At 37.0% G+C, this 144,179-nt stretch overlaps 5 protein-coding genes and 1 long non-coding RNA gene across 8 annotated transcripts; 2 read left to right on the forward strand and 4 right to left on the reverse strand.

Moving 5' to 3' along the window:
- The first annotated feature begins 497 nt into the window (after positions 1 to 497).
- Positions 498 to 12,930, forward strand: LOC102229431 (rod cGMP-specific 3',5'-cyclic phosphodiesterase subunit beta-like). The gene is made up of 24 exons (XM_005810027.2): positions 498 to 722; positions 809 to 1,058; positions 1,154 to 1,465; positions 2,602 to 2,754; positions 3,967 to 4,056; positions 4,150 to 4,290; positions 4,375 to 4,449; positions 4,564 to 4,628; positions 4,920 to 4,986; positions 5,070 to 5,117; positions 6,169 to 6,318; positions 6,447 to 6,590; positions 7,377 to 7,442; positions 7,618 to 7,767; positions 7,854 to 7,961; positions 8,120 to 8,229; positions 8,596 to 8,683; positions 8,773 to 8,873; positions 8,969 to 9,076; positions 9,148 to 9,211; positions 9,294 to 9,368; positions 10,283 to 10,366; positions 10,543 to 10,696; positions 11,101 to 12,930. Exons 2-24 carry the CDS (start codon positions 900 to 902, stop codon positions 11,151 to 11,153), a joined length of 2,565 nt encoding a protein of 854 aa, XP_005810084.1. The 5' UTR covers positions 498 to 722; positions 809 to 899; the 3' UTR covers positions 11,154 to 12,930.
- A 510-nt stretch (positions 12,931 to 13,440) lies between these two features.
- On the reverse strand, positions 13,441 to 15,132 carry LOC102226273. Its single transcript, XR_312821.2, has 4 exons — positions 15,057 to 15,132; positions 14,473 to 14,527; positions 13,650 to 13,748; positions 13,441 to 13,517 (listed from the first exon to the last, which is right to left on the reverse strand). It is a non-coding gene; the product is annotated as an uncharacterized LOC102226273 (long non-coding RNA).
- Positions 15,133 to 16,143: 1,011 nt separating this feature from the next.
- On the reverse strand, positions 16,144 to 32,323 carry fyb1 (FYN binding protein 1). 2 transcript variants are annotated; one of them, XM_023338798.1, is made up of 19 exons: positions 32,102 to 32,323; positions 25,858 to 26,854; positions 22,976 to 23,090; positions 22,822 to 22,865; positions 22,533 to 22,555; positions 21,286 to 21,338; positions 20,944 to 21,055; positions 20,679 to 20,838; positions 19,891 to 20,011; positions 19,583 to 19,602; positions 19,394 to 19,466; positions 19,144 to 19,230; positions 18,662 to 18,702; positions 18,275 to 18,353; positions 18,056 to 18,155; positions 17,805 to 17,967; positions 17,396 to 17,426; positions 17,275 to 17,309; positions 16,144 to 17,190 (listed from the first exon to the last, which is right to left on the reverse strand). In XM_023338798.1, the coding sequence occupies exons 1-19, from the start codon at positions 32,102 to 32,104 to the stop codon at positions 17,168 to 17,170; spliced, it is 2,280 nt and encodes a 759-aa protein (XP_023194566.1). In that variant the 5' UTR covers positions 32,105 to 32,323; the 3' UTR covers positions 16,144 to 17,167. The 2 variants fall into 2 exon arrangements, with proteins under 2 accessions (XP_023194566.1, XP_023194567.1); XM_023338799.1 differs by lacking the exon at positions 19,144 to 19,230 and having other exon boundaries at positions 32,102 to 32,322.
- Positions 32,324 to 35,268: 2,945 nt separating this feature from the next.
- On the reverse strand, positions 35,269 to 44,910 carry LOC102229954 (coiled-coil domain-containing protein 80-like). Its single transcript, XM_014472897.2, has 12 exons — positions 44,224 to 44,910; positions 44,059 to 44,147; positions 42,632 to 42,805; positions 42,379 to 42,530; positions 41,136 to 41,444; positions 40,793 to 41,033; positions 40,557 to 40,713; positions 38,668 to 38,804; positions 38,146 to 38,297; positions 37,811 to 37,914; positions 37,131 to 37,211; positions 35,269 to 36,993 (listed from the first exon to the last, which is right to left on the reverse strand). Exons 1-12 carry the CDS (start codon positions 44,501 to 44,503, stop codon positions 36,659 to 36,661), a joined length of 2,211 nt encoding a protein of 736 aa, XP_014328383.1. The 5' UTR covers positions 44,504 to 44,910; the 3' UTR covers positions 35,269 to 36,658.
- A 3,978-nt stretch (positions 44,911 to 48,888) lies between these two features.
- LOC102226424 (NAD(P) transhydrogenase, mitochondrial-like) lies at positions 48,889 to 78,969 on the forward strand. 2 transcript variants are annotated; one of them, XM_005810016.3, is made up of 22 exons: positions 48,889 to 48,955; positions 50,645 to 50,860; positions 53,734 to 53,963; positions 54,304 to 54,521; positions 55,180 to 55,267; positions 55,386 to 55,474; positions 55,899 to 56,086; positions 56,283 to 56,416; positions 56,535 to 56,726; positions 58,182 to 58,335; positions 59,262 to 59,423; positions 61,745 to 61,855; positions 64,948 to 65,093; positions 65,493 to 65,688; positions 66,271 to 66,504; positions 67,437 to 67,597; positions 69,881 to 70,060; positions 70,318 to 70,477; positions 72,857 to 72,938; positions 75,104 to 75,222; positions 76,185 to 76,300; positions 76,982 to 78,969. In XM_005810016.3, exons 2-22 carry the CDS (start codon positions 50,707 to 50,709, stop codon positions 77,129 to 77,131), a joined length of 3,264 nt encoding a protein of 1,087 aa, XP_005810073.1. In that variant the 5' UTR covers positions 48,889 to 48,955; positions 50,645 to 50,706; the 3' UTR covers positions 77,132 to 78,969. The 2 variants fall into 2 exon arrangements, with proteins under 2 accessions (XP_005810073.1, XP_005810074.1); XM_005810017.3 differs by having other exon boundaries at positions 48,896 to 48,965.
- Positions 78,970 to 115,729: 36,760 nt separating this feature from the next.
- Positions 115,730 to 137,576, reverse strand: LOC102230481 (fibroblast growth factor 10-like). The gene is made up of 3 exons (XM_014472899.2): positions 136,284 to 137,576; positions 120,177 to 120,280; positions 115,730 to 116,432 (listed from the first exon to the last, which is right to left on the reverse strand). Exons 1-3 carry the CDS (start codon positions 136,681 to 136,683, stop codon positions 116,223 to 116,225), a joined length of 714 nt encoding a protein of 237 aa, XP_014328385.1. The 5' UTR covers positions 136,684 to 137,576; the 3' UTR covers positions 115,730 to 116,222.
- Positions 137,577 to 144,179: the final 6,603 nt, after the last annotated feature.

Below are 144,179 nucleotides of genomic sequence, written 5' to 3' on the forward strand. Positions count from 1 at the left end.
TGAAAGGATTAGTTTTTCTTTAGAGGTGCATTACATCCCTTTTTTTTCATGTCAACGTGCAATAAAGATTGTTTGCAGAAAAAGAGTTTGGCTGGTGAGATCATCAGTGTCTAAAGAAAACAGAGGATCATGCAAAGAGGGCCTTGTTTAAAAGAGTTAAACAGCTTGTACAGGTTCATATACATTAACATGTGGGATATTAATATAAAAGACGTTTGCTTAAAATGGATGCGATTTCTATGGTGCAAGTGTGTGATTTCATTTTTTTCCATTGCAACTAATAGAATTGCTTCAACAATATTCAATTTTGATTTCATTAGAAGAATTAAAAGGGTGTTTCAGAAAATAAGCTTATCAAATTGTCCTGCTCGCCTGAATAAAAACATGTTAGAGTCCATATTTACACTCTTACTAAGACCACAGTTATCAGGAGTAGAGTCATTCTGGTCTGAATGTACTGATCCAGAGTGAAGGCTGGGTCCTTTGGCCCACATATCTGTTACTACATGATCAGCTGATGAGTTTAGCATAGGTAGATCCCTGCTAACCTTCAGCACTATATGCTGATGACAGAGGGATTGCTGGGATTCAGCCCTCTGCCTTCTCCTTAGGGCTCTCCCTCTTGCAGTCCACTCATCCAACTACACAGGGGGATTATTAACCTTTTTTTGGTGCATTTGAATGTGTTCACACCAATTTTCCCCAACCTGTACATCACCTGGGTAAGATTTGCTTCTTTTCCTGAGTCGATAAAATGGTATTTCGTGTGTAAGTTGTTTTGCTTATTTGTGGTTTCTTGTTGGAGAAGCGGTTGCTCCATTCGAGCAGCACTGGAGCTTTATTGAGAACAAAAGGAAGAGGACAAGGAATAGCTGACAGAAGAAGAGGAAGGAGGAACAATGGGTGTGCAAAAAGAAGACGTGGAGAAGTTTCTTCATGACAACCCTGAGTTTGCTACGAAATACTTTTGCAAAACAATGAGCCCTTCTTCCATATCGAAGATATCAGGATTCCCAGAAAAAGAGATTGACTTTGGAAAGCTGGAGGAACTTTGTCGAGTAAGTTATATATTTGATGATTTCTCAGGATAGAAGCAAAATAATCTTTGTGAATTAAAAAGAAAAACAAGATTATATTTCTCTAATTTTCAAAGGTTGAGGAAAGCCGAATAATGTTTGATTTGATCAAAGACATGCAAGAGAACATCAACATGGAAAAGGTGGTCTTCAAGATCCTGAAGCGGCTCGGAGCTCTCATTCACGCCGACCGCTGCAGCCTGTTCATGTACCGGCAGCGGAACGGCATTGGAGAGCTGGCGACGAGGCTCTTCAACGTCTCAACCAATTCAGTCTTGGAGGACTGTGTGGTTTCACCAGACTCTGAGATCGTCTACCCTCTGGACTTGGGAATAGTTGGCAACGTGGCCCTCACCAAGAAGAATGTCAACGTGAAAGATGTCAAAGAGGTAAAGTGGGGGCAGGGAGGTTGGGCATCAGTTTGTGAGTCAGAGCAAAAAGATGAACCAGAGAGAATTACTCTTAAGCTTTCAATGATGATGCACACAGCCTGAGACAGAAGCAAACGTAGCCAGCTGGACACCCCTCAAATTTATTGAATTACCATAAAGTATTTCAGTCTCAAAACTTCATATTTGTTGTCAAGCACTTCCAAAACAAGTCTTCTTTTAAATTTACTCATAACAATCTTCTGCAGAGTAAATAAATAAGGAAGGTAACAATGTCAGAAAATGTCAGATGTTCAAATAATATGTGAACTGTGCTACTCTCTTGACAATTTAACTGATAGATGACTAACCTAAACATATTGTCTTAAATTATCATTTCACAAAGCTGGAGCAAATAAGCGTTAGTGATGATGTTAATTATATTAAACTAAGCTCCATCCAACCTCGAAGCAGCTCTGATCAAGAGTCTTGTGCTTCAGTATTTGGCTATTCTACCCAATATAACCCCCAATTTAAAACCTTAAAATTAATATTTACAAATAATCTAAAAGTAAATAATACAGATATTTGAAGTCCTGTGAATTAAAAGTTAATTTATTTGATATCAAACATAATTTTAAATGTAGCATTTGAATTAAATAGAAACAAATGACATATAGAAATTGAATTAATTTGTATTTACATGTACATGTACAGTCTCCCTGCTGTAGACCTGAACAAAGTGTGGTTGTAAATCTCATTGTCAGACATAATCCATTTATTCTCAGATCGCATCATCCTCTGCTGTAGCCATGGATTAGACGCTGCTGACATTTAGTTGGCTGTCAGCAGGAATGTAAAACAGATCAAAACTAGTTGGTGTTATTTCCATGCAACCTATGTATTAAAATAAATTAATTGATTGCTTGTTTTCTAACCAAGTTTGTTAGACAGCAATAATGGCATTGGCCTATTTACTAAGATCTATTTAATATTCTGAGACGTTTTCTAGTTAAATATCCAAAGTACGAAGATCCAAAGTGCTTAAATCAGATGAACCACTTTTAAGAGGATAAGATTTTTCCTCCTAAACTCTTAATGTAGCATGAAAAAATGAGACTTTCACACGTGTTTGTGAATATGTTCTACCTTTTCAGAGCCAGTATTTCAGTTCATTCGTTGATGAACTCACAGAATATGAGACCAGGAACGTGCTGGCAGCGCCCATCCTCAATGGCAAAGACCTGGTGGCCGTGATCATGGCCCTGAACAAGACCACAGGACCACATTTCACTGGTCAGGATGAAGATGTGAGTCCACAAGTTACTGGTGGCAACAGCTGATGACTGAGTATCATAGCAGTTTGGATAAAATTTAATTCTTAGGAGCATTAGTGAAGTAAAGTAACCTAGTGCAGGTTCATGATGCAGGATTGAAACAAATAAAGAAAAACAGTCTACTATACCCTTTTAGTTCAAGCTTAATTTCAAGATTTTTGTCAGTTACATACAAAAGCTATTTTTGTAATAAAGTTTCATTTTAATGAACATATTTCTAAGAGACTGAAAAGCATACTGAGATTGGAATTTAATATATTTTATAATTATATTGTTGCATTCTATATGTATCTGTTAATTATTCATGTAGATGCTTATTTTATTTTTCATCTATTTATTTAATTTTGATCACTTCCCTATTCCATATTTTGTAAGATGGGCATTTGAATGAATAAGAAAAGAATTACCAATATTAGAAAACAACCAAAGGACATTCAAATGTTTTATCACAGTTGCAAACTTCAATGTATTTTATGTTATGTGATTTAACCAAGAAAAGTAATACGTAAATGTTAAGAGGGAGAGTTTTAAATTTTAGTATACAATAATAAATCTGAAATGTATTGAATCCCCTTAATTCTGAATAAAATTTGGTACAACCAGGTGTAAAGATGTTGAACAGTTTCAATCAGGGTTTAGTTACAAAATGACAGCCTACGCCTTAGATGGTAAAACAACAAACATACCAAGACACATTAATCTGACTGAGCTGTTTACTGGAAAATATTTGTTAGAGCCCCAAAAAACTTGTTGATATTTGGGAGCTCTACAAAAATATTGACTCACGTGGAAATGGAAAAAAAGCATGCCACACTTTAAATTTTAGTTGCATTCTGTACTCAGTGCATGTCTTCCCCATCCATGTGTAGGTTGGGTAGTCTGGGTTCCTCCCACAGTGTCTACATTTTAGGTATGATTGTATTTGTGAATTGTTGTTGGTCATGCTTATCTCTATGAAGGACCAAGAAATTATAGGTGACATTTTGCCCATCTGTAGCTGGAAATACGCACTAGCTCCTCTACCTACAACCAAATCTCCTTGGCCTTCAGAATTACATGCAACTTTGTGTTTCATCATATAAACATCTAATGTTACATCACCTTTTGTGGTTGTATTGTGACAAAATGTGGAATCATTTTAAAGAAATATGACATATAAATCATGTTCCTGTTCCTCTTTTATAGCTCTTTCTGAAGTACCTGAAAATTGCCTCTCTGAACCTTAAGATATTTCACCTAAGTTACCTCCACAACTGTGAGACACGCAAAGGACAGGTGCGGGCAAAAGTTAAAACAAAGGTTTGTCATTTCTTTGTCTGTATGTATGCTGCATTTAAATCGTGTGTGTGTCATTTATGTTCCTTGTAGCTGCTGCTGTGGTCTGCCAACAAGGTGTTTGAAGAGCTGACAGACATCGAGCGACAGTTTCACAAAGCCTTGTACACAGTCCGGGCCTACCTCAACTGTGACCGATATTCTGTGGGGTTACTAGACATGACAAAGGAAAAGGTTTAGTGTATATCTTTATTTTTTGGCCAAATTATTTTGTGTAATTTACCATGAAGTTATTGACTGGCACCCTCCTTCTTTTAGGAGTTCTTTGACATTTGGCCTGTGTTGATGGGAGAGCAGCCACCTTACAGTGGACCTGTAACTCCAGATGGCAGGGTGCATTGTTTTCTTTAACTTTTCCTATGTTCTCATCACTCATCTATTCATTAAAAGTCTCTATTTTAGTTCGGCTTTGGTCTCTATTGCTAATCTATTTAATTTACCCCGTAGGAAGTAATTTTCTACAAAGTTATTGACTACATACTCCATGGAAAAGAAGACATCAAAGTAATACCGTAAGTACAAGTACAACCTTCTCTTTTTTTATGGTTGGCCATTAGCACAACAGGTTGTTGTGCTAATGGCCAACAGTGGTCCTGGTCAGTGATGCTTTTACTTTAACACTTTTCAAATGAGTTTGAAAACTCATTTGAAAAATTTTCAAACTTCCAAAATGAGTTTTCTAACTCATTTGAAAAGTTTTCTAACTCATTTGAGTTTAACTAATAATCACAGATCAGTAACAGATTGGAAATAATTTGTGGTCACATCTTCTGACTTATCTTTTTTTTCAATTTGTCACAAAGAAATCCACCTGCAGACCACTGGGCCTTGAGCAGCGGCCTTCCCACTTATGTTGCAGAGAGCGGCTTTGTGAGTTTTCTTTTCAACAACTGCAGCGAGCTGCTGAATTATCTGAAGCCAAATTAATTAGACTGCTCCTTTCCGCCCTTCAGATTTGCAACATCATGAATGCGGCCGCTGATGAGATGTTTCATTTCCAGGTGAGAAACTTTACATGCCTCCAGGTGCTTCACCAAGCGCTTATTTTTGTAAAAACTTGATGATTTACAGTTTATTGGATGACAATGGCTGGATGGATGGTCGACCTTAATGGCAGTAAATGCAGCTTGGATAATAGTGTTGAATAAAAGGTTAACATGCTGTTGGATCGGTGGTTGCTGTTGGTGACTTAAAAAGCTCTAGCTGATTTGCTGTAACAGTAGAAAAGTTTTAGTATTAGAGAAAAAACACATTTAATAAAACATTGATTGAGTCAAATTTAACTGTAATATAAAAATACATTAATTTCCTTATGATAATAATGTACATTATATTTCTCTGGTAAAGATTTGTAACAGCTTCCAAGTACATTGGAAAGGAAATTGATGAATTAGAAAAAACATGCTGTCATGCTATTACCATGATAACCTCATACATTATTTATGGTGGAAAGTATTTGGTCATACAGGAAAAACCAACTCACCTGGTTTATAGATCACAAAAAGAAAGCTGTAGGAACTACAGCTAGTTGAATTTATAATGATAAATTAACAACAATATTGAACTTTGTTCTATGCTAAGAAATTAGAAACCATACAAAACGTCCTTCCAAACTGAATTTTTTTAGTTATTTAAAAAATAACTGCATTTGAGTGAATAAGAAAATAAGATATATTAACAAAAAAAAAAATTATACAAATATTTATTTTAAACTATTGTTCCCATCTTTAAAGAATAGATATATGTGGCATGATCATCAGTACTTTGTTGGCCATGATCTGCACCAAATTAATATTTATTTTAAGTATTATCTCACCGATCATGTTGTTTTCTTTTCTTTGTTTTGTTAAAAACAAATGTGATTGTATCTGTCTTAAACTAAGGCATCTAGCTACATTTTGGTCCCTAAGTACTTTGTTTGCTGATGCACTTAATTTCTACTCATTGACAAGTGTTTTGGAAATGTTTGGAAATTGCTGACTGAAATAAATATGAAATCAAGTTATACATACAGACAATTACAGACTTGATTGTGTTTTCTTGTCATCGCAGACAGAGCCACTGGATGACAGTGGCTGGACCATAAAAAATGTTCTCTCGCTACCAATTGTCAACAAGAAAGAAGAAATAGTCGGTGTGGCAACGTTTTACAACAGGAAAGATGGGAAGCCATTTGATGATCATGATGAAAATCTCATGGAGGTATAGCTAATCTGTCCTTGTTGGTTTGTACAATTGTAAATGAGTTTGTACAATTTCGTCTAATTACAAAGATCCATAAAAATTCTTTAATAATATTCTTTGAAAGTGTAAATTTTTCTGATTCCCAGGCTTTGACTCAGTTCTTGGGATGGTCAGCTCTGAACACAGACACGTACGACAAAATGAACAAACTTGAGAACCGAAAGGACATCGCTCAAGATATGGTGCTCTACCACGTCAAATGTCGAAATGATGAAATTCAGAATATCCTGGTCAGTGGTACTTTTACTTAAAAAAACCCACAACATTCTTATTTTCAAAGGCGCATTTTTACTTCAGGAATCCGTTAGATTACATGAATAGAAATCTACCCCAGAAAACGGCCCTGGTATAAAGACAGTACTTTTCATATTAACCTGGATGATGCTTTGTTGAAAGAGCTAAATTATTTTCCTCACATAATATTTTTGTTATTTCTATTTAATCATTTTGGATTTTAATCTGCTTAGGTTGAGATGCTTTAGCACTTTTCTAAGTCACAAATTGGAAAGTGGATTTTTAGCATTATGCTCCAGAGGAATTTTTTGAGCATTGTTTCTTGAAGATTAATTTCAGAGTAACTGGTGAGAAGGGATTGGCTGCAAAATACATGAAAACTAATTTGGAGAGACTTTCAATAAATTAAGTGACATAAAGCTATTGTGAATTTTTTGTAGTCTGCAGTTTGTTGTACAAAGTGTCAGCATTTTATTTATACAAGTTCATTCATCGTTGGCAAAAGTGAGTCAAAAGACAGACTAGAAACAGCCCACAAAGTGTTAAAGGTTCAGGGTTAATAACTGAAGTAGGATAATGAATCAAGGTTCTATAATGGAGACACACGCTAAATTAGACTAAATGGATGCATTAATTCTCCATTCTTCAAAAAGCACCATAAAATGGCTAGTATCTTGGTAGAAAAGTGTCAGTAATTTTGATTGCCTTTAAAATGTTTGGATTTTTAATATTTTATTCCTTGAGTTTTGACTGGTTTAAGTATATCAATGCAATTTTTCCAGAACACAAGAGAGGTCTATGACTGTGAACCCTGGGACTGTGAAGAAGAGGATCTTCTTGACATTCTGGTAATGCCTGAACTTGTGTAATTTGGGTTTCCAACTATAAAGGTTTCTTTTATTTAGGAAAAAAAACCTAAATAAATAAAATCAGAGTGTGAGAGACTACAGGCATAGAAAATATTTCATGCAAACATGGTTTTTATTCTCACTCAGCTTTCATTTTCTGGTGTCATCCTTTTAGAAAAAAGACCTGCCACGTCTTATCAAGAAATTTGAGATCTACGAGTTTCGCTTCTCAGATTTTAACTGCACAGAACTGGAGCTGGTGAAGTGTGGGATCCAGATGTACTACGAAGTCGGTGTAGTGAAGAAGTTCCAGATTCCTCAAGAAGTAATATAGTTGCACATGTAAACAACAGTTATTGTTGAGAGTGTGCGCAAAAAGTTTGAGATCTTAACTCTTTAATTTCCTCTAAGGTGCTGGTTCGTTTCATGTACTCAGTCAGTAAAGGCTACAGAAAAATCACCTACCACAACTGGCGTCATGGCTTCAACGTGGGACAGACCATGTTCACATTGTTAACGGTATCAGTTTGAATATTTTGTTTTCAGTGCAGTGCCCATTTATAAAACACTAAAAGAAAATGAACCAATTTTTATTTTAACTAGTTTAGTTGTAGCTTATTCTTCAAAACATAAATATTTCTACTTTGCACTGCATATTTATTTTGTTTTGTCCTCAGACAGGGCATCTGAAACGATACTACACAGACCTAGAAGTCATGGCCATGATAACGGCAGGATTCCTGCATGATATTGATCACAGGGGAACAAACAACTTGTACCAGGTCAAGTAAGTGACTACAGTCACACAGGATATCTCTTTCCACATTTAAATTGAATACTTTGTATTAAAAAGTTGTAACCTATTGTGAACTACAGGGAAACCAGCAAACTACTGTAAATTTCTTGTGCTTGTAAGCAAACTGAATCATAAATTCTTACTGAGCCAGTTTATTAATTATGGTTTAAGTTTTGCAACAACTCACCAATTTAAGTTATTATTGCGGTGGCAAGCCTGAGTGAAAGGCAATTTAAAAATACTTTTGAGTTAAACTTCTTAAGATTTGGCTTTTCACTTGAGTCAGACAAAGGCTCAGTTGTCATGTATTATGTATATGATATATTTAAGGATTTTCTTTTTAATTGAATCCAACAGATCTGGTAATCCTCTGGCCAAGTTACACGGCTCCTCCATTCTGGAACGACACCATCTAGAGTTTGGAAAGTTTCTTCTCTCTGACGAGGTAAAGAAATGTCGTTTAACCTAACATGTAGGCTACGTGTCTCACAGTCTCTGAATATACCGACCTCACTCTTTGTATTTCATCTGCAGTCACTGAATATCTACCAGAACCTGAACAGGCGGCAGGTAGATCACGTGATTCATCTTACCGACATTGCCATCATCGCCACTGACCTAGCTCTTTATTTCAAGTGAGTAGTGTCTCTCACTTTTCAGTCCAGTCTTGTCAATACATTTTTCTCTTGGTTAAAAATGAGTTAAAGTAATTCATCTTCTACGATCACAGGAAAAGAACAATGTTCCAGAAGATTGTGGACCTTTCAAAAACATATGAAGATGAAAAGAAATGGGTGGATTTCATGTCTCTAGAAACAACCAGAAAAGAGATCGTCATGTGAGTGAAATGAAACCAACTCAGGCGTCTACTGTCCAGTGGGTTTATAACCTGGATAATGTTTATTTCAGGGCCATGATGATGACAGCATGTGACTTGTCGGCCATCACGAAGCCCTGGGAAGTGCAGAGCAAGGTAAGAGTAATGACAATAAAAGGTTTAAACAAAGAGGGAAGCAGGTTGCTAGCAGATAATGAACTGAGTGTGTAATTTTCAGGTTGCCTTGTCTGTGGCGGCAGAGTTTTGGGAGCAGGGTGATTTGGAGAGGACAGTGCTGGAACAGCAACCTATTGTGAGTTTGCAAGTTGCAGTTCCACCAACATTGCATAAATGGGTGTTATAACAAAAAAGGTAGTACACTGCATCAAGGATAAATTCAGCACCAAATACAAGAATCTTGGATAATTATCGGCACCCTGCAAAAATGTTTTACAAAGATTGTAAAGAAATATGCATTTATTATACTATAGCATAATCTCACACAGAAAAAACAGATTAGTTCAGCAGGAAGCTTTGGATCTCTCACTTCCTTTGCATACACCTCACTGGCAAGAAAAAATAGGTTCTTGACTGGCTTTGTCACAGACTCAGTCATTTAAAGCTTTTAATTTATTGCTCTGGCTGTTAATGTGAGTTTATATGGACAAAAACTATTGTGTTGTAGCTATTTTCTGAGTTATAATGGCTAACACTCAAATGCTTTTCGCAAATGTTCTAGTTTTTTGTTTGTCCTATTTTGAAGACCATCTCAGAGAAATAGACCTTTGCATCACATCAGATTTAAAACTAAGAGATTCATGAAATTATAAATTACCATTTAATTCCTCAAAGCTCTTTCTCAATTAAAAAAAAAGTAAAGTATTAATAAATATATGCTTCAAAACATTTATTTTATAGTAATGGTTATTACTTTACTGGGCCTGAAACATGAGATAAAAAAGACAAAAAACAAAAACAAATAGGTGTATTTTCTTTTATTATTTTGTTGATCTGAGACTCTGCTTCTCCAATCAGAAATTAATTTATGTTAAACATTTTTACCCATATTTACAAAATGATGGTGGGAGTAATGTAGGTAATATCTGGGTGAATAATAATATTTATAGACAAGAGAAACTGATCGCCTGATAACTAATGAAGATGAAAGAAATTGCTTCCATCATTGAGTTTTCACTAACAATGATTTGATTCTGTCTTTTCCACCAGCCTATGATGGACAGGAACAAAGCAGCAGAGCTCCCAAAACTACAATGTGGTTTCATTGACTTTGTCTGCACATTTGTCTACAAGGTATTGCCTACAATAGGTCTTAATCTATACAATAGGTCTTAATCTATAAAACAGCAATGCAAGCTATGTTTGTGTTGATTTCATAGCAAAACAACGGGTTTGACCAAAACCCACCATCTGATGTAATTCTCATTTTGTTCCCCTTCAGCCATTTGTTCTTAATTTTGTCTTCTCAGGAATTTTCTCGTTTCCACCCCCAAATCCAGCCTATGTTAGATGGTATCCTTAACAACAGGAAAGAATGGAATGCAAAAAAAGAGGAATACGAAGCTAAACTCAAAGCCATAGAGGAGGAGAAGGCTGCAAAAGAGGCTGCTCAGGCAGCAAAAGGTAAAGTGATCCTTTATACTCACTGCTCTGTAACAAAAGTTTGTTGCCATCTGATATTTTGCACTTATGACTTAGACATAAGACCATGTACTATATAATCTCTGTAAGCCACTGTGGATTATGCCAATAATGCATGTTATGAGGCATGAATGTTATAAAAAGTGAAAACTCTCCTGACAATGGTTCTGTATTGTTGAAAGAACATCAGCCCTTAATTTTGCACAAGTGGTCAAGATTAGCTGTATCTTCAAACTTCTCTGTTACAAAGGAAAAAGTTGAAGGAAGAGCACTTATAAGACCAACTTTACATATTTGAAAAGTTTAATAGGAAGAAGCTCTGACTAATGTGTAAACAACTACACATGTAAAAAGTAACTTTTTTTATTTATTTATTCTTCACATAGCTGCTGCAAACAACCCGAGTGGTGGAGGCTCCAAGACCTGCTCCGTTTGCTAAAAGACTCTAAAGACAGTGGAAGCTGAGAATCATCTGAAAAGAAATATTTTGAATATTTTAGACTGACTGGCAAGAAAAAAGCTCTAAAATAAAGAAGTTGGATATGTTTGCAAAGTCCCAAAATACTTATAAGCTTCCCACAGTCATAGCGTCATAGCGCTATGGCATTTGCTGTAGGCGCAGCAAATGTCACAGTCAGACAGTGGGGAACTGGGGGGAGGGTTGTCCCATTGGACTGTCAATTATTGAAACCACACAAAAAACCTTGTAAAAGTCAACATTGGGTTAGTGTTCTCAGCTGGGCTGCGCACAGAATAAAAAATGTGTGGGGTTTAAATGATCCCATCTTTTAAGACCACAGAAGGGTTAAAGAGTACAAGTTTCAGTCAGAGAAGAAAAGCCTGAACAGAAAGAGCTCTGTACTTCAGCTAAAATAATGGGACATGGTAAAACATCAATCATTACTGGGACATCACTGAGCCCCTGAATCAAATTTTGTTGTATTTAACTTTAGACTCCTCTGAAAATATTGTTTTGCATTCTGATTTCACTTTTGTTTCAAATATGTTGTTTATCTTTTGAGAATTACTTTTAGGTACTTGACAGGTACAGACTCAACAAACTGTCTCTTCTGTACAGATAATACATTTTTGTATGTGTTTCTTTTGTTTGTATTGTTCCAGCAGATGTCACAAGATAATCACTGTAAATACTTTACATAGCCAATGGTAACCTTGCCATGTACCATATGTACTGCATTACATGACAGAGAAAATATAGCTCTATTACATTTTTATGGACAAGATCAGACTGTAAAAAGGCCTCTTAGAAAGTAGTACATCTACATCTTCCAGCAATTGTTTTCAATGTTCACTCTTTCCAGTCACTATTTACAAATGAGAGTGTGTTTACTTTGATTGCAGAGATCTACAAGTACAATTTGCTACAATTAGTAAGGCAACTTGCCATGTGGTAATCATGTGCAACAGATATGCATGTTTCCAATCAACACAATCTGTAGCTGCTTATCTGTGATGCCTTTATAATGTCCATATGGAGTCTGTATGTGTGTGTGAGAGAGAGCGAGAGAGAATAGCCTAGAAAACCTTAAATAAAGTGAGTAGATCAATGTATTTGGAAATAGATCCTGTTCAGGGACATTGGTGGGTCCAAGATGAAAACTGGGATTCAAATTCTTTTGCATTTTATCTATTTGGAATGAAATGCTTGTCTTAAAGAAGTAAGAGCAAGAAGCTAATAAATGGCTTTAAAAATAAGCCTGTACTATGTCATGCAGGCACTGCGTTGAGCATGAATGGAATGCAATCCACACATCGCAAAGAATGTGGAAACTATTCATTCATAAGATCAAGAAACTGAACTGCTGTACGGCAGCAGTGCTACCAACCATTCAGACTCCTGGCTCACAAAGCTGTTTCAGTCAAAACAAAAGAGTAACCTGACTTTGTGTAACGACATGTACATACTGCCTCTACACTTGTAAATACAATATCTTTAAAGGTGAAATAGTAGCGCTTCCAGAATTGTATTGCTCTTATTGAGCCATGAGTTCATGCTTGTTCATTTTCCACTTATTAAAGTGAGATCTGAATGTATAAGATAAAATATTAGGTATTAATGACACCTCTATGTGCTGTTGATACATCTGTAATATATTTATTGTAGTTACTTTAATTTAAAGCCAGCGAGTTAAAGCTTGCCTCATCGTCTGGTCCACGTGTACAATGATGACTCAAATAAAGCAAATGTATTTTTATGTTGTCATGATGCGAGTTGATTCCTGCCATTCCAAAGTAAAACTTTACAGAGGATGAAGCTGAATTTATTTAAAAGAAAAAACAAAACAGATTTTGTTTTTTTTTAACCAACAGAGGTATCGGTCCAGCTGTATTAACCTAGATACTGAGAGATAAAAAAAAAAAGTTTCAGCATTGAAACATGAAAATTTAACAGTCTGTCTGTGTTTTGTTGTCGTTTGTGTCAAACAAGATTTCCATTCAGAGTTCATAATGAAGGTTAGGATGTTACACAACAGAAGAGTATTCTGTCCACACTGCACTTTTTACTACTGGTCCCCGACCCTAATCCCGGGATTAGAGCTAAACTAGGCTGGGATTACAGCAGTGCTTTTCCAAAGGCTCATCTCTCACTGAAGGGCGTGCATATGTGCTCACAGTTACCTATTATGAACCTGAAATGTATTCACCAAAACATTTTGGTACAAAAAGGTCATTATGTAATATAAAAGTAGACTAAAACAATGGCATGAAAAATATTGAAGATTTTTATTGAGTTCATGATTGGTCCATAAGTAAGTTCATTGGAGGATGCTGTCAGAATTTGCTGCAAAGGGAGAAAAAAAGAAAATGTTTTTGTATTCATGTAAAAAATATTTTTTTGTATAAATACAACATTTAACAAAATATTAAGGAGACAAAAATGGAGAATATACTACAGAAAATAATTCTTTATCACCTTCTGACAGTTGTTTGTAGATGCGTTCCTGTTCCTCTCTGAGCTTCTTCTCTGCCTCCTCAACCCTCCTCTCCTCTTCAGCAATAGGCTTCAGGTAATCTTAAGGAGAACAACAATGTAGTCAATTGGAAGTGTAATTCAGTGACTGTAAAGTATCCAACTCAAAGACAGGAGAAAAAAAAACTTTAAAGAAGGATATTTGCTGTGTAAAAGAGTGAGATTTTAATTTGAACATTTAGTGTGAACTACAACATCAAAAATGCTATTTAAACATTTTTTAACTGATTTACTAGATAATTATTTCTTTAAGTATGAGGTCTCTAATCATTTTTGCTTTTAAAATATATTTTATTTTAAGAATTTACAGTTTATGATGATGCACAAGCAAGATTTTGCTCTGGTTTGATTTTAATCATGTTTCTGTCATAACAATTTATTGTATGAAATACAAACAGCTACAGCCAATGCTAGCAATTTTACAAAGATGTTTACCATTTCTTTAATAAATGAATAGAATAGAAAAATATATATATATTTCTTAGTGTGCCACAACAGAACTTTAAGTTGGGAAGCTTAATGATTAGAAATTTGTACCTGACTATGTTTTTGTTTTTTTGCAATATAATTTTCCCTAACTTTTTAATGCATAGCCAGTAGGTAAGTACAGCTATTCTTTATTTAAAACAGATGTCCCAAAAGGTTTGGACACTGCACCTCTGTAAAACTACCTGAAGGGAAAAAAAAGCTGTGAAAATGGACGAACAAAAATATATAAATCATTCAAACGCTAACCTCGGAAAAACAGATTTAGATTCCCACTTACCAAATCTCTGCTTCCCATAGAGCACACCAAGCAGCAGGGCGGACCACCTGGCAGTCTATATTGCGAAAAAAAACAAAAACAAAACAGAAACAAAGTTTTTTTAATTAGCTGCATGTGAGCCAAAAATGTTATTGATCATAAAATGGTTCTCAGCAGGTTCCTAATAAATGAAACAGCTACATTACTAATGTAGCTGTTTTGTTTATTTTATTTTTGTATTATTTGAAGGTTATTTTGACATGAATTTTGTATTTTAGGAGACACAAAACAACATAACTAATCAGTTTATCTTTTAAGATAACATTACATACATTTGGCAATGTACGTGACACATTTTGCATTATCCAAATGTGGAAAGAATAGAGTTACGAGATGTTCTGAGAAGCAAAACATTCACCTGCATTTCAATGTCACAGCTAGCAGGTATCCGCTAGCATGCTACCAAACAACAACCTTTATAGGTCGGTATATTATCTGTTGTTAAATCCTAAACGGACCTGGAGCTTCAAGTAATTTATCTAATTTACTCAACAGGTACGATCCGATTCCATGATTAAATAAATTGTTTTGTGTTGTGTTTTTACCTTGATTAGCGGTGACACTGCGAGTGGAGGAGCCATGATGGATGAGAACAGACCAAGACTTCCTGTCAAAGCGGAAGCAGTTTTTCAAAGTAAGTCAAAGGGAAGCTAAGCTAACACATATAGCCTGTTTTCTCATTTGGATTTTGCGCGATAAATGGGACAACAAACATTGGATTTGAACTTCAACAGCGCCACTCAGAAGTTTATATTCACTTAAGACTTGAATGATATGTTTATTTGGTGGTTGATGGTGCATTTGAATTGTTCTTGTCATGGTGTGGAATGATTTTAGCGTGGAAATGGTCAGTGAATTTCGAAAACATGACTTGGGTGTACAAATCTAATTTACTGTGTTTTTTTGAATTTACAGTTTTGTTTTTTGTTTTTTCACATCCCCAAAAAGTCAAAATTATGGCATGCATACATACATACATGATGGTCGTAAGTTAAAATATAAGGGATAAAGAAGGTTATTTGGCCTATCTAAACAGAATTAGTAGAGTTAATTTCAATTAATTTAAATTGTATGGTTTCCTGCATTGTATGTGCCCACTATCTTCTGTAAAGTTGAGGGGTCAGTGCTTTCCAAAGCTTGTTATTAGCATATATTCTTTTTTAAAACTACTTTTGATGTGTTTATAATCACAGTCCTGTTGCATCCAAACAACACTGAAGTGTGTGTTTACATTTCAGGCTTTATCTATGACATAAGCATTTAATGATTTGAAAAATCCCAATAGATTCAAAGTTGTGCACCTAACGCTTCCCAAAGGAATTGAAGTTGTTTTTCCCTAAGAGTTAAACTAAATGATGAACACAAATCTACAAATTTAAGATTCTTGTGGACAATGAGGTATGTGAACTTCTGACTTCCAAATTACTAAAAACTGTCCTTCCAACTATTCTTATATCCATGACAAATATGATTTATTTCATGCCTCTAAAATATCTGTATATGTTCAACTGAGCTTTATGCTCTAGGAATGTACAGTAACTTTGTTAATTCATTTACACAGGTGACCTGATCTAGCTGATTGTATCTTCGTCAACCAGAATGGGTAAAGTAAAATATTCCAAACAAGTGTGGTCAAAAGACACATCTTCTTTATTCTAATTATAATTATTTTACATGCATGCCTGTAAGGATAAAGTGTGTAAGTCAGCAGATTTTGTGCAACCAGAACAGGAAATGAGACATCAATAACAAATACAGACACAACTAAGTGCTAAATAATAATTTAATTAAAAAATAATTTGGAAAATATGATAAAGGTTGTAGTTGCAAGGTTTTACCACTAGATGATATTAAGATTCCACTGAGCACAAGATAAGGATCCTTATATGGAAACTATCATCATGGGAACTGAATTAGGACAGTTCTTCATTAAATCATTGAATGTGCATCGTCCTTAATGTTTCCATGTGTCTAATTTGCATGGACAGGCATGACAAAGTCTAACCTGAGGATCTATTAAGTTTGATAACAAAAGTGCTGTTTATTTCAGTGTGCACAGAATAGGACAAACTCAAGCTGTGAGAAAATATTATATATACAAGACGTGAAAGTTATTTGGCACCATAAACAGGACATATTTACTGATGATCAAATGCCTTTCCAGTTAGACTTATAGGTAGCTACAAAATGCTCAAATAATATATCGACGCTAACAAAGAAAGAACGAAGCCTCAAAAGCTTAATATTTTTCTTGCATACTGTTTCTATAATGTAGCAAAACAAGGAAAATAAAATTCACTTCTGTAGAGTTTTAAATGACAACCAAAGAAGAATACATTAGGGGAAAAAAGGAAATAATAAAATACTGTTATATCCAACTTCAGCTTCTGCTTTTCTTTTTGTTTTGCTTTTGAAGCCAGAAACATTAAAAAAACACAACATGGGATTGTTCAAATGACTTCAGGCTTGCCCGTCTTCCCATATCTGGTTCTCATATAATTATCATTTTCAAAGCATATTTATAAGTTAGAACAGGGAAACTAAAGACTGTGCAGCTAACTTACAGCATCTCCTAAAGTACCATCAGTGAGCATAATAAATAACACATAGTGAAAAGTTAATAGTCTCAGTGTATTCAGCCAGTGAAGGATGTTTCTCAGTCATTGTCATAGATGCAGTCTGAAATGAGGAGAAGAAAATGTATTATAAAATAATTAATTGCAGAAATGTATTAATAAATTGATCAAAACTGATTTTATATACCATCTCCTCCAATGTCGTCATAGATTTCTCCATCACTGTGGGGTTAACAAAACAATTAGATCATGTACTTTATATTAGATGCCTTATTTGTGGTTTATATGTAAATATTTGCAGTACTTACTCCACCACATGGCCGGTTGAAACATAACCAACTGTAAAATGGAGATTTTTGAGTTTAGACAAATAGAACACGATTGCAGAATTGCATTAATAATGCTAAATAAATATTAGTCAACAAAAAGAATAACATTTTACCATCTGACCCAAACAGTCACCCTTCGACAATTTGGGTCTGTGGGTGATAGAGCCTCAGATAAAAGGAAATTGACACTAAGATTCCACTGAGTTGGGAGGGCCAATGTCAACCCTGGAGCCACTAATATGTAAACCTGTTATTAACTAGAAGACCAGTCCACACTGAAGCCAGTCTAACATTATCATGGACAGAGAGGTTGCTAGCTATAAAAGAAGACACTACTGTCATCGCATGTGTATGCAAACTTTCATCGGCATTGTGAGTAAATACTCACACTTTCCCTCGTCATTCCGACAGACTAGTTTGTCATCCTGAGCTTTGACAATCACGTCCAGTTTCTCTCCGGCTTTCAGTGGCAGGTCTTTCCCGCTCCACTTCTTATTGTTGAGTGGGGAGATGATGGTCACCTGGTACAGGACCTGTATCTCCCCGTCATACTGAGACATAATCAAAACTGCAATGTAAGCTGTGTTATTGTACAAGGTATTTCATTTGACAAAAGCAGTGGTTAAAATAGCAACAAACTTTGAACTTTTTCCTGAATTCCTTCTCCTCCTTCTCAAACTTTTTCTGTTTCTTTGGGTCCATGTCTTCTGCTTTGTTTTTGCCTTTCATGCCTGGGAGACTAGACAGGTAAACACGTGTCAGAAGGAGGATAAAACATGAATGGAAATTTAAACCTAGGTCTGACTTCCCAGAAAACTATGTAATAACTGTTTTGTCATGAAAAAGATGTAATCGTACCTGCTGATGGGAGGAGGCGGAGGTGCATTTTGAGAGTCAACATCATCGTATATCTCCTCATCAATTGGTGCTGCAGGCACTGTGTAGCACAAGGAAAATGCTTAATTGACCTACAACAAACATGTGTTTTCAAGTTAAATAATATACAATGAAGGTACAGCGCAATCTGAATATATGAAGTAGTAATTAGCATAAATATGAAATTGTGTAGTTCAGCAGAGGCTTTCTTTAATACAGATAGGTTTCCACACACATATTCACCTTAAAATAATCAAAACAAATTAAATAATACCTGATATTGATCTGACATCAGGCTCTATAAATCCAGCTAAAGCTTAAATGATAAAGACACTAATAACAAAGTGCTATTAATGAACTGAACATTACCTGCATTCCCTGCTGCAGCAAACTGGTCAGGTGCCGGCAGTCTGGCTCAACAGAAATCATACGGTTAAAATTGTTAAAATGACATTAATAAATCAATCAATCAATCAAAAAAGAAGCATCATGCATCTATGTTACAACATGTTAGTTAGAGCTGTTAATGCCTCAATATGCCATGCTGTAATCAATCGCATGCAAACTTCTCGTGATGATTATTAAATTTACAGATAATAAGACATACACACCTAAAAATTACTGTTAGATTAAAGCAGTCAGAACTGCAACTACCAGACAACAAGTTAATACAGTTTTGTCTCATTCAGACCAAAGTGAAGTGGTTGATTTGATGCTGATCTCAGAAGGCATGTTAAAATTTGAAATGATTTTACGTGAGCTTTAAAGCAGCCAGTTATGACTGAAATATTATAGATTAACGACAGTGGACAGTAGGTCTGTGATCAATCTTACTACGGAGCGTATTTTACACTTTAGAGCTGGGAGAACGTCTGTTTCGGTCAAAGATCCGCAGGATGCTGCGGGTCCTCGCCGGTGAGGGCTGGTTTTCAAGAGAACTGCAAAGCCACCCGAGAATAAAAAGATTGAAATTTCTTTTCCTGGTTTATTTCTGTCACTTTCCAGGATGTCTTTGTTTCTGCTCAGTTCTTGCTCCTTATAAAAGGAATTCAAAGATGTTAAAAGGTAAATACTTTCTTAAATTAAGAATTTAATTCCCACCTGACTTCGAGGTTTGGATCAACTACGTCATCATATATTTCTCCATCTTCTCCTGGTGGTGGCGGTAGGACAACTACCATGAAATGAATCGGAATGAGTCAGAATGCTTCTAAGAAGCAACCTTAAATTAGATGCAAAACATGTAATTCTGTGTAAAGAAATGCTTTAACAATTAGTGTAAAATTTTACCTGCTGGCCCTTTCACACCTCTGCAGAAAGAAAAATAGTGTTTTTTAAAAAGCATGTCTGTGACTGGCACAATAACAGCTTTTTAACCCATATAAAAAAATCTTAAATGTTTTTATGCAGTTAACAATAGCAAAGTGTTGTATTTTATTTTTTTTTAAAAAAGGAAAAATATAATAACTTGTGTAAAGGTCAGTCATGTTTTTGTTTCTAGAGTGAAAAACTAGTCTTGGGAAAGACGGCTTCTGTTTCATCTGAAAAAGCTGCTTCTATGTGCAAACAAATTCTGAAAAATTCAACCTTCTTCTTACCCATTGTCTGCCGAGACTACGTCAATGTCGTCATAGATTTCAGGTTCATGTGCCGGCTGAGCGGGACGATTCTTCAAGGAGTTAAAGTCAATTTCCACCGAGGTTGTCTTGACATAGCCAACTGCAGAAAAAAGAAACACTGATCATTTTGAGTCCTTCATTTTTAGTAAAGCTTTTATTAACAGCTAAAATGACTATCCATTGAATGGAAAAATATAATATTGGTTTAGAAGCAAGATAAGTCACTCAAATTGAATGTTTCTGATACCTGCTCCTGCCTTCCTAAACCAGAGACTCAATTATCAGAAGTGTATGATTTATACCTTAGCATGTATGAGCTTAATGAGATTCAGAAGGGAGGGCGCATTTGACTGCTTCTGCTTGTTTTATAGTATATCAATATTTTACTTTCCCGTCAGCAAATAGCCTGAGGACTAACTTGAAGATACTTTTTAGTTTCATGTCTTTGCAAGGGAATTATCTGTAGGTGAGTTTACAGAGTTTACAGAGTTAAATGGTCTGTCCTCTGATTAATGTTTAACAGCTGCTGTTCTTTCTCATTTTCAAAATTTTAGCTTTATGAAATACAATTATTGTCACAACCAGTCATTTACCACTATGGAAAGTTACATGCTGAAAAGACTTGCAACAGATTGCTTGTACTTCCCTGGATTCAGTGCAGGATGGATATTCCTCATCTTTGGATTTGGGAATAAGCATATCTGGAGCTACAGGCCTGAACAAAGCTGATAAAGGAAACATTGTGCAGATGACGACATGCCACATACTTGTTCCATCTGTTGTCCGTGCCAACCACTTCCCCTCTGGGTTGCCCTGAACACGGACAATATCGAGCTGGTCTCCCTGCTTCAGAGCCAGGTCCATCTTGCTGCCTTTGCAGTCTGTAAGAGCTTTTCCTTTCTGAATGACCTCCAGGGCTCCAGTCAACTATAAAACACAGACATACACAAGAACACTGTTAGCAAAAATCTTCCCAGTGTCATGGAAATGTCTTCTTTATAACTTTGAACAAGTTTTGTCATTTTCACCTACTTTAAACTTTTTCCTGGCTTCTTGCTCCTTCTTTTCTCGCTCCTTCTGCTCCTTCTTTGTTGCCTCCAATCGCCTTTTCTCCTCTTTGTCATCTTTCTTTTTCTCTTGGTCCCTATAGATACAACAAATTAGAATAACTTGTCAAAGTGCAAGCAGTAAATGTGAAAACAACATCAGAAGTTGCATGTGGAATCTCTTTCCTAACTTATCTTTACCCTTGACTTACAATAAGACTGAAGTCTTTCCTTAATTGTTGCAAAATCACCAAAACATCAAGATGGTACATTATAAATCAAGACGACAACTGTCACTAACAGGGACATGCTTCAGTCATTTGCTCACCATCGTTCCTCGACATCTTCATACACTTCTTCGTCTTCATCATCATTTTCCTCCTGGGCAGAGGACATGGATAAAAAGAATACCAGAACATATCAGAAATTTCCTTTTTGCCTTTGATTATATGAAGCAAATAATTTGTACATGCCTTTTTAAACACATCCCATGTCCCTGTGTGTGTTTGCAGTTTAGTGTTCCAAAAATGCAACAAAAAGTCTGCATTGAAAAATTAGTAATTTTTGAACTTATTCAGACTTACAAAGGTTTTAGAAGTGTTATTTTATGACAATGTTATCACCTAAACAATAACGGTTAATCCAGCATACAATCACTGGCATTCTCCATAAGGTGCCAAGCTATGCTCTAAATTATTTCACAATTTAAGGATTCCTGCACCAAAGAACATTATTGGAAAGTTAAGTGGAAAGAAAAAGTGTGGTCAAAAAAGGTCCCTCAACAGCAGCTTTAACTAGGTTAAGCCACAAAAGGCCATTTCAAAAGAATCTGGTTTTCCATCGAGTTCTGACTCCAAGCATATTAATGGAAAGATGAGTGAAAGAAAAAAGTATGCTAGATAAAGATGGAAAATTTTGGAACACGTGAAAATATCATATCAAAGAAATTCCTACTCAAGAGTTTTGGGGAGATTCACAATGTGTAACTGGAGTAAGTGCATCAAGAGCCACCACACAAAGGTGTGTCAACAGCATTGCCTATGGTAAGCCACTTCTGAACTAGGAACGTCTTCCATTGATTGTACGGTTGTTCAGTGATCCAAAGGATATTCAGCATTTCATTTGAAAACCAAGGTCCAATAATATAGAATGAATAGTGGAGAAGCAGTCCAGTGACTACTTGGGGATTTTTGCCCATTTGGAAGAGGAAGATGGAGGCCTCTGACTCAAAAACAGATGACTTGAATGGCGTTATGAAAGCAGCCAGGGCTTTCTTCACATCTCAGCAGAGGCAAATGTTGATCGCCTTCAAGCCATGCTGGATGGGTGTAGTAATTCATGCAAAATAGTTTCTGCCAAGTACTGAGTGCACAAATTATATGGTACACGGGGATAGTTTCCAGCAGGCTGATATTGAAACATAATCCCCAGAAATATCAGAAATAAACAGACATAAACTGGGTGAATCAGTTTAAAGAGTTTCACTGTTCAGACTGAAGTACTGAAGTAAATTATTATTTGATTTTATTTAAATCTACATCTGTAAGCAAATATAGTATTGACAATATGTCTCACCTTTGCCCTCTGACTTGGGTGGCCTGTAAAACAGATACAACATTAAAAGAGAAAATAAAGTATATGGAACGAGTAGTTTTACAATTGAAACGACTTCTCTGACGACAAAACATTTTAGCTTCTGTTTTGTCAAAACATCTATTGAAAGGAAGTAACAAAAGCAGATATCACATGCAAATGATCAACTGAATGAGGTGTAAGGTCCATCAGCTCAAGTCCGTGTTATATTTACTCTCATATGCAACTGAGTGAGAGTTACAATAAATGTACACTCAGTTAATGAACTTACTGAACACAGGAGGGGGAGGAGGAGGCATATCATCTGACTGGTTCCTGGGGAGCACAGTTAGGATTTAGCTGTTTCTCACTGTACATGTACTCAGCTCACATAAAGCACAGTCTGGATCTTGATTAGCAATATGTTTGGGTTTTTCTGGACCTACATGGCGACATGTCTTGCAGGCAGAACTGGCGGTAGTGTTGGTGGGGCTTGAATTTGTGGTGCATGGTTGGTCTGGCTGTTAGGTGCCAAAGGAGGGGGTTTCTTAAAGCCAGGACCTAATACAGATAGACAACAGAGAGTAAATTCATTTGTGAATTCATTATAACCAACTTAATCAATTGGAATGTTAACAAATGTCTTTTCCAAAGTTTTTCAAAACTGGAACAATTGGAAAGTCATTAAAGGACAATAAATAAATTGGAACTAATATGATGTAGAAGAATTTACAAACATCCAACTTTAAGGTTTTGTTAAGGGGTTTTGCTCCAAAAAGCCAGTACATATGCAGCTTTTCAAATCTTTCCCAATTTGTTGAAGTCTAAAACATGACTACAGACTTGAAATATATCAATGTTTTGATTTAAACAAGGCTATTGTAGCCTTGGCTTTATATTTAGTCCCTGTCCCTCCTGAAAGAAAGCATCTCCACACCATGATACAACCAACAATCATAAAAATAAAATCTTCTACAACTTTGCCGTGTCCCTACATGGCTTATGGCAAACTACAAACAGGACGTTTTATCTTTGTTTAACAACAGCTTTCTTTGAGCCACTCTGGTATGAGTAATGGTAAATGTACATTGCTGGAGGGATAACAAACAGTATCTTTCAGAATAATGCTTGACTAATTGCCCAACCATACCGTGCAATATTGTTGCAACATACAAACGGCATGTGCTGTGAGATGTGTTACATAAATGTTAGTTCATTTTAGAGCCCCAGCTTAACAGCTATGTACAACAGCAATCACACACATAGTAGATCCTGCTATAATAAGTCAAATTAGTTTGGAGTTTGCTGCTAGAAACAGAGTTTAGCGTGAAACGATCTATGTTTGCTGTTACTTACTTCCTCATGTGGTGAAACTAGCTCAGCTGTCAAAGGGGGAGAGTGGAGAAACTGTATGGGGAACTTGCTGGGGAAAAAATGAGGAACCAAGTGTGTTTCTCTAATTTCTGCCTGTTTTTTGATGACTTTGGACATAGAAGCATTTGTAAAACACAAGTTAGTTTTTGACAAACTCTAAAAATGTCCAATTAATGTTCTGTATTCACATTAATACGGCACAGGGGTCAAAAGTTGTCCAAACTTTACTTCTCTTCTAGCTAACTTATAAATGTCAGAAAAACCACACAGACCTGTGAAGCAAGGTCTTTTCACACCTCTGACACTAAAACTTTCACAATACAACTATATGCTTCTTGTGATATACAGGAAATGTCCTTGAGATAAAAATAAATAAATAATTAGATAAATGAGAGAGCTTTCTGCCTTTCCACTCACAATATAGGCAAACATTCACTTTGTATTTTTAATTGATAGAAAGTAAGAAACAGTTTTCTTTATGAAGTACGATTCCTCAACAAAGACTAAAAACATCTTTGATTAGGAGAAAAAAAATCAGAAACTCCTGCCTGTGGGACTATTCTAATCTCCTTGTTGCCTTCAAGAAGTTGCTTTTAAAACAAGAAGCCTGTTAAAGTTATCTCTGATTTGTCTATAGTCAAATCAAGATATCTATGATTTGAAGACATTGTAGTAGTAATAATGCCAATAAATAGGTACTGAAAAGAATTGAATCATTTCTATTTTTTTATTATTATTTTATTTTTTTGGGTCAGAGTATGCTATTTTTAATAACTCCACAGTATTTTATGTTGCAATTTAGCCCCTACAGTTGTGTGTTATTCTTACTTCTGCACCGTGACTGAGGCTTCAAAAGAGACAGCCTGTGTTTGAAGACATAGATGCTGATGTAATTTAAAGTCCGTTTTGACTGCCACCTTCACATCTTACTGCTACTGTGTTTTTGTTTTCTGACATAAGTTTGTACTTATGCAAATTGCTAGCAACACAAAGAAATATTTGCATCATTATTTTCAAATAAAACTCAACATTGTAATTGAATGATTTCTCACCGAAAAACTCTATTTTCTGTTTATTCGTTATGTAAAAATTTGACTTGAATTTAGTCATACTAATTTTTCTTCTGGACTGTCTACCTGTTCTTCTTTTACTCAAAGACTGTCAGCTAGTCGATAGGCTGATGCCTATCTGAAACAGTTCCTATTTGAAACTGTTCCCTAGATCTAAATAAAGTGGTCTTATTTCAACAAGGGACATGAAAGTCTGACCTCACTCCTTAAAACTAATATATTCTGGGGGAACCTATTAATGTGAACACAGGGACACGTTCTTAAAAGAGACTTTTTTATGCTTCCTTGAACAGGTAAGGACATAATCATTTTTAGATAATTATGACCAGCTTTTAGTCTGGTCATTTCTGCTAATTCTGAGCTCCATTTAGAATGAGCTGCTTTAGAGTCTCTTGTCACTTTAAATTCAAATAAGATGCTTCTAGCCACACCTCAGTGTTTACACTTGCATGTGAAAGTGGCTGCAAACAGATGTGCAATTATACAACTATACATCTTTGAAAAGCAGAAGTGGAGCCTTCTGCACAACCAACAAAAATGCAGCAAGTGGTTTTTAAACAGTAAGTCTACAACTTGGCTTTTCCAGCAGCTATTGTACAGCACATGCAGCAGCAAAGCCAGCTGACCAAACGTGCTGGAGCTCTGCCGGCTTGGCTGGGGTTGCTAGGTAACGGCACAGTGCCTGTTGATTGTGACTCAATATTTGGAAGGTCTTTGAAATGGTTCACTTTCAAGACTCAAAAAAACATTAACTTTTGTCAAAAAATGGCGGTGTTTTCTTTTAAGCTCTTGGGATGTGAGACCCAAATGAAGGTATAAAAACATGCTAAAAGTGAAATTTACATTACAAGTCCCCTTTAATAGTGTTTCTTAAATCAACTCACCATCTTCACGGGTCTCTGCAGATTTTTTAAAGCCATCTAGGTCTACTTTGGGAGGCCGATTTGGTTTAGCAGGAGGGGGACCCAAGGCTAAACTGTTGGGGAGAGGGTTGCGTTTTAAGCCTGGAGGAATGTCACCATTAATACCGTCAGCCTGGGCAGGAACCTTTGACGGCTTCTTCAGACTTGGCTTTTTGTGGGCAGGAGGTTTTTGGGGAGGAGTAGAGTTAATAGCAGTGAAGGGTGGTTTGTTGACCCCTCCACTCTCTGTCTGCTCGGATGGGTCCTTCTCCTTGTTGAACAAACTTTGAGCATTCTTGAAGTTGGTGGGGGGTTTCGGAGCAGTGAATGCTTGAGATGACGGCTTGTTCACAGTGTCTGTCTTTGTTTCTGACTGCTCTTCATTCTGCTGCCACATTTTTAGAACGTTGCTGGGTGGCTTTTGATGCAAATTTGGTGTTTTGGGCGTCGTTGGGCCGGTGTTTGGTGTAGTACCCCCACCACTGTCTTCTTTCATCCTGTTAGGCTTGGAGTTAAGTGCTCCAGGGGGTTTTGGAAATGCAGGTTTGGTTTCAGGCAAAGTGGAGTTGAGTGGAGGTTTGTTAAAAGGAGGTTTCTGTATTGACCCTTTAGCTTCAGTAGCCTGTGAAAAAGGTGGCTTCAGTGGTGTTTGTACTTTATTAAGAATGGGAGGTCTGTTGGTGGCAGTGTCATCCAGGGAGTTGGCAAACTTGTTTGCCAGAGCCTTAGCTTTGTTTGGCTCATGTGTGTCTGAGTCACTTTTAATCAATGGTGTGTTTTTCGGAAAAGGTGGCTTGTGCGTAGAGTTTATCGCACTGCCTGAGAGGCTCTCCAGAACAGACTTCTTTTGTATGGCTGGGCCAGAAGATAACGTCGGTTGCAGGGATGCTTTAGGGCGTCCAACTGGAGTGGAGTCATCAATGCTTGCTCCTCCTGCTTGGAATCGAGCCATCATGGCCTTCACATCAGTCTTGTTTGCCTGAAACAAACAAACCAAAAAACAAACAATGTGTGTTTGAAATATACAGTTGAAACTCTTGAAAATGCATTATGCTGCTTTTCAAACACAACCTCCTGTTGCTTTTAGAGTTAGTTTGACAGAGACAAAAAGATTCACAGAATTATGAAGTGGCAAGAACGAAGATGTGCAGAAATTTACAGCAGGATAAGGTTATAAAACATTCCTCAACTTTTGAACATCTCTCAGAGCACTTTTTATTAATATGTATAATAAGCTCAGGAATGTGTCTCTTCAGCAAGGAAAGAAAAGCTTGTCATTGTTGCTTGATAGATAGATAAAGCTAACTGTGGAGAAATACAGGAAGAAAGCCCAGTAGAGGCTATAAAAGAAAGGACTACAACAATTCAAAGACCCCCAACAGCCAGAGTTACAACTGAAATCTTTATCTCAAGACTGTAAAAATTGAAAATTGAAGTTCACAGTTGCTCTCTCTCTGGTATGACTCAACTTGGGCTATTTTCAAAGAGAAATCTTCTATCTCTAAGTGGGAAAAGCTGTTAGAAACATGCCCAAAATATCTTGCAGCTGAAATAGCAGCCAAATGTGGTTCTGCATCATCCATGCAGATTTTTAATTCCAAAATAAAATTTAAATCCACATGTCCATCCACTTCACTGTAACATGCTACTTAATCAAATCCTAATAAAATACTGCTTTAACATCGACAGACAAAAACAGAAACCAAAACTGCCGATCAAAGAAAAAGGGATATGCTGTGCAGACACATACCAACAGATAAAAGTTCAAAAAGGAACAGAAAGCTGCAAAACTGAGAAAAACACCCTGTTTCCTCCATATCTCATAATCAACTACTTTTAACATTGCATTTTGGGCTTTTTCTCTTGCCACCTGTTCTCACAGTCAGTTTCTTTTTTTTCTGCGTTAGGTTAGTTACACTAGATTTGAAATAAGTTCACAAAGATCTGTGGCTACGGAGGTTCAGGTTGGTACATGTCACAACTTTGAACGAATGGTTCAAACATGTTCAACTGTCAGTAGAGTCAAGACAACACTGAAGCCAGCTGTTTGTAAAGGGCTCATAAGAGGGGTATGAATTTCTCTTTCATTTCACATCTTTCACAAGGCCTGGTTACCTTTTAAAAGCTCACAGTATCATCCCTGCAGACAGATGTGATGCATGTCAGAACGTCCTAGAAGTTAGTTTGTGAAGGTTAAAATCTATTTGCGCAAACTAAAAGTAAAAGAAGCAAAGGTTTTTGCTTTTGAGTTAGTCATCTTTAATGTGGGAACTCACATGTTCAGTTAAAAGAAATGAAAGGATTAAAAGTAAAAGGTGATTTAAAAAACATTGCAGTGCAAAAGGTGGAAGAATGAAACTATACTTTCATGACAAAAAGGCCGCCTAAAGGTAGAGTCGTGTATTTATCTGCTTTGAACTTTACAGTGCCGTTCAAAAGTATTCAGGCCCCTTGAACATTTTCACATTTTCTCAGGTCATAACCACAAGTATTTCTTTCAATTTTGTGTGATGGACCAACACAAAGTCAAGCTTAAATGTGAATCAAAAAATAAATTGTACATTATTATTATTATTATTATTATTATTATTATTATTATTATTATTATTATTATTATTATTATTATTATTATTATTATTATTATTATTATTATTATTATTATTGTTATTGTTATTATTATACATTTTAGTTTTTTACAAGTAACAACATAGAAATGTGTACCATTTCAAGGATATGAATACTTTTTCAAGGCATCATGGAAAACAAAAGAACATTTACTTCTGGCTAGTTGGTCTTGACTACTGTAATACAGATATTCAATGCAGATACTTCTCAAACCACAGTTTGCACCAACTTCCTGGCCTCTCTTTGTAAACACATGCTGTGAAATGCAGATGGACAGAAAACCCCCCACACTATTTTATGTTTAAGTTTCAGTCTGAAAGAAGATGTGTTTGGATTTATAATAAGGTCCTGTTAGCCCTGGCAGAACGATTGTGCCACATAAAATGATTTTTTAAAAGATTTTTACACTAACCATGAACCTGAAAAAGGGTCATTGTTCTATTATCCTCTTTTGAAAGAATCAGGTTGTAATTCAAATGTGCCATATCCACATTCATCAGATTGCCGACAAACAACAGTACAACAGTTGTATCTGCCTTGAGGGTCAGTTCCACAGCTGTGCTTGGATATTTTTTAAATAGACTGGGTGACTGGCTGAGCAGCAGAAGCCGCACCTATTTTAATGAGATTTGTTTGACTGGAGCCAGAGTCACCTAACCAGGAAGCAGAGATAAGAGCCTGGAGACACAGAATTATTTCTAATCCAGCTGTAGTGCAATGAAAAATACGGAAAGCTCCAGTGTCAGGGCGAATGGGAAGTCACAGCAAGGTGAACTTCATGTGGAACATTGCATAAGATTTACGTCTAAATTCTTTATTCGTGGATATTAATATTTAAATTAGCTATTTTTAACCAACTGGGTTTTTTTTATGAAAACAGAAAGTCAAAATAATTTAAAAGTCAAAATAATTTACTTTGGATTATAACATTTAAATGCCCCTAAATATAATCACCAAAAGATTTTGAAAAAACAAAGTTTATTTTTTAAATATCTCAAATTATAAATTTTAACAAGAGTAATGCAGTCTTTTTCACTAAAATGTCACAATTCACGTTACCTAACAGCTTATGTATTCATTAATGAAGAAGGTGTTTCTTTGCCACTTAAATTATTCATAGACATTTTGTCCTTCTGTTGTTTCTGTTTGCTTTACGTCTGTGTGAAGCGGTACTTTACCAGCAGGATTTTTATTATCCTGTTAAAGTTGTACATTGTTGGCTGCATTTCATGTTACTGAGATTATGACTCAGTAACTCAGTGGTTTAGTGCTAGAGGATTAGGCAGCCACCATCATGCATTCGGGTTTCCGGCAGTGTGGTTGACTGGCTGTTGATTTGCTACAAGGCATGGACTGGTTACCTGGGAGAAAGAATAAATTTAGAAGCTAAATATTTAAAACTGCTCAAATTTTCACCTCCATGGCATACATAAGCACGATACTCGCTTCTCCACACTTCCTTGAACTGCAAGTTAACGCAGCAAGTCTACTACTTGCTTGGAAAAAAAGAACAAATTCAGAAAAATTTCAGGTTGCAAAAACTATGGATAATCAGAAATGACGGTAAAGGAGAACAACACATCAACTCCATGGAGTTATGCAGTTGGCAAAGAGTTGAATGGTCATGAGGTGAATAAAAGTGTATTCACACCAGCACTGTTTAGTCCGCTTTAACCAAATGTAGTTCATTTTGCTAGAACGTTTGCTGCATTTGGGGAGGTGTGAATGGACAATCGAACCCTAATGCAAACCAAAAAGGCAAACTGTGATCTGCCTAAAAACCTAGGTCTCAGTTCGGTTGAAGTGAACTCTGGCGCCTATTCGCAGTTGGCAGTTTGAAGTGTTATTAGAGGGAGTCTCAAGTATCCATGGATTTTAGCTATTTGCAGGCAGCAGCAGTCCTCAACCCCCTTGAATACTTGATGTTCATTGTAATAGTGTAGATAACATTAGTATAACTTTAATGATCCTGTTTTATTTTTTATTATAATTTTGTGTATTTTTGGTGTCAGGTGCCAGCCTGTTTGTTACTCAAATTATTAATCCGCCAGTGGTAGTGCTTCCACTGAAGTTTCAGGGTCAATATCACTTCCCTGTTCTTGCCAGTAACATCTCTCAGCTTATAAAAGCATCTTCAGACCAGGCATAAACTGTAGCTGAATATAAAATAAGGGGATAAAAAAAAGATTTCCTCCTGTAACTTCCTCTACTTCACCACAGAAATCTATAACTTGCTTAATGTATTCTGAGCCAAACTGTTGCGCATGTCACTTCTCTTAAAATGTGTAAACTGCAGTTGCAATTTTGTAAAAACCTGAGGGCTTTGTGACATACTGGAAACTCCTCCCACTACACAGTCTCAGAGAGCACTAGTTTAGTAACTAAAACAATATTGGATGTATCATATGATTTGTTAGATATGTGTATGGTTTAGATTGTAATTGATTTTTGACATGTTAAGTGTGGTTTACTGCCCAGGGTACTGAATTTTCAGGGAGAAACACAAGTTCTTGAAATAAAAAAACTAGCTGCCATCTACATTCTAAGATGTTCAGCATTGCTTTTTCTAATGTTCATTTAATGGGAAAGAAGGAAATGTTGGAAATGATTGTCTTACAACATGGTTCGCTATTGATTCAAGATTGCCCTTTAAAGCTTTTTTAGGGGCATTTAGGCCAACCTATGTTGAGACCTGTGTGAAAACCTTTGCCTTGTCAAACCTGGACTAGGTTAATCCATAACGGACAACTCATTTTTAAAAACAAAGTTTTGTGAAACATGTTTGTAAAAGATAAAAACAAAATCGGTCCTTAGATTTCTCCAGAGATTTCTGGGAAAATCTAATGACCGATCTACCACATGGCTCAGTGGAAGAGCAGGTGGATCTAATAGGTTGCAGTTTTCAACACAGTTGTTCCTGGTACAATTAGCTCTGGGCTATTTGCAACATGTCTTTCTCTTCTCTCTCTGCCTTTCTTCCTGTTCAGCAAAAACCTTTTAAATTATTTATTTTGGAAGGTAGCCAGTATATGCTAGGTGTGGAAAGAGACCCTGAGCAGCAATAATACAGAAACTGCCATCATAATTATAACTACATAGTTTGTATGCAGAAAATACAGTTTAGGAGTCATGAAGAACCTCATAACTTCTTATAGCTGAGAAGACTTTGGAAGATAAGATATGTTTTACAAGTTTTTGCAGATATCAGTAAAAAGGCTTGTATCAATAGAAGCTCTGGTGGGCACTAATCTGTTGAGATTTTTCTGAATCAACTGCACAGCACAAAAAGATAGATGCTTTCTGATTTAACACAGCTGAGAACCAACTTGTAGGTCAAACTGAAAACAAAAGTATCAAATATTGACATAAACTGGGGTAATCCATAGTTCTCATTATCTTGACGGTAAGGATGTTGTTTTAAAGTAACAACTTTTTCATTGCAGTCATATTTGTGTTGGCAAAATATCAAGTAATGTCTGATTAATTTGAATTATGACTAATGAACTCTTATTTATAAAATTACTCCTTATCAAAACATACCAAGCTCCATCGGAGGGTCAGGAGAAAGGGTACGATTGGTCAAAGATAAATTTCTACTCACCATCTTTGCAACAACAGTCCAAGGCAGTTCAGCTCAGTTGTAGTCAGTGGACAAAAGTGTTTGATCTGCGTTCCTCAGCGAGGTTCTGTTGGTGTTGAAGAGAAACAAAAGCACTGAAGTGCGAAGGGACGCTGAGCAACAAACACAGAGGAACAAACTGTGTGACACTGAGGTTTTTTTTTTTGTGGGTGGACACAAGTTCTGGTCGTGACATAAGCATTTGTCTACAACTGACAACTTCCTCTCTAAGTTGTATGTGTGTGCTTTGTGAGAATGTGACTGTCGCAGAGACTCTGTTATCTTTGGGTTTTGATCTCGTGGATTTGCCTACCTGTGGCGAACTCCCTGCAGTTTCTCCTCTGTGCTTTGTAACTGATGTTCACTCAGTGAAAGATAGGTAAATAACCAAACAAAACAAAAATAGAGTTCAGTAAAATCAAACACATAACACATTAAGGACACTGTATCCCTGTCAACAATATTAAGTATTACAAAAATGATTCAATAATTCAGTATTATAATAAATAATTCAATCAATCTTTAGTGGATGAAAAAGTGCATTTTTTTCAAAGTTAACTTGTGGTTTTAGCTCTTTGAAGTTGTAATGACACAGTCATACACAGTGAACCACTGCAACAAAATCCATTAAACTAAATGCATACGGCCTCCTTGTGGTTGCAGATAGCAAGGTGAATTTAACAATGCATTGTCAACTTTATACCAACAAAAAAATAAAACAAATATTAAAGTAGACATGTAAGAAAAATGTTGTGAGCCAAAGCTCTGCTATAGATGTTAAAAAGCAAGGCAAAAGTTATGGTGCAATATGAAATTAAACCACCACTTGTTTATTAAAGCTAACATTAGCAATGTAGGACAGCTATCTGATACAGGAAGCTGAAAATAGCTCCATTAAGCCATTAACCGTTCAGAAAACGGTATAGTAATTAACTATAAGTATTGTTTTTTCCTTCATATCGACTAGGGAATGTACCAGGAAACACACATGTAATTCCTATATGCACAGTCACTGGTATATCATCTGTAAATCCATTCTGGGTAAAGTTTCTTCTTACTTGATTTTCCTTCTCAACTGATTTTAACATAAGGAAATAATAATCATTATCCAAAGTGTATTTTAATTAATTAATACCAAAAAAATAAAAGAATGTTGACCACACTTCTCTGAGTAACACAGCAGCGAATAACAGACCAGATGATATGATTCAAAGAAGGGGTTACGTTTTATGTGACTGGTTAAGTTTTTGTATATGTGCGACTTTTTATTAAGTCAGTCATCTACTGAAGTTTGTTTGAATTCAAAAACTTTTTGTTATTGTCTGAGGCACACATAGTGGCTCAGACAATTCATCCAGTTCACAGCAACACTGAGATAAACCCAACACTCTTTTCAATATTAAATCAGTTACACATCTTTTTCCACATTTGGGCTTTAAATGTTGCTCTGAAGTTGATTCTCTTTTTAAAAATACAGAGTGTTTAACAAATAGATGCACATGTCAGTTTTGCAAGGAATCAAGGTGAGGACCTAAAGATAGTGTAGTTAATGATTAACTGAATGTGTGAGCAATTTAGAAGGGTGAAAAAACATTGACAGCGTGGGAAAGCTAGCGGATGTAATACAATTACACGTTATTTTCAAGATATTAAAGTACTATATATGTTCAGAAATACAATAAAACAAGCAAACATGGTCACAATGTTGTCAAAATGCTGCTGAAATTGTGCTATGTAGAAATATTATCCAATAATTGCAAAGAGATTGTTAACTTGAATTTTCTAGTATGGCATTTTTTTTTAGCTGAGAAAACCTAAAAAATTCTCTGAAAAACAATGAATGAGTGGTTTGGCAGATAATGAACTAAAAAAATATCTTTATTTAAGAACAGCTTTGCTACATTTCACACTTCCTCATAACAAAATTTAACTATGGTGGTGCATATTTATTTTCTTCAGTTCAATATTACGTTATTTTTTTTAGGTCAGAACAGATGTTTGTTACGATTAGTTAACATTCTCCAATTTTAGCTCAGTAAAGATTACAGTGAATTTTGTCAAAAAGGCATCTGGCTCTTTTCCTGCTCCTCATATCTTGTACCCTCTGGACATGTCTTCCTATTTATCTGGACCGCAGAAGGTGAAATGTAACAAGATGCAAAATTAGTCGGAGCGGCTCACAGTGGCTTTCTATTTTGCTCACCCTCCTTACTTCTTCTTCTGCATTTTTTTCACGGTTCACTTTTTGAGGGTTTTAATTGGATATGTTTTTTTATGTTTAATTTAAACCTACAATTTAGAGCAGAGTTTACTGTTCTCTCACAATTTGTCTGCTTTTTGTCTGGGTCTTAATTTCTCTCTTAACCGACTGCATTGTTCCTGTTATATTCTCGTTTAATTAGATTACTATCTGTGTTTTATCATTTATTGCTTTTGTTTAACTCCATTGTTCAGTTAGTCTTCCCATGTTGATGCTCCCACTTATTCTGGTCTTCTTCACCTCTTGTTGTATTTCATTTTCCATGGTTACTGTTAGCTTTTTCACAGGCCTTAAAGTATCTATTAGTCGGTTTTCTTTAGAGTTCCCTCCAGACGTATCCTGCCCAGTTGCTTTTCTCACTTTCAGATTACAGTAACTACTTCCATCCTCATTTATCTGTCACACATGATGGACTTTTTCAAGATTTACTCTGCACTAACTGTTTGTCAACACCTCCAGATTAAGGCCCCCCAACTCAACATTTGCCGGTAAACAGATATGCAATTATACAACCGTATATTTTCGGAAAGCAGAAGTAGAGCATAACCATCAAGTATGCAGCAAGTGTTTTCTGAACGGTAAGTCAACAGCACAACTCTTGTCTTTTCCAGTAGCCATTGTACAGCACATACAGTGGTAAAACTAGCTGACCAAAAAAGCTAGCGCTCTGCTTGGGTTGCAAGGCAGTCTTGGCTTCAGCTTGCTAGGTAATGATGCAGTGCCTGTCAATTGTGACTTAACAATCTGGTGGTTTTTGAGACAGTTAATTTTCCAGACACCAAAAACATTAACTTAATGCCAAACAATGACTGGTTGTTTTTTTAAGCTTTTGAACTGTTTTTAGAAGCAGTTGAGACCCAAATGGAAGAACAAAAGTCTGAAAAGAGTGGTTTTTATTAGGGCATGGCACAAAAATATGCCATGTTATACTGCTGTGATGTAGAAACAGAAAACAGGTCTGATCCTATATAACCTTCACAGACTGTGGCCCCCTCAAGTACAGGAAAGCTTTAGCTTTCATATAAAGAAACTTGTGTTTGTGTTATTTTCCTGGGAGAGAGCAGTGACCAGAAGCTTGATCTGGCACAGTTCTCAAAGATTTCCTTCAGAACAAAATATCTACGACTCTACGATGATCCAACCCAGATTTGCAGATGAACCCATTTTTATTGCTATCATTTATTAACATTCCTGGTGTAGTCACCTTTTGTGAACCTTAGCTCAATTCAACATTACACTCCACATAGAGAGGCTTCCCACTGCCTGGCTTCATAAGGCTCTCTGCGCTCTCTGAGGGGGCTCAGTCCCAGATGGTTTCCACAGGTTTCCCCCCTCATCTTTGCACAGTCTTTAAGCAGACCTTCACCAGTTGTGGCCAGACTGTGAAGAGGCCTCAGCCACCATGTTTCTCTCTTAAATCACTATCAGAGATATCCTAACTGGAAAGACTTCAACAGGTTTATTATGAGGTCCAGGTGGCTACTTCATCAGCTTCTCTGTGAGACAAGATGATGAGGTGCCTCTGTTTTTCTTCTCTTAAACAAGTTTTTACTGAACTCCTTTTTCATACTTTAAATCAAAACAAACTCAAGATTTCCAAAGAAAAGTTGAAAGAGTTGCTGCCATAACTCCACATTTTGGAGACCAAAGTTGTTTGTAAGATTTGTTTTGAAAACAAACGCACATTTTCAAGCAAAGCCTAACTTACATTTATAGAATTGCAACACTTCAACATAAGCCTCTTCTCTTCATTTACTTTAAACAATGAATGTGGTTGAGACAAATTGGACAGACGTGCTGCCAAAAATCACAATCCCCTCCTCCGCCTGGAATACAGCCTCTTCCCCCTGCTGCAGACAGCAGGTAAAATCAGAGCAAACAGCTTCACATAACAGATGGAGGTCTAGCATCTGTTCGTCATTTCTTTTGTCAACAAAACACTCCTTTTCTTTTTCTGTATCAAGTTTTTATTTAAAAATTTCGTATATATTTACCTGTAGTGTGCAGATTGTAAATCGTTCTTTTTACTTATTTTGCAACTTCACAATTTAGCTGCAATTCTGCATTTTTTTGCTGTGGTTTCTATCATGTCCAATTATAGTTATATGATGCTGTTAATGAGTCCTGAAGAAGTTTATTTGTACTTGTTGGTTGTGGATCAGTCAGTCCTTTTGGCATGAGTCCTCATGTATTCATCAAACAAATAGCATTATCCATCATAATCTATTAGGAATACATATGATGCTTTTCATGAATCCTCTAGGTTCAATGAAATCTAATTAGTTCTCTGATTGGTAATATAAGTATGTTTCTTCAGCCCGGTCTTCAACATAACCAGGATAGTGTCCTGCTTCACCGCCTTCTCTTCCTATGTCCTTGGGACACTGGATCCCCACACTCATCTGGAGGTTTGCTTCCTGGATACGAAGCTCCATAGAGTCCACAAGGTCATAGATGTTGTCCAGGGACCACATAGGTGACGAGAACCATGCCTTGACATCGCTGTCCTTCCCCACAACCAACATGCTGAAGTAGTCCTTACTGATTTTCAGCTGTTCTCTCAGGTTGTTGACCGCATCACGAGATAATGGCTCCACCTCACTTTGACTGCGACCTGGAGGAAAAAGGATGGAGTGAAAGCCTTTAATGGTAAAAATAATAATGAAATAAAGAACCAACAACTTTTTCACCTTGTACAGTTAATTTTTTTTTTTATATTGTTTATGCTCCAGCAAAGCTAGAAATTATTACCATTTATAGGATATAGCTCAACAGTCCCTGAAGCTTTTTGTCCATTTCCAGTTAATTTCAGCAGAGCAAAGTGTCGGATACCTGTAAAGAGAAGAAAGATCTCAGATTTAGCACTGAAGAGATTAATAATCCATCCATCCATCCATCCATCCATCCATTTGTAGTTTTTTAAGGGTTCATATTTAAAGCATTTTTTTTGTCAAACAGCTGCCTTACATTCATATCAAAGACTTGTAAAGCTTTGGAAATGAAATGAAGATTGTTGAAACTCAGGATATGTAGAAGTTGTGTATGCAAAAAAATTAGTATCGTTCTTTGTATATATATTTTATGAAGGTCGCCTTCAGATTGTAGATGCACAGATACAGCAAGCACAAGTCCAACATTACACATTTCTTTATCCTTTCACAATGTCCCACTTGAAATGTAAAGTTCATAGGACTTTGTGGAACCAAAAGGACCTGGCCTACAACTAAACTAGGTATTTCAACATCATAAGTTGCAATTTATTTGAAATATTTTGAATGTGCTCTGTAAAGAAATCCACAAATAGACCAATTTAATTTATTAATTTAACTTGGAGTTACATTCCACAGAAAGATCCTTAAATAGGTAAAATCACAACTGCTGATCACTCAAAGTGAAAGCTGAACTCAACCAAAATATTTTTATTTTATTACCCAGTTGACACTCTTGACCACTGAGAGCAGAAATCTGCTGTTGGAAAGAGTAATCGTCTTCTGAGGGAGCAGAAATCAGTAGCAGCCTCCTCTTAGACATAAATCTGTACAGAAATAAAAGTGCTATATTTAAATAATAACATCCACTGTTGTACTGTACAACTGATAGCATTTATTAATCTTCTTTAGAACAAAAAAATTATCAAACTAGAATTAAAGTAAATTTTTCATAATTAGATTGCATAAAATAAATAAATGCTAAACAAAATCTATGCAATCTATTTTAAAAAGTCATGCAAAGGATTCAGTCATCCTTTGCATGACTGAATGAGTACCTGAGTAGTGAGTTCTCAACCTCAGGTGCTTGTATGTCTTTGGAGCAAACAGCAGGGCTTTTCTTTTCTTTCTCTTTCTCAGAGTACCTGGAGGGAAAGTTGTCAATATACTCGAACAGAGCTGGGCTTGATGGAGGAGCCTCAAAGACTCTCTGAAGCAAAGATGAGGGCGAGTTAAAGAACGAAAAAAGAAGAGACAACAAGAAAGTCCTATTTAGTTTATTTGAATTTCATTAACACTGACTTTTATGTTAATGTTGCTTAATGTGACATGATCCAAAATTATAAAACTCAGATTGAATTTTTTTTACTGTAAAGCATATTAGACTTTAATGAACTTAAACATTTTCACACAAATAAAACAAAAATATAAACATTGTAGTATAGATTCCTGATCTTACTTTTACCCTAAATGTTGATGGTTATGATCATTTTAACACACCTCAATATTAATATTTGTGAAAACAAGAAAACATGACTGCCAAACTGGAAGCCACAAAGCTGAGTGAGGCATTCTCCTACTTTAGGTTTGATGTCATAATCCGTGACGGTCATTGAGAAAAGGTCGGAGGAGGACAAGCCGAGCTCTGCTCTTAACAGAGGGATCAGACGTGAGTCAAAGTCTTGCTCTGATTGATCCTTAAGAGGACGCTCAGACTCTGAAACACACATAGAAAAGACAAAATACCACGGCCAAACACTGAAACAGTAAGTCCCAAATCCACAAAACACAGCACAACATATTAAAACCTTCTCCACAGATCATGTCACTCTGTTGAGATAGTTAATTATGACACTGTTGAGTTCTTCTGAAAGATGTAAACTGAAGTGTAGCTGTCATTTTACAAGATTCAAACTAAACATGTGCTTTAAAGCACATATATATATATATATATATACAACATCAGACATCTCAGTCCAGAAATGTGCAGTCCTTGGCACAGCCAAGATACTGCGCAGGACCCTCAAGCTCCCAGGCCTCTGGTAGAGGACCCGAGCTCAGAGGATAAGAACCACCCGCGGTGGGTGAGAAGGGAATTATATATATATATATATTTATATATATATATATATTACCACACCTTTTAATTCACTGAGTTTCCTTTGTTTTCATGACTGTTGACATTGTAGATTCACACTGAAGGCATCAAAACTATGAATAACACATGTGGAAATATGCACTAAACAAAAAAGTGTAAAACAACTGAAAATACCCCTTATATTCTAGTTTCTTCAAAGTAGCAACCTTTTGCTGTGATACTGCTTTGCACACACTCTGAGCTTCAGGAGATAGTCACCTGAAATGGTTTTCACTTCATAGGTGTGCCCTGTCAGGTTAATAAGTGGGATTTCTTGCCTTATAAATAGTCATGAAAATAAAGAAAACCCATTGAATTAGAAAGGTTTGTCCAAACCTTTGGTCTGTACTGTATATATATATATATATATTTGACTACTGCATTTATTTTTAATATGATATGTTCCTCGTAGGTCAACTAAAATCAAGCCAATGCTAAGCTAAAGCTAAACATTGGTTTGCAAATATTTGCCAGATTTTACCGTCAAGCCAAAGAAAATAGGTTTAGGGTCTCAAAGATGAACGTATTTTATTACAAAGTAAAACAATAAAGGACTTTGTGTCCCAGGAGGGACTGTGGGTGGGTTAAATGCGTCTGAGTGACGGTGCTTGTGCCTGACCACCATCCAACCGTGACATCTGCCTCGCTCTTTCCAAGTACTGAGCCAGGACTGCGGGAGAATTAAAAGCTTTTTTTGTGTGCATGTTTACACAAATAGAACAAAGTACTGATATATCCCAAACTTTGTTTTAAATATTCCCTTTTCAAGATATGATCAAGAGGAATTCCTTGATAAATATTGAAGGGCTGTGGTGTTTGGCCATATTTTCCATGGGTTCATACACTGCACAACACAGGGAATCCACTGTCCTTTGAATCTACATGCAAATAAGCAGTATTAACCCATTCGGGATGTATTTGACCCATAACTTTATTTGAGTTCCCCTAGCTGTCGGAGATGAACAATGCCATCTGGAATACTACTGACAAAAGTCTTTCAATAAACACATACATATTAGCTTGATAAATTGAGTGTTGTTTTTTCCAGCATGTTTCTACTCTAAATTTGTGTCCTCAGTTAACTTTCACTATATTGAGCTAAAGACGTCATAACAGATGGTAAAGACACTCTTTGTTAGTGCTTTATAGAAACACCACATTTCCTCCATGTCATGGTTTTCTAAAGCATATATAACACTCCCCTGTTAACCGAAGTTATTAATGGCAGGGGTTTTCCAGGTCTTTAAAATATCTTCAGAAACTTGAGTTAAACTCAGCTGAGGAACTATAACCAAATGATTTAAAGCCAAACGTTCAAAATATTTTCCCTACCGAGCTGCTGGTGCTGCACAGAGACCGTGGCGTCACTTCCTTCTCCCACAATGGTCGCCACGGTTATCTTCCTGATGGCGAGTTCACAGTGCTGCTTTTTGTTCTCCTCAGTCTGCTGGATGTACAGAGTTGTGTCCCTGCTGGGCGTCGAGATCAGCTGGTGACCAAAAACAGAAACATTTGTTGGCAAAGGATTAAAATAAAGGGGCAAAATTGTTCTAATGCAAGTTTCTCACCATCAGCCTTCTGGACCCTCGCATACTGTCCAAAAATATTCTCAGAGCTGTTTTATCCTCTTCACTCACTTCTCTGCTGGATTTTTTCCCTCTTCCCTTTCCTTTCTTACCTTTCTTCCCTTTGCCCTTTTTCTTTGTGCTCTGTTTCTTCTCTATCTCCGTCTTTATATTTGGTTCTTCTTTGTTTTTGGTGTTTTGTCCTCCATTTTTTTCCTTTCCTTTGTCAGTGGAAGAAGGAGGCCTGTAAGGACAAGAGAAAAACTCTACCAAAGGCATGTTCATCTAGCATTTTAACGCTCAGTGTTCACTTCTTAGTAAAGCATGAAAAATTAACAAACATTACTTGTCTTTCTCCACTTTCTCATCAGTTTGTGGAACAGACTGGACTCCACTGGACACTTTGGAGGTTTCCAAGTTATCACTGTTTGACGCCTTTCCTCTTGTGGATCCAGCAGGCGTCTTACGAATCACAAACCTCGACTTGCCATTGAGTATATCCTGAATCTTGCTTCTCAGGGCAGCCTTTTTGTCCAAGGGTTGTCTTTGAGAAGCCACAACTGAAGTCACGTCTCCCGCTCTCTGGGGACTCAGCACCATCTTCTTCATCTTCTTTTTTCTTTTCATTATAACTTTCTTTTTTGTGGTTTTACACCTACAACAAAATCATAGTTAAAAATATATAAAAAAAAGAGGTGAACTGTCACAGATGACTAAACTCTTGATTGGTTAAAAAAATTATAGAAGTGTATTTTTATTGAGTAATTACAGGCAAAATAATTTATAATTACGAAACAAAGAATTTATTATTATTCATATATTACCATTACAAATAAATTAACATGCCCATTGTTCATAATTCAATTCAGTAAGAAACTCAGAAGTCTGATAGTTTCAGCATAGACTTATTATTTCAATATTTTATTAGTTCACATTTCCTGTGATGTACTGCGCCTTAAAATAATTTAAGTTATCATCATCTATCATTAAATAAAAGTTGAAGAGGAAAAAGAGGTGCTCTTCATACCACTCATATTGACTAAAGTTATGTTGACACATGCAATTCATTAAAATAATTAGATAGTAAAATTATATTAATCATATTATATAACCATCTGTCATCTGTGTGATATGTTATCAATGCAAATGTTCTAAAAAATCTTATTATTTTATTATCTATATAGTTCATTTTATTTTTAATTAGCTTGTGGGCATTTTTAATTCCCATTCTTTAAGTCATACATAATTAGATATAACATTTCTAAAAGCTTTTCGTTAGGGAGTTTAATAGTCTTCTTACATATTTTTCTTTAGTGGGTTTTTATCTCTATTTATGTTTCTACCATGCAAAATGCTTATCATGTAATTATTTACATGTTAACAGTTTATAAAAGAAAAAAGCTTTGAGATCATCTTTTTGCAAAAGCTGGTCAAAAGAAACTTTCTTGAGTTGTGATGTTTAAACGTCTTTACTAACGTTTGCTAGAATAGCACCAATTCATCTGTATGACACATTTTTATGTCTGATTTAAAAAACTTTCAACAGGTTTTACGTTTCTCACTAAACCAGTGTTGTCCACTGACAAAACCTTAAGTTTGATCCTTTTCTGGTCATCTTCTCCAGTTTCCTCACTGGGAACTGATCAATGAGCTCCAAAATTGCCTCAACACGGACTGGATAAGGAAAACGTTCGCTGACCTGGAGGTTCTTCTTCATGACCAGTATGGTGAAGGTTTGCTCCTGAAATATTTCAGATAAAGCACAACTTACAGTAAGCTAGAGGCAAGTAAAACTGATGCAGGAGCAAAAACAGCAAAAAGAAGGTCTGTTTTCAGTTTTACTTGGCTGGAAAGCTCCAGGTAATGAAGCAGTTTGGTAACAGTGTCAGGATCCAGGTTCTCCACAGTTGCATCTCCTTGAAAAGTTGTTTTCTGGATGCGACCTTCCATCATGGCATTCTGGATGATGGTTATGATGAAAGTGTCTCTTTCTGCTAAACGGCAGTTCAGCCCTTTCTGAAAACAACACAGGAGAAAAACAGGCAAAAGCTGTTTGAAAGGTTTCCATTCACTCTTATCATTCACGTTCAAAGAATTCATTTTTAAAGTGGCTTTGATCAGTAGTTCTTGAGGCTGTCTCGAGTCAAAATATGCCCTTGTAGCTTTGCTTTGTTTTCACTTGTTTTCTCTCTAGTCTTTGAAAGCAGCAGATGTGCAGTCTGTTTTAAAGAAATGGGAAATGCTGGAGTACTAGAGCAGATGTGTCAGCCCTTTATGAAAAACTAACTCAAGGAAATGAACAGGATCTTAGTGTCATGTTTGTAAAAAAAACCAGAAAGCACCCCACACAGGAACTGAGCAATGCATCATTCTTTAGTTGACCATCAACGGCAGATCACGTTATTGATTTTAAATGAATTACATAAATAAGATAAATAAGGTGTACATTGTGTCCAGTAAACTGTGCTCACAGGCTTTAAGATGCTTTGAAAGGAAATGGCACAAGATCACTTGAAAATATTATGAGAAGGACCTCCTCCTTAGAAGAAAAATATGAAGAAGCAAGAGACAGTTTCAACAAAGACTGTATAAATAACTCAGTAAGAAGACTGAAAATGTCCAAAAATGTCCAAATGAATATATGTTTGGACATTTAGAATGGTCACTAAGCAGAAAACCAAGCAATTTTGAAAAGCTCTCTAGCTTACAACAGGAACTTTTTTATGCTGGTTTCCCTGATCCAAGTTACAGATTATTGAATAGATTACAAGACAGGCAATCATCAGTAACTCCTGTTCCACCATCATCCAGTTCAGCAATATCCAGGAGTTCTCAAAATATTGGCCACTGTATTTTTATTTTGAGGAAAACTTGTTTGAAAAACTGTCCCTAAACAACAGATTTTTTAGTTCTTTGTGCTTTTGTTGTTAATCAAACTTAATTCAGAATTTAAAAAGGGGTCAGTCAGTTTATTTAGCTGTTCTTTTTTAATTTTTATTTTTACCTCTTTAAACACTTTAAGCCATCATTTGAATATTGCATTTTGTTTTTACTCAGTTTATGATATCAGAATTTGTTTCCCAGTCCATCAAGAAAGAATAAATCTGTAAGGGATCAAGCCTCTTTTCATACCACTGTACTGTATATTATATTTACAGCTTAAAGCTGGATCTAACTCATGAGATTTTTACAAGATTGTCTAAGTACCAGAAGTATTAATTGTAACACATTTTGAAAACCTTGGTATTATGAATTCTTCAGCAAATTACCTGCTCCATGTCTTCAAGCTGTTTTTCCATCATCCGCAGGTAGTTATCATTGTGTGATGGAGCAGTTATCACCCACAGCCGCTTCTTACCTGGAGGGAACATTGAAGTTGAGTCAAGTGTAAGTAGGCAAATGGATGCATCAGCTGATTAGTTAACTTCTCCTGCCTGCGAAGTCAGCCAGGAAATCCAGCTCAGGAGCCAAGTTGGATGATGGTTCCCTGACTCCTCTGTTTTCTTCATGTTCTCTGTCCTCTTCCAGTCCAAGTCCATGTTCAATTCCAGCTGGGAGATCTGAGTAATCTCCCCAGTCTCTCACATTTGGGTCCAAATCAGCCTTTGGCTTACTTCCAGGAATGCCTGGCCAGGCTGTGATCAAACCTGTGCAGCTGAGGCTCCACAAAGTAAGTAGTGACACAAGGTGGTGTGAAGTATACAAATGCAACATCTTTACTGATATGGCTGAAACCGAATTTGATCATGCGTCAGAGCTCCGCTGCTGCTGGTAAAATGTCATCTGGGATAATAAAAATCTGCAGTTCTTATGTTGCTTTCTCCACTGCTCGCTCTCGGAAAACAGAGCAGCATTCAAAACACAGTGGAAGGAAATCCCAGTCACACAAATGATTAAAAAAACAAGAAAATTCACAAAAACCTTGAGTTAATACGTTTCAAACCTTTGCATTCCGAACCTCAAAGCCCCTCTGAGCATTGCAGAACTTTGCATTCTGAAAAAAAGAAGCGAATCAAATGTGGAATCTGGAAAGGACAGCAAAGACTGCTGGGATCCTAACTCCTCTCACTAGCCAAGAAACTGATTCTCATTCACAGACACACTCCTGGTTCACATTATAGCCCAGGCTTGTTAACAGGAAACTCCTGGAATTTTCTGCAACTTCAAAGACTTTTCTTGAGGAAAAAAAAATCACTCACTGTCTCTCTTTCTCTCTCTCACTCTTATATTCATGCATGCACATACATTATCTGTGTCTGAACAAGACACGTTTTTGTTTATTTTCAATCCAACAATCGTCACAAACACAGATGCACTCTAACCAGTGCTCCAATAAATGCACATGTGCACATTTGCACTTAACACTGATTCAGAACACTGCTGCTCACGTTCTCACCAAAACTAGGAAAATGCAGCACATCAACACAGTTTCAAGGTTTTTGAAAGCACTTTGAACTACATTGTTGTATACCCAAATAAACTTGAACTTGTATATGTCAAAGAAGTTTGTTGTTGCACAACTTAAGTCAGAAAGTTGGTCAGAGTGAAAGGAACTAGCCTGCGACACATTTAATCAAGAGAGCTGATATTCACATGCAGAGTGTTCCCTGGAAACAAATGCAGAGCTAAGAAAATGTTAGATTAAAAAATTAGTATCACTTATCTTGTGAGTGATGCAACTTGTTTGACATGTTTAGGGATTTTAATTAGAAAAGAAGATAATTTGCTGATTGTCTTGTGTAATAGAGGAAAGCAACTGAGAAATGAAGCTTACAAAAGTGACCAGAGGGAGAAAAGAAGCAGGAAGTTCACTCTTCAGCCAGATGTCCAAAAATGGTGACAGAAAGGGAAATGACAGTAAACCCATAAATACACTCAAATATGAGAACAGATGGTGAATATGAAAAAAGTTCAAGCGGGATAAAACATGCTGACTATAAAAGAAAAACTTGTGCAAAGCCAAATTAGTCTTTAAGAATTAGTTCCAAAACAAAGCAAACGATTCTTTCACAGTTGCACCCCACAATGTTTAACCTCATATATGTGTATCACCAAATGCAAAAATATTGTAGAGTACGGTACTCAATAATACACCATAAAATCAGGAGACATATTTAGTTTGACCCCAGTTGCATCCAAAAAGCAGTTTTTCACAAATTGTACATTTTGTTTTCGTGTTTATGTGATGCATTGTGTATTTAATCTGTATTTTGTATCTGTGATTTGTTTCTTCTTTAATTATTCATTTTTATATTTTCCAGAAAGGTAAATTCAATTACTCTTTGTATGAGTACGTATTTATTTTAATTTCAATGCCTAAACTATGCAAAAAAAAAAAAAAGCTTGCAGCAAAGAAACTCGGCACAAGCCAACAACACAGCTGATAGTTCTTGAAATGTTTACATACTGAACGACACAGAACTTGGCCTTCAAGATTCAAGATTTACTTTATTGTAATTCAGCACCACCTCAAAGATACAATGCAGAATGAAATTATGTTGCACAAGTTTCATATATTTTTTATATAAAAACACAATACTACAGTTTCCAAAAGAAACAGGTTGATGAACAGATGCCCCATTTTCTCCCGACAACTGTCGCCATACTTATTTGAAAACCATGCAGTAGATCAGTGTTTTTCAACTCTGGTCCTCAAGGCACACTGCCCTGCATGATTAACAGGCTTTTGCTGAATTGCAATCATCTAAATGGGGTGTGTTGAAGCAGGGAAACATCTGAAACATCCAGGTCAATATGCCTTGACGACCAGGGTTGAGAAACACCGCAGTAGATAGTGACTGGAAAGAACTAACAACTTTCAGATTGCAACACAACAACTGTTCTTGTTTAACCTCACTCGCTCTGGGTGTTATTGAGCTTATCAGAGCCGAAACGAAAAATAGATGTCGTGTCAAAGGATGTTTAACTGAATGTGGAAACTTTGAGGAGTGATCTGCTGATCGTCTGGTCGAATATTTATTCTTGCTGAGCAGAAAGTGCTAATAACATACTAGTTCTCCTTTGTAACATTTCATTATTTATAAATAAACACAGGCTTATTTTGTTTGTTTCAGTTTGGTGTTATTTGAAACAGCTACAAGCTAGATGTGCATGGAAGAAAATATCATTGAGTGCCAGGTTACAATTGAGCCAAAACCGCTTTTAATAAAGATGGTAAATATATTCTTCCGGTTGCTCCTTGAACTCAAAGCGGTGTCTCAATCTGTTCATTTTTTATAGTTTCTAACTGAAAAAAAAAAACAGACAATTTGTTTAGAAGAGCTATCTGCGGGTGCAATGCTAGAACACGACGCAAGAAAAGCAACTATGCATTCTTCCCTCAGCGCCTGATAAAGAGAACCAGATGATCATGTGAAAGTCGAAGAATACAGTCAATACAGTTCTCTTCTGTCCTGCAAGTTTTAAATGTGTCAGAGTTCAAACACAAACCAATGTGTGCAGTATATAAAGTTATTAAACCAGGGCTATTTTGCATATGAGGGACAAGACTGCAGTGCACAAAAACAGACAGATAGAAACAGCAGGAACATTCGTGAAAACCTTATCCCAGGCACATTTATTGCGTCTGAGGCCAAAGAAAGGGTAACATGAAATGTGATGTGGGCTTTAAATATTAAAATCTTCCAAGAAATGACAAAGAAATTTCCAAAAAGGAAAGAAAATAATTTCAGAACATAGACAGTGCATTGATCATATTAACACCCACTTAGTATTTCCTTCATTGGAACAGAACATTTTGCAACACACTGATAAAAATATCCTATCATTGGGATGTCATCCCCATGAAACTCCCGTGTGTTTCCTAAAAATACCTCCTCAAACAGTGAAAAAATGTATATGTTTGTTTACAAAAATATTTTAAACATCAGAAACACTAATGAAACCTTGCATTTAGTTTCAGTTTGTGCTTTTTACAGTATGACATTTTGAAAAATGTGTTTTGTCCCATTGTACGTTTTAGCAACAAACCATTTGTGGTTCTAAAATGTGTCATATTTGAGATACTGAACCTCACTATTGGAACATGTTGTCTCAAAGTGTGCCACTATTGGCAACTATCAAAAAGGAATAGAAAATGTTTAGCCTAATTTGTGATTGTTGATGTTTAATGATTTTTTAAAATTTTGTTTGTTTATAAATACAAAATTAAACTCAGAAGCTGTGCCTTTTCTTATGGAGTGCTGTATCTTCGTACTGTTGATCACAACTGAATGACGATACAGGGTGTGGATGCCTGGCAAGACTGATAGTACCATGATGTCTTATGTAGCAGAACAATGATCTGAAAGAAACTCAACAGCAGGCCAACCTCTGAATGCCTCAAAAACCAAACAAAAATCCTTCTTAGAGTGGCCTAGTCAAAGTCTGGACTCTAAATCTAAACAAGATGCTGTGATGTGACCTTTAAAAGATAATTTATTATCAAAGTCTCTCCAGTTTAGCCTGAATAAAGCAATTTTCCAACGTAGAGAGAAGTGATATCTCTCCATAGTGATGAAAAGTTTCTTTGCAAGTTGCTTGAAGTAAGTTGTTTCTGCCCAGGTTTGTGCAGCTTCTTTCCCCTTAATAAATGAAATTGTCATTTGTACTAACCCTAAGGATCATTTTTCACATTTGTTTTGTCTTTCATCTCCTTATAAACATAATATGAAAAGTGAATCGACGGCTCGTCCAGAACGCGGAACAAAATGTTCTTCATAGTTTGGGCTATAATAAAGCGACACACCGTGGAAGGATATGGACTTGCACCTTCAGTACAATTTATTTTGAAATGACCTGCAATATTTGACTTGGAGTATTTTTGACTAATGCGTTCATTGGGGAGTTTCTTTATAATTGTCTAAATGTTTATATCTATGTAGTGCGGTTTTCATTTCACAGTTTACATTTACGTCAAATCAAGCCTCAGAACATGCTTTCCGCATCGTTTAATAAATGTAATAACATCCAAAATTATTACATTTTCACTTTAAATGTAAGGAACTGAATACACAAGCTACCACAGGTTTTTTTTTTTTTTTCTGTGCCCCGTCACTGACCGCGGTGCCAACACGTCAATGTTTCTCTGCTGCTGCTGATCCGCCGACTCCTTCCGGGTCGACGGAAAGTCGGCTGTGCTGCACAGATCCCGGACTGTCTGCAAAGGTCAGTGAAGGTATTCGTCATTAACGTCAATTGTCCCACTTTTCACTTTGCATTTATTTAGTTTCGGGTACATTTGAATGCGCAGTGGTCCTGTTTTGACTCATCGCCCACTACAATGAAAGCCTGGGGATTTTTATTTTTCTACCCCACTCAGCGCGCCAGCCGGTTAGCTAGCTCATGTTAGCTCCTCTGCTCTGCAGAGAGAGGGGACAAAAAAAAAAGAAAGCGGTGGAGTCAGCATGGATGTGTCGCACAGAGGAACTCCATTGCTGACTAAAGCACAATAAATTCACACAGGTTCTGTGAATAACACTGTTGGAAAACAATGCTGTTGCGGGGAAGTCATTGATTTGAGTTGTTACTTTCCCTGGATTTAGAGGTGAACGGGCAGCTGTTAGCCAGATCTCTCTAACCTGATTTATACAGCAGAAACAGTACAAGATGCATGAATAAAAAACATGATACTACATACTCTTTTTCAAAATGGTCAAATCTTTATAATTTTACTCCATTACTAGAGTCAAATATGCTTTCTAAGTGATTTTGAAGGCTAAGTGATCAGTCTAATTTGAATACACTACAGGGGATGCTAAAATTGTTCAATTAGATTCAATAGCATGTAGAAATGCACCAGAAAGAGAGAACCCTCCCCCATACAATCTGAGTTCCCTTCAATCTTTAAATGCATCAAAACCACAAACCTCCATCATTTTTACATCAAGTGCCAGCAGTCATTACTGAGATATATAGTGTTTTTGAATAAATATGATTATTTAATTCCTTTTCACATTTTTACACAATTTGACTTGTTCTTGTCCTTATAATAAAAATTTAGGATCCAGTGAGAATCAGTAAGTCAGACCACAATGGAAGTGAGAAATTGCTAGTGGTGAGGAAAAGCTTGATCTATGCTTTCCTAAAACTATATTAGATCAATAATATATTTTATACATAAATATGAAATTAAAAAGCTTTTTTTTTTGCAGTAAATCACCATAAAGAATTCACAAGATGCAGCATTATATTACCAGGAAATATAATTGAGTAGCTGGTAATAGCAAATTACCGCTTGACAAGTGCTCTGAAGGAGGTAGTTAAAAAACAAATGAATACATTTTGCCCAAACTTATCTTTTTCTGCTGGGACAAGTTGTAATGTCGGTTCATTTTACTTTGATTTTGGTGCCCACATTGCTTTGTGTGTGCGTGTGTGCTTAGCATCTACGCTTAGTTGTCCTCTTTATTGAGGTCAAAGAGTGGCAGAGAGAAGTTTATAACCTGTTGCTAACCAGTTACATCTAGATTAAACCTTACTATACCAGACACCAAGTCCAGTTTAGCCTGTTTGATTATCTTGTTGTACAGTAAACATGCTCTCCCACATGCTTGGTATTGGTCAGTGAGCAACAACCTAAGTGAATGGTTGGTTGGGATTTTTTTTGCCAATGCACATAACATAACTCCACTCAACTCTCTTTAAAGCTATATGGAACAAACAGACACAATAGCAATTGTGCCTTCTTTTCCTGCAGGGTTGAACATTTTTCTGTTTAAAATCCCCTGATAGTGTCAGAAAATGTATTGACCTGTCTATTTACCTTCTTGGATCCATTCTTTCCTGACCTCTACTAATTCCCCACCCCCTGCTTTGTTTTTCTGCTGGCACACATCCATCGTGTCTCCTCCCCAGGACGCCTGCTGTCGGTCCTGTTGAGCTCCTGCTGCAGTGCGAGTGTCAGGTGTGCGTGCACCATGGCGAGCCTCCTGCGCGTCGTGGTGTCCAGCTGCTCAGCCCCAGTGCTCGGGGGCGTCTCATCTGTGAAGGTGCAGACCAGCCCTGCCATCAAATCAACATGTGTGCGCTTTTTCCGGACTCATCAAGCGCTCTGGAGGAGCACAAGTCCAGGTAAGACACAAAGTTTAATCCAAAAATAATCAAATAAAAGTAAGGTTTTATATTAAAAATGACTACATTTACTGTCTTAAGCAACATGCTGGTGAAGTAATTCTTTAGTGAAGACTCTCTGCACAGCCATGTTGTGTTTGCTGCCATGACATTCTAACACTACACACTGATTTTTGTACAGTGTGCATTGAAAGCATGCAGTTGTAATGTTGACACTTTCCTGGAGTAAAGCTGATTTTCAGATATAATCTGCAACCTGAGGAAATACAACTGTTTCAAACAATCTGGTGGTTTAAGATAATAAAAATGGTAAAACTCATACATGTATCAATAGTTTTACATATATACTAAGGTTTTGTCTCTGCTTAGCAAAGTTTCTCACAAAGTGCATTTTACAATCAGCTAAGTTAGAGTCTAAAACTACAGATATGCCTCCTACCTTAATAAATAGTGTCTGCCTGTATTAATTTCATCTCAGTATAAATCCACATTTTACAGAATAATGAAAGCAATTGTGACATTCTGTAAGCCATTTACACCATACCCACAATGAGACACAATTGTGGCATCATCATGATGTGGGAATACTTTTCATCAGCAGGGACAGGCAAGATGGGTGGGTTAATGAGAAGAAATATGGAGCTAAATACAGACCTTAGACTGAGATATGGCACTCTTTTCTGTTTTTTATTTGTACAATTTGTGAAAACCTTTTATCTATGCACATACAGTATATGACAAAATGGAGATGTGAGTATCACCCACTGCTACACACATGAAGGCAACACCACCTGTAGCTTTGGTGGAAAGTGTCATGAGTTTGTGTTTCAGCTGGATGGCTTTAGCTGAGTTGTTGTTTTTACTCCTGATTTTTTTAAAAGTTCAAAGTTGCTCCCGTACTGCAGTTTAATTTGTCATCTTTATTTATAGAAACATTACCTGTTAATTGTGCTGTATCTTTAAATAGCTGCTTAAAAAATTTGTTCTTTTTGTAAATGTATAGGCATGAATAATCAAACTGAGGACAATTTTTTAGAGTACTACAGGAAGTGCTACCTGTATTGTTTTTGAGCTTCAATATCACTTTGGGGATACTGCCGCCATTAATCTGAAGCAGCCAGGAAGTGTGTCCGATGAACCGGCGCTAGCTGCCTGCAGGAGCTTAATGTTTGCATGTGTTTGCTTCTCCTCCTGGTTTATGGTGACAGAGGTTGACATTCCTGCAGTTCAGACAGGTCCAGTAACAGCTGGCAGCGTCTGTCCTGAACACACAGCTACAAATAAGTTTCTGTAGAGCAGGCACAGGCTGTGTGTTGATTTGACCTAGCTTTGACCTCTATGGACTTATCTATACTGGGATTAAAACAAGAGAACACCCAATACAATTGTATTATTGACCTTTAGATTTTTAGACACTTAAAATCCCTTTAAGTATCTGGCTCTTGAGATGGATTCTCACAGAAGAAAAGGGAAGGAAACAGAAATGTATCACACTTGTGTTTATATGAAGAGAAGGGAAAAAAAGGTCTGAGGTGGAATTTTCCATTGCTGCTAATGCAGCATGTGACCTGCTTGTTGCTCAAAGATTCAGAAATAACTTTCTTCTAAGATGGCGCTGAACTTACTTTGTTCTGTTGTTGTTTGCCTTCTTTTTATTCCAGTTTAAATCTCAGGAATGTATTTTCAACCCAGAAATTATAGGAAGATTTTGATTTAAAATTGGTTTCAATAAATCTAATTGGATAATTGAATGGAAAAGGGGTGTTGTTTTTGTATTTTATTACAAAAAGTCATCTGCAATGTTATCAATGCCCTTATAAATTATCAATTGGGAAAAAAAGCAAATATTGGAATTATTGCAGTCAAACCACTTTTATAATCACTGGCATGTTTTCACTGGTATTTTGATGATTAGTTTCAGGTCTTCTTGCCATCATTGTAATCTTTGGAGTCTCTATTAGATTCAAGTCAGGACTCTGGCTTGATTTTGGCAAAGCAATAATAATTTTTACAGTTAGAATAAAAATATTAGCAAAGTTAAATCACTACTTTAAACTTAAATCTGCAAGGAGTATGATTATCTTTAAGCTTAACTGTATATTATACAAACAAAACAGCATAATACTGTAAAACTGAACTTGCAATATTTTCAGGAAACCAAAAGGTAATTTTGTGTTTTTTTGTTGTAGAAAAAGAATTTATAAATTGTTATAGACAAATGTGTTGTACCTGACATACATTTTAGTTAGACTAAAACAAAAAAAGAAAAGTAGTCTCCATTTGCATCAATGATCTTTTCTGGCAGGCCACAATTGTACCATTCCTGAATTGTGGTCATAGACCGCACTAAATTATTCAGAGGACCACAAATAGCCTGCAGGCCATATTTTGAACACGCTGGATTTATAGAAAACAGGGTAACTTCAGGGTAATGTTTATTCAGTTTAATTACATGTGGTAAAAAGCAACCTCTAAAAAGCAAAAGTGCATGTAATGCACATGGTGAAATATCTGTTATACTCTTAGCTAATAAGTTAAGGGACTGGAAGTTGTTTTTTTTTTTTTTTTAAATAGATTAGTCTTCTGCAATGTAGCCTATTCTGACTTCTTCTGGCAGGTTCTCATTTATGTGCTTAAAAAAATGAATTCTAGTATGTTTTATTGACTGTTTTGTGTCAATTTGTAATTTTGAAAAATGTTCAAAAGATTTACTTAAATAGAATCAGTGTCTTTAAAATCATCACATTGATTTTAAAGCTTTTGTTTGTTTCTATTTTCCACGTTTCTATCAGTCAGCCATAAAATGTCATGAAATGTGAATCATTGAACAGTTTGACCTTATCTCAAATCTCTTTTGTTATTTGCCTTTCCAGGAATCCCATACAAGCAACTCACCGTTGGCGTTCCCAAAGAAATTTTCCAGAACGAGCGTCGTGTGGCCCTGTCTCCAGCTGGTGTCCAGGCTCTCATCAAGCAGGGCTTCAATGTCGTTGTGGAGTCCGGAGCCGGAGAGCCCTCCAAGTTCCCTGATGAACAGTACGCTCAAGCCGGAGCAACAATTAAAGACGTGAAAGATGTGCTGGCGTCCGACTTGTTGGTGAAGGTAGGCTTTAACTGATGGAGGAGGATATAAAAATATGAAGTGGCTGAAGAGGGAAAAATTTATTTAATCTGTAGTCGGTATTTTCTTTCCATCCCACAACATATTTTCATAGCTGATAAAACAGCTGAAATTTGTGAGAATTAATTTACATATTTACTTTTAATTTAGCCTTATTGTAAGGTTTTGACTTTTCTCCCAAATGCAGGCAGACAGAAATAATAATATAAAAAATAAGCAATTAAAAAGTATTTAAACTGAGTTAATACCAGTAACTATCTATGTCTAGAATTTATAATATTAAGTCTATGTATTTTTCTCAATTGGATTTGTCGGGTTTCAGGTCCGTGCGCCCACATTTAACCCTGGTTTGGGGGCTCATGAGGTGGACTTGATGAAGGAATCATCGACTTTACTCAGTTTCATCTACCCAGCTCAGAACCCTGAACTTATGGACATGCTGTCCAAGAAGAACGCCACGGTCCTGGCAATGGACCAGGTGCCCAGGGTCACCATCGCCCAAGGTTTCGATGCACTGAGCTCCATGGCAAACATTGCAGGGTAGGTACACAAGCTGGAATGTTCTACATTTAGATTTTCATGCTTTGGTTCATAGAACAGAATATGTTTTAATGTGAAGATATGTTATACCTGCATAACATGCTAATATTCTAATTGAGAATACCAGACCTTAATAGCCACGGTTAAAATACAAACATCTTGGTCAACAAGCAAAAAAAAATAGAAATATTGTAGAGAAATCTTCTTTATTGTCCCAACGTGAGGAAATTCAGGACTATCATCAGCATGTTGCAAAGAAATAAAACCAGAAAAAGATAAGACAAAGAAATTGAATTGTAAGAGAAATTTATAGAGTAGGAAAAAGTAATACTGGACAGTCATTAAACATACTAGGAGCAAAACAAATGTGCAAGTCAATAGGACTACTTAAAAAAATTATATGTGTATATTTGTGCATTGAAAGCAGCGATGGACTACTTACTTGAAATTATAGGCTGTGCAAATAGAAGCAGGGATGTTAAAACCTGTTTTTAATAGTTTATTTCCATAGTTAAACACTACTTATATAATGCTATCATATTTATATATAAGTTGCATACTTTTTTTAAATATTACTTTATCAACTCCGACAGTGTTTTTCAGTAAACTGTCTATGTTCTGCTTAAACTTCAAAATGTTCTCTTATTTTTGTCCTCAGATACAAAGCCGTCGTCTTGGCAGCCAACAATTTTGGACGTTTCTTCACAGGACAAATCACAGCAGCTGGTAAAGTGCCACCTGCAAAGGTGAGAGCAGAGTGATTGTGAATCGATCTGGTGTTCTCTATCCATCTATTGGGTTGAAACTGCCTTGCAGCTATGCTGCAGCATTGCTTTAGTCACTCCCAGCCTTTTCTGTGAACAGGTGCTGATTATTGGAGGAGGTGTGGCAGGTTTGGCAGCTGCTGGCACTGCAAGAGCCATGGGAGCCATTGTCCGAGGATTTGATACCAGGTTGGTGTTCACGGTTGTTGTTCTGAACCATTCACCTGAAAATTACATTAGAACAGAAACAAAGGTTTGTACAGCAAGCTGAACAGTATTTGAATAAAATGACGTATTGTTTTTGAGAAATTTGTTTGTTAGTTAGAGATGAAGGCTTTTAAAAAGATTTACATAAAATGTAGTTTTGTTGGTATGTTTGAAAATATTCTTTTCACAGTTTTATTTCCCTCTCATTATTATCCACATTTCTGATAATGTATAGATAAAGTATTTTGTTTGACCTGTAATTCAAAATACAGAGTTGGCCATGTGTTGTTCATGAATACATTTTCTTTCTTTTTTTACAATTTTTATTACATTCAATGTTTGTTCCATAATCAGATTTCCAACAAATGTATCACCTTTTTTCACATTCATCTCCTGTCTTTTCCAGAGCTGCAGCATTGGAGCAGTTTAAATCTCTCGGCGCAGAGCCGCTGGAGGTGGACATAAAGGAGTCGGGCGAAGGCCAGGGAGGTTACGCCAAGGAAATGTCGAAGGAATTTATAGAGGCAGAGATGAAGCTGTTCGCCAAGCAGTGTCAGGAAGTGGACATTGTCATCAGCACGGCTCTTATCCCAGGTACGCAACAAGTTGTTTTTCCTCCAACTATTGGGAATTTCTCACGATATCAGACTGACGTTAGGGAAATAGTTGATATAGTTGACGTGATCCAAAGATTTACATCAGCTTTAGATGCCTTTCATTTAACATTTTACATTTTTAATGTAATGTTTAATTGGGTGTGTTTCTTTTTCTTAAAATTGTAATACTGCAGGTAGAAGGGCACCAATTCTCATCACTAAACCAATGGTAGAGAGCATGAAGGATGGTTCTGTGGTGGTGGATATGGCAGCTGAGGCCGGAGGAAACATTGAGACCACAGTTCCAGGAGAACTGTCAGTACACAAGGTCAGTACAGAGCAGCAGCATTACTAGAAAAACTGCAAGAAAGTGGAAAGATCTTGAAAAAATAACATATGTAATATGTATTACTTTTTCTAAATTTTTCAATTTGTGATTGTCTTAGGGAGTGACTCACGTTGGCTACACAGATCTGCCCAGCCGCTTGCCAACACAGTCCAGTACTCTGTACTCCAACAACATCACAAAGCTGCTGCGGGCAATCAGCCCGGACAAGGAGAACTTTTACCTTGATGTCAAGGATGTATTTGATTACGGGACCATGGATCACGTTGTGCGAGGATCGATTGTCATGCAGGTATGAGGGCTCGACTAAACATTTGTCTTTTTGTGATGCACTCTGTTATTTATGTAATGGTGCACATATGTTGCGGTCTGGTTTGTATTTTGGTTTGTTACAGTTGCGGTGCAACAGAAAAAGAAACAAGTGCTAAGTTTATTTGTTCTGAATTTGAACAGAAAATAACTCACAGAACAAAAGAAATCAAACTTGTTAGTGAGGAAACTCTAATGCACCAGTACAGTCCAAGTAGAACAAAACTATTTTTTTTTCTATTAAATGTGATTTAATAATAATAAAATATATGGGTGGCTGATATGCACCAAAAATGTTATCCTACATTTGACTATACTTTCAATTTTGGTATTTTTCATACAATATTAATTAGAATTTATTGTTGTCGCAATAAATCACATTTCTTATTACAATTATAAATCTTTCACAATGAAGAATAAATGATATGATAAACACACATCACTACCTAAAATAGGGAATATGTCAAACAAAGCGTTTGGTTACATTTAAAGACAAAAGTATTCTTTTGTAATATAATATGAAAAATTTAAAATATTCTGAAACTTGTGTTTGAAATATAATATGGTAAATAATATTTTCCAAATTGATAATGAAAGGAATACTCATCATTTACGTGGTGTGAAACATCAGGATTTACCCAATATCAGGCTTGTACGAACAGTGGACAAAAATGCTCTCAATTTTGTTATTTTTTAAAACTAAAATCAATATATGAAATTTCTTTGTTTATCAAGGAAATGTCAGTTGTTTTTTATTGTGAAAAGCTCCAATATGCACATAATAAATGGAAGAATATTTTAAACTTGTCAGTTAACAGTTGAGATACTTCTAGTTGATGTTTTGTTTGTCCGCTAAGACAAAAGATAAAAGTACATCAGGTTTCCAAAGATAAGCGGCATTTCTGTTGACCTCCACTAAACAGCATGTTCCAAACAGATGCATGTTTGCTCCATGTTTGATAGTGTTATATCTCCAAATCCTTGTTGCCATTTATTGTCACTCCAGATCTTTGGGCTTATTGTAAAATCTGACACAGGAAATGCAGTTTTAATCTTTCGGGATGAGTAAACGTACTGTTAAATCTATACAACTTGATTTGGAAAGTTTTGCAGTCTGAAAGAATGAGGCATAACTTTTATTTTACATAGTAGATACCTTAGTCAATTAAAAGAATGAAGGTGCCTTCAGTAGTCACTAGGTGTCACTCAAAGACAACATGATCTTTTCCACTTTGTTTTGAAGATGTTTCAGCCACAGATGAAAGTCATGTCCTTAATAAGCCCTAATTTAATTAGAAGAAAAATAAAAACACACTTTGAATTTCTAATATATTAATAATTAAGTCAATAAAATAATATAACGGCTTTGAATGGTGTAAATTCTCATCTTCTATTTATTATCTATTCCATGCTACTTCTTTTTTGTCTTCGTTTCTAGAATGGACAGAACTTGTTCCCCGCTCCTCAGCCCAACAACGTTCCCACCGCTGCTCCTCCTAAACCCAAGAGCGTCCAGGAGTTGGAGGCCGAGAAGGCCGCACAGGTCTCCCCCTTCAAGGCTACACTCACCACAGCTAGCTTGTACACTGCAGGTTTGTAGTTCTGGGCGAGTCTGATTGTCCCACTATAATTTGATTCTTCATTAGAGAAAATTGTCCATATTTCTCTTTCATCACTGTTAATGGTTAGCAGCGGCTCCTGAGGGAGGCGGAGGCGTGGTGAAAGGTGAAGGATGGGTTAACAAGCCGCTTTTTAAGTCACTGCTGGAATGTGTGCAGGAGACGAGAAGTGACAGGCACATTTTGGAGGCTTTAACGCCTGCACACACACGCGCACACACACACACACCTTTTGGTCTCAGGAAGTGTGCATTGTAAAATCAGTTTTATGCTGGTTGTTTGAAGTAGAGCGTTAGTGAGGGGTCCTACACAGTGCTTGGTGAAAGTTCACCACCTGTAGCTCTGTGCTTCTACTCGTTGTCTAGATCTTGGAGTTGTTTCCTGAAAGCCACACAGCTACTGATGTTGGTTGCTGCTAAAACGTACTTACACTTAAATGGCTACTAGTCAGCAAAGAAATGCAGATTTCACAAAGGGTGCTATAATTTTACCTTTTAAAGTATTATAACAATAATTTGTCATAGTCATCATGATGAACCAGATGAATTGTTCTGGCCCCTTTTCATTTTTATTGAAATGTGGGTTGTGAACGCTGACATTAGCATTGTCAGCAGTAGCTGTAACATGTTTTGCATTGAGGTTGTATCTTAGGATTTTGCTGGACAGGCCAACTCCAACAATAGTTGTTTCTAGCTTCCCATCAGATTGTTTTTTTGAAGCAAATCTGAACTCCCAGCGGCTTTTTCATCCATCTTTGTTGTTTGCGGATGCCGCTGGTGCATCAGACTTACGGGCATATCAGAAATACAATACAAAGATTTGCATGTTAAACAAAGTGATTAATTGTGTTAAAATTTTATTTAAATTTAATAGATTTCTGTTCTCTCTTTCTGTAACAGGCATCGGAACCCTACTCGGTCTGGGGTTGTCGGCTCCAAACGCCGCCTTCACCCAGATTGTCACCACCTTTGGTCTCGCTGGCATCGTGGGATACCACACGGTTTGGGGAGTCACTCCTGCACTGCACTCTCCGCTCATGTCTGTCACCAACGCCATCTCAGGTTGGTGACCATATCAAACCTTTCACATGAGTTTCTGACATGTAACATTGACCCATTCATCTGTTGACTCTTGGAAAAACAGGGCTGGAAAAGTAGCAGCTAGCAACTTTAAAAAAAAACAAAATTACAGGAAATATGGAACAAAAGGCGCCATAAACTTTTTTTACATTTTTTGCTGTGAGTTTTTAATTCTAATACTGAAGAGCAGCATCCATGTTAGAATTACAGATTAAAGAAGGAAACTGAGTGTTTTGCATATAAAGTCTCTTCTGTTTTTGTCGACAAGAGGTCGAAGAGGTTCTCAGGGCTTTGATCACGATGACGCAGGAAGCAACACACTGTTGGTGATCTTTCAGGTTCAGGGAGATCTTCCCTCTTGAACACAGTCGGACATTAGAGCTCAGTTGTCGTGCGAACCAGTTTATCAAGCAAAGGACAGTTTACACTCATTTAAAACTTTACTATAGATCCCCAATGACCTCTTAAGCTGTTGATGTTTTTCTTTGCCTGTTTTTGCTGCTTTTTAAAAATTTATGATTTAATTGCAAAAACCCCTACAAATCTTCTTGAACATTACTTGAACAAGGGGAACGGGTCTGAAGTTTATTTCAAAGACTCTTTGACCTGTGCCTGCCACCTAGTTCTTCTTTTTTCCTTCACTGTCTGTTCTGTATCCAGATCTTCTGTAGTTGTGTAAATGTTTCACTCCTGTCACTGAATGGATCATGGACGCAGTCAGATCTTGTTGTTTTTGTGCCAGACATTGTTAAAACACACACACACTCAGCCACACACACACACATACTCTAAAACACAATTATTAGCAGACATTAGAGAACCTTGGTGGAGTTTAGAGTTTTAGTGATGGACAGTTATATTCTTCAGGGAACATTTATAGTGTTGCTTCCACTGGTGACCGGCTGGTGGGTCAGCCTCGGTTCTTTAGATACTGGTTTCATATCCAGTCGAAAACTGAAGCTCATCTGTCATATCTGTTGACCGGGGAGAGAAACTTTAATCTACTTGAGAGCACTGACTCTGTTCTCTTTGTTTCAGGAGACCTCATTGTTGTCTCAGAGTTGTGATATCAAAGTTGATCAAATATACACCTGCGTATGTGTCATAGTTGGCATCAAGGTTTGTCTAAGTGATATGACTGATATGTTCATTGTTAGGGTCAGACAACGCCGTTGGGTTCCACATTAGGTGTGTAACTGGATATGAGACGGTTTTTGATTATCTGCATCTTTGATCTGCCCTGAACTAGCTTGCCCTTTTACTGTCTGGCTGTTTATTAATCTTTTTCCAAGAAATGTAGTTCTAATGTAACAATAATACTACAAAGCACTGTTAGAATGTATTCCATCCACACTGATTTTTTAGAAAAAGTCTTTGCCGGCACAACCATGATCTTTTCATCTAATAATTTATTGTCTGTTCAACTGTTCATCATCCAACCAGCTGTCTATCTCTCCAACCATTTGTCCAGCCATTTTATCATCCATTCATCTATCCATCTGTTTGTCTTTAATCAGTCTTTTGTTCAGGGAACCTTTGTATTTGTACTTAAAAAATGGGGAATGTATGGTCATTTAACATGAGAAATGTGCAGAAACCTTATATTCAGATGTTTGTAGAACTTGTTATTCTATCAGATTGTCTTCTAGCACTGTATCTACATGTTTCTTGCTGTGTTCATCTCTTTGATTATAGTACAGATTTTAAATGAGCTTGTAATTACATAATAGAAGTTGAGAAATGATGTTTGGCAACATTTGAAACTTTGTATAAGGCCTGATATACAAACATGATTGTAAAGCTAGCGTTTGGCAGAGAAATAAGGCCAAACCTCCACTTCTTCTGTTGAGAAGCTAATCTAGAATTGCAAACTTCAACCACAAACACGCATGCACACAAATGCACACACCTGTTAGTCAAGCTAAAATGCACAAAAATGTGTGTGAAGGGAAGTTCTCAGTGCTGTGTATAGCATTTACTGCCTGTAAATCATTACAGGGATGATGTTATCAAGGTTTCCTGAGTCTTTTTGGTTAAAACACACACACACACTCTCTCTTTGTGCTTTTTATCGTTTTATCTTCCCCTCTCTTTCTTTTTCCAGTCCGGCAGGCAAACTGTTTTCGGAGCAATGTGTCTGTAGAGGTTCTGATAAACAAATCTAATAAGTGTTGATTCAACGTTTAGAGTTCCTCCCTTTTATTCAGCAGCTTCGCCAAGTTTTTTATTGCCATGTCCTTTATTATGAAAATGTAATTTCATGAACACTGGCACACGTATATGTATGTATATGTGGTCTGCAGGTCTGACAGCTGTGGGTGGTCTGTCCCTGATGGGAGGGAGCTACTTGCCATCTACTACTGCAGAGACATTGGCTGTGCTTGCTGCCTTCATCTCTTCAGTCAACATTGCTGGTGAGTCACCCAAATGCAGATACCTCCTAGCGACCCAGGCCAGCTACAGCAATGCCAAGACAAAAATATATCAACTCACGCTGGTGATCGAGTTGGTTTGTGTCGATTGCACCAACACATAATTTCAGCTGTCCCTTTTTAGCCAGTGGCTAAGGCTTGGACCACACACATCCAGTCATTTGTCTCCCCTGAATAATTGCCTTTACGATGATAAATTCCTGAAATCGTTTGTATACTCATCACTCTCTAATAATCCTGGGAAACTGTGTTCTTCCACACTTTAATTTCTGTATGCTAACAGGAGGCCTTCAGGCCAAACCTACGCAAGTAAATGAACAGCTGACAGGCATCATGTAATTGATTACAACATAGCTCATACAAGGTATGTATTACATCAGGGGTGCCCAAAGTCGGTCCTCGAGGGCCGGCATCCTGCATGTTTTAGTTCTCTCCCTGGTTTTATGCACCTGGATCAAATGATGGCTCGTTAGAATGCCTAAGAAGAGCACTGACATGCTGAAAAGGTTGTTGGTACCACCAAGGAGAACTAAAACCTGCAGGATGCCGGCCCTGGAGGACTGACTTTGGGCATCCCTGTATTACATACTTGCTATTTTTTTGTATGTTTTCTTTGGAGACAGCTCCACATTTTTAAGCAGTTTGCCAAATTTTCCCAAAAACTCATGAGAAACAATTCTCATGAGAAGAAACACACTGCTGACCGAGATGGGAAAACATCTCATGAAATCTCACTCTCACAAAACAAAACCTGAAATCTAATGCCTAATTTGCTCACTGATAAAATTTAATTCATTTAAAAAAAATGTTATTGAACATCAGTGTTTTTTATTAACTACATCCAGTTTTTGCCCTGATGTGTTGCATCAGGTTTTCTTGGATAAAGGAAAACAGAGTGTGGAGAAACATTTGCATTTCTGGACTTTTTTTTTTTTTTACACTTAGATAACGATGTCAGTAAAGCTACACAATATATAGCGACTGTATCTTCATTGCAATATCAGTCTGCACAGCATTCATATCACATAGGACTGGTTGGAGTCCAATAATTTTATTTAACGTTTATGTAAGTAGGTGAATTATTAAGAACAAATTCTTCTTTACAAAAATGACCTGGCGGTACCAATAATTATTGGCTAATATATGCCAGGTGTAATGAACTTGTATTTCTCATGCTAATATTTAGCCAGTTGGCCAGAGTCTCACAGCAGCCGATGCTTTTATCACAACTGATATTATCAACACATTATTTACCAATAATACTACCTTCGCAAGATTTTTTAGTATTGCAAAGCCCTCCATTCACATTTAGTTTTAAGTTTTAACGATAAGCATCTTTGGGTTTTCATACAGTAGGAAAACACAGCACTTACTCAAGTGAAAGGTTGATTTTTACATAAACTATTTTGGTCTTTTATGTTCTTTGGAATATACAGATATAGCGTAACCACTGTACTTTTCCATTTAAAAAGTATTTACACTAAACAGTTTAACTTTGCATATGCAAACAGGGCCCAAATATAATCTGAGTCTCTAGCTGAGGGATGTTATTGTTACTTTTATACAAATATCCGTGTCCACGCAGACTCTGAAACTACCGCAAAACACAGAAAGACCCACACCGCTCTAGTATGTAGTGATAATATCTAAATTAACTACATCAAAATTCAAAGAGCACAGATCTGCAACCTGAGGCTCCAGAACCACATGTGGCTCTTTGGTCTACTGCTGCTCTTATAAAACCAAATAAGAAATGTTTTTAATTATAAAGGCAATGCAGAAGGGTGGTTTTAGCAGTTCTTTATGTTTCTGTGCAATATCTGCATAAATAGAATGGCACCAGTGGCACCTGGCTTGTTTTTATAAACTTCAAACCGGGTGTTTATATTTTTAAAAGGGGTATTATTCTTTATCAATTGAGGAAAATAGCTCACTTAACTCGTCTTATTCAACGAAACATATATATTTTTTCATTTGTAAAAGTTAGAGTGTTAAGGTCTGGTTTTATGCTGTCTGTAAATATATAATTTAAATATGAAATATTTAAATGAACAGGTATTTATGCATTCGGGCACTGGACGTTTAGTATTTGGGCTTTTTTTCTGTAATCTGCTCCATTTGCTACTAAGAGGAGGGGAAGGTTTACTATTTTCAGTACAGCAGGAACATAGAGAAGATATGCTTTTACCCTCATTTTCAGCGGGAGCCTGCAAGTGTTTTGGAGTTTGTAATGATAATTGAAGGGGGGACACTTAAGCCACACCCAGGCACAAAATATGCATACAAATAATTTACAAGTTAAACTAAATTTAAGTTAATAGATCTGGAACCCTAACCAGATCTTGTTTCATACCTAAACCTAATGCAGCCTTAACCTCAAACCTTAAATATTTAAAAGCTCTTTAGAAAAAATCTGTTTAGGTTTTCAAATTTCTTTTCCTTTTGGAGCCTTTATTTTATTTCCACCAGTGGAGTCATTCTTGGTTAAAATATCCCCCAAAGGAAATGTTAAAAGAATATTATTGGATTCTGGCCGTCTATTGCTTAAATACAATAAAATTCCTCCATATTAATATATTTGCTTAAACTTGTCTGCAGTAATAGTACTCTATATATTATTCTGTGTTTTTAAGTGGGATATTTTTCCGTCGAACAACGAGTACCTGATAGAAACATAAGTTAACCTCAGGTTCACCTTTTATGTGTGTGTGCATGTGGCTATAATCATACCAGACAGTAATGTGATCTGTTTGTAAAACACTGGGACACTGCTCCCTGGTTTAAACTTCTGATGTTTCTGTTGAAATAGTTATGGTGACATAAAGTAGACTCATTAAATTCCTGAAATTTGTTATTGAACTTGGCAACAAGTGGAAGCTGTTGGCTTTGTGGCACCTATTGACCTCTTTCAGGTGTTCTGACTGGCAGCCTCCACACTTTTCCCCCTGAACCATTTTTTTCCACTTGTTATTTATTTTGCTCCGTGAAATAGATTTTAAACCTTATTTCTTTGCAAAGTTGTCTGTTAAGTACATAAAATACATGTATATATATATATTTTTGTCTCGTCCCAGGTGGCTTCCTGGTGACCCAGAGGATGCTGGACATGTTCAAACGTCCCACTGATCCTCCTGAGCACAACTACCTCTACCTGCTTCCAGCCGGCGTTTTTGTTGGAGGCTACGCCGCTGCTCTGCAAGCTGGATACCATGTAGAACAGGTGAAGAATGATGATGATTTCGTAGCCGTATTTTCATAGAGGATTTGTGGACATTTTATCTGAGGGTGTATTCACACCCGAGACATTTGTTCTGCGGACCAGAGTCTGTTTCCCCTGTTTGATCTGGACATAAGTGCACTTATGCTGTCTAAAAGGAGTGATGATTGTTGCAGGTATGGCTTTGTTTACAAGTGACAGTCCACATGCAAAAAAGCAAAATGTGAAAGCAAACTGCACCAAACGGAAAAAAAACAAAAAGTTCACTTCTGGACCAAACAAGAGGAACAACTGACTTGCCTGGTCTGAATGAGAACTAGTGGAAAACAGACCTCTGAATGTACCTTTGTTGATCCAGATGTTGTACAACTAGAATTGTTAGATCCTTCTTTTCCTCCACAGATGATGTACTTGGGCTCTGGCCTGTGCTGTGTCGGTGCCCTGGCAGGTCTTTCCAACCAGACCACCGCTCGCCTTGGTAACGCTCTGGGAATGATAGGAGTCGCAGGAGGGCTGGCTGCCACTCTGGGTGCCCTCAAACCGAGTCCCGAGCTGCTGGCTCAGATGAGCGCAGCCATGGCTGTGGGTGGAACGGCTGGTGAGCGTGTTTGAATTTACTTGAACAGAATAACCAGAGAGACTTGAAGGCAATTCCTAATACTTTAAGAATGGTGCTGTAGCAGATGGACGTGGGGCTTCTGTTGTTTTCCAAGCTTAAGAAGATTAAGAAGCAGGTGTGCTCAGGGTTTGTGATGTTTACATCAAACACAGCATGACTAACTCTCCAGATGCCTGAGGTCTATCTGAACAACCAGCGTCAGGTATTACTCACTAACTCTCCGCTCTGGGACAGTTGGATCATTTAAATGCTAATTGTTCCAGTAACAAAGCTGAAATCCAGACTAAACTATCCACACAAATAATAATGCTCTTTACCAGATATAGCCATGTTGAAAGGCTTCCTGCAGGACATGTGTGCGCACAAACACACTCACTGTAGGCCGACAGAAACATTTCCCAAGGTGGGCCTCGTCAGCAGCACCTGGCTCTTCCACAGGGCTCACTTCCCGGCAGTACTCTGAGTGTGCGTGCTTGTGATTCTCATGGTATTTATGCTTGGGACTTTAAGGGGCATTCTGCGTTTTTTTTTTTTATTCATCTTTTATGTTTCTATCTCCAGGTTTGACCATTGCCAAGAAGATTGAGATCAGCGACTTGCCTCAGCTGGTGGCTGCATTCCACAGCTTGGTCGGGCTGGCTGCGGTGCTCACCTGCGTGGCCGAATATATGATCGAGTACCCTCACTTTGCCACGGACCCCGCGGCCAACTTGACCAAGATAGTCGCCTACCTTGGCACTTATATCGGCGGAATCACTTTCAGCGGCTCTTTGGTGGCGTACGGCAAACTGCAAGGTGAGACGAGCTGAGAAGACTGTCTGAGAACTGAGGCATCTGAAGCCTTTAGCTGCTAAGATCAGTTTATGGAGGAGTACAGGAAGTGGTGTGCATCATCCATCCATCCATTCATCTGTCCATGCATGCGTCCGACTGAATCTATCCATTCTACTGTCTTTTCTTCTGTTTTTTGCCATTTATTAATCCATATGTTCATCCCTAAATCCAGCCATCTGTCAATCTCACAGTCTGTCATTCATTTTATTCATCCACTCTTTTGTAACATCCATCCATTTGTCTCCTGTCATCGTCCATTGATTTTTGTATCCATCTATTTATCATCTGTCCATCTATTGGTAGGAAACTTTATTGTTTATATTTTAAAAAATCTTTAAAACACAACAGAGAACTCTACAAACTGGAGTCTACAAAGGATGGAAATTTAAAATGATCAGTGTATAGAAACTTGGCTTGAGATTCTGCCTTCATCAGTGCAGTGTTCCTTGTAAATATATAAATTAATGCTTACAACCTCAATGGATCTAAGTGGTGGAGAACTCTTGACTTCCATCACCATCAAGTTAAGTATAGAGATTAGTACTAATGGGCTATCATTATCATGAGTAAAACAGTTGTATGATTTATTGTAAATGGCCTTGAAGCGGCCTAATTAATAGGCATGTTTTACTTTTAGAGCAGTATTAGTTTTAGTAAAGCTTCAGGTTATTTTCCATGACAGATTTTTAGACAAAAATTGGTTGAATTTTTGTATTTCATTGTCATTCCACATCATCACAATAAATACACTCTGCAGATAGGAAGCAGGATAGGCCTAAATTATGTAGAATAAACAGTGTGTGCCTACTTCTGCATTATGTGTTTAAAATGATTAAACACATCTATTTTTCTGCTTTATACCCACCTGCCTTCTCTCCTCTGTTTTTCTGCAGGCATCCTGAACAGCGCTCCTCTGATGCTCCCCGCCCGCCACGCTCTCAATGCCACGCTCATGGCTGCTAGCGTCGGTGGGATGGTTCCCTACATGTTGGATCCAAGTTACACCACAGGCATGACCTGTCTGGGATCGGTTTCTGCCCTGTCTGCCGTCATGGTATGCTGCATGCGTGTGTTTCTTCAAATCTTTCTCACACTGAGAGAGATTTGTTGTCTCTCTCAGTGTGGGGCTTTTTTAAAAGTAGAAAAACCTGTACATCACAGATTGAAATGTTCTTACATGTTGACTGACAGGCTGAACATGTACCAATGCTATTAAAAACCTCAATAAACTCCAGGAAGGAGAACTAGTTTTTAAGAGTCAGAAAAAAGGTATGTTGGAGGGGAAATAAGGAGAAATGTAACAAGAGTGGGAATTGTTAATAAATGTCAAGTTACAGAAAACAGGAGCTGTCTGGGAAGTTTGAGTGGAGCAGAAATCTGGCAGTCACAAGCAGACAAGTTTGATACATAACTTCTGATAAACTAATAAGGTCTCAGTACTTAAAGGTTTGAAAGGTTTTGATCTCATCTGGTTAACAGACTAAGCTTCTCAGGAAGTCTGGAACAATAAAAGGCAAAGTCATCTGCTTTTTCCAACTGTTCATTGCTTATTTATTAAAGAAATTTTGCATTTTGTAAATGTTTTTCAGTAAAAAGTTTTTAATGAATAATATTTTTAACCAAAAGTTTGAGTTATCAAATAAAAATAAAACAGCCTTAGGTTATGCATTAAAGCTTCTGGTATCTTTTACTCGAGTTTTATATTTTAATATAGATTATACTCATGCAAATCTGAACAGATTAGACATAAATTCACAGTTGTGATTCACAAAAAATAGAAAAAAAACTTCCTTTTGCATGGGCTCTTGCAGCTGGAGTTTCAGTGTCATTGCATCCAACAATTGGTTTGCTGATTATTGTCTCAGCTTCCTCAACTTGTGGATCTAATCAGTATTTCAAGAACAAGTACAGTTATGAATCATCCACTGTACGTTTGCAGAGGTTTTTAAAAATAGACCTTGCAGCTGGTCAGAAGGAACCATTTATGAAGTCTGAACTGAAATAAATGAAACACTCAGTCTTGGATATCGTTGCTTCTTTGGTAACTACAGTTGGCCTCTCCTAAACAACAACTGTACAAATGATAAAGGAACAAAGAGCATCTGTACCTAATTGTGAAAAATGTCAGTTCTCCAGGTGGAGTTTTCATTTTTTTAAGCACATAAATCAAATAATAAATCACTAAACCAGCTGGTTTTATTATTATTTGCTTGCAATCTGTGGCTTTCAGAGTTATAGCGATATAAGATAATAGATAATTAGCCATCTTTTTATGTACCTGTTCAGTTATTTTCATCAAGTGTAAGGTTCTGTAAAAAAGACAAAAAAGTGGGATACCTAAAATTTATGCCTAAATTTTACAACAGGGATGTCCCAATATGATTTTCCAATGGAGTCCAAGTTTGATATTACATTAAATGTAACAAAATCACAACAATGTAGATGGTTGAAACTATATATTTGCAGTGGAGTTAAAAGATGACACTGTATTTCGTTTACATTGATATTGTGATTATTTCCGAAATAACATGCTCACCAGTGATGTTCAGACTTGACAGTCTTCTTTACAGAAACTTTATACTAATATTTAACCCTTTCACAAAAGAGGGTTAAAGGGTCATTCTCTGGGCCCTCACCTTTGCTTTCAAGATGAACAGAGAGAACAAAACTGAATGCACTTGTTGACTCTAGAAGTGGCCCACGAGCTCCATATTTGTTGTCCCCAAGCTGTGATTCTTTCACCATATCCAATGTAATAAAGCTCCACATGCCAACACTTGGCAGGGTCTAACAGTGTCACTGGAACATTAATGCATGAGCGACATTAATGTCCATAAATTTTATTCTGTTTTTAAAGCGTTAGATTGGAAGAACATGGTGTGTTCTTCGTTGCAAAAGAAAGAGTTAAAATTGAAAATCGATAATTCAAAAACAGAGTAGACAGGACAATTTTCATTTATTTACCCTTCAACTAGAACAAGACCTGCTTCCTTTGTTTTCCTTCCTTGTTTGTCTCCTTCCCTCTTCATTCTTTCTTTTTTGTACCTCTATCTTATTTTCTCTCATCCTTTACTTTCTGTTTGCTGCCCCTTTGTTTTGCCCCTCATCATCTTTTTCTGCTTCCTTCTTTGCGCCTGTCCCTTTGTTCCTTACTCACTTCCCCTTCTCATCTTGTTTGTTCTTCCCCTTCCACTCTTCGAGTCTGAAAGAATAAATGTTCTAATTAAATCATTTTATTAAAAATGTATAGGAATGTTGATATATAGGCATATTGTCACAAAAGTTATTGTCTTTTTTGCGTTTAATGAAACATCCTCATTTTCCTCCTGTCCTTCAGGGTGTAACTCTGACTGCGGCCATCGGAGGAGCGGACATGCCGGTGGTCATCACTGTACTCAACAGTTACTCAGGCTGGGCGCTGTGTGCTGAGGGCTTCCTGCTGAACAACAACCTGCTCACCATCGTCGGTGCTCTCATCGGCTCCTCTGGAGCCATTCTGTCTTACATTATGTGTGTGGTAAGTAATGTACAGTTTACAAAATGTCATAGCTCTTAAGATTTAGCAAAAATGAGCTACATTGATGATTTTGTTTTGCTTGGCTGGGCAAACTGTTAAATGTTGTTCCTTTCCTGTCCTGCAGGAGGGACTCTTTACCATTTTAAATGTGAAAACCTCTTTTGACTCCTTTTGATTTGCGTCTTTTCTGTACCTTCTTATTATAGTTAAAGGGGTTTTATTTGGGAGAAAAATGTAAATATTTCCTGCCTTCTTAGGCCATGAATCGTTCACTTGCTAACGTGATCCTTGGAGGTTATGGCACATCCTCCACCGGGACAGGAAAGCCCATGGAGATCACAGGGACACACACCGAGGTTAACGTGGAACAGACTGTCGACATGATTAAAGAGGCCCACAACATAATCATCACTCCAGGTAAAACACACAGAGGTCTGGTTCATGAGTGGAAAAATATGGCGCTTTGACTTTTCTCGTCACTTTTCTTTCCCGGCACGAGCAAAGTGCGTTCTGTTTGTTTAACCTCGTCTCAACCTATGTTGCATCACAGTTTTCTGGGGTAATTGACAAGTCCCAGCAGAGCGTACACAGAGACAAAAACACCCTCGCCTGATTTTCTGTGTGGTCGGCAGTAAATAAGACATTCTACAGTGGGGCGTATGTATGCAAGGTCAGAGGGAAATTAGATGAGATGAAGCTTTACAGGGTTTTGTTGACAACTATCATCCAAACTGGCCTGTAGTTCATTTTTCGGGACTGATGCGTGGGGTCTAAACGCAACTTTAGTTCCAGCTGCACATTTCTCTGTTTCACATGTTTCTCATATTTAAGGTGACGCAGAACGTGTCACAGTTTCAGCCTGCTGCGTGAATTATTGGGTGGCCCCAGACAACATTTGAATCCTTTCCTTAAGACTGTTGTGATGCTTTCTGGGTTGCCATGACCATGTGGGTACATGTAAACACAGACTTAAAAAGCACCTATTCTGCAAATTGGCCATTCCAGTCACAGAGCACAATACCAATTTTGCAAGAAAACGTCTGAGGAAATCACAGCAATTTACAAGAATTGCCAAATTACAGCACTCCCGTGGCCCAGTGAAAGAGAAGCGAGGCATCAAATGTAGGTCCAGATAGTCAGCTTTCCCTTCTGAGAGTATCGGGAAATTTCATTAAAACCTACAATCAGTAAGATGGATAAAAATGGCATGTTCCAGCATAATTATTTTATATAATAATATGTACATATGTGCATGTGAAAGAACTTTCTTCAAACATTTGCATGTATTTAAAGACACCAACCTGGGTTTTACTATTACTCTAAATTGGAGTAGAAAGGTTTTAGTCCATCCTGAACTCATCAGTCTTCCCTTCTGGTCAATAATTAGTCATCCATCCATTCTAGTTAAGTCAAGTTTATTTATATAGCACATTTCATACTGCTTTACACTATAAAAACATTTGATTTTGGTGATTTTGCCATCACCAAAACCACTAAGCAAATACTCATCAAATATGTTGACCAGTGTTCAAGTTACTATTAATCAAAGGCAACTCTCAACAGGTGTGTTTTTAGCATTGATTTAAAGGAACTCGGTGTTTCAGCAGTTTTGACGTTTTCTGGAAGTTTGCTCCAGATTTGTGGTGTAGAAAAGTTAAAAGCTGCTTCTTCATGTTTGGTTCTGGGAACGCAGAGTAGACGAGAACCAGAAGACCTGAGTGGTCTGAAAGATTGATACAACAACAACGACAGATCTTTTATGTTTTTGGTGCTAAGCCATCCAGTGATTTATAAACTAACAGAAATATTTTAATAACTTTATTTGTTCTTTATTCTGGCATACTTCTATCCATTCGTGAACCCTTCTGTCCGTCTCTTTCCGTTCTTACTTACGGGCTGAAACAGAACAACTGATTGTGAAGTCTATAAATTTTATTTAGAAGAAATAAGGAATTTTGATTAGAAAAATTGTGCTGGATTGTTTTTTTTAAGCTCTTATAATTCCCTGTTTCTTATAAACACGTCATCCCTCTGACATGTGTAGCACTACATTACAAATATGTAAAATACAACAAAATCGCAATTTGCGAAAGACTAATACGTGTTTGTGCCATGACACTGTCTAATAGTGTTGCATCATTATTTGGCGCCAGCTTTTAGTCACTGCCCTTGTTTCCATTAAGAGCGTTCTTCCTAATTGGAGCCGTCACAGTCACTTTGGCTGATTGACGTCTGTGGAAACAGTTAAGGCCCGGCTTGATAAACAGAAGTGTTTTCCTGGCTTTTGTCTGAACCATCACGGCATGGTCTGGAAGCATGTGTTTTCTTTTACGCAAGACAACTCATGTGAGAATATTGGCAATAAAACTCGCAAAAGAAATACTATGAAGGGGTGTAAAGTGAAAATCTTCGGATAGTTTAGCTGGAAGACAGACGACATAGTTTTGGTGAGATTCTTTGAGCCGTGTCTCGCTGTCTGTTGTGTTGTAACAGGACAGTTTCTGACTGCTTTAGACAAGGCTTGTAAACATCACTGAACTGCTTGGTGCAAGATAAAAATCTAAAATGTGGACTGTTTTTTTGACCTCTGGAAACATTTATTAACATCTTTAAATTGATATGTACACAAACAATTTTTTTTCCTACGCAAACATTTGAAACCAATTGTTTATTTTGTAGAGAGGTGAAGGGGAAGGGCTACTTCACTCAGGTCATCTTACCTTTAAACTGTCAAATTTGAATTCTTTTAATCAGGGTCGAAATCAACTCATGTTCCTGTTTTAACATCTCTTTCAGGTTATGGACTTTGTGCTGCAAAGGCTCAGTATCCCATCGCCGAGCTGGTAAAGATGCTCGCAGAGGCTGGCAAGAAAGTCAGGTACATTTCTGATTGACTTTTGTTGAATCCTTTCAGTAATCAAAACAAATCTCTAGAGAGCTCTAGTATGTTGTATTCAAATAAAACAGACAGTATAATGTTACATATTTATATTATCGGAACATTTAAATTTGTCTCTGTTGTCGGCTGAGTAAAGAGAAGAAAAAAAAAACCAAGTCTTAAACATTTTGCTATGCTTCTCCTGACAAAATGCACCAAACCATGACTTTTAAGACCAAGTTATTTACCACACCATGATTTTTGTGTGCCGTTACACCACTGTTTGCTTACCAGCCAAACACAATGATACCACCACTAACACATTTTCTATTCGTAGTGTGGACAGGTGCCAAATTCTCCTGAGAGAAATAAATCTATTAGGCTTGCAAGCAAATGGAACCAGTAAAATATGATTGTATATGGCTGCTCTGGCTTTAGACCTGATAAAACTCCATGAGCAGCCCCCAACCCTGTGTCAAGATTCCAAGGCCATGACTTGTTAATAAGTTGTAAAATGTACTTTTCATCTAAAAAGGAGTCTGTGGACCACTCACTTTAACACAAGGATAATTGAAGCCTTTGCGGTGGCTCTTAAAGCACTTTATCCAGCCTTGTGAATCTCCCCTCAAACTCTCTTTAAGGGTTTTGCTTCACAGTTATCTCAAATCTGCAATCTCCCTGTTTGTTGTGCACATTGGAAGAATAAATGTTTTATTCTTACAATTAACATTCCATTATTGTTTTTGTATAAGTCACAACTTGTTTAAAAATGACCTTATGTAGCTTATCATGATGTGTCTTGATGGGTTTTTACATAATACCTGTCTTTACTGTGTTTATGTTTCTGCTTCTTAAAAGTATGTTTTTTTTCATATGATGTGATAAACTGGATTTTGAGCTCCAATCAACAGTAAGCTATCATGATCAGTATTATAAATACTATAAACAATATAATGAGTTCAATTGTTTTTAGTTTAATTATTGACATAAATACATTTTTCATTGATTTTGTAAATTATGGAGATGCGCCTGTGTGGCTTCTACAAGAAACTCACATTTGCAAAACTTTCCCTTTGGGGTTTAGTTTAGTTTTTTATTATTATTTCAAACATATTCTCATTCACAATTCAAATACCACAATATACATTTTTCACAACTATATGTTTGAAAAGGAGGCATTCAGAAATATAAACTTATTCCATCCTGCTTTAGAAAGAAGTGTTTATAACTTCTAGTCAATAAAGAACCACAGAAGACAAATGCATGGGCAGATGGATGAACGTAGATTACAATGATATAATAGTGCTCATTTTTTACTGGTAGGTAATAAAGGATTTGTGCTGCTTCCATCTGGCTGATAAGAAAATGGGATTGCATGTAGAGACCAGTGTATGTTTGTAAAGAAGGAAATGCTAACGAGGGACAGAAAAGGTACAGCGGAACCTCGTCTAATTTTCCTGCCTCTGCCGTTTGATCCTGGCCGTGGCAGCTGCTGCTGCTTAGAGCATTTGTGCCTGATTAGAGGAAAGTGGGTGGTCAGAGGGAAAAAAAGTAGAAAACATTCAGGTTTTTTCTTCTGTTTTGTCTTCTTACTCTGTTTCCTAATTTATCCCTTTATTCCCAACAGCCTGTGTAATCGTTTGTGTCTTTCATATGTCTTAAGCAATCTGCCTTTCTGTTGTTGTTCGTTAGATGCAGCAATACAACACAAAATGCTGATTCTTCTAAGATCAAAGCTCCACTTTCTTTTTCCTTAATCCTCATCTATAACATATGCAGATCAGCTTGTTTGCTAGAAACAAGAGTTCTTTTAAACTCTGCTTGAACGGTGAAAGGAACAAGCAGCCTTCTACTAATTACCTAAACTGATTACATGTCATGGTCAATTGAGTTTGAGAGCTGTGCACAAGTTACAAACAAAGGGAGTTCACTAATCAGATGATGTTTGCACTGAGAGTTGGATGTGATCTGATTGTTATTGCTCATATCTCTCAGATTAATTTGTCAACAAACTCTTTAGATTTATTCTGAATCCTCCTCTTCTCGGTTTGGTTTATTTTTATTCCTCCTTGGCAACCTCCGGCATCTCTTCTGTCCAGTCAGAATTGTTTTTGTAAAGTAAAGTTTTTGTGCAAAGTGAGCACCTGAGGTGTGTTTTCCTTCAGGTTCGGTATTCACCCTGTCGCCGGCCGTATGCCCGGTCAGCTCAACGTGCTGCTGGCTGAAGCAGGTGTCCCATATGACATTGTCCTGGAAATGGAAGAAATCAATGAAGACTTCCCTGGTGAGTCCAGCTTTTCATTTTCTTCTGCAGTTTTGTTACAATTACTCTTCAACTCATGGTGGTATTTTGCAGACAAAAGTAATTAAACTATAGAAATGAATACAAAAGTGTGGAATTGACTGTTACTGATAAAATGGAAAGTCTGATGCTTTCATTTGAATTTGTAAACTATTGTTCATTTAGTTAAGAAATTTTATATAATGTAATTGTCCCTTTTTGTCTTACATCTTCTTTCTTTATTTCAAGCTATATTCTAACTTTATTTTGCTTTTAGCGGTATTACACCTCTATTTTCATGCTTATTTATTTGATTCTTCTGTTATTCCTTTGCCCTCCTGTTTCATGCCTCTATCCTTTACTTTCCCCATCTCTCTCTCTCCTGTGTTCCTTGATTCCTTTCTAATGTTTCTTCTTCTTCTCTTTCTCTTCCTTTCTTATCTTTTTCAGTCCTTCTTTGTGTCCTTTCTTTCCTGTGTCTTTTTGTGAGTCTGTCCTACTTACAGTCTGACTTGATTTTTACCTTTCTCTTTCTTTGTGCCCTATTTTTCCCTTTTTGAGTCTTCTTTTGGTACTTTCAATTTTTTTTATCCTTTGTACTTTAAGGTTAACTCAGAAGGCTGGGATTGAAAAAAAATCTAAACGCTGTAACAAATGCTGAACAAATGTGTTTAAATGCCCCGAATTATCTTTTACGTTTGCGTCACACACTTTTAAAAAAATGGATTCAGTGGACCCACTTTCTCAACTGTGCCTAATCAGATACATGTGACGTTAGTACTCATTAACTCTGCTCGAAAAGTATGTAAATTGTCTATTATTTTCTGCTGTTTTATGACAACTCAATCCAACACTAAAAGACATATACAGTAAATTAAAAAAACAAGCTGTACTGCACATGTGAAACACGTGTTTTTCACACAAAGGTGGTTCTTAAACTTGTGATTTGTTCCGTGTGAAAACAGAAACTGACCTGGTTCTGGTGATCGGTGCCAACGATACAGTGAACTCGGCCGCCCAAGAAGACCCCAACTCCATCATCGCTGGCATGCCCGTGCTGGAGGTCTGGAAGGCGAAGCAGGTGAGACATCTGGCGTAGGCGGGATAAGATCTGTCTCAAACCCCAGAGAGATGATGACAACTGGGAGATTTTACAGCAGAGCTGTGTCCATCTGCTGGTCTACATTCAGATTGTTATGAGTGCAGGTGCAGACCCATGCTGATCCTATTAGAGTTTGTCCTTGTGAAATGACAACATTCAGAGCATCACAATGGTGTTACAACAGTTGTGTGAATTTATTTTTTTCCATTGAAAGGGACATATTACGCAAAATTCACATTTTGCACAGTTTTTTACTTCCATTTGGATTCCTGCTGCTTCTAAAAACAGCCTAACTGTTTAAGAAAAACACCCAGCTGTTTTTTGGCAATAAGTTGACGTTTTTTTGGGTATAGAAATTAAGCCGTTTCAAAAACCTTTTGGATTGTCACAAACCAGGCAGGCAACCCCCCTTACACAGCAACCGCAGGTTAGCAGACTAAAATCTTATCTAAGAATCTTATCATTACATTTGTACAAAAAAATTTTATGAACATGTTTTGTATAGCCAATAGACCTGACCCAACCTGTTTAAGGTAGCATTATAGATCATATTTAATATTCTCTCTGGAGAAATCAAAGAAAATAAAAGTTTTTGCCTCCAATTTTTTTCTAAAGCTTTCTTCCTTAATGATCGATGATCATTTTTTTGTGTTGTTGCAGGTTATCGTGATGAAACGATCTCTGGGCGTTGGTTACGCAGCGGTGGATAACCCCATCTTCTACAAACCTAACACTTCGATGTTGCTCGGCGACGCCAAGAAGACGTGCGACGCCCTGCAGGCCAAGGTCCGGGAGTCTCAGAACCAGTAACGTGACCCCCTGCCCCCAGTTCAGAGACACCTCCACCTGAGAGCACAAACAGGAAAAGATTTAAAAATTCATCTTTGTACAGCTGTAACTTCACCAACTGAGATGAGCAGTTTTTGGGATCCCCTTCATGTTATCTAAAAATGAAGGAATGTTGTCTTGTGCAGCAGTGGGATCTATATAATAGATACTGTATATTTATTTTTAACTGATGTAACGGGACATCTTTTATTTCTAGATCATGAGGAAAGGCTGCACTGTAATCAGGAATTCAACTTTAGACACATTTATTGATGTAAAATAAATAAAATCAGGATCATAGATGCATTAAAGTGTTAGATATTTTCAGTTTCACTTGTAAGATGTCTTAGGACATAGTTAATGAGTAAAGAAAAGAAATTGGACTGAAAAGGTGAGGGATGCACCAATAGGTTCTTATTTGCTGTAGAGTTTTATTTTTCCTTCCCTCTATATTCTTTTTAGTTTTTGTAATTTGGTCATCCCCCCCATTGATCTACCTATAAAACATAATAGTGAGAACACGTGAGAAAGTTATTTACTTGGTCTCATAATTTTCAAAAGCATCTGCTTAAAGTATTTGCTCATTTTCTTTTTATTGGCTCCAACCTAAGATCAGGAAAAATTTATTTAAAAATATCCCTCCTCTGATCGTAGGAGACAGGCGTTGAGCTTTTAGCGTGATCCCACAGCTTTGCTGAAACATCCTGCTCTTACAAACACTCTCATCGCTCAGATTAGCTGAAAGGATTTTGTTATGTTTTCCGTCATGGTGCGTTCAATCATGCTGCCAGGTTCAGATATTACAGTAGATGTTTTTTTTGTTGTTTTTTTTGTTTAAGTGAATGTGACTCAACCACTCCAGAGTGCGTCCTCATTACTGCTCCACAGGGAAATGAAGGATCACAGTTTATAAGTAGGACCATTTGTTAATCTGTTGTATCTGAATCTAAACAACAGTGCGCTTTGTGGAATTGTTGCTACACCACGAACTGTTTGTCTTCTTCATTTTAATTTGACTTTAGACATCTGCTTAATCATGTGCCAATTCAATCTGGATAGTTTCACAGATGCAGACACATCATTTGGCTTCTGTGTAACCACTCAAGTATTTCGTTAAACAAAGACTAAATCTCTTTGATATTATTTTATTGTAGTCATTTAATTAGAGTGTATATTGTTCAATTTATCTACTTCAAACACTTAAGAACAACTGCTGGATAATGATTCATCCTGGGACCTCATGCATTGACCATGACAAATGTCCTACCTCTCTATAAAACGACCAACTCCTCTGTAGGACAACGATTTGTGTCACTTTCACATGATCGGACCCAAGTTATTTTCCAGTCACTTTGCTCGGCATGCGAGCTCTAATACTTCCAAATAATCCAGGACCAATATGTTTTTTTTTTCTCTTATATTTTCAGACCTCAACAGTTTGTTGCTATAGTTTATTCTTTTTGTGCATCTGAATTGAGAGGTGGCCCTGTTACGTCAAGAGGTGCAAGCAAGTAGGCTTTCTTAAAATTAAAACATGTAGATTGTTGCCATTCTTGAACAAATTATGTAAGGAAGAATGGTTAAATCCGGTATTTTCTAAGTGTCCCTGCTTTCAACTTAGGCTTTTTGTTCTGCTTGAGGGGTTGTACTTTTGTAAGAAGGCATCTTGTTTGTGCAGAGCAACATTGGGATTTGGAAGAGGTATGTTTCAATGCACCATCTTAAGAGGATGAAATGTACTGTGAAACTGTTTTTTTCCCTCTTTTGTTTGTCATTGAACATTTTCTTCCCTAATAAAGCTGTATTTACACTAGATGTCACCTGAAGGTATCATTTCTTTCTTCAACTTCCCTTTAAACATGTAAAGGTGTAATTCAGTTTCTCAACAGTTAAGTTGCTGTGCAAGACTCCCTATGATGACTTTGTTTTTACCACAGTTTTGGGGTTTATGGCTATAAAGCTGTTTTTTCATAGCACAACTGAGATGTCAAATTTTTGCAGCAAATACCTGGATTAATGGCAGTTCTTGTTCTTCTGATGTATTGTTTTGTAATCTAACTTTAAAGATCTCGGCAACGTTATCCTTGATCCATCTTGGTGGTCTTCATGATGCTATCTGCTCACAAATTTTCAACAAACGTATTAAGCCTTCACAGAACAGAATAAGATTAAACCACTCAGGCCATATACAAAGATGTGGCAAACTTTTCAAGTTTTTATTTTTGAAATAAATAAAAAGCATGCATCCATTTTCTTCTACTTTATTCATGAAACCAGGTTTTGCGTTAGTTGTAAATGAGGAACTGTTAAAAAATGAAGGCAAAAGATGCAGTTTGAAGATAATGCACAGACAATTAAAATATATTTTCTTATCAATAACTTCAGCATGTCCTCCTAATGGGATTGCATGAGTGTATGATGAGGGTTATTACAATGACTAAAATGTAAATATCTACAAGCTGCACTGATTGCTATTCATCAGCGCAGATTTAACTGGAGGTGCTTAAGACGGCACTGCCCAAACAGCAGATCACAGCACAGATAGGGTTTTTGGAAGAAAAGATTGCATGTGTAGAAGATGAGGGTGGCTTCATCCTGCAACAAGTGGCACTCAGGCCGTTATCTCCACTTAAGGTTAGGGAGATCTTGACTGGACTTACAGTTTTTTAGTAGAGTCGAGGGCAACCCAGAGTTTCTAGACATAATAAACAATGATTCATCAACAGGATAGCCTGTCCTCCATAGTAAATGTTGCCCAAAATAAATGTAGAAAAAAAAGCCTTGCGTGTGATTCCTTTTGGTATTTAATTACAGATGAATGTCTGTGTAGAGTGTGTTTTCCTGTTTGATTGGCTGTAGAGCTTCAGGTACTTTAAAGTTTTGCATGCAAAGGATGTGAGAAATGTCTGAATTTAAAATGTAATTGAGGATAGAAATGTGGGAAAACATATAACAAAACTGATGTAATGTCCTTAAAAATCCATCCTGGGAATGCAAAACATTTGAACTGCCAACGTTGTGTTAGCAGATCAAATCTTTTTTCACATCTATTTTACAGATAAATGAAATGCATAAAACACTTTTGCACTATTAGATTAGGCAGGACAATTTGCATTGTTGTTGCTCAAACTGGATTGCAGTGGGATTTTACATAAAGTTGCAAACTTATTACGTGCAGTCTCAGTTCATTCTGCAAAAACAAAAATGTCTCTGTGTGTGTGGATACAAAAGAGCTGTCTGCATTTCTTTATACATGTTGAAAGCCTTGCACATCAAACTGTGGTTGAAAAGATATATACATGGGTGGATGTGTGGCTGGGTTTCAATCTGATTGCTTCAACATGCAACCTGTTAGAAAATGTGTTGCAAAAAAACATGATTATTTAAGCCCATTTGTTAATAAATCTGAGTGTTTAAATTGAATCTCCATAATTACTTATTTTTCAGGAAAACAAAAAAGGAGTTCAGATTTGCAAATGTTTTATTTTCTTGTGATTTTTAAGTAAAGACCAATGCTTCTGTGGGATTCCACAAGAGCATTGATGCAAACCAAAATGGTGCAAACATTACATTTTCAAATTAAATCAGCCAGTCAACATATAGCCAGTTAGCATAAACTGTCTAACTAGAACCTATAGTTGAGTGGCTTAGGTCATGTTGAGTTGCCCTTATTGCAGTTCTGCTATAGACCTATACTGCTGAAAGACTCACTGACCACTTTACTCCTACTCTGTATTTATGCCTTAAAAGCAGTCATTATGTCCAGGGTGTTTTACCTTTGTTACTTTTTCCGTAAAAGATACACCTGCCCCAGTGCCTCTGTTTTTGTCTTAGTCTCTTTGTGGGTCAAATCCTTGATGGAGATGTTGCTACTGTTTACTTTTTGTGCTCTGTTTTTCTCTACAGTAGAAAGTGATTCTGGCTTGCTTATATAGTGTTTAGCTGTGTCTCATTTTTAGACAGAACCATTAATAGAGGTATTGTTGCCAATAATTTCATAGACTTTGTGTTTTTTCCCATTGAAAGTACCTCAGGCTTGTTGCTTCTCTGATAAGTTGTGTCTCTTTCTGTCTTGATGGTTGCCAAGAGGCAGCAACAAATATGAGATGCGTGTAACTAGCTTGTACGTATTTGTTCTGTTTTCTCCATTGAAAATGCTCCTGTATTTGTCTCTCTCTTTCTTGAATGTAGTCATTAACAAACCTACAGTTACTATTGTCTTTGTGTATTCTTGTTATTTATTTCCTCGTGGAAAGTACTCCTGTGTTCACCTGCCTCTTTCCTAGATGTGGTCATTGACAGAGCTATTGCTGCCGTTAATCAATCAATCAATCAATCAATCAATCAATCAATCAATCAATCAATCAATCAATCAATCAATCATTTTATTTGTATAGCACATTTCAGCAGCAAGGCATTTCAAAGTGCTTTACATCTTTACAAACACAGAAACACAATGCAATACAGAATCAACAATCAAAACACAACATTAACTCTGTATGCTATGTTTCTCTCCCTATAGAGAGTGCCCCTGACCATACACACGCATATCTCTCTAGATAGAAATGATTAATGAAGCAGTACCACTTAGCTTTGTGTTTTTCTTATTTAGTATTTTTAAAGACTGCAAAAAAAAATTCTTCTGAAAGCAACAGCATACTTTGGACTTTATCCTCATTTTATCAGTTGAAAAAGGTCATTATGCACAAATAATGTATTTATCAGAGATTTTCTTAAATTTGAAAATACTGCATTATGAATCATTGGTCTTACGGATTTCATCCTTGATCTAGTCTTGGTTTCATATCCTAAAATCTGAGCTGTTCGTCCCAAACATTTGTTTGGAGTAACTGTATTACTGAGCTGTGCTTTAAAAGTATCTCGAGCCCCCAAAACGAGGCCTATCAAATTCAAGGACACACTTCCTAACATGCACAGTGTCCCCAAAATATCAGGACATTTTTTAAAGCTGTGACAGCTAGAGATAGATGTAGGTCATTGACAAAAACAGCTGGCTTCCTTGGTCTTCGCTGCTCAAAATTGGAGAAATTGTAAACATTGTCCTTTTAAGCTGCTTTTATTGTGCAGCTGCTTCCCAACTTCTGGTTGTAAACTGCTGAGATGTTGGGATTGGAGGATGATGGCAGCAGCAGGAACAGATGGGAGGTTAGAAGTAGTGAGATGACATTTTCTCTGACTCAAAATGGAAAAACATTTAGATTTAAGTTTGTATATGTCTGGCCATTTGCATGTTGGTTTATGAGAACCATTAATGCAAAGGCATTAGGACCGGAGAAAGAAATGTTTATTTAAGCATCTTCCCAAACTGCTCCTCCGCTTTAGTTTTTTAATGTCTTTTCGGCAGTCAAGAGTTGTTAGGCAAAAGTGAAACATATATCTGACATATAAACACGTGTCATGTCGACAATGTTTACTAATTAAGTGACATTCAAAAGCAGATGGTTTCATTGGACTTTGTTTATGGGGATTAGACTAAAAGGGAAGAAAAACAATCACACCAAGCTACTGTTGTCTGTAAGATTTCAATGGATTTTGGTTGTGGATTCCATTTAATCCCAGAGGAAAGGTATCATATCCAGTTTTCATCCAGTCCATATCCAGCATTCTCTAGTAAAGACTGAAATTTTCCTTGATATATTAAAAGAACTTAAAACTTAAGATATATTGTGACAAAAATATATCACATTAGGAAAGCACAATGCAGCTACTCCGATCTCATAAGAAACCATTTTGGAAGCATAGGAATGTATTTGTTCTGAAGGAGTAATGGGGTGATGTTTAGCAGGTGACTCTCAGAAACAAGGACCAGGTGTGTGAGGGACACAGAAAGAAATGCAAAAAATAATACCACAAACACCAAGAGTAAAAAGGTGAATCTAGAACAAGTGACAAAAGCAGTAAAACGGGAAGCAGTGGTGGTCCTAACAAAACACACCATAAAGCAATTCAGCCTCATGACCACAAATCCCCAGTACCATGAAGTTTAAAGCATGCAACACTTTGCTTTGCAAGTAAATAGTTTTTTTCATCTCCTTTCTGAACATGCTGAGAAATCATTAACTGGAAAACTGTGCCAATAACTTATATAAAACAATGACTGAACCTTTTCAGCTTCTCATTTACTACCTGGTAGTACTCCTACCCACTAGCTCATTGCTCAGAGACCAATGATAGCATTGACAAATTGTGCACTTCACCAACTCTGTAATTTTAATCTATTTATGACCATTGTATATCTCATGTAACCACCGCTAACAATTAATTTTGAATAATATTTTGGAGATAAAACTTTGTACTTCACAATCCACAATGATTTTCACCATGATTCCAACAGGCACTTTCTAAAACCCTACATTGTGTTGCCAAAAGTATTGAATTACTTGCCATTGTGTGTGTTTATGTTTATTTATATTACAACATTTCTGCAAAATCTTTTGTGAGGTCAAACACTGATGTGAGACAAGAAGGCCTGACTCACTCTCTGCACTTTAATTCATCTCAAAGTTGCTCTGTTGGTTTGAGGTCTGGACTCTTCAGTCAAGGTTTCCCACATCAAACTCGCTGCTGCAACTATTAAGATGGAAGTGATGCTGCATTGGCTATTACATTCTCTAACCCAGTGTTTCACTGACTTTTCTTTCTTTTTTTTTTGTAGAAGCAGACTGTTTCCCTAGATGGTGAATTTTATACACCTGTGGCCATGGAAGCTATTCCAATGCCTGAATTTAATGATTTAGAGGAGTGAAAGGGAATTAGCAATATATTTTGGTAAACAATGTAGAAATCTTAAACAAAATACTTAAAGAAGCATGGTGGACATGTAAAAGCTTGAAACCTAAAATAATGGGCTATGTTTAAATAAAAAGGCTATTGTTTTGTCAATGTGTCAAGAACAATTGTGCCACAAATTTAGGCTTATTTCTATCTCACCTATGAACACAGAGCAAGGAGTGCCCCCTTAAAATTTCTTGGAATTTTCAAGAACCTTGAAAATTACAGAGAAATTACTTAATATAGAAAATGATCTATACAACAAGAAAATGTTGCAGCAGCAGTCAGCTACATGGGTTTTATGGCGAAATTTTAAACTTTAATAGTTAGATCTGTTTACTTTAGAATTTCATTCAATCAAGCCCTGACAAACAACTTCCTGTGGGAATAGTTGTGGCATCTAATTCTGCTGTTCCTTAAAGGAATGCATATAAAATGGCATATGTGAAATGTTGATAAATTCCCTGCTTTTAAGGTTTTCTTCCCTGAAAAGACTTCCAAATGGTAATTAACAAAAATAAAAGTGTGACTCATTTCCTTAAATGTTTTCTGTGCTGTGGTAACCATCTTTGGTTACATGGCCTGTGTTGAAAAAGTAACAGAGAGACCAAGAAAAAGGGAGAAAGTTGTCACTTAGAGGCTTGTTTCTGAGGAAATTAAAGAATACAGATGCATAAATCTAAGCCTCAATTATAGACCCTCTTTTCATTTTTAATAATAAGAGTTGGAGATTAAAATGTACATATATGCAGATCATACTTAAAACAGCCAGGTCTACTATGAGGCAAGCTGGAAACTCCCTTTCAGGTACTCAATGTGACTTAAAGCTAGTTATAGTGAATACATTACTGTGGTTTTCCAGAAATAATTCCCTTTTCTCAGATGTTATTGGCATTTTTATTCCGTGGTTGCAAAGTTATCAAGAGAGTATCATCGTACAAAGAACTCTCTGACAGTAATCACAAACATTTTGCTTGTAACTTGTGGATCTGTGTCTTCTTATAGGAGGAACATTAATGTAATTGTTAAATACAAGTTTAATACATTAATATTTAAAATATGCTTTTCTATGTGTAAGTTTGTCTATGGGAGAAAAAGTTCTTCAATGGGAATCATATATCAGCAGGATGACCTCTTCAGTGACAGGTGGGACTCATCAGAAATCCACACAAAAGCAAAGACTGACACAATGAAAAAGGGAATGAAAGCAGGATGAGGTTTCACAGCAGAGGCAGAAAAAGGAAAACATCACATCTCTTCCCTGTCTGTGCCTCATTCACTTTCTGGCCCTTTCTTGGTTTTTGTAAGACTACAAAGGCAGGAACACCTGAGCTCTGGATGTGAGCAGTATCTGGTCTCAGAAGGAATGTGTCACTTGTGTCAAAGTTGTGTGTCTTTGTGTGAGTGTGCATGCACTTCCTTTATGTGCGTGTATGATTGAGTGGTTAGAGGAGAGGGGAACGGCAGCAGCCGGCATATCGTCTCTTTGAACGCTCCCCAGCTGCATGGTGGCCCATTCAAAACCCAGCAGCTCACATGAAGTGTTTGATCACACCGTCTGAGTGGGTATTTGATGAAATCTGAATGTCAGACATGGAGGTTGAGTCTCTGATGTTTGATTACTGATGTTGCCTACAGAGGTGTAAATATGTATGCTTTTTTATTCATAAATGACCCATATCTGATCCTGTGATACAGACTGATGACACCCATGTGACATGATATCCGGTTTTCAAACAACTTTCAAACAAGCAGCTTTTCTAGTGCCTGTCCTGAATATGGGATGCCAGTGGGAATCAAATTAGTTCACACTGTGATATTGAGAAAAGCCAGTGTTAAAGGAAATCCATTGAAGTCCCATTTGGAGTTTTCCAAAAGCCACAAAGAGGACAAAGGAAAGAATTGGAAGAAGATGCTCTGGTCAGATAAACGTCTACTCCTGGCCTATATGCAAATTAAATTACCCTGAACACATGATCCAATGAAGCATGGTGGTGGCAGCATTATGCAATGTGCCACCACATTGCAGCATTATGCAGCCCAGTCCTTTTAGCAAGGACTGAGCTGCTTGTTAGAGCTTATGTAATGGCCACATCAATCCTTAAAGAAAACCTATTAGTTGCAAAAGACTTGAGAATAGGGCAACGTTTCACCTTCTATCAGTGTAGGGTAAACATATAAGCAGAACTTAAGTAGCAAGGTTTTGTAAGAAAATACCGTTAGGTGTAAGAATTACAAGCTAAAGTCCAGATCTAAATCCAACTGAAGCACTGTGGTAAAACTGGAAAATTGCTCGACATTTTTCAGCATTCTGAATAAACTTTGGCTATTCTTCAAACAAGAAGAGGCAAATATTTATTGCATAGATGTTCAAAGCTGGCAGAGATTTAACCCTGTGGTGCTAAAAAAGATGGTTCTACAGTTACATTTATTTATTTACCAATTTGTTTTCAAGAACTAGTCCATCCCTTTCAGAAACATCTAATGTAATCAAATCCTCTGTATTGACATCACCGGTAATATATTCTGACATTTGCCTCCTCTGCCACTAAAGAGTTTGTGAAGAGTGCATTTTGTAAGCATTTCATTCAAAATAACAAATCATATTGATGTGATTTTAAATGTAACCTAACAGAATGAACTCAGTGTACATCATTAAAAAATACCTGAAGTTGCAGTAATTCCACAATGTTTTTAAAAATACAAACCTCAAGCTTCAGGTGGTTTGTTTTTTCATTTATATTTATTACCAAATTGAATCTGATTGACTTTATTTTTGTTACTATGTTGTTTATTTTTTGTATTTTAATTAGATATTTTGTATTTAGAATTAGTTTGAACCTAACAACATGCAGTTATATTTCACTCTGAATCAAAATGTATTGTAATAAAGCGGACCACAGTTAGAATAAATTGCATGCTACTGAACAATGTGAATAGTACCGACTGAAATTACTCACCATTATAAATTGGAATTTTTTCAAATAAGCAAATTTTATTCAGTAAAATAAAAAAAAAGAAAACAAGCCAAACATTATGAAGTACTTTAAAGTTGTTAGTGATGACTCAGAAAGAGGACAGCTTAAGGATGAGCCCACAACCAAGCAGAAATATACAGAAAAGGAGAAAACCGGTGCTAGAAGCAAGGAAACCCCTCATTAGTGTGACAGTTCACTGACTCATTTCTTGGAAATGTAATAAAAGTTAATTTATGGTGCTTTTTGTGAAACTCTTCTATTTGTTCAGTCAGGCCACACATTGCAGCAGCACTGAGAAATCGGCCAAAACAGCACTCCAGAATAGGAAATATTAATAAGAGGCTGTGACCTGCCGGGGTGTGTTTGTGTGTGCGCCGACTAAAAGGGTGTGTTGGTTTATAATTTTCTGCGTGGGCTGGCGTGTGCATGCGTATGTGTGTGGGTTTCAGTGTTCAGTCAGAGATGTTTCTCAGCTGTTGCAGTGGATGTCTTGAGAAACAGCAGTGGAGTTGTGCAAAGATACAGTCAATGTGACTGCAGTCGGAAAATACCTTGTCCAGAATATTAAGTATCTGATTCTGAATTTTTTTATGATGTTATCTTCATAAAATGACAAGTGTTTTACCTAATCCACTTACTTATCATACAGTACTACTATCAAAAAGTCTACATTTTCTGGTGCAAAATAAACATCCAATAAAGATAAGAAAGATCATAAGCAGTGACGTGCCAACATTTTTACTAGTTCTGCACCGATGTTTGGTTAGCTCGGCATAAGGTTTGTTTTAATTATGGGTCTTTCTTGGTCAAGATCCAAATAAATTGTTGGAGTCCTATATCTTAAAGTGCTGTTCATCTACTGTCTGTGATTTTATCAGCATTTGGGCAGGATTTTGCCTTAAAACTCATTAGGTCCTCCCTAGAGCTCTATTCAGTAGGGAGGAAAAAACAGAGAGCAGCTGAAACACTATTCAATGAATTTTTTGATGTTGAGAGCAAAGTTTTAAATTTATAAATCAGAGAAAAAAAAATTCTGAGTTTATTCATGTGATTCAAGTGGGAGTGGGCATTTATTGCATACCTTTACTGTATATATTTACTTACTTATTTATACACTAAAGGTGAATTTGCTCCACTGTCAAACCTTAGTAGATTTATTAATATGAGGAACATAGCTTTAAAAATAAACATTTGTGTTGTTTTAGGTTTGCAGTTCAAAGCTGTTGTGTTACAATATGTCCTCATGTACCTCATGCTCACATACAGGCATAAATACTGAATTTATGCCTGTTCAGTATCATGTTCAGATACTGAACATGATACTGAACATGATACAGAATATACAAACTGTAAATATTTCAAGAATGTATTTTTAAATATTGTGAAGTTCTGTGCATGTATTATATACATACAGTATATGTGCATGTCATGATATTATACTAAGGTTGCATGAATGTTTCTTTCATATGAAGTCAGTTTGTAACTATTAAGGCAATTAATAAAGCCTGATAACTAATAGGCAAGACTAATGTTAGTTGTTCATTGCCAAATATTTATTTTCCGTCATCAGCTAACATTAGTTCAAGATGTGTATTTCATGTTTCCCATGCAGAGGTTTAGTCTAGCTTTTGTTCTTTGTTTTACTTGTGCATTGATTCATGTCGCTCTTTGTGTTTGTGTGTGTTTTAAATGTTGCTTGTCGCAACTTAGCCTGTGCATGCCAGAGTCAGACTGGAAAAATAAGTATGCTTACTGTGTGTGTGTGTTAGCATTTCACACCTTGTAAGGTTTGCATTTCAATCAGATATTACATTATAGAATAGAATAGAACAGAACAGAATAGAATAATCTTTTATTGTCCCACAGTGAGGAAATTCAGGTGCAACAGCAGCAAAGTGTCAGGGCATCAAAGCATGTAGGTTCACAATTCATAGAAGTATTAAAACACATGAAAAACAAAATGAAGAATAAAATACTGCACAGAAAAGGGAAGTCAGTTCTCAAAAATAAAACAATGAGGTTTTGTTTTTGTTCTTTCTGGTAGATGTAAATGTCTTAGTTGACCAACTCATTCCAGATTGTTGATGTTTTGCAGGAATAAAATGGCTTAAACATTTTATATATTGACAAAAACAGTTATGTGTAAAGTTGAGTTACGTCAAATAACTTCATTTCATATCTTGAATAACTGGTTTACATAGATTGACAACACAATGGTACTTGATAATAAACAATCATAGCCAAAGATAAGGACAAAATCAGCGCTTCTAGTTATTTTTTTTTTCATTGTTGTTCCTTTTCTCTGAGAAAGAAAAAAACAACAAAAAAAGCAAAACAGAATTTTCTTTTTATGTCAGATGTTGTCCTTTGAGAATTCGGTGTGTTTGGATTCATTGATATATGTGTATCTGAAAATGTATGTTTCTGTGCATGTAAAGTGTGTCTAAAACAGTTCTACTAAAACAGTTATTGCAGGAAATCACTGTTAGAGATGAGTCATTAGAGATCTTACAAAGTACGTGAATGTGTGAATGACTGAATGTAGTGTTAAGCGCTTTGGCTTTCTCTGGACTAGATGAAGAGCTGTACAAGTACATGCCATTTACCAAAGTCAAGGAGTCAGAACGAAATGCCAAATAAACTCCCTGTCCCCAACATTTTGTTTATCCATCTGAGTTTACTCGTGACTCAGTTTACTTCCCATTGCTGGAAAGTCTATGTGTTTGCATCAGAATGTGTAGAAGTGAACAGCCTGAAGTTCATGTTTGCTTGCGACACATGTGCATCCTGCGCATTGTAGATTTACAGTATCTGCTTATTTTCTTTATGACCTTTGGGCCTGTGTTGCGGATGGGTGTCCCCAGCAGTAAGTGTTACGATGCAGACACGTGCAACATGTCTGTGGTTAACCTGGGGTGGCCTTTCTGCCACTGCCAGTTAATATTTCAAGTGTATGTTTAGTTTTGTTTTTCTTGCTTGAGCTGCTACTGCCTGATCTGTGGTTGGAAAGAATGTGTCCCTGATGCATTGTGAGTAAATTACGTCACCAATGTTGGAGAAAGGACAGAAAATAGTTTAAAGTTTTTGTGTTTTCTTTCTGTCTCATTGAAACTTTTATTCAAAGCTTCTTTACATTTTTGCTCATAACCCTTCAAACTGAAACAGCCTCTGTTTATTCTCATTTTCAACATTTAGTTTCATAGATTTTTGCTTAATCTGAACCAGGTACACTTTCCATGGGAAAAGAAGTAGTGCACATTTATATCCAGCCCCTATTTACTCGTGTTCCTCTAAATAAATCAATGCAACTCACTGACTATTGTGTCCTTGTTAACCAAAGCATCTCCCTCAACCCTTTAATACACCACTTTCATACTGACGCATAGTGGTGGCAGCATTATGAGGTTGGGGATTTTTTTCTTTAGCGGAAACAGAGAAGCTGGTCAGAGTTTATAGAGAAGATGGGTTGAACTAAATACAGAGCAATGCTGAAAGAAAAGTTTAGTGTTGCGAAAGATTGTTCATCTTCAACCTTAAATACATCCAAAGTTACATCCAAATGAAAATCTTTGGTAAGGTTTGAACATTCCTGTTCATAAATGCTCATCAGCCAGTGAGACTAAGTATGAGCTTATCTTGAAAATGAGAATAAGCAACAATTTCTTGCAGGTGTTATAGCAGTGAAAGGTGTTAGTTGAATGGAAAGGCACACTATGTTTTAGATTTTTATTTAGAAAAATAAAAATCCAAGACCATCTGTCCTCAGCAACTGTGTGAGGCAATGACAGTGCCTTGTTGCCTACACTTCACATTAATGAGCTTGAAGTACGGACTCATTTGTTTCTGTTCTGGCTCTGCTCTCTCCCTAATAAAACCTAATAGACAGAACCGGAATGGAAACCATTCTCAAGTTTGCAAAATACTTAAACTAAAAAACTAATTTCATTTTTAATTTGTTTAGTTTTTTGACAGAAATTTGTTTGGCCGAGTTATTGCAAATATTGGAATGCAGGTTTTTATGCTGCATGTAGTGTAAGCCAAAACAGCTGAAAAATGTGTGGGTGTAGAAGGATTGATGGAGTGGGTATCTGCTAGTAAAGTTGTTTTAGTAGTTTAACCTAAAAGCACAGTAAATTACTGAGATGTATCCAGACTGGCCTAAATCAACCATGTTTTTTTTTCATTCTCTATGCAATATTTGACCATTTGCAGACATAAAAGTGTGACTTGTTTCCATCTACGTTAAAAGAAAACTGTACCCAATTAGCAACTTCCAAGTAGCTACTTTCCTGTTGGATGCTTCCTGTTTTAACTGATTCTGAACAAACATCAAGTACCTGTAGAAGGTCAAGTACTTCAGTATACCAAACATGTTTTAGGATTTTTTATTACCCCATTACTTCTGTCCATGTTTTTCCGAGTACTTCAGAGTTTCTTTGGGTGGATTTTTGTTAACAAAAGGTGAATCATTCCACCCGTGGTTGTCTGTCTCCCAACTAGGGCCTATTGTAAATATTTGAGAGGAACTGTTGACATAAAGATAACACTGACTAATGGATATACAAGTCTGGACTCAAAAGCACTGATGGGTCTGTGGGCGTGATGGAAGAAAGAATAGGTGGATGAGATATTGGGAGGCCAGTATAGGGAAGTGGTATAAATGAAAGTATAGAAAAGTGGAGGCAGTTGTAAAAATAGAAGGGAGCAGGGTGACATAACAGAGAGGAAAAATGAAAAAAAAAATACAGGTGGTATTTTGTTTTTGAATGAACAAAAACTATATATATATATATATATTTTTAAATTTTGCATATAATAAAATAAAATAAACTTCCTGAGTTTATTTGTTTAAATTTTTGCCTGGCCCATTTTTGACTAAGAGAAAACAAGATATGCAGAGACAGAAGGAGGGCTAGAAGGGAAAAACTTTCCATTCCAGCCGTGTTTAGTTTACGATTATATCAATATTGATAAAACCGTCTAACACAAATTCAGAGCAGATTACCTTTACTATTCTGAGAAATGAATAACAACACAAAGCAGACAAATGCTTCAATCTATAGCAATGTAGTATTCATTATAAACTGAGTCAAAGTGGTGTTAAGGGTGTCCAAGTTATTCTAGCGTAAATGTTTCTTTTTAACTTCAAACAAAGTTTTTTTAGTTATTACCATATACTTGCAAACATAAGTATTTTCCCTGCTAAGACATTTAATTTGATCAACTATTATAATGTCAAGTTTGATTTTTACCAAAATATTAATTGTTGGCCTTTCTTAACAGGCATATCCTTATATCGCAAAGAGAGAATTATGATTTCCTATTTAGAAACTGAATGTTTGATAGCCCATCAGGCTTCAGTTATTAACCAAAATAAATGGTCAATAACTGTTTATATTTAAAAGTTGTACATTTGCCAAAGTACAACTTTCTTTGGTAAATGTTTCTTGCTAATTAGCTTAGAACCGAATCTCCATAAGTTTGCCTTTTCAGTTGAATTACGAAAATAAACCTAATATTTCAACTTTTCGAGACACACCTGTCTTCTTTGAATTTAAGGCAATTATGTAATTTGCTGTCCTTGTGAATGTCCTTCATAAGGAGTCATTTTGGTCATCAAAATATTTTCTGCTTTTTATTGTTATACATTGCTGCCATTGTGAATCCTGCTTATGTTTGTTCATGTATTTTACAAATATTAAAAAAAGGAATGTAATAAAAAAAATTCCCTTTTTTATGAAGAGCTATTTGCTAATAAATAGCTCTTCACTTGTCCCATGCAGATGAACATCAAACATATAAACATAGAGCTTCCCCTTGTAATTATGTTCTTGAACTTCAACCAAGAAGTTGATGTTATTATAACATTAGGGTATATTATAGTCTGAAAGTCTGAGTATTATAGTTCCAGGTAACATTTATAAAATTTATCCATATGGATAAATTAGTTAGTTTTCCATTTCAGAGTTTGACAAGCAATTCATATTGTTTGACATATAAAATTTATTTCTGTACTGTGTAGTTACAAGATTTAATACAAACTTCTGAATGCATTTTTTTTAATTATTATTTATTTTTATTTAAAGCAAACAAACATATAGAATTAGTCAAAAGCAATAGCTAGTTTTTTTTTAAACAAAATAATATTAACCTAGTCTGAGCAACATTTCTACATAATCAGCTCCCATACTGAGCTTCACAACATTTTTATTTGCACATTTTGTGAAGTCCTTTTTATGACTGCCTAACATTAGCTGTTCCAATTATAAAAGAAAAAAGCCACATTTATGTAGTAGGGATTGAGGGGAGGTGGAATTTCACTTCTGTTGCTTAATTGAATACAGCATTCAGGCACTGAGCATTTGCCCAACTTATCATCCGTGTCTTGTTAACTGTGTGTGTTGGGGTGTGTGTGCTTCGTATCTGCTCACATGTGTGCAATTTTAAGTGTTCCAGGAATCAACCCCACACACTTTCCACCCCCACTGCACACACAAGTCAACCCACAGTCTTACAGTAAGAGATTTTATGAAGGGTCAATATGAACAAAAATTGGATTCTTCCAAAATTAGACATTTTACAAGCTATACTTTCCTTACTTTCTTGATGTGTATGTTTTTGGATTTTTTTTTTGCCATGAAACAGGTGGTAAACCTATATTAGAATCACAGGATCATTGCAGATGAACAAAATAATTGTCCATATGTTCTAAAATTGTTTTATGACTCTACATAATAAGGGCCCTGATCCAAATAACTGTTCAGTGACGTAAAAATGAAGTAAACTGATCCAAGGCAACATAAAGAAGATAATGAGCGCATACTCACCTTTAGTGCATACAGATGCTGCAAAAATGAACAACTGGTAGAAAGTCATGAAAAAATCTCCAGTTAAATCCCATCTGCAGAAACAAACCTGAGTTATTCAAATGTCAGTGTGGTTGTCTTTGGATGGTTATTTTTGTGTGCATATGTGCGCAAGCAGTGTATCTTATGGTAGAGGAGGTAATAATCCTTGCTGGTGATCAGAGCATGTTATTTTTTTTTTTCACATTTTTGTCACCATGCAACCACACACATCATTTGAACCTTCCCCCACCCCACAACTACCTGGTGTGTCCCATTGTCTTCATGATGCTATTTGTTTAATATTTTTTTCTAAAAACACCTGAAGAATAAAAAATAAATAAATAAATAAATAAATAAATAAATAAATAAATAAATAAATAAATAAATAAATAAATAAATAATAATAATTTTTTAAAAATCACAGTCATGTTTGGTAAATCTTAAAAAGGATTGAGATTTGTGATTGTGGCAAAACAAAATGTGAAAACCCTGATGCTTATGCAGGCTATTGCAAGGTAGAATAACTGTAGTTTACAACACACAAAAAAATAATAATAATAAAAATAAAAAATAAGGGATACACAAATAACAGGAGCAAAGCAATGGGAGTTACATGAGTGGCATTCACTTTGATGCTTCCAAGTTACACAATTGATTTAGTTCAGCTACTGCATATTTTATATTATCTGAAATTGAGACTTTATGTGAAACAAAACCATGAATGGATAATAAAAATGTCACATCATGCCCACATTTGAGTACTTATTTTATTTACTTCAACCTCCAATCAGCCTCCAACGTTCAAAAATGCAATTTCTTATAAGACAAAAGAAAAAAAAAAAAAAAGAATTGAAGAAAATAAAAACAGGGATTGTTGAAAAAGAGCAGATGGCCTTCTCCTGGGGTTTTATATAAAACCCTATTAAAACACCTAGTCTATAAACGGCATTTCTCTGTTTATACCTGTTTTCTATTTCAGCCTCCGTACATTCCAGTCAAATGAGGCCTCCCATTGGACCCAGTCAGTAATCAGCCCACTGGCTGGTTAGTTCTGTTCTGTAATATATTCTAATGAGCAGTGACTGCAGCTTTGATGAAGGCCTGCTACTCCTACTGCTCTTCTACTGAACTCACTCCTACTCAGGTAGTAAAATATAGCTGAGAACCACTGTACAGACCACCAGCTCCACTTGTTTCCTCTTTTTTCTCCAACCTTTCTGACACTAATTTGTACTCAGCCTTGCATACTTTTCTCCTGCATTGTCAAGGTTCAATTTTCTTTTAAAATTTATTTCTTTTTTTGTTGTTGTTTTCTCTTTCATCATTATAATTTTTTATTTGTTATTGTTTTTCGAGTCTGATAAAAGCCTTGTGGTGAAGCTGCCACTCTGATCTCCCTGCTTCCCAGTCAATTAAATCAAGAGTGGCAACAGTAGTGAGAGTATGGACCACCAGAGAATTTAGAGCCGTTTCTGTTTTGCTTCTCTTTGGTATTTATGATATATTTTTCTTGTGCACATCTTAGTCTGAGTCTAAAGCGTCGTTTCTTTTCTGTTGTGCTGCTCTAAGATTAGCTGTCTTTTGCCTTCTTTCTCTGTCTATCTGCCTGTGTCTTTCTGCTCTGCTTTCCTGATTGACTTGAGTGGGTGAAAGAGGCCAATTTGTTATCCTACACCCTAAAATTACCTTCCTAACAGTTCATGTAGTCCAAACAGGTTTAAAATCAACAGTGTTAGTGAAGATTTTAAAATGCTCTTTGATGAGGGGATTCCCTCCCAGGGAGGAGTTATTATTAATTTGCCCTGCTGCTAGCAGGCTGTTTTCTCAGTTTTCTGATGACTGATGATCACTTTAGGAACTTTTCATGTCAAAATTAGCATTTAAGTTTTATCTAAAGACAGCCTGGTAAGAACCAGCCCCTTGTCCTATGCTATTTGCTTCATACAGAGGGTCTGGGCTCTCTACTAATGAGAAACGATTGCTTCCCGAACTACAGGAAGGTTTTAAATTTTACCCAATCACTGCCCGTGACATATGTAATGTTCCGGTTTGTTGCTAAAAAGCTTACTGGAAATTGCCTGCGCTGTAAACAACCATCCTCCACTGCAAAGAGAGAAGTACTGAACCGAAGGTTAATATTAATCTAATATTTGGAAGAGTGACCAAAATGGACTGAATGGCTTTGTTCACTTCCTCCACTACACTGTCAACCTTTACTCTTAGCTTATAGGTCAATTTTGGAGAAGGAGCTTCTCTCTTGCTTATCACTCTCCCCATACATCCTGGTGTAAAAGTGACTTCACCTCAGACAGCAACACTGACATACTGGAATTTTCCAGTTTGGGGCAAAGGTTATTGGTTTGTTCTAAAATACTAAAAACTATGTCCTTTCATCAGACTGGACTACAGAAAATCCTTTTCCGACCAGTAGAAAACTTAAATAATTGCCTGATTAGACACTGTTTTATTTTTTTAGGCTGGTTTAAATCTAAACATAAAATCCCAAAAATTACCTCACATGGTAAATACCTCGAGTTAATTCAGTGTTCTCCAAAAGAAAGCAACACAGAGGCCTTTACTGTAAATATGACTGATGATGCACATGTTGGCGTTTACTTAGGAAAGTGTGAACGAATATATCTCGGTCTCACTTCTGTCCAAGTCTGGTCTTTGTTTGGCTGCTGTTTCACAGTTCTGTCAGTGCTCATACCGGGGTTCAGAAATTAGATGAAAGAAAATAAACGTAGTGCAGACTTCATTGTGTGTTTGGGTGGTTGTCAAACTTTGCTGCTAAAGGTTAATCTTCTCTCATTCCTATATGTAATTTTACAAATGCATAGCAGATACTTCACCTCCAGATGTAAAAACGTTGTCTTCATGTCGTAAGGATTATGTTAATATTGGAACGGCTCTCCATGATTTGGAGAAAGACAACAGAAATTTCTAGACAGACATTCTAGTTTTACTGCTTTGTAATAAAATGGCTTGTGGGCTGCTTTTTTCAAAGATCAACAGTTATTGTTTTCTTATGAAGTTTTCAGGGCCAGAATTTTGTGGCTACATCTTCCAGTCTCACTGTCCCTGGTGTTTCAAGCAGACATTTTATGTGTGAGGAATACTTTTCCACCTCACTAGCAGCGCTGCTCGGCTGTTTTCCTTGCTCATTCCTTGGATAGCGAGAGTGTATTTTCTTTTTTCAGTGTGAACATTGTTTCATTTCGCCATGGTCTGTAGAGACTGCTTAGGTGAATGGTCCAAGCTTCAAATGAACTGTGTGAGTCTGTCTGAGTTGATGAATAATTTCCAAACAAATTATGTCTTAGAACTTTCATCATGCAATGTGTTTTGCTACAATAAAGCAGAAGTCTTTATTGTTGTAGCAAAACACAATCCCCTTAATAAATCCAAACTTTTTTCGGCTACAAATAATATACAAGCTCTGAAAAGATGTGATGGATCCAAAAATTCAACAGAACTTTTCATCTTTGGTCTCTCAAGTCTGTTGAAACCTTGTCAAAATAATAAAAGGAATGAAATATTTAGCAAATTTTATTGTTGTTTAACCATCCGTGGTCTTAAAGGGATCCTAAATTAGTTGAACATAGTGGCATAAATATGTTGTAATTTTCCTATTCACTAAAAATTGCTCTTTGTGATATGCCAAAACTCATAATTATTTTGCTAAGTAATTATGAGTTACTTTTTATGAGTATTTTTCTTTATATTTTTCATCCATGGAAGTCACCACTCTTTCATCTGTACTGGAATCTACAGAGTAAACACAAAAATCATATTCAGTTTTATTGGCGTAATTTTTCATAATACCACACTGCGTCACTGTTGACTGTAATTTAAAAAAAAAACACGGTGAGGTGAGTCTTCTCACATGAAAAGAAAGACACGATGAACACAACTTCTGAAGGAATTTTTTTGTGCTCTCAACATTTCTCTCCAGAAGACTTTGAGTCATTTGTACAAGCAAAACTGCTGAAGGATCAAACAGGTTATCATTACCATACAGTGACGGCTGTTTTTATCCACAAAGCACCTAAACCCTACTGCTGCTGGCTAGTGAGCGTAAAATGCTGGGAGAAACATCAGAGAAAAGCAGGGCTCGGAGCGTTTTTAAACGCTAACCGAGTTATTGCTACTGCGACCGGTACTGAATGTCAAACTATGGACTGACATTGAACCCTAAACAGCTGTTACCAGACAGGACACAGACCTACAGAAGTACTTACCGGATCACACAGTCCGACCAGAGGAACATGTCATTCATTGTTTCATTTACGAAGCTGAAGGCAGCAGCAGCAAAACACCAGCTTCTTCGCCCAACTCTGTCTTCTTCCTCTGTTTGATCCTCCTTATCTTCATTACCTCTCTAGATTTCTACATCCCCATTGATCTCAACGCGCTCTCGTTCAATTTGAAAAAGGCTTAAAAACATTACGCATCGCTGTTTTGGCTGGACCGAGCTAGCGCAGTCGGACCCAGTAGACGTCATTTACCCAAAATGCATTGCAGCGTGAATAACATGGCAATGTTTCTGTGACTGTTTAGTTTTTATAAATTGGGGTCATTTAGTCCCCATGAGTTTATTATTATGTGTGCGGTCTGGCTAGTTTGCCTGACCCTGTGTGCGCTTTTACAAGGTTTTTGTGTGTGTGACTGATAGGACAACTCTGCTGCTTCCCCGCTGTCTGACCATGACGTTTGCCACGCTCCTCCTGAGCACCACTCTCAGACTGATTAAAAATGTCAATAAGCAAACATTTGCATCTTGCAAAATATGCCATCTTCACACAAGACAACTACAAAACGATATTAAAAAATTAGCCCAACATGATCTTCTAGGATGCAACAAGCTTAGAGTGGCCCTTTATTTTTAATCACATGGCACTGGAAAATAAAAAAGCAGCTTTTGTTGTTTAATACTTTTAGTTAAATATAAGGTTTTACCTTCTGAAAACATTTAAGAGTGAAGGAACAAGTTTATTTAGGTAAACAATTCAACCCTGTCAAAAATCTGAATGTGTCATTATTTAGGATTCAGCAACACTCTGCTGCCTGATGTGTTTTATGTTCCAAAAGCAAACACCTCCACACGTTTCCCCTAAAATTTCAATAAAGTCACCTGCTAACACACGGCTTATTAGTCCACAGAGCCGCCGCCAGCGCTGAATATTTTAACAGTGACTTGTTATTGTTTTAAAGGTCTGTTTACTCTGCAAACCCACCTCACATACAGACCCTTTTTCTGGGCTGCCACCCAATAACTTTAATAGCTGGGTGAGTCTGGGGTGGCCAAATGCAAAACCATTGCTGCATGTGTGCATGTGTGGTAAAAAAACTACATGGATTTTATGCATTCATGTTCTTCTCTGCTGCCCGAACCTCTACAATATTTTATGTGTGCGGGGACATCTAGATGGTTTTAGCCCACATGTTGTGGTCGTTTTAAAGCTGAATTTACCTTTTGAAATCTTTTCAGGAAGGTGATTATTGCATTGTTTGTTTGATTAACAGTCTCAAAAGAAAAATATGCAAGCATTTAAGAAGCATTTAAGTCAATCAGTGTTGAATTGTTTTCAGATGACAGGTGTATTTCGGGACCACATCAAAGAAATTACTTTGATTTGTTGAAGTGGGGTCTTGTAAAGAAGTTTGCAGAATTCTATCTTAGAGTGTTTAATTAGTTAATTGGTTTTCCTGTCAATGACTAAAAGAACTTCGGCCATTTTTTGTTAAGTATGTGGTGTTCAAAAATGTGTCAAATGACCGTTCCTTGTTAAACACCTCCTGCAAACCACATCTATCTATCTATCTATCTATCTATCTATCTATCTATCTATCTATCTATCTATCTATCTATCTATCTATCTATCTATCTATCTATCTATCTATCTATCTATCTATCTATCTATCTATCTATCTATCTATCTATCTATCTATCTATCTATCTATCTATCTATCTATCTATCTATCTATCTATCTATCTATCTATCTATCTATCTATCTATCTATCTATCTATCATGTATATATATATATATATATAATGAAGTCACAATTGAAGACTATTTAAATGATTTTTGCTATGTTTTTCTCTTTCATCTTCACTATGCTCACTATCACCTTAGCAAGAATATTCCCACAGGAAAAACGTTGGGTTTGGTGCTGATGCTTTTCTTGATGCTAATTAATTGACTATCGTAGTTGGTTTATGCATTGTTGTTCTTCACAAGTTTGTTCCTCACTGCTTCATGCAGCTTTCTTAGGTACTACTTACACCTGACTTAAGACAATATCACAACCTTAACCCTCCTGCTGTCTTAGCACAATGCTCACGAGAATGTGACTGTGGGGAAACAGGGGTTGTCCTGTCAGCCTGTCAATTGAGTTCTCAAAACCACACACACAAAAAAATTCTGACAGCGCATGCAGGGTCAGTGCGCTCCCGCCAAACTGTACACAACTGGTGCACAAAAAAGCTCACAGGGTCACCAGAGAGTGAAAAATAACATAGATGAAAACATATGGAGAGATTTCTGGAGTGCATCAGAAATGCACTTTTGTCCTCTTTACATGTGATGGAGCATAAAGGTTCCAAAACACAAACAGACACACACAAAACAGTTGTACAGAACTTTTGGTGGCTGCATATCTGCGACCTGGGTGTTGTGTGGCTTGTGAAGTGCAGCCTGCATACACTTGCATAGAGTGGTCACAATATAATTTATAGCAGGATTAACCGCGCTTGCCTCAAGCAGCTCTCCAAGTGATTTTATAGGAACACTCTTAGCAGTTCAGCTCCTGTGTAGTTACTATGCAAATCTAGTGCTCTGCATCTATTTTTTCTATTTTTTATGACTGCACTTGGATAAAGTTGTTCAGAGAGCACTAGATAATGTTAAATTATAGTGAAGGGTCGCATGCTTACTGAACAAAAGGACTGCTGTATTGAAACCCCTTTAAAACATTCATTTATGCTGGTGACATGATGAATCTTTTGGTGTTTCCTCAGTAAACTGAGGAAAAATCTCCCAGTGCAAAGGTCATGCCCATGGTGGTTGCATTGTGGTACGACAGCTTCTTTCAAAAATTCAGTGAGCACAATCAAGTGAAGACTTTTGAACTTCAAAAGTTGAAGTTAATATTAGTTTCTTTTTGGATGTGTGTGAAGTCAGTGTTTTATTAGGTGAAAGTGGTGATGGACATTTAGGCACACTGTGGATCTGTATTAGTGCAGCAGATAAAGATACAAACTAAAAGGTGATGCTCTAACAGAAATATTTTACTTTCAGTTTAAATTAGTCTATTTTTCATATGTAGGTGATAAATCTGTTTATAGTTTATTTGAGTTTTCCATAATCATTAGAATATTTATTATTTGAAAATAGGATCTGTTGTCTTTTTGGAGGTTTTGAGGATACATAAGTCATTCTCCATTTTCTAACACCCCATCTTTTTTGTTATCTTTGTTATCACCTTTCCTTTACACTGAATCCCTTCTCCTGTTTCTCCTACTCGCCATCCATCTCCTTTTGGGTCAAAATCTTCCTCATCTTCTCCACATTAATTGTTGTCTAGCCGTATCACGCAAGCATTCACAGCTGGGACTCATTAGACCTGTGTCTGTCTCCGCCTGAATGCCTGTGTGTCTGTTTGTAAAGGGGCGTGCAGGGTAATTCCCCCTCTGTCTTTGATGAGCAGGTTGATCCAAGGCTTTGGTCTGAGTTTTGCAAGATGTTTCACACCTAAACATATGCTTCTATTGTCCCATGTATCATGTTACAGCAACAATTGAACTTTGAATGCATGGTTGCTTCGTAGACAAGTCAAATAAGCAAGAGACATGTCACTGTTCAGTATGTCGTGGTACATAATAAGAAAGTGGCATAAAAAACGAAATACTGAATCTACTCTAATACCTTATGCTGTACAACTATAGACATTTTTTAGTTCAAACAGCAAAATCCTTAGAAACTGCTGCTGCTGTGCATCAAAAAACATCAAAGTCATTATTTGAATCTAAGAGAAACTACACTTAGAACCAAGAAACAACAAAAGCAGGAATGATTTAGAAGGTTTTCACTGCTTTGGTCAAAGCTGTTTAATATTTATCACATTTGGGAATGGAGTGTCTTCATGCACACTTACAGCTGCCTTCCTATTGAGCAGGTACCAAAAACGTCTTTTAACTTATTACCTCACATGACTTTAGATACTGATAATCCACTGCTGTTCTAACCCTTTTGACCTGCCTTCAATTGCAATGCTTGTTTTCATAATGGAGTTATATTACTTTAGAATTATTAAAAAGGGAGTAGGTACAAGAAGGCAAGACAAAAAACATTTGAAATTAAAACTCTTAAAGAGACATTAGACTCAACTAAATAGAGAGCTAAATCTATAAGTTACATATTTTCAACCTACTTATTTTTCTGGTAAACAGTATTTTGTTCTTACTTTACCTTGACAAGGGTTTTGATTTCAGACATTCTTTGTTATTTCAATCCAGTCAGGCATTTTCACACACTCACAAGTAGAAATGTGATGTGATTCAACATCTCTTTATTCTTTCACAGCTACAGCCAATGAACATCTATCAGCTGAGGTAAAGCTTGGATCTCTTGTTGCATTAGAGAGGATTTGGGTTTCTAAGTTTTAGAGCACTCTTAATCAGTCTTCCTTAACCTCATTATTCACTTTTGTTGAATTTGTTATTACAAAGAAAGCTAAATTTTTCTCTACATGCGTTATATCAGTGTGCTACAAAACTGTTTACTGGGTTGTGGTACATTGAAAGTTTGTTGAAATGTAACCCATTTTTAGGCATTAACAACCAAAAGGACATTCCACAAATTTATTTAAGTGGCACAGTGTGCATTAGATGAAGATTAACTGGGAAAACAAATACCATTACGATAGAAGGAGACATATTTTAAAACATTATTTAAATTGTAACAAATTACACATTAAATTTACAATATTTGATTTTTTTAAAATTGTATTTATTAAGTATTGTTTTCTTTCTCTCCACCTTTTCTCATTTCAAATCAATGAATTTTGTTTTCAGATACGTCTAAGTCAAACCCATAGCATTAATAAGGAAAACAGCCATGAGACCCATTCTAACTGGAGGAGCCACAGAGATCACACATGGTGGTGGCAGGATCATGCTAATGGGAACATTTCTCTTCAGCAGAGTTAAAACACATATCAAGACTCTAATTTGGTGACTTCTAAAGGCAGTTGAGCTGCTGTGTTTTCGTTAGTGGTATCATAATAAAAGGGGTTGTATAAAAATACACACCATAAGTTAACACTTATGAATCTCTTTTTGTTGGTCTGTCACTGATAGTAAAATACATGAATGCTTATTCTTCCCATGTGATCAAATGTGAAACGTTTATGAGGTTCAAAGCCACAAAGAGTATATGGAAAGAAAGAAAAACAACCTATAGCATCTGGGTACTGATTAGGGCCTGAGTTGTTAAAAAATATATTTGCAAATTACCCTCAGCCCTATATCCTCATAAAAAACTATAGCATGATAAACATCAGTGCCAATTTCAAATGTATTTTTGTCCTGCTCTGTTGTTCTGTATTTGTCTTGGGTAATACTGAAAATGGTGTAAGCCTAATGCAGACCAGACTGTGCCCCTATAACATGTTGCACAATATATGAGAGGAGCATGAAGTCTTTGATGGCTTCATCCTCAAAATGCAAAGTTCAGACATTACAGATGTACGGACTGTGGTCTGCTGCTTGCAGGAGGGCAAGCCTTGAAACTATTACAATAACTCTAAACAGCAGCGATGGTAATAAATATAAGGTATGCTAAATGGATTTGGAACCTGGAACATTTTTAAATCAGCAATAAAAATACAAAGCAGATTAGCAATGGTATTTAGGATGTAACTTTTATTCAATGCTTACAGTGCAAGATGGGGTTATGTTATATAATAATGGACTTAATAGAGAGAGTTTGCTGTCTTCTATTCATGGTGCTGGGCAATGCTGTATGCAGAAAATAAATACACACTAAATTCAATATTTCATCATCAAAAAGTACTTAGTCTACCCTTCCTTTCTTGTCTCCTTTGCTTCTGGAGATGCCTCGTCCCAAACTTTTGAAGTCTGTTCCCATCCTCTGACTCCTAATCATGCAGAAGACCAGGCTTTTAAAGCCAAGAGTAAGATAAACTCTGAATACAGAATACATCTGGCCAAGAGAGCCACAGTGGTTATAAAACAGGTTTGGGGCAGCTGCAGTCTGAGCCATGTAAAGAAGTGATGAGGAAAGGTTTACTGGGTTGACTGAAAAAAATAGTCAGGAAGTTAGACAAAATTGCGAAAATAAGAACTTGAAATATGAAAAAAGATTTAGTAGGACCAGATATATCTCAAGTTCCACTTATCAGATCAGAATTAGTAGATGTGCATCATTAATATCATGCTATTTTTTTTACTGACTTCACTAAATCAATATAATCTCTATTTTGGCATTTTTCTGACCACATTTGTGAAAAATAGTCCCATCCCTCCTGTTCCGAAGGTTTTTGTTTCTGGTTTGTTTGGATATGTTTTGTAAACCTGAATTTGATTTGGGTCCCAAATAGTAAAGTTTTCTGACATTAAGCGTTCCACAAAAAATTAACAAAGTACTGATTACAGTTTTAAGAAGCAACTGAAAATATCCTATAAAATAATTTGTTATTGTAATATATGTATGTGTGTGTGTTTGTGTACTTATGAAAGTAGAATGTCATGTAGGTATGTGCTTTATATTTGAGGGTATTATATTGCAAAGCAAAGTAGACTACACTTTAAATAAAGGTAGATATTTTTTATGAAATATAAAATATCTAAATTAAGCTAAAGTCTGTCTTTTTTTAAAGTGATGAAAAATAGAATGTGTTATTCTAATGCTTCATCTTATCATGTTTTTTTGTGTCTTTTCATATAAACTGACCCGAGGAAGGACAAAAGACGCAACATAGAGAGCTCAACAAACACACACATAAATATAGACTTAATAGATTGTAACAAAATACAATTGTTAATTCATTTAACAATTGTATTTTATTTCCAATTTACCGCCAGCTGTGTTGTTGGTTAAAGGCAAATGGAGCTCATCTATTGTCTGTGCTTGACAAATGCATTGATAACAGTAGAGGATACAGTAATAACACATTATCAATTTAAGTAGTTGCAGCCTGCTCAGTGGGAAACATAAATTCATCTTTTGTTTCTGTTGTATTTATTTCACACAGCTAGAGAAAATTCCAGTCATATTTGCACTCTCCTTTAAACCCTGAATTTTACATTTTTAAACCATTTAAAAACTTCCTAAACTATTTTTATTTTAATCCTGAAATTTGTTTTGTTAACTATCAGTGTTTTTTGTGACCTTGTTTGTTCACGAGACATGAATAAAGCCATAATTTCTGTCTAATTTCATGCGAAAAAATAAAACAAACTCCGGCATCCTTTTGTCTACCATATGGAGGTTGTTAGAGTGGGAAGCGAAGCAAAATAGTCAGCTCATGAAGACAGGTTACATAGACTGGACTCTGCAGGAAAAGAGGGTGCGCAAACACACACAGCAAGGATATTGGACAGTTACCAAAGAGAATCAGAGATAAGGAAATTGAAGAGTGTCTTTCCTCTGTCTCACTCAACTTGTTTTCTCTCTAAACAGAAAACAAGCACAGCATTTAAGGTCCTGTTTTGAAATAGTCTGACATCCTTCACAGGACACGCACATTTTTGAAAAATGATCCAATTAGATGCAAAAGCACAAGCAAAACAACAGTTTCCGTCTGTTTTAGCAGCTTGGGGCAGTGGGGAAACATGAGGAATCTCTGTAATCCTGGTACCTGTGCAGATGGCAAGAAAGACAGTCTTGACCAGGTATGTCAGCGTCAATGTATAAAGAGACTTTCAAAAGACTTGGTTTAAAAAACAAAAGTTTTTATGGTTCCTTTAATAAAACACTAGGAAAGAGGCTGGAGTGACCAGGGTTTCTGTTTCACAGAGTGAAAACTCTGTGTCCCTGTTCCGCCTGTTGTTATACTGCCAGTCAGCAAGATGAAAGAAGACTCATTCACATTTTATTTACTTACAAGAAGGCAAAGCAAAGTTTATTTGTACTGCTCCATTCATGGACAAGACAATCCAAAGTGCTTTGCAGGAAATCAGAGGAAAGACAATAAAACAGAGACCTTTGAGCTTTGTTTAGAACGAGAGCACATTACAAATGCAAAAAAGCATGCATTGAATAAAACAAAATAAATGTTAGAGAGCAGTTTGAAACTGAAATGCATTTGTACAAAATGTACGTTTTACGACATGTTATGTGTCAAGATAATATAAAATAAGCAAATGTGGCAAATTATGTTACTGGAACTGGAAATTCAGTTCAATTACTTTGGAAATAACTCATATTGCACAATTTTCTTCAAAGAGTTATTGTAAATTCTGATGACTGTAACAGAAAGGATCTCTTCCAAAGAAGCCTCAGACTGAAGGACCCTGAGATATAGATGTGGAGCAGCCTTCATAAATGTGCTTTTTTACACACACAACTATTTATCCAGACAAAGTGCTGTAAGTGAACTTGAGGTCATCCTTTCTTGTCATCTTGCGCAACACCCTCTATTATATCCATAATAAAAAAGACTGTGAGGCTGTCTGGATTAGTCTCTGACCACAAAGCGTCCAGCAACCTGCGGTTCTTATTAGGCAGCCATCACTTTTGACAGTCTAATAAAGCTGGAGCTTTTCCGATCGGCCTTTTCCTATTGTTGTAAGTTCTGAAGTTACTGTCTGCTGCTTTTGTATACACGGCCTAGAAAAACATGAGCAAGAATGTGGTGTGGAATGATTTGGCAGAATGGCATCTTATTATGTATATTTTTAATCATGTACTGATGCAGAAGAATAACATTTGACACAATTTAGTGATCATGTAACACAAACTCAGTTTATTGCTAATATAACAAGACACTTGAACTTTATTAGTGGTTAAGATTGCATTAAATAAAGCAAATTACTCTGCCACAGTCTTTGGTGTAATTATCTATGCTTAACCTGTATGACAGCTGGAACGTTGGCCAAAAACAATTTACTGCTTTTGTGTGACGCAAACATATGTTTCACATTAGTTAGTGTATTCTCTTCTTTTAATTTCTATACTATGATATGTGAACCCATGATTCTCTTACCCTGATCTCTGGTGCACTCTTTATCATCAATGTTGGTTATTAAAACCACAATGGTCCTTGTTCTTCTTTTTAAGAAATTGGTGCAGATAAGCTCTCAATTTTCTCTTACTCCAGTTCAGTTTGGTTGAAATATATGGATAAAAGCTATGATTCACAAAAAAACATGGTATTTTTTTTATTTACCAAGATAATCTCACGCCTTATAATAATCTTCATGCCTTGTTCAATCAAGCTGCTCCTAAACATCAGTCTCATTTGAAATAGGGTCTGTTTTCAGGTATAATACCCATTCTAGTTGAGGACCTTTAAAATTGCCTTATTCCTGTATGTGAGTCTGTATTTTAAGCTGATTCCAGCACAGAATCCATGACATGACATCAATGGGACATCTTCCAGTGTGTTGAAAGGCTAAGTGCATTGCTGAAAACCTCATCAAGGTTTCTGAAAACTCCAACATATTCAGACCCCACCTTGCAGGCGCACACAGACAATGCCACTAAACCATCACAGAACTCATCCCCTCTGTGATTTTCCCCTTTGTGAGGCCCAGTAGGAGCGTGCTTGGCTGAAATGAAGCAGGCATTGTTTTACTGCAAAGCAGAAAGGAGGGGAGAGAAATGGGTCAAATTATTTGGTCAGGGCCATGTCAGTGTGAAAGTTATGGGTGTGGGGTTATCCCCATATATTGCTTTTTCCTCCCAATTGTCAATTTCACTTCAGTCCTACTCTGATTTCATGTAGGTTATGGTATAAATCTGTTAACCTCGGCTCCAGTGCAAGAAGTCACTTGTTTATATGGAAAAATGCATACATGAAAGTCATAAAGAACATTTATTGAAGCATCATCTTTTGAAGGAATAAAATAAGAGGTGGGATATGAAGTGCAGAGTAGCTCTGCTTCCTCTGCTCAAGATTGGAAAGTACCTGAACAAATGTTTGCAGTACAGAACATATAGTGCTGTGGCTGCATATGAGACTAAAATAACAAAGACATTAATAGTATATTTTAAAAAATGCAGTTTATATAATTTAGGTTAAATTAAACCCTGTTAATTACAATCAAGAACAATGTTTTCCAAATTGCTTTGGACAGGGGAGGCAAGAAGAGGAAAAATGTCAACCTTAAAAAAAAAAGACTATCTAAAAACATTGTAGACAGTGTACCATGCATGAGAGCAACATAATTCTTCGCATTGCATGCATAGCTAACTCAGATTTTTCAGTTTATATGCCAACTCCACATAGATGTAGCATAACCGAGATCCAAGGATCACACAGACACCCACAGGCATATCCCGAGCTCCCTGGTAGACGTCTTTTCCACAGCTCCTTCCCACATGACCACAAAAACCCCACTGGCTCTTTGTGCTACCTTCATGTTCAGTGTGGTTTTACTTCACTTTACCCTCAACACATATACCAGCTCCACCCTCAAACTTCTTTTATTTCCAGTGGTCTGACCAGAGAAAGAATGAATGTAGTTACATGCGATTTTGACAACTACTTATGTAAGACAAAGTAGAATTTCAAAAGAATTTTGTCTGAAACAAAATATATTAGTTAAGCTTTTCTAGTTTTGGTCAGTTAGGGTTGTTAACATTTTTTTTATTTGCTAAATGACAAAATAATGGAGTAGAATTTATTTTTTATTTTTACTTTATTCAAAATCAGAAGTTTTTGTGTTTGGTAAAGTTGCATTTTTAGATGTATGACTTGAATTAAATATTTGGGTATCCTTCCACAAACGCCTCACAATAGTTTTCTGAAATTTCAGTCTATCTGGAACGAGTTTACACCTTTTCCTCCAAATGTAACACTAATCATTATGGTAATTACCTTTATTTTTAGTTTTACCTTCCAAATGGTAATCTGTTGCTTTTGGGAGTCAGGGCTTCTTCCTCACTGATTGGCTTTTCACCCCATATAGGAACATAATAATTACACTCTTACCAGACTCAACCAGTATTTTACAAGGTCTTTATCTTTTGTTGTGGAGCTGATTGCCACATTTTGCACTGAACAGCATGATGGCTGGAAATCATCATGGTGTTCCTGCATGTAATTGTTTTGAGCAGATGAATGTGATGCAGTCAGGCATTTGTTTCAAGGATGAACTAGACTAGTGAAAGTACACAACCTGCAACACCGACGAACATGGTGAGTCATGCTTGTCTTCATTTACAAAGCATTGATGAGACTATTGGAAGCTGGTGTGTGGTTCAGATGAGTGAGGTCAACTTCCTACCAACATCAGGTCAGCAGCAGCAGAAGCAGGTTGGGGAAGAGTGGAAAGAAATATACAGAGAAAACTAAACACAATCGGAAGTTATCGTTACTCAAAAGTCCATTTATGGCACTCAAACAAAACAAAAGCTTCACAAAGTGCTCCAGGAGCGTTTAGGAAGCTGTAACCTGTTTTGTTGTAACTTGTGAGCTTACATGGACACTGCTGTTTGTGCTGTAAAGAATTTGTTCTTTTGAATAAACTGTCATGCTGTCATTTGCACAAACACAATGCAACAGCATGGAAACAAAAGAATAATGTTGAAAAAAATCAAGGCTGAAATATCAACAGGGAAAACCTCAAAAAGTGCCACATTTGTTCCGACTTTACTGCGGCCCACCCACCGCTCCAGTGCATCAGTCCTCCACTGTTGTTACTGTGGTACATGATGAAGAACAGAGACAGTGACCTTGTATAGGCTTGCGCCCCCTTTGTTAGTGTGTGGTGCTTTGGTTTAATTCAATCCATCCTACAAGCACCTCCACAACAGGTTTTGAAGTTCCTGCAGTGAAAAAAATGGCTTTTTTAGCCATATAATGAGCTACTTCAAAAAAATATTCCCGTATATGTACATGTACTGTAAGTATCCTGTTTCCTTTAACAGTAACAGATTCATATTGTCCTTTGCAACAATATTTATACCCCTTACACTCTTTCAATTTTGCCATGATACATCAACAAAGTTCATCTGAACATGTGCCCGTGTTTTAGACCCCTTTAATCTGCTACCCTTAAATAGGCATGCTGGAGGGGTTTTTTTTTCAAATCCAAGTTAAAAATGAATTTTCTCAGAGAAAAAAAACAAGTTAGACAAATATACCTACCATCCCTCAAAGTAATTTCTTTTGCTGGTTATTTTCTGGCTTCTTGATGTGCAGTATAGATATATTGTTTGGTAATTAGTGCATAGTTTTACACTAAGGGCTCCCAACTCCAGACTTTTGAGGACTACTACCCTGCAACTTTGAAACATGGTGGTGGCAGCATGATGCTATGGGAAGAATTTTCCTCTGCAAGGACAGAAAAGATGATCAGAGTTGATGGGTAAGATGGACAAAGCGAAATACAGAGCAATCCTGCAAGAAAATCCGACTGAGCCTGAAACAGAGATTCATAGTCCAGCTTTTTGAAAAGGTTTCACAACGCAATCATGTCATAGTCAAATGTTAAAATGGCCCAGCCAAAGTCCAGACCAATTACGAATATTTGGAAAAAACGACATTCACAAAAACTCTCAAATAAATCCGACTAAGCTTTATTGATTTTGTAAAGATAAATGTTCAAAATGTCAAGTTTACAGACGTTAAAAGATGTGGTTGAAATACATATTCCTCTATTATATTGTTTATTTGCCTAATTACAACAAATCTAAGTGTTAAGACGTAGATTGGGAAATGCAATGGTTAATGTGGTCTCTGCGTTTACAAGCAGCCAATAAATTAGTCTTTATTTGATCCCATGTCAAGCCCTCATGCCCTTCATGTTGACTCTGCTGTCAGGTAGCCAGAGATCAAGGACTAATAGAGTCTTTCTGCTCCCTTAGACGTTGCCAGCAACCCGCGGTCTAACGCTGGGTCGTGCCAAAGTTTGAGCAGAGAAGGCCAATGTAAACAACAAATATGTTTTCTTTTGGGCAGAAGGCATATTTGCCTGGAAAGTGCGGGAAGGAAGAGTTAAGGTGAGGAAATATGAGAAAAGCAAAAGCAAGAGAGGAATAAAATCGATTATGTGTGACACAAAGAGAGAATGAGAAAAAATGACATTAAAGTATTTTTGGCCCGTTCTTGCTCGAGCTCTGGAAAATGTTTCATTGGTTTATCAAAAGACGAAAATGTTCATAAAAATACATGTTTACATTCCTGCTTTTATCTCTGTATCAGGAACTTCAAGACGAAACACAAGTGAGTCCCATTTTAGGCCCCTTTCTCGTCAAGATTTTTTTCCTTTGCAAACATACTTTTTTTTGCCAGCTTGTTTGTCCGTGTTTCATTCCTCCCTCAACACTGCTCACTCTTTCCGAAGCGATAAACAGAGGCCTCAGCTCAGCGCAGGCCAAGGCAAATGTTTGAGCCACCTGTTGCAGGAAACTTGAAGCCCTCAGGAGATGTTAAGATGGAGTCTGAGGCACGACTGCGATCCAGGTACAGGTTACCTCTGAAGCGGAAAAAGAGAAGGAAAAGCAAAATGCAGAGCTCGCCATTTCTTCAACTTTTTGGGTTTATTTTTCAGCCAATGTTGAAGCGGTTTAAGTCAAAACTAAAAGAGAAATTTGCAACAGAATACACTTTACATTTAAAACATTTTGTTTCCAATTATAAGTATTTCATACTTTCACCCTAGTTTTAGCAACATTTTAATGATAGTTTATATAAGAGTAAATATTGGATTACTTTCAGCTTAGCAGCATTTACTGCTGGTTTCCTGCTTTTATGTTACACTGGATTTCCAAGTTGAGTTTTTGTAGTCTCAAAAATGTAACAAAAACATAACGTTTTAGAAATTACTTTAAGACAGACAGAGCTGCAGTTGGAGTCGAAGCTGAGAAACTCTCTAACCAACAGAGGGACTTAAGTGAAAGAACCATGGAACAAGAATGCAAGTGGTTCAGAGAAAACAAACGGCCTGTTCTGATCCACAGGAGCCACTATCTTTCCTCGCTTTGTCCTTAATGTTCTGGTTCAGTTTGTTGGATGTTCTAACAGTTCCAAGACTTAGAGATCCTTCTTTTTTCCTCTCCAAAACTCCTTCTAAATTTAACATTAAATGTTATACGTTCAAGTAAAGTGAGAAGTCTTTTTTTCAACTGCAGAAAGAGAGAGACTAAGAAAGCTTTTGCTAACTTGTCTTAGATAAAAATGTTAAAAGCTCTCTTTCTTTTCAAGAAAACTTTTAGCTGGCTCTCTTTCTTTTACTCTTATTTTCTTTTACTTGATAAATTATAAATTAAAACTTGAGTGTGATTAATAACAAATAGGTTATAACTCTTAATCTCAGACACATCCAGAATATATTTTTTTATTTTCCTTTAATCCTGTGATGTATCATTCCTAAAAGTGGTTAGAGAATTAATCTTTCAAGCTCTTTTTTGATAAATGACCAAACTAATTGAAACAGATTATGTACATGGCATAATATGGTTTATGTAGCATATCACTTGTTATATGTCAATGGTAATAATATTGTTAAGATGCAGTACAACTTACATGTGGAGTTCATCATGGCAAAATACTTGGCCCTGATATGTTTTCTTTTCCGATGGTACTTTTAGAACTTTTTCAGAATATATTTCCATTTCCATTATTCTGGGTATGCTTGCATTTCAATCTTACAACCTATGTGTAGGTACCAGTAGAATATAAACATTCTACTGGTAACATTCTACTGGTAAGATGTATTTGTGGCCACAAATTAAACCAAACCCTAACGCTTTAGAGAATTGGAAAAAAAACTAGTTGAACGTGAGAAGGGGGAGATCTCTTGGTTTACCTTCTGGGTTCCAGGAACTCCCTTGGTCTGCTTCCAATGATTGCCTCCACCTCCACCCATAATACCCCCACCCTCAGCCTTCTGCAAACACCCCTTCAAGTCACTTCCCACCCTTCATCCCCAAATTCTCTGGCAACCCCTCTAATCACCTCCATCACCCCTCTTCCTCTCACTCTTTGGCGTCCCATTCAACCTCCTTCCCACTCAATAAACATCGCCCCTCCTCCCATCGATTGCACCGCTACCCCAGACCTGCAATTGCATTGGTTCATTTACCTATCCTCCAGTCCAGTTCGTCTTTGTCAAAGTCAGCTTGCAGCCTCCTCCTATTCCCCTTTTTTCTGTCTTTCTGGGCTCACCAGGATGTAAAATATTCACAGCTGCTTCTGCGGTCAGGTAGCACAGCCACAGGACTCTGAGCAAACAGAGGAGCTGCGAATGTGTGAAGCCAACAGTGTACATTTCATTTGAGGTCCAACACAGGTCCGATAGATCCAGATGCAGTCAAAACAGAAACCGCATACTGAGCCTTGCCGCAAACTCCACAAACCAAACACCTAGCATACCAGGCATAATCATAAACTTAAAAAAAGTGAACCAGCTATAATAAAGACATTAGACTCTCTGCAGAAAGAAGAGAGTGAACCGACTAACTCAGATATCAGTGGTAATCAGTGTAAAACATCTGTCTTGAATAAATGTCCCACTCTCAAAGCCTTGTAATGGATTATGGGCAAAGGCAAGAGTGCATTAAGTCATGTTGAAGTTTCAATAAAAACTCAACAAGCAATTCCAAGAGCCTGACACGTGCTATACTGTAAGAGCAGACCTCAATCCAAATTCCCAGAGCAAACAAGTGGACAAATTTGCCTCAGATATCTAAGTTTCAGTCCAGATTTATTGTGCCAATAAGGTATTAAATGGGATATTTAAATCTCCAAAGCTGCATCACCAAAATAATGAAGACATTTCAGGCTAGGAATGCCAATCCTTGAACTTTATGAGGGAGGGAAAAAGGAGGGGTATCAGTGTCTTGAACACATTTCAAAGTAATTGTACTTGATATGTCGTTTACAGAACACCCAAGTAATCATATAAACAAAGGACTAGATGCCCTGGGAGGATGAAAGGAAATCTGAATCGCCCTCTGATGCATCATACTTACTCACGCTTTGACATGAGCGTTGGACGCCGAGGATTCCTGAGCATAATAAGAGGATCGAGGGCCTTCTTGTAATAAACACAGTGGGACAGACGGACACTGGTGGATTCTGTCATATACGTGGAAATTAACTTGGACACACATGCAAGGGCAGGCACAGAAACACAAGGAAGAGCGGCTGATAGCGATGTACGCAGTGGACAAATTACACACGCTGCAGCCGAGTGGGCAGATAGGAGGACTCTGTTTGTGTGTGTCGGTGTGATAACCTCGCTCCATGTTGGATCCAGTTAAAGAGCTGGAATCTGTCTTAACTTCGCAGACATGTGAGGAAAAGTTTCAAGAAGTGTGAGAAAATGAAAAGCCGAGCTGGAGCAGCAGAGGGCAACAACGCGAGAGCGGGATTTTAAGGAGAAGCAGAGAGAAACGAAAGAAAACATGACATCATAGTTAATTAGAATCAGGTGATAAACAAAGCAGTGATATTTATGTTACACCATATGCCCTGCTCCATGTCTCTTTCAGTCTCGGGAGGTTCAGCAACAGGTTTCAGACATGTAAGGTCAAGGAGGAGGTTTTTCCCAGCTGCTGGGACCACACTGATGCACACACGACGCTACCCAGCCGCCTGAGTGTGTCTCTGTCTCACGGCGTGCATGTGTGTGTGTGTGAATGGATCAGCCATTTCTTAAACCTGTTTTGTCTTTGTTGTTATCACATAAAAGACTGTGTTTATCCTCCAGGAAGCCATGTTTGCCATGTGTACTTGTAATGCAAAGGTCTGAGCAATGAGAAATGGAAACCCCTGGAGTAATCAGCCAGGTCGTCTGCTTCTTTCAAACTCTAATCTTTTACAGATTCCCAACTCACGCCTTGCTTCAAAAAGCTGTTCACCTGCTTGCTATCATCACTCTGAAAGCACTGCTCACAAAAACCTATGAGCCACGTCTCCCAAACTGGCAGACGTGCGAGTGTCTCAGGAAGGACATTTTTAAAACACACAGGACAATGTATTGAATGATGATAGTAATAAGTTTGATGAACAGGAAACAGGAGGTCTACTGTACTTCTGATTTGAGTGTCTTTTTAGAGTAAAGCTTTAGAGTAACGTCCTACAGTTGGAACTATAAGCAGATATAAGTATTCAAGCTAGTAAAAGTGGCTTGAGGTCAGACTTATGTCCTTACTGTAAGTATTTTTGGTGAACAATGAAATCATTAAAAACACAAGTTTCATTTTTAACTTGACTTGGTTATAGGCTGAAGATTTCATATTTCAGACTATTTTCATTGACTGCAGATCTGATCCCTGCTTGGGTGAAACATCTTATGAGATATGAGGTTATGACACTTGATCAAACCAAAATACTGCTATAGTATTACAAATACTTTGCTACAGTATCTTAAGTAATAAGTAATTAATACTTACTTATGTTTCGCAGAAAGTTAGGAATTAAACATTAATATTTCAGAAAGTATGAAAAGGTAGTGAAAGTAGTAAAATCATTAGCACACATACTACCCGCTTTTGTGAATTTATGCACTTTTATCTGAATAAGTCTTTGCAATATAACACTTTAATATTTTCATAATAATAAACATTGTCTTGTGACTTCTGTGTTTGTATTCCCGTTATTTTGTACAAAACAAATATAAAAGTCAATTATATAATTATCTTTTAAAATTCATTGGTTAGTTTTTTTTTTTTGTTCATTTATAAAATAAAATCCAAACATTGAACACAGACAAGCTAAAGACAAATATATTCTTTTTATTTATACAAGCTTAAATGATTATTAGTTTAAAAAGAGAAGCATAACTGGTAGAAAAAAAGATAAGAGTATGTCTTCTATTCTTTGTTTCTGTTAAATATAACATAAAATAAATAAATCTGAAGAAAAAGACATGATATAGTAAGATTTGTGGTGGTGCCATCATGAACAAGCTATTCTCTCCTTTTACTGCTTCCGTTCAGGTTTATAAAGATACCTTCATCTTTTTTTTCCATGCACTCCACAGATCTACAAATGTGAATCACATTTTGGCACAGATGTTTCTTTTGTGTTCATTGTGCCAGTATACTTTATAACTTAGAACTGAAAATAATATATACATTGTATACTGATATATATTCTTTTTTTTTAAAATAGTGTTCTTATCCAAACAAGCAGTCCACTCCATATATTTCATTTTGTTTCTTTCTCAGTGCATTTTACAGACCAGGTTCAGATCTGTCCCATGTAGCCACCACCGTAAGTCCAATAGATATCCTGCAGTTTGCTGATATGTCCCATCATCGTGGCTGCACCACCATGGGCAAGAAGTGAGTTGCTGTGCTTTTCCTCCGCATTTTCTTTCCCTTTGCCTTCAGCGGTTTTCCTCTGGGGTTCAGTCCAACAAACATGCACTTGTTTTTTTTTGTCCTCCACTCGGCAGAAGCGTAGGTGTTGTACCTGTTCTCCTCGATGCGTTCAATTAGACGACAGTCAGGGCCGAACTCCCTCTGTGGACAGGAAACACGCAAAGACTGAGTATCAAAGTGTTATGAATCACATTTAATGCTTGTGCTTTGTTTTCTACTCTGAAAAGAGCAACATCTCTAAGTGCCGCCAGTGGCTCCAAACGGCCTTTTGCTTGACACAGAGCCAGATGAGTGAGTGATGTATTCACTCAGAAGGATGTGTGGTTGTACACAGACATATCTGAGGCATTCTACTGGCAGAAGATTAATCCAGTTTTACAAGACGATTGTTAGGAGCCATAATCATGTAATCTTTGGGGGGGCAGAGCGATGTATGGAATGTGGCTCACTTTGTTGTCTGGTAATAAACCAAAATGCTTTAGTCTCCTTGAACAACAGTGCAGTGAAAATGTATTTACGCCCTGATAGATTTCTTATGTTTTGCTTTTTGTCACACGTGAATGTTTCAAACCAGAATTCTAATTTTTATGTCAAAGATCACCTGACTAAATACAAAAGGATCCAAGCCATTCAAGTCAATCCAGCCCTGTGTGAAAATACACTAGTCATCCTTGTTAAATCATGACTTACCTGCGGTTAACCACATATTTCTGGTGAAATTGCACTAACCCGAGAACTTTAGAATCCAGAAATAACTGGAACAGAACATGTCTGATGATATTAAATAAGAAACAAAAAGCCATACATCATGCTGTGATCAAAAGAAATTCAAGAATTGATGGCAACCTATGTCTTTGACATCTATCAAATTATAAATTTCTAAGGCTTTTGGAATTTCAGGGAACCACAGTGAGAGCCATTATCCACAAAAGGAGAAAACAATAAACAGTGATAAACCCTCCCAGAAGAGGCAAGCCACCCAGAACATAAAGACCCGTCTCACATTTGCCGGAAAACATCTTGATTGTTACGAAGACTTTCCGAAAAACTTTTTGCAAGATGTATATTTCATTACATCTTCAGAACAGCACTTCAAAACATCACGCCTACAGACAAACATGGTGATGGAAATTTGATGTATGTTTTTATTTGCTGCTTTGCTTTATCCCTTTTATGTAAAAAAAAGAAAATATTGTGAATTTTCTTTAGTGGCACATTCTGTATTTATTGAAATAAGAAAAAACATAAAATTCTTGACCTAATGATAGAAAAAACATAAATAACTTTAAAATATAAACCTTACTTTGTTGAATCCTGTGCATACACTAAAACAAGAGGATTGTTTGCAGTGCGCCTGCTACAACCTACATCTTCTGTGCAATTAATAAACAATCTCTGTAGAATTAACTAATCAATGCAAACGTGACAACAATGTGACAAGCGTTTAAAGGTTCATAAAACAATATTTACATTAATCTCTAACGTCTCTTATTATTATAGTAGTTTGCTTGGTTCTTTGACCATTCATAGTGTCAACCAAATGCTCTGGATTTATACTGAATAAAGATGCCAAGAGAGTCTATAGGTAAGATATCAGCTGACTGGAATAACAGAATTATTCCTTTCAAAGTCACAATTTTGTTTTGTCACATATGGAGGAAATTCCAATTATACCTTTTTTTTGTCTGTCTTTTAATCATTTACGAATATCACCAGTTTGATGAATAATGGAAAATGCGTATGTGTTAGTACAGGATTCTAGGAAGGACTCACTTTTCCATTATTGTGCTGAAGATGACCAACCTTTAAGTCATTAATCTTTGAAGCTGATATAATTTAAGTTAATTCTGGTGCAATTCACGTTTTATTAATCTTTTTGCACAATGTCCCTTTTTTAAATAAACTTCTGCTTTCCCTTTTAACGACTGCAACTCATATGTTGCAAAAGCTTTTAATTGTTTCCTTTTGGCTCTGCAGAGCATCGTAAAGACATCGTCCTCCTTCACTTCTTCTGACAACACAAATCAACAAACTGTAAGCCATTGTTTAAGGACTAGTCCCATGTGTAATTAAGGCCAGCAGTAAAACCTCAACATGGGACCTGGGATCTAGTAAAGTGTGACATTTCAAAGGTTAAGGCTTGGTGCAGGTACAGGACATTGTGACACGATGTCTGAGTCTTAATGTTACTGCAATGATTCGTACACGAGCAGAGAAAAGATCTGAGGGAACGTTGTTTGTCAGTTTACTGGAAGCTGCCGCTGTGCTCAAGGCTAGCGTCACTTAAGTAGGCAGTTAACTGGATGCAGTTGATAGTCACAAGGAAAAATGTTCTTGCCCCCTCCCTGTATCTACACACACACACACCCACACCCACACACACACACACACACACGCCTGCTCACTGTCTCCCTCTGAATCTGAATCTGGCCACAGCTGTTCAAATTGGTTCCAGAAGTAAAACTGAATGTTCTCAAAGCAGAAGGAGAATATTTAACAGACGCTGTGTGGCTTTTCAACTTTCTGCGTAAAAACTGTGTGTGTACATGTCTGCCTTTCAATTAGATGAAATTACGGTAACAACGGCATTTTACTTTAAAGAAACTGGAAAGATCAAACCTAAAAAAAATTTTAAAAAAATCTTTCCCTTTAATGGAGAAAAAGCTTTTAAAATAGAATCAATATGCTGTGCAGTGACCACTGATAAATCCATGATCAAACTACATAACTGTGACCGTTTTTGACATTTTATCTGGTGATATAATGAAACAATGATTTCAATTGATTACCACCAGATAAAGAAGTCACTGTGCAAAGCCATCAAGTGTAATTGAACGCCGACCCCTCACTAGTCAGCCGCCACTGCTGGCTTGTGTTGCACCAGGCAGAAGACGTCATGGGAATTCAGTTTCAGGTCGTGCAACAAAATCTCTTGTTTTCTTTTTTTTTTTTTTCTCCTTCCCCTACATCGTATGTCATTTCATCTGAGTTGCAGCTCTAGAGAGACACGCTGAAAATGGGTCTTTCAAAGTAAAAGAAGGAGAGGGAGAGAATGAGACTGAGAAAAAGAGCAGAAAGAGGGAGAAAACAGATGAAACAAGGGCTTCTCCCCTAAGGGACTGAAGCAGAATAGAAAAACCTGCTGGATTGTGTTTCCTTTTTCTGAATGGCGAGAGAGACAGGAGAGCTGACGCTGACAAACTGTGGTTCCTTTTTCTGGAACAGTCAGTGCTAAAGCCTTGTCCATTGTTTTATAAAGTGTTTCAGTAAGCCATCTAACATACTGCAAAGTTTTGATTTGAGATTATAGTTTAGCAATTCAAAGGAGTTCTTGCCAAAAATAAAATGCTTCAAGTAAGTCAATAAAAAGGAAGTTCACATGAGTTTAGTCTGAGTTTATAACCAACCACAGCACAGGAACAGCCATGGTTATAGTTTTAAATGATATAAAAATTTGTCTTGATCACAATAAAATCTCTATTGTTGTTCTCCCCAACATCAGAGCAACTTTCGATACTCTAATGTTTGAATCTAATTAGGTAAATGTTGCTCATGGTGTTCCACAAACATCTATTCTTGGTCCTTTCTAATTCATATGTAATTACCCATTGCTCTTTCATTTGACACTAAGACACATCCTAAAGCAGATGATGCACAATTGGATACATCAGCTTCTCCTTTATTGCCTCACAGAAATGACAATTTTCAAGGAATCTTCTATTTAAATGAGGTCAAAATTTGGACTCTGGTTTGTTGTTAATAAGCTTTATTATTTTTATTTCATATTTTTGTATTTCCTTCTTGAGCCTACAATTTTCATATGAAATGTGCTTTATAAATAAACACATTATGACACAACATGAGTAAAATAGAACCAGGACTCACCACTCCGTACAGATCTCCGTTCTTTTTGATTGCCAGGTAGTGGTTGCTGCTGAGGCCCCTGATGGCCACCACTCCCACATCCACTGATTTGATCTCCAAAATACCTGGTGAAGAAGACACACAGACAAACACGTCAAACCGGTTTGCAGAGTTGCTGATATGGAATTGCAGCATTTAGAAAATCTACTTTTGTTCATGTCAGATTTTGTAGGGCAGTGGCTTTTTCTACAACAAACCTGTCATCTCAACAAATATGAGATGACAGGCAAAATTGTTCAAGCTCACAGTTTTAAATTGTGCAATCATGCAGAAAAAATGTTACTCAAGGATGGCGGATTTTACACACTATTAAAACTACATCACATAAATGTTTACACTACAGGACAGTTTCTCCTGTCTGAGTCTGTAAGGACAGGATGAGATGTGGGTTAAAGAAAGAAAAAAAACAAACATTGCTTCATTGTGTTTGCCCAGGGACATATTTCCTCTGTTTTTTAGATGCTCAGACATGATCCATTGATGTGATTACATTATATCATAGTAAAATTTGTTTAACGGTCTAAAAATGAAGCGTGCCAAAACCCCTACCCCCCAAAAAACTAAAACAGACAAATTCCATCAGGGATAAAATACTTTTTCCTTGTATGGCACATAGTGTACTGTAAATCAGGCAGAACCTCATCAATGTTTTTTATTTATTTCTTTACTGTGGTTAGTCATAGGATACAAAGTAAAGCAACAGATCAGGCACTCAAACTCCAAACTATCTATTTGAATCATGTTTGGTTTGTGCAGATTTAAAAATCCACTGGAGCTGCTTTGTCACTGACTTTTATATGTTTATTTAGTTATTTGAATTTTCTGAACAACATGTTTTTAACTTTTTTTCAAAATATCACCCTGCTTAAAGTATTTGTATCAAAATACAGATGGACATTATTTGTTCCAGTCTCTCCCTCACATCGATATCCCAGCAGAAGCCTCAGATGTGCCTCTCACCCTCACTTCATTTGCTTTTACACTCATGGGTTGCATGCTCTGCAAGCAAGCCGTAAGCCAGGTAAGTTTTTTTTTTTTTTTTTTTTTTTACATATTTGCAATGTTTGTTTTTCTGACCATGGGAGCACAGGAAAACCGGCAAGCATTTGGACAGAACTGAGAGAACCTTTCTGCCTGCCTGACTGGCAGGAGGTCAAGGAAGCCATATCAGCTTTCAAGGTGAACCAATTACTGGTTTGCACTGTGGTCAGTGGCTCTCTGTCGCTGCACCAAGCTTAAAACTATCAGGGTTTTAAGAGAATTAGCAAATTGGACAAGAAAGAAATTGAGCCTACTTGCAGAATTAACTGCAAACCAACCCAGATTACCTTTTCAGAGCATTTCTGAAGTTCGCCTACTGGCAAAAGAGCAAAGAGATAGATATTAACTTGTACATCTTGTCACATTTTGTCCTGATTAGGTAGAGGTTGGAAAAATACATGCCAAGGATGTTTTTTGTACCACATGTCCCCTTCCTGCCCTCATCTCTTCTCTTAAATTTTGTTTTATGGTGATTAAAAAGACAAAAAAAAACCTTGCTGAAATAAGCGTACAGAAATCTGAGAACTGTGCTCCACAACAAAAACTTCTTATTGACAAAAAATAAATACATAAATTATTCAGATATGTGTCCTCTTTGGATAGTAGTCTGATTAAATGTTACAATTATTATACCATAAAAGCATGATCCTTATGGCTTATATTCAAGACATTTGGAGGATATATAGTCACAGGTTTTCCCTGGAAATCCGTGTCTATTTTTGTCATCTTTAAATAGTTTTTCGCCATATTTTCCAATTTCCTGATGCTGGAAAAACTTAATGTCCCCACAATTCCTTCATTTAGTCAAAAATAAGGAATCATCATGTAACCAGACTCCATACTTTCCATAGCTCTCAGTACATACACGCTGCCACAGTGAAGTTAAGTCCATTACTCAGCCAGACATGCACCACAACACAACACTGATCTATCAGGTTCAAAATGTTCTCTCTCACTGCGCCACAGCTGACATTTCTGAGCTGTGATCCATACAAAATAAGATCTGTCTGTGCTCACGCAAAGCTACTCCACCTGTTCAAACCCTTTTCTGTCCTCCTGTTTGATGTGGCTTGTCAGAAACCAAAAGCTCAGGGCTCTTTTCTAGCCTCTTTACCAGAAACCAGAAGCCATCAAGTTAAATCTCCAGGCTGCAACAAAAAGCTTAGATTGCAGCTATTCGATTTGTGGAAGAAACAGATTGTGATCAGGCATCATAGATTAACCCAGTAGCTTTCCCTGATAAATGTATTCTAATGTACAAAAAGTTTAAATACTTAAGCTAATTATGTCATGTAATTTAGGGAATTTCATTATTTTAATTTCTTTTCTTGTGTCTGTACTTTCATGATGTCACTCACATTTTTATTTGTTGACAGTGTTTTAAACTGTAAAAGAAGAGAACCAAGTCCAAGGTACAACAATAGTAAAAGCTTCACTGAAGTTTTGGACACATCCATCAAGCTGTCACTACCAAAGCCAAAGTATCAGGGCAAAAGCATGAATTTCATTATATTAACCTAAAATAATTTTTAGCTGTTAAATCCCAGAGGTGCGTTTTGTGGAATTAACCCAATAGTGGTTGATGTTGTGGACTGCATGAACCGTTCTCTTAGAGTAAGAAGGGCCTCGGATGTTTGGGCACTTCATGTTCTTGTGAAGAAGAAAAATGCATTTAAAGTCATTTGGTGATGGAGTGTGCTGTCCGGTGTGTACCTTTCTTTTCACCCAGTGACTCATGGAGGCTCAGCAAGACATAGACAAGATGTAATTGTTTGGTTCGTAGTTTATGGCTTTTTTTGCAAAGTGCTTTTTTTTTTATAGATGCTGATCCTGACTAATGAGGTTCTTGAAAATAATTTTACTACCATACAAATTCGACTCAAAATTGTAAGACTAATCAACAAGACACTGTTTCATCCCATTTCTGAAGAATGAGAAGAGAAAATGAAAAAAGAAACTGGCTTGATATTGAACTGTAGAGGGTCTGTGTTCAACGTTTTTCTTATTACTTTTCTATGGTTGTGGGTTGCTGAGGCATGTTAGGGTTTAATCTATCTATCTATGAACAAACAATATTCATTTAATTTTGATTGAACTATAAATAAAATACACCTGTTTTAACTCAAATAGAATACAAATATAGAAATGTTCAGCATACATATGCTTGCCTTTTTTGTACAAGACAAGCCCACATTTTAATTATATTGCCATGTTACTAGACTCTCATGTCTGCAGTTGAGTCCTGTCATCTACCAGATACAAAAATGTTATATGTTTAATATTAATATCAGAGTATCTCCTTGCTTTCTACCAATGTAAAATGCTTTTAAATAAAGATCTTCATTTTCATACTTCTGTCAAAAACAAATTATTTCTATTGTCTTCCAGCCGGTGAAAGATATTAAAAGCTGGTGCTTCATGTCTAATTCAGGCGCAACGTCAAAGGAGGCTTCTTTGCACGGGCAATCTGTTTTTTGTTAAAGTACAGTATCCCTCTCTGGACTACTAAGATGTTTTTTACATAACTTCAAAAGATCCACATTCATTTGACAGACAATGTAACTTCTTAGATCACGGAGCTCAGAATGGATTAATGAAGTCATTGTTTCAACAATCAAATGGTAGCCAACGTTATTATTGCTAAATAATGAGGAAAATCCAGGCTCACACACACACACCCCCACACGCAAACCCACCCCTACATAAACCTCCTGCCGACCCCTGGATGGCCCCATTTGGAAACACGGTCACTGAGACTCCAACTGAACCTAAAGGTTAAGGGAGGTTGTGAAAATGTTTCCACTGTTTATTCTGGGGATTTTTTTGAAGATTACGGAGCAGTTGTTCACTCGGTGACCTTGACACGGAGACCAGCTGTGAGTGGATCTAATGCTTGTAGAGATCTCGCTGAGTATTTTGAAATATTGTCGCTTGACAAGCAGTTGGTGTCAAGAGCTGCTATCAGCAGGACAAATGGGTCAGTCTTTTGTTTCTTCTTTTTTTTTTTGCTGTGACATGTTCAGTCCCATGTTAAAGAAATGCAACACTTTAGATTTTTTTTTCCTTTTTTTAAGAACGTCACTGATTGACGATGCCTCTTCTTTGCTGCAACTCGACTGTTTACATCCAGGAAACCTCATAAAAAGATACAAAAGAATAAAGGGATTCTTTTTTTCTTTTTTAGATCTCAGGGTAAATGAGCCCACCGACATGATTAAAACTGACGTTAAAAATATAATACTCTGTCAGGCAAATAAAAACAAAATAAATGAAAGAAAGAAATCAGAGAGAAACACGACAAAGAAAATACTCCTTGTAACTGCCGCAGCATTTGAGGCCACCCAAGCTTTAACAGGGTTGTAGAAGTTAAGTTGAATGTTTCCAGCTCTTTATGAAGTCAAAGAGAAAGAACAAACATCCCCCGGCATTGCAGATTACTCCGTGAAGATGCTTGGCTCGTAGTGGAAGCCATTGTATATTATGCGCTTTAAGGAACATGGAGGTATTGGTTTTTAGACTGATGTGGTTGACATCAGTGTCATCCTGCACTCAGTGGCCACATCAAAGCCCGCTTGACTTAGCGGGTTTGACTAAGCTGAGAAAACAAAGCCCCCTGGCTGATTGTCAATATGGCCAACATATTGTTATAAACAAAACTTCAGAGGTTCTAAATTTGTTTTCTGGTATAGTCATAAGAGGGATTTCAACCTAATTTTGTCAGTAATAAAGATCAGAATGAAGAGAAAAGTTTGCTTCACTTTCTCTCATTGCATTATTGAGCTCAATTTTATGCTTATAATTCAGTGTTTTTCTATTTTTTTGTCATTAGCAAGTGAGGGCAAAACTGCTTCTCGTACAAGCAGATAGCTAAACCATGATTTCAGTAAAGTCTAAAGTAAATCAATTAAGGGAAAACTTTTCATTTAAAAAGCTAGAAATCTTGTAGATAGGTAAATGGTGTATTATACTCTTCCGTCAAAATCTGCAGACTTTGAGCCAACTTTACCTATCACAGCGAATTATGTCACACACGTTTAGAGCAACCAAGAGGAAACTAGAAGAAATTCTTTGTGATGTTAATGGTTATATGATTGAGGGTGGAGAAAAACCCCAAACCACCTGAGAAACTGTGATCCCTCTCTCTCTCGCACAGTTGACTTTGTAACATGATAGAGCGCCAAATCCGCCGGCTTCTCTCCAAACAGTTTTGCAGGTCCGACACGACAGGAGTTATGTTTTCAGGAAAAGCGCTGCGACAGTCTTCTGCGTTTCACACATTTTTCATTTACAGTTCATCTGCCAGCGTTATGTTGCCCAACTGTTGTTTTGAAAGGTTTTTTGCATGGATTGCTGTGTGATGCCAGAGAGGAGGGGAAAGAAAAAAACAATCCTGCAAGTTGTTGCAGATTATTGTAAGCTTTTTAGATAAAACAGTATTCAGTTTGCACATTTGCTTTGTGCTTAGTTCTTACTTTCTCTACATTAACGTTTATTTAGTTCACATACACACCCACGCCCGCGTACACACAGGGTAATTTGATGAAATTCCTAACGACCCAGCTCAAAGAGCCAGACCATCCAGATGCCTTTTTGGACTCAACTCTACCTTTGATGATTCCATTAAAAACTTTACTTTCAAGCTGTGTGTGCGTGGGTGTGTGAGTGTAATGATGAGGCATGGAGAGAAGCAGGAACACAAGGTGTGTATTTGGTTTGGAGGGGCTATTTTTTGTAAAGCACATGTTCTAAGTATGGCTGCAGCCCTTCACGCTATGCGTCACACATGCTGGTCTTCACCGCCAACTGGTTTACTGATCATGAATCCGGTCTCTTCACAGGCACCACGCTCACATCCAGGTGACACTTCAGTATTGACCTTCATGTTTAATACTATTCTAATTAACAGGTGTGCAGTGGCTGCCCTGGCGGAGAAGAAACTGAGCTAGGCACCGGATGTGTTCATCAAACTTGCAAGTATTGATTAGTTTTGGGGGATAATAAAAAAATATGTCGGGAAAAATGTAGACAATCGGTACACTTGACTATACACCACAAGGTGTATATGCCTATACACCTTGTGGACAGGGTGTATAGGCATACTTGGACACAGGATGTGTTTAACATAATTTCACTAAGGCAAAAGTACTAAGGGGCCATGTGGATCCCATCATATTTCCTCATCTTTACTACAGAAAAATAATATAATACTACACAATGCCGAACACTAAGCTCAATGTGGATTATTTCCACATTAATAAGAAAATTAGCTTCTGGAAATTAACTTTGTGTTATTTTCATTTTTGTAGCAGAGCATGACTCCTAGAACCAGATTACAAAATCGGCATAGCGCCCAAAACTGTTTCAGACACCCAAGAAAATCAAGCTTTCCGTTTGTTAAAGAGTTATTTTCAAAGTGACTCTGGTTTTAACTTTTTCGAGATGAAGCAATGCCAAGCCACAAAGATGAGTGTGTCACTGGCAGGGTAGATTCTGCAATTTGAAAACAACTTTCCCGTTGCTATTTACTCCATAGGGAGCATAGCAACGATATGAAATGTAGACAGCAGTAAACAACTCTTCAGACACATTTGTAACGATACAGGACAAGTGAAACTCAGACTAACGTGGACTCTGTGGAGTTACGTGATTTCAGGTATATTTCAGTCTTTTCTGCAGTTAAAGAACTAGTTGCACAATATTCATGTTTTCCAATCTCAGATGAGGTATGTTTTCTTAAACTCTACAAAAGTAATTTGATACAAGAGGTTATCACTGAACAAAACATTTAGAGTTTGAAGGTATTGTTTTGTTTTTTAATCCAAATTTTAGTTGTTATCTATTATTAAGAGCCAAAAACCTTTAAAGCAGAAGTAGATCTTAAAGAAGGATATTTGCCGCTGAAAGGCTTTTCTGTAGGGCGGATCCTTTCTGGTCTGAAGTTGTGGGTGGACTGCATACATAAATCTGTCTCCTATTTCTGTATGGTCATAGTTGACAGAGTAATCGACAACTGAGTAAAATAATGGGGGAAATGTCAAGCAGCGATGACAGGAAATATGTAAACAGTGACAGAAAACTGAGATAGATCCTTTCATTTTCCTCTGTGATTCATGGCAAAGAAAAAGCTCCACTTTCAAGAGAAGCTAAACTTTAATAATAAAGAAACATTCAGAATCCATTCTTCAATTCCTTAACTGAGCTTCTGTATTTTGCACCCTGCTGCATAGAGAGGAGGGTCTTTTGGGGATGTGGCGGGCAGTAAGTTATTTATTGGCCCATAGAAAGACACATTTTCAGTTACAAACAATGTAACACAAAACAATTCCCAAATCTGCAAATTAGTGGAACATGCTATGCAACTATTTGCTATTAGAACCTATTAGGAAATATGTCTACAACTAATTTTCTGAGATGTTAAAAATCATCAACATCTGTAACTGAATGGAGTCAAGGAAATAAATACTAAATTACTAAAACAAACAAACAAACAAAAAAACTATCACTGATAGGTTGATGAAGAAGTTTTGTGTTTTGGGGGGGAATTACCACTGTTTAACATTGATCCAACCATTACATCAGTTTCTTTTATCTGATTCCACAGTTCTACTAATTGTCCCTTGAACAAGTTAGAATAGGTCTATGGGCTAAACAAAACATGTTTTCTCTCTCAGAAAATGAGATTTCAACTACTCATTTTGCCTATTTCATCTCCTTTCAGAATGAGTTGTTTTAAGGCTATGTCTCTATTATTACACTGATTACTTTTTACACGTGAAAACGGTTGCAAAGAGATGTGCAGTTGTACAATGGTACAGCTTTGACTTTGAGTCAATTCCAGAAGCAAAAGAAGTGGCAACTCCTTCACAACCACCAAGGATGCAGCAGCAGTTTCTGAAATCGTGTTTAATCAATCGAACTAATAGATTTCCTTCAGTTGAGGTCTGTTGGGAAATCTTGCGTTATACTGTTGGTAGTTTTCAGAAGAGTCCATTGTGAAGTGATTCACGCAAACTACAATTTTCTTTGGCAACATGACTGGGACATTGCCAATAGACCCACTGGTGGATGGGAGAGAACCACTGCTCCCATTCTAGCCTTGTGTGCCTCTCATTTTATAGCAAATGTTGCAAATGTACATCAGAATTTATTCAGCTATTTTTTTTCTTTCTGTACCATATAAACTCTTTTCGAAATGGCTAAAAATCATCTTGCAGGACAGTAATTTCAAATTTTGCAGTTTTCATAAACCTTTTCTAATGTCATGCTTTTTTTAAATCAATTTTTATTTATTTTTTTGATAAAGATACAGTTTAAAAATAAAATGAAGCCACACAGCTTTTTTCTCCATGACTAGGAGACTGTGCATTCACATATGTTGTTTATTGCAGCCAACAACAAAACACTTTTCCAGCAGTCGGTACAACAGTAAACCAACTAACCAAATGTATTTCTCTTCTAGTAATGAAGTGTGTTGAATTCTGCTTGGATGGCTAAATCATTGGCTGGGATTGATTGGTTACGGGGCAAGTGTCTGCTGATTGATTGACGCAATAATCAGGATGTGTTTCGAAACAGCTCCTTTTCTGGACAATAAAAAGTATTTACTTATTGCCCATAAATGGCTGTATGATTTTTAGCTGTTTGATTGTTTCTAGAAGCAGCAGAGACCCAAATGGAACTATTAAAATGTTCCCTTTAGCAACTAATTTGGAAGATACTAAACATGTTGCAAATGATCAAAGGATGTGTCTACTTAATCTCACAGGATAAAGCCAGAAACACCATAAAAGCCACAGATGATACTGGGATTCCAAGTACGAGGAATCATCTGAAACATGTGTTTCAGATGATTATACTCTTAAAGTAGACAATCGCAGAAACATTTTATGAAGATAGCTTGATAGTTCAAGCACTTCAAACATTTATAGAGCTTCTAATGTGCCCGTTAGATACACAGCATTGATTACGACAAAGTCATAATCAATGACACTCCATTTTCTTAGACTGAGATTGTTATTGTGTGCTTGCCACACAGTTCACACAGAAAAGTTTGAGCTCTTCCACTACAGTTTGGGCATTACTCCTATAAAGAAAGAGCTCAGCTAAAAAAGCAAAGGTCATGATTTATTGGTCCTTAACCTTAGACTTTGTTAATGGGAAAAAATATTCATACTATTTCTCTAAACCTTGATTCAGTGGTTGGTTTCTCATTCTAAGGAAACTATTTCAACCTTATGCAGTGTTGCCCATCACCCTTTAAATGGTATACAAGGGAATTTTATTTATTGTGGGGATTTCCAGGATGCTTGTATCAGCCATTCTGTGCTCCGAAAACGACCCTGCATGGGCAGTAATGAGGTTAAAGGGCACTCACACCTCTTGACCTCTGGGCGATCACACTAACTCCTGTGTTTGAGATGGAATGAGAACCCTTAACAGAACAGATGCAGTTACAGAAATGGTTGTGGCTTGTAAAGAAGCAACATGATACAGCCACAATTGGAAAAACATTAAAAGTTTCTGTAAAGTTATTCAGATTCTTATAGAAATGGATGCTGTAACAAATATGAGAGCACACAATAATATACAAACTATTAAAGAAGTAGAACATTACGAGTTGCAACTGACAAAGATGAATAAACTCTTCGTATATTTGTCTTAATCCATTCCAGTGCATTTGTTGTGAAATAGCTTATAATGAAACCTATTGAACATCTCCAAGTAATTTGGAACATGGCTGTTATGTAAGACAGCGTTATGTAGAGTTTCAGCAGGACATTAAAACAATAAGATGCTCAACAAACAAAATAAATTGTGTTGGATTAATAACTTCATTTATCCAGATTCCGGCATCATTTAAAATACTAAACACTGACGAAGAAAACCACTAAATGTACACTTATCTGTAAATACATTCAGAATTATTAGTGTTTTAGAGATGCCACACAGGTTATGTAAGGACCAAATAAAATTATTTTGTTTGGCAATTCAAATATGTTTTCATTAATTTTGTTTCCAACCAGATTCCCACATAAAAGACACAAGTAAATATTAGCATGACTGAGCGCAGTTTCCTTTTTTATGTTTGCACAGTGAGCATAACCACTGATTTTAAATGATACACAAGCACTTCAATATAAGAGCACTTCAATGTTTAATGAACAAGTTGTTGCAGGGGTGCTTGCACAGAACTTATATTTACAGCCGGTGCAGAGAAGAGTCTATGAAGATGTCAAGGTAATCTTAAATGAAAAGCAATGTTGACACTAACCCTCGGTGCATCCAGTACCACCTCATAACTCTCTTTTATGGGCCACACTGTTACCTTTTCCCATGAGAACCCTAAACATGCTCCTCAGAGCAAAGAGGAAGCAGCAAAACCAGGGATGCAAAATAAGAGACATTCTGAAACAGCAGAAAGGAAGACTGGGAATAATTTCAAAAATAGAAAGGGTGTGGAAAAATGTAGGAGTGGAGGAGCTTGTTCCAGGTTTTGATCTTCCTGAAATTTGCTGAGGCACTAGAGGTTTACACCACTAAGAGCAAAGAAATACATATTTTTGTTATTAAGGACCTATAAATCCAAACATATGCTTAAAAATTTACACGCACTTCCAGAGAAGTTTCCAGTTTCTAAGCAAAACCAGAACAGAAAATTGCAAGTCTACAATGCCTTGCAAAATATTCATATCTCTTTACCTTTTCCACATTTAGACATAAATTATTTTCTGTGATACAGCAATACAAAACAAGAGTTAGTTGCAAAAACTTAAACTGAGCTTCAAGCATATTAATTGGCACAATTCAATCCATGATCTGAAAATGAAAAGAATACAGCAAAACTCCAAAGATACTAAGTCATGCCACATCACAAGTCATGCAGGGGAAATAGCAATTGTGTGAAAAAAAAAAATGCTCTGGTCAGATGAGACCAAATTAAGTTTCTGAAAAACTAACACTGCTGCAGTGTTAGCAATAATGCTGGCAGCATTATGCTGTTGACATGCTGTCTTTCCACAGGGAAAATATTTAGAGACGAACTGAAGGTGGACAGAGCTACATACAGGTCAATATATAACAAAAGACTTAAAACATGAAGCAGGTTCACCTTTCAAGAAAACTTATCTAAACTTCCTGCCAGAACTATGATGTCTATGAAGCAAATAAATGTGTTATTATGCACACATTATACATTTATCCTCTTTCCTCTGATTGGCCCACTCAAAGTCCATATACACTTTTCAATTTGACTGAACCTGGGAGATTTTGCTAAGAACAATGGGCAAAACAATTAACCTTCAGATATGTAAATCTGGCAGAAACCTCCTCCGAAAGATCTCAGCTGTAATTATAACAGCAAGCAGTTTTCTAAAGTATAGGTGCAAATAAAAAAAAATATTCCACACTTTTCAGATATTTAATTGTAAAAAACTTTAAAAAGCCATCTGTTATTTTTCTCACTCTGTGTACGATGTTCTAGTTTTTATTGATCTATCACCAATAATCTCAATAAAACATATTGAAATTTTATGGTTAATTGTGGAAAGGTTTGTGTTTTCCACATTTTTACAAGGTATTATAATTTTACATTTACCTTTGTCCACATTGTGCTGCACTAATTGAGGTAACTTTTACTTTTATAGAGACCCTCATGAAGCTTTTTGTTAAAAAGAACAAAATTTTATGTGCAGTAATGGTCAATAAAATATTATAGAGCTGCATACAGTTCAAGTCCAAATTAATCATTTACATATGGGAATGTTTAAATGGCATCTTAAAGCCACAAAAGTGCAAAAAACACAAGTTAAAAAAGTTAAAACTCAAAAGAGAACACACCTTTCTTTATATGAATCCACATTATGGTGTGTTAATCAGTGGAGGAAATATTCACTGTCCGAGTGGCTGTAGTGAAGTCAAACTGTGGTCAAACTTCAAACAGCCATAAACTGTTTTATTGCCTTATTTGTTTGTCTGTGAATGAAATATTGCAGCTTTGTAGACAACATGGAGGAAGGAGAACAAGGACAGTTTTGTTGCCTTTTGGTCAGGGCCAGGATCAATGCTAATCACATCCTGATGCGCCCTCAAGACATCCACATGGAGACCAGAGTGCCTCATTGTGAGGGACTTATGAGGTGAGATGAATAGATGAGCACAGAGCAAATCAGGGTAAACAGAAAAGCACGATAAGCAGCAGAGAGCACAAATTTATATAATGTACACTAAACCTAGAATTATGTGCCGCCATGTTGACATACTCAGACTGGCTCGACTGCATTAGAGAGACTCATCCCTGGAGTTAAAACATCTTCGTCACCTCTGCCATGGTCTAATGATGGCCATTCTTGAGCGAACTTCCATGCTAATCATTTTCAACGTCCTGAACAGGTGGACCGTTCAGAAATAAGGTCATTGGGTTTGTTCAGTCACAAACCCAGTGTAAGCATATCACCTCCTCTTCTCACTTTCTCTCTGATCCCACTTCACCAATGAACACAATTAAAAAAATAACAGTAACTTTAACATTCTATCGGACATATTAGGAATTGAAAATGAATTGCATTATGTCTATATCTGTGCTTTAGAAAATTCACTAAGACTAATTTATACTACTTATGAATATTTAGCATTCTAAGCTGGGAAGAAATTCAATAAAAAATCTTTGAAATGGCCCTTTAAACACAGACTTGAATGCTTTGGATCATAAGTCCATTTTAGCTTAATTAGCCAGCCACAGTGAAAAGGCATATTTGACTAGAGTGCTAACACATTGCAAAACACAAGATGGTCGCTTCTCTCCATGGATTAGACAGGTAATTAAGCATGCTTAGTAAATGGAAAGCAACTGACTTTTTTGGTGTGCTAATGGCGCCCCCCAGGCAGGGACTCCCTGGGTGGGGAGTCATATTTCCCCTTAAAAAGAAACAGCACAGCTTGCCCCTTCGACAAGACAGGGGGGAAAATCACAATAGTAAAAGTATTCAAGTTTTAACCACTGGTCTGATATAAATTGATCTTGACAGATAATTAATATGAGGTAGCGCTAATGATGTGTGATAGCTATAGAATAAAAGTTTAATTAATCTAAAACTGTGATTTAAGGAATCTCTGTGGGTTTTCAAAATGCTCCTGTGGGGCTCAATTAAAACAACTTTTTCTCCCTGTGGTCCCCCCACAGTCTGTGTCGCCCTGGGCCATATCGCCCATATCAGGAAATCTGCCTCTGACTCCAATTTTTGTTACTTGTCCAATTAAAAAGAAAGAGATGATTTGTTTCTAATGAGAGCCCCGTGGAAACCTGCATCAAACAAGCAATTTGTTTCTTTGCTCTGTGTGCAGCAGTTGTTTTGCTTCTATCAGCTATGAAATCATCACAGTGTACATGAACAATGTTATGATCTGAAATGTTAAAACAAACACAAATGTGTGGTCAAAACCTGTTGGTGCGCAAACTCCTGAACAAGAGAGACTGAGTGAATAACATGAAACATGGGAAGTGAAAAACCACATTCAGGTTCAAAGACAAGGGAGCAGAATTAAGTTACGCTCTGTTTGCTTTACTTTGAAGGGTGCAATTTGTTCAGAGCTCATGCAAAAAAGTCCAAGAAGTGCACAGATCTCTCTATATATCACGCTTGTGCTCAAATGCAAAACCTGACTGAATCCACAAGAATGAAGTTCTGCAGCATGGTTCTCACTCTCTAGACTGTGCTTACTATTTTTCTATTACAATGACATGCAAGAGCTTTTCAGTCTGATTAATTGCCTTTCTAATGCCACTATAGTCAATGATATGTTGCAGCCTGATGGCAGAGCTCCATGCATGTGTGTGTAAAACCATCCATACATGCGCATGAGTGTGTCAGAGAGCACTGCAGGCAAAGGGAGGGAAGAAGAGACGCTAATTGAAATTCCTTCAGCCATGTCTGGCAAAAACGTGGTGTCTGAGTGGCACACACAGACAAACACACGCCCACATATATTCACACTGGCCCTGGCCCTAATAAAAGTGGGCTTTGCCATATGGAGGCCATGTGCAAAAGTGGCCTCTCTCCACTCAGCTGCATGCGTGTGTGTCTGTGTGTTCCCAGCAGGGGAGGCATATTCTACAAAAGTCCCAGGGTCAGATGCATGGAGACCTATGACATGTGTATGAGAGATAAAGACCTATAGCAATCCACGTAGAGATGCACAAAGCAATTGGCTCCTTGATTGGGCCTGATGGGTAACTAGCTGTTGGTGAACTCCGAAAAAAATCTTTTTCCAATCAGGGAATGCAGCATCAACATTCTCTGTGGAGGTTCTCACTGCGGACTAAAATTCAGATGCTTCTGTATCGCTGATGTGACAGAGATGTAAGAAGTTTCTAAAAAATAAACAATTTTCATTATGTTGGGCAATGTCTGTGGTTTATCCAGGCTGCAAGACAGTGAGGGAAAGCAAGACTTAAAGCAGACAAAAGGAAGACTAAACAAACTACTCCAAAGTTACATCATTTTGAGCTTCCAGCTGTTTCAAATGTTGCCAGGTATTTGTCATATTTCAAAGGTAAGGGAAGGATCTACATTCTTGGGATAATAGTGGCTTTATTCCCACTAAGTATGCTAATTGACGAAGTAAAATGTCTTTACTATGGTATCTCTCACACAGCAGCACGATGTACCTGCTCCTAATATAGCCAAATTGTAACCACAGAAACACAATCTTGACTGGTGTATTTCTAATTAGAATGACTCGTACAGAGACAGACTGAGATAAAGAAAAATGAAGATGATTTAAAGCAGCGGGACAGTATCCAAAGCAAAAATAATTTCTCTCTGTTTATCAGATGTTGTGTGTCGGATTCAGTAAACTTGTTGGGGAATTTGGGGTAGGTAAGTGTGGGAGTACTTTTCTGTTCTCCCTCAACAACTACTGTCAGTGTGCCCTGAGGCTGCGGAGTTACTCCGAGCTGCTCAGAGGCCAAAATTGTCTGGCAGTCTTGGAGAACTTCCAGATGTGTTTAACTATGAGATAAAAGTTTCGGAGGACAGAATGATAACAGCTGATTTTCTGCTCTCAATCAACCATAACTGGTTGTGATAAGCCTCGCATGGTGAAGTTTTGAAGTATTTAGATATGTTGATGTGCAACTGGGCACTTGGTTCGGGGCCTGCATGACACCCTTTATCAGGTATAACTTCACACAACCGGCAGTAAAAATGTCAGGGAAGTATCTTGGCAGCGCAAGACAAAGCCTGGAGCCAGTGCGAAGTAGGACAGCTGTACAAATGTGAAGCTTAGTGGCACTGACAAATAATCCTGTGTTCTCACTGACCCCTCTCAGGATAAATGGGGTTAAATCATATTTCATAGCCTAGAAAATGCACATTCAGAGAGAGAGGCAGAGATCACTTTACATCTGAGTCAGTAAAACCTCAAATTTAGCATATGTCCACTACTATTTGAGCTGCAACACAATAGCAGCAAGGAGTAAGTGGACTTGTCATTCTCCCCATGGGGTTTGGTAATAGCCGTTTCAGATATTTCCCATCAAAGATGAAGAACTTTCTCTGGGCGATTTCTAATTGATTCCAGTGGATCGTCTCCCCTTCTTTGTTTTAATCTGCTTAGCTTACTTGTTTTAGTTTCTTTTTTGTCATTCTTCTTCCCTCCTGCTCTTCTTCTGTCAAGCTTTCTTCTACCAAGCTCTTTGTAGTCAGACAAATATGCTCTGCCTCCGCACATGGCTGGAAGCATGCAGCGCAGTTATTTGTTCTTTTGCCCAGTCACCTGTCTCAATGTGCACGCTTGCTCCAAAAAAGAAACACAGAAACTTCATTCCTTGTAGATAAACTCATGAGGTAGACAAAAGAAGAAAAACTTTTGTGTCTTTGGCCATTGATAGTCGGAGCTTTGTGTTTGGTGGTTTTAAGTTTTACCAAAACAGTTTATTAAAAACTCACTGGGCATAAGTACTGACAGAGTATTATTTGGGCCATTAAGTAAAAGTCAAAAATATGCCATAAGAGATAAACTTTAACTTACTGTATGGATCATCCTCTCTTTTGGTGCCATTGACGTTTCCATCCTTGCCAATGCGAAGAAAGAATTTCTGAAAGGAGAACAGCTTCCTCCTGCGCACGTCTCCTTGAAGATGCTTGTAGCTGCTTCGCACGTGTCGCCCGACAACCGTCGCAGACGATAGCGACACATTTGTCGCCCGTGGCAACCTTGCAGACGATGGGCGAACTGGCGCCCAGCAAGGTGGCGTAGGAGTCCCCTCTGGTGCATGGCTCTTTTCAGAGTCTGTCGATGAAGCGCAGGGTCCGAGCAAGAGGAGCAGCAGGAGGAAAGTCAGGGGCAAGAAGAGTGATGGAGGTCTGCGGCAGGGGAAGGAGGAGAACCAGGCGACCGGTGCACCTTGTGTCACTGTCCATCTACACATGGTAGTGGAGCTGGGAGAGCTGTGGAGGAGCTCAGGGGCTGGGGCATGCTGAGCTGGGTGCAGGGAGAGGGAAAGAGAGTGGGAGAACCCCCCCCGACCCACCAACTAGACCTCCTCTGCCTGGGAACCCGCAATCTCTCTGGGACAGTAGGTGTTGAAACCTGTGGAACAACTGGGGTGAGAACAGTCTGACGGCAGTGGATCAGAGCAGGGCTGTTAGCAGCAGAGCTACAGTTCCTGTGCTTGAAGAATGATGAAGGATCAGCTGCTGGTGGTGCTGCAGCTGATTTGGTTGCTGTCCCCCTTTTTTCTGGAAAGTGTCAATATCCAAATCTAAGATCACCTCACAACAGGAACTTTTTGCTCCAAATCCTTCAACAGAAAAGCACAAATTATAACTTTATTAATATATATGTTGCAATGTTATCTATAATCTATCTCATAAGCATAAGTCCCATTTATATCCTCAAGTCCATGAAGTACAGGAGAGAGGCAGAAGAGAATGAGTAAAGCACTTAAAATATTTGAAAAAGAATAATTGGAGACAGAAAAAAAAATCTATGATGTTTCTTGTAAGAATGTAAAAAAAAAAATAATCCAGGCAATGAAGGGAAGTTATTTTTCCCCTAAAAAAGTCTAGAAATCCAGACTTTTTCTTGTCTTCTTTTCCTCCTTTGTTTCTCTTTTTTGTGCCTGAGCTCGTTTTGAAGTTACTTGAGATTGTAACCAAGCCCTCACTGGTTTCGTCTTTCTCCCCTCTCTTGTTATGCGTCTGTCAGTGAGCTAAGCTCCCGGTCTGTCCTCTCTCCTTGCTTCTCAGAGTCTGAATGCAGGAGCGCTGTGTTGCCTCTCCTCTTTCCTCCCATGTGTGACTCCCTCTTTCTTTAGGCCCCCACCTCTCTTTGCTGCTGCCTCTATCAGCGGCTTTCCCCTGATCTTCAGGAGTTTCAGAGAGGTGACTGAATCTTGTCTTCCTTTCACCTTATTTATCTGCAACAGCAGCTCCCCAGATGTCTTCGTCTAATTGGACGTCTATTAAAACCACTTGGCTTTGAAGAGCATGTTGCACACACACACACACACCCCTGCACGTGTGTGTGTAGAAGTGTGTGTCCACATGTAAATGTGGATTTGTAAGTATGTGTGGTGGGGGAGTATGGCGTGGTAATGGTGGTGGGAGGGGGGTCTGTCCCACTTCATTTTGACTTTCCTCCTCTCTCTTCCCCCTTTTTTCTGTCTCCACCCCTTCCCAGACTAAATCCCAGAGTAGGTCAGGAACCAACAAGGGAAAAAAAGAAAGCCATTACTTCATCTCTAATTTTCCCTCTTTTTGCTGTGCTTGATTAATATTTATTGTGTTAAAAACAATTAATACTTTTGAAACATATACAACTTTTTCTTTTTCTCCAACACACTTTAAAATCGTTCTGAGCTACTTTGGAGATTTTTTTTTTTTTTCAATTGTAACATCTCTTCCTGTAAATATTTGATCCTCAGGTTTTTGTGTTCCGGACTGTAATATTTTGAGTCCAAATGCTGACAGAAAATATCACACATATAATTTGGAAGTGCTACAACTAGGATTTATAAACATGCTGGCGACATAGCAAGATCTAGTAGTGTTTCTGAGGAGAGGCACATAAATCCAGCTGACAATATGATAATTAAGCAGGTGATATATGTGCTTATGGAAATACATAATCTCATGTCATCTCAAAAATATAACACAATCTATGGCTTTTACTATCCTAGGAGATAAATCTATTCATATACTGTATATACATCAAGAATTCCAATAAATATGTGGAATCTGTAGTTGTAGAGTGAAAATGTGTGAAAAGTTGCATAAATCAAATTAAATTAGTAATAAGTGTTTAACAGGTTGTTTTACCCCAATCCTTTAGTATATTGTTTTTGGAAGAAAAAAAAACTGGGTTTTTTATTAAAGTTATGTTGGATTTGTATTGCTACACCGCAGGTTTGAAGAATCCAGGTCTGCTGTCTGGTTTCAGCATTGTTTAATTTCCTTTTGCACATTGTCAGACAACAGCCATATCTCCACTTTCCTCTCTCTTCTCTTTAGTTTCTCCATGGTCAACAGTATGCTGCAGACAGATTTGAGTTATCACCCATCTTCCTGTGAGTTTTTCAGTTTAACATCATTCTGCTATAAATGCATGTGCAAACTATTAACCAAGAACAAGAACAAAAGTCTTCTACTCTTACTGTACGGTCAGTAAGTAGTTTCCTCTGCAGGAGTAACTCAACTTAGAATAGATGATGTTGGGCGCTGCCAACAATCTGTCACTTATGTCAGCACCTTAGCATTCTGGTTCGCGCAAAATGACCTGACTTCGCACACGGCAGAGAATGATCTGACAGGTTGATTTGGTGAAAGAACAACCACTGTGAAAGATGCCATGGTGAAATGATGATAAATTATTGAATAACTTTGAGTTAATGTAATGGGCAAAAGATTCCAAAAAATACTGCTAATGCATAACAGCTGCTTTTCACTTTTTTATTGGGTCTCATGGATGTATGAATAAAGAATGGAGCTGGAACTAATGATTTTTTTGGATAATTTTATTTTTTTGATTAACTGAATATATAAATCAGAGGAAATGTAGGTCACAGTTTTTAAAAATGAACTCAAATGAGTACAGGCCTAAAGACAGTCCTAATTTGAAGGTATTCAGGCTTTGAAAAGTGGCCTAAACAATTCAGTTATCAAAGCACTTTATTAGGTGTATAGGCATGCTGTGTTTATATTCTCAGGTAATAGATGACCAAATAGTGTCAACTCTTGTCACCATTCAGCACCGTGGACAGCACTTTTCATTGCAACACTGTAATTGAGAGTCTTTACGTTGGACATCGTTTGATTTCTTGAAGGTTCTCCCAAAAGGTTGTTTGACATTTTTAAGATAAAGTGCAGTGTAATAAAAATTTCTAAAGAGCCAATGTACATTAGCAGATGAACTTTCTTTTTAGTGCAAACTGAGGCAGGGATTAAGAGCAAACTTCGAAGAGTTACATTTTTTTGAATTTATCAGTTATACTTAATTTAAAAGAAAATCATATAAGTTTCTGATTTTATTTTATAAATGAATAAAGAGGCTGATTCTTGTTGAATATTTTTGAACAGTTGTGCTTGTTTGGTGGATAAGGCAAAAAACCTTGGGACAAAATATTTTTCTCAATTGCAATACATGCCCAAGTTGAAGTTACAATTGAAAAAACCTGGAACAACACATGTTTGTAAAAGCAAGCAAATCTACTCTACCATAAAGCAAATTACTTGAACAACACAGCAACAACTTCAGCATTAGCATAACCTGTGGACGTTAATCGTCATCTTTTGAGCCACACACAGATGCGACATCCCAAATAATAATGGACAAAGTGGAGTAAAACGAGTTCCAAAAGTGCCATGTGAGGATTTATAATCATGCACCCCACTGATGAAACATTCCACCGCCTCTGAGCGTCTCATTGCGCAGACATTCAAAATCTCAGAGTAAATTAAATCCTTTTTCAACAGTGCTGACAAGTTCATATAAAAAAGGAACAAGAAGTTGGTGCATCTCCAATTTTCCAGATTAGAATATCTTTAAGGAGGTCAAATGCCTCACAGAAATATTTTCCCAAATGTACACAGACAAAAATGTCATGTTTATCAAGAAGCAAATGACTGCAATCAGGCAGGAATAATGCTGGGTTTCATTTCTCTCTTTATAAAAAAAAATAAACTGGTATTACCTCCCGGGATTGAATAAAAAGCAACCACAATCTAATTTTAGAAACATCATATCAGTTTATTCATTGCTTTTCGGTACCTTTAAAATGTTTGAAATTGAAAAATTGGGAACAAGACATGTGCAAATATTTCTTGATGGGGTGAACCGGTAGGAATGCCTTTTACTGGAACTGCAAAGGGGCTGAGGGCATCTTCTGAAAAACAGCCAAAATGCCGCTCCTCATCAAACTTCAGACTTCACAATGCTGTCAGGCCAGGGTAGCTCTCCTGGAAACAGCCCAACCCAGACAGACAGGCATGATTTGTTATTCCAGTGAACAGATCTCTACAGCCTGAGAGTTCAGCGGTAACATCCATAATACCAGTGCAACCAACCTAATTTGGTAATGTAAGGCTGATTCTTTGAAGCTCTATAGAAACTGGTCTCGAGCTAATCTGAAGGCTTTCTGAAGTTTAATGAACTCTAATGTACTCCTTTTTAACATAACCTCAGTTTAAAAATCCTGAATCATTTCTTTAATTTGATGCTGCATGTCCTGACAACATACATATCTCTGGACAAAGGTTTGTAATGTTACAGTGAGCAGAGGAAATGTTTTATGTATATTAATAATTAACAAAAAAAAACTGCTCATTGGCTATGTCAGGCCAGGTAATGGAGAAAAAGAGAGGCACGGCCTTAAAAATATCCTTCCAGATTTAATTAATTTAGAGACTATTTGTTACTCAATTGCTAATACTATTCCAAAGCTGCTGCTGTAGTGATGTGTAGCTCTGCTTTGGTTTGCACTATGAACTATAACTATGAACAAACTTGCTGCAGAAGAGTCCACCATGAGAAGAAAGCAGAGAAAAGAATGAAGGAGTGGGAATGAGAGATGAAAAATGCCAGGCATTGGAGCCAGACTGAGAAAAGGAAAAAAAAACATCTGCTCAGTGACTCTGGCTCGAGCTTGGGGCGCAAACTGACAACACAGCCACACACACGCCCACACACACACAGCCCATCCCACTGACCGTTCTGTCAATGCACCGTACAATCATTGCTCTGTGATAATGGCAGAAACAAATCATGCCTGAGCAAATGTTGAGAAATCTATCAGTTTCTCACTGATCTCTTCATTGCCTTGCCCTGCAGTCTTGTTGTTTTGTGTAACAGCTCTAACGAGACTCAGATGTTGGAAATAAGCTGTCAGATAGAGAGAAAAAAAACTTTCATCCCACCGTAAAACAACTTGTTGGCGCAGCTCCAACAAATTTCTGCCATTTTCGTCTAAAAGCTGTTTAGTATTCAGTATAAGGCCCAGTATTCATTTGTTATTTACTTTTATCGTAAACAACACAGTTGGATTGGAACTTTTTTAATTATTAGATTCTTTTTTTCACAGATTCTGGTACATTTGATGGAGCAGAGACAGTATTCTGGAAAATATTACTCAATAGATAATGATTTCAAAAATAGGATTTACTGTAATTTTGTTGTCAGTTGGAAATGATCAGACTTTTCAGGACAAAATTCTGGAAAGAGATGAGTCGGGTTGAACAGCAACGCATTTACAGGCAAGACATTAATATCCAACAGGTGGAAATTTGATTCACTCCCAAGAACTTAAAACAGAAATGAGCTCACAAAATGTTTGCTGCTTTATTGACTTCGCAGACAACGAGTGAACAGTGGTGCCCTCATGCTCAGTTGGTCATGCTTTGGGTAAGTCTTGATCGCTCATGCCCAGGAGCAGAAAGCCATTAGGGACCAGCAGTTCGGCTCAGTGATTCTAATTGTTTCATTGCGGTTGAGCTGGTGGCTTTGAACATATTATGGCCTACAAACCCTGCCTTGCCAAAATGGCCCTGGCACTTAACTTTAATTACACACACATTCAAGCACTTACACACAAGAAAGGAGGTCTTACAAAAAGCTAACTTACACGACATGCAGGCCAGAGCTGCCGCACAGATAATTCTCCATAAATGCAAACCATCAGTGACAACCGTAAGAATCTCCCAAATGCATTGATAACAATCTACTCTTGAACAGGTTTCAGGCATGAAATGCGGAGGAAAGTTACAGTTTTAAGTAAATCTTTTTTCTCCCCAAAATCCTGTTTTTGTTTTGTCCCATTAGTTTTGTCATTTCCTTGGAATGTACGACACGCATTTGAAATGGAAACAAACAGGGATCAGTGTGCTAACTGCAGCGATAAGAGAAACATGAGTAAACACCTCATCTGACCTGACCTTTTTCCAGCAGCACCAAAAGTTTTGCCAAACTCCACATCGGGGAGACATGACCTGCAGACTACATAAACAGCGATGTTCTGAGAAGGCGACATAAAGCAATACGTCCGGACCAATTTTGTAAAACTGTATGATTTACACAACATAATCTTTCTGAAGACCCCCTCATGGTGCTTTTGGAGAAAAGAGTGAGTTCATAATCAGAAACTTGTATTTCCCAAAAGCTACAACTCAGTCTTTGAGTAATAATTTATTTCAGCTAGCTATACTCCGCTGCACAGAAAGGTTCCAGCAGTCTGGTTTCTGTCGTTCGTTTGCTGGAATGTTTTACTGTTTAAAAATAAAATTATGCAACGTCACATGAGCCTCACAAAAGAATGTTTGTGTGGGATGAGCATTTTCATCTTAGAGGGCTGATCCAGCTGATTATTGAGCAAAGACACCATAACAAATCATCCAAGTGGGAGGTTTAATGCACATTTGGAGAAAAAAAAGTGAGCTTGTTGGAACTGCCAGAATGTGTCTGGTTACTGATATAATGTGGTCCCACGTTCTTTGAAGGAACAACTGCAGATAAAACTGACTAAACTAGAAACATAAAACATGGCTTTATTGAAGCCAGTGGTTAATGACTCCTCTTCCAGATCTGTGAGGAAGTGTGGGATGCAAAGGATAAGCATGGGTCAGCCAAAAGTATCAAGGAATACCAACATTTTAAACCACGAAAATTTTCCGATCACTTTATTCTTATACTGAAAGTCCCTTCAAACATGTCTTTGATGCATGAATAACCTAATAATCTGAGATAAAGCTCAAAAAAGTTGACTTTACATAATAACCTCCGTCTCCTTTTTAACACAGTGTGCAAGCAATAGCCAGCTATGGCTGCAGATAGCCCTACTAGTTGTAGGGTTCCAGCTCTACATTTTTCATGTACATGTGGAAAATATGTACTTAAAAAATGAATTCATTTTTCAGGAATTAATTTTATCAAACCTCTTGGTTCATATTTTGGACCATTTTAAGTGTAAAAGTAAGAATTTACTCCAGACACTTCTTACGAGGTCAAGCTTTAAACACAAACCATGTAGTACATATTGCATTATAAAGGGAAGGATACAGAAGGATGGAGGGTGGAGGATGAGATGGAAGGAAAAAGGAGAAGAAAGGAAGGACAAAATAAAGAACATCAGCAAAAGGAAAGGAAGGAAAGGAGGAGAAGTGAAGAAGGATGGAAAAAGAAAGGAAGATCTCATGAGTGTCCAATAATAACATCACTTACTATCGAGCTACACTATGTGGATGTTTGATTCACTTCTTTGTTAGATTTTTAAAAAATGGTCCAAATGGCATCGCATTCTTAATTTGACTAATTACCTGACTACCTGAGGTCAGTTACTCCAAAATAAATTGTTTTTAACAAGGTGGAGACATCACAGAGAAGTAAAAAACATGTAAAACACAATATCCACACTATTGATCCTAACAGACATTTACT

Source organism: Xiphophorus maculatus, chromosome 8 (assembly GCF_002775205.1).
Source record: "Xiphophorus maculatus strain JP 163 A chromosome 8, X_maculatus-5.0-male, whole genome shotgun sequence".
NCBI classification, from domain to species: Eukaryota; Metazoa; Chordata; class Actinopteri; order Cyprinodontiformes; family Poeciliidae; genus Xiphophorus; species Xiphophorus maculatus.

Excerpts from the sequence above, each read along its gene's own strand:
- LOC102229431 (XM_005810027.2), top strand. The coding sequence starts at position 900 with ATGGGTGTGCAAAAAGAAGACGTGGAGAAGTTTCTTCATGACAACCCT. Across the intron at positions 4,291-4,374 it reads TAGACATGACAAAGGAAAAG|GAGTTCTTTGACATTTGGCC; the intron begins GTTTAGTGTATA and ends TCCTTCTTTTAG. Across the intron at positions 4,450-4,563 it reads CTGTAACTCCAGATGGCAGG|GAAGTAATTTTCTACAAAGT; the intron begins GTGCATTGTTTT and ends TTTACCCCGTAG.
- fyb1 (XM_023338798.1), bottom strand. Across the intron at positions 20,012-20,678 it reads ACGGACAACAGATGGAACAA|TTGGCTATGTCAAGACAACC; the intron begins GTATGTGGCATG and ends TTTTTTCTGCAG. Across the intron at positions 19,231-19,393 it reads GATCCAAACCTCGAAGTCAG|TTCTCTTGAAAACCAGCCCT; the intron begins GTGGGAATTAAA and ends GTGGCTTTGCAG.
- LOC102229954 (XM_014472897.2), bottom strand. The coding sequence starts at position 44,503 with ATGTTGCATTTGTATACTTCACACCACCTTGTGTCACTACTTACTTTG. Across the intron at positions 41,445-42,378 it reads AGAAAAGGATCAAACTTAAG|GTGTAAAACCACAAAAAAGA; the intron begins GTTTTGTCAGTG and ends ATTTTGTTGTAG. Across the intron at positions 38,805-40,556 it reads TGTGCAGCACCAGCAGCTCG|AGTCTGAGCGTCCTCTTAAG; the intron begins GTAGGGAAAATA and ends TGTGTGTTTCAG.
- LOC102226424 (XM_005810016.3), top strand. The coding sequence starts at position 50,707 with ATGGCGAGCCTCCTGCGCGTCGTGGTGTCCAGCTGCTCAGCCCCAGTG. Across the intron at positions 65,689-66,270 it reads GGCTGTGGGTGGAACGGCTG|GTTTGACCATTGCCAAGAAG; the intron begins GTGAGCGTGTTT and ends TTCTATCTCCAG. Across the intron at positions 76,301-76,981 it reads AGGTCTGGAAGGCGAAGCAG|GTTATCGTGATGAAACGATC; the intron begins GTGAGACATCTG and ends GTGTTGTTGCAG.
- LOC102230481 (XM_014472899.2), bottom strand. The coding sequence starts at position 136,683 with ATGTGTAGATGGACAGTGACACAAGGTGCACCGGTCGCCTGGTTCTCC. Across the intron at positions 120,281-136,283 it reads AAGAGAGGATGATCCATACA|GTATTTTGGAGATCAAATCA; the intron begins GTAAGTTAAAGT and ends CTTCTTCACCAG. Across the intron at positions 116,433-120,176 it reads ACGGAGATCTGTACGGAGTG|AGGGAGTTCGGCCCTGACTG; the intron begins GTGAGTCCTGGT and ends TCCTGTCCACAG.